Source organism: Cupressus sempervirens, chromosome 9 (assembly GCF_028749045.1).
Source record: "Cupressus sempervirens isolate cs-2001-9-10 chromosome 9, ASM2874904v1, whole genome shotgun sequence".
Classification (NCBI taxonomy): domain Eukaryota; kingdom Viridiplantae; phylum Streptophyta; class Pinopsida; order Cupressales; family Cupressaceae; genus Cupressus; species Cupressus sempervirens.
This window is the reverse complement of record NC_143126.1, coordinates 103,426,978-103,571,156: the sequence shown is the minus strand read 5'-3', so window position 1 is coordinate 103,571,156 and position 144,179 is coordinate 103,426,978.

The window sequence follows — 144,179 nt, the reverse complement described above, 5'->3', positions numbered from 1 at the left end:
CTCCCTTTAATTTGGAAATCTCCTTTTATGGCTGAACTTCACTTTTAATCTTGATCGTTGATTGAAATCGATCTCAATCGTTGATGAATTCAAGGAAAGTCTATTTAAAAGACCCTTATCTCTTTATTTTGAAAGGTTGAATGAGAATTTGCATCCAATTGTTGCTGGAATTCATACTCACATTTTCTCATATTCACATACGCAAATATCAAGTTTGACCAAAAGTTAACCAGATTTAAGCATGGTTGACTTGAGTTGACTAATTTTGAAAAGAATTTTTTAATTATTAAACGAAACTATTTAATTAAATGGAGTACTTACTTCTAATTAATTAAACAAAGTTATTTAATTAAATGAGAAGAAATTCCTAATTAATGAAATGAAGTTATTTAATTAAATAAGAAAAGTGTCTCTAATTAATTAAAGATTATTTAATTAAATAGAAAAAGTAATTATGAGAGAATATCTCATTTTCTTAAACTAAATATCTCAACAAAATCTCTGTTCAGTTGAAAAAGGGAAATTTCCAGTTCACTATTGATAAAAATTGAGTTAAATCAGTTAACTCCATTTTTTACTCAAATTGAATCTGTTAACTCTTTATTTTACTCAAATTAAATCTATTAACTCCGTTTAATTTGGAAATCTCCCTTTATGACTAAATTTCACCTTTAATACTGACCGTTGATTGAAATCGATGTTAATCGTTGATAAATTCCAGGAAAGTCTATTTAAGAGACCCTCATCTCTTCATTTTGAAAGGTTGAATGAGAATTTGCATCGAATTGTTGCTGGAACTCATACTCACATTTGCTCATATTCACATACACAAGGATCAAGTTTGACCAAAAATTGACCAGATTTAACCATGGTTGACTTGAGTTGACTAATTTTGAAAAGAATTTTGAAATAATTAGTCAAAATTATTTAATTAAATAGAGTACTTACTTCTACTTAATTAAACAAAGTTATTTAATTAAATGAGAAGCCATTCCTAATTAATTAAATAAAGTTATTTAATTAAATAAAAAAAGTGTCGCTAATTAATTTAAGATTATTTAATTGAATTGAAAAAGTAATTATCAAAGCATATCTCATTTTATTAAATTAAATATCTGAACAAAATCTCTCTTAACTTCAAAAAGCAAAATTTTCAGTTCACTATTGATAAAAAATGAGTTAAATCAGTTAACTCCTTTTTCTACTCAAATTGAATCAGTTAACTCTTTATTTTGCTCAAATTAAATCTTTTAACTCCTTTTAATTTGGAAATCTCCCTTTATGACTGAACTTCACTTTTAATCCTGACCATTGATTGAAATTGATCTCAACCGTTGATGAATTCCTTGAAAGTCTACTTAAGAGACCGTCATCTCTTCATTTTGAAAGGTTGAATAAGATTTTGCATGTAATTGTTGCTGGTATTCATACTCAGATTTTCTCATATTCACATACGCAAAGATCAAGTTTGACCAAAAGTTGACCAGATTTAACCACGGTTGACTTGAGTTGACTAGTTTCTTAAAGAAGTTTGAAATAATTAAATGAAATTGTTTAATTAAATGGAGTACTTACTTCTAATTAATTAAAAAAAGTTATTTAATTATATGAGAGGTCATTCCTAATTAATTAAATGAAGTTATTTAATTAAATAAGAAAAGTGTCTCTAATTAATTAAAGATTATTTAAATAAATAGAAAAAGTAATTATGAGAGCATATCTCATTTTATTAAAATAAATATTTCAACAAAATCTCTCTTCAGTTCATAAAGGGAAATTTCCAGTTCACTATTGATAAAAAATGAGTTAAATCAGTTAACTCTTTTTTTACTCAAATTGAATCAGTTAACTGCTTATTTTACTCAAATTAAATCTGTTAACTCCCTTTAATTTGAAAATCTCCCTTTATGACTGAACTTCACCTTTAATCTTGACCGTTGATTGAAATCGATCTCAACCGTTGATGAATTCCAAGAAAGTCTAATTAAGAGACCCTCATCTCTTCATTTTGAAAGGTTGAATGAAAATTTGCATCGAATTGTTGCTAAAATTCATACTCACATTTGCTAATATTCACATACGCAAAGATCAAGTTTCACCGAAAGTTGACCAGATTTAACCAAGTTTGACTTGAGTTGACTAGTTTCAAAAAAAAAATTGAAATAATTAAACGAAATTATTTAATTAAATGAGAAGCCATTCCTAATTAATTAAATGAAGTTATTTAATTAAATAAGAAAAGTGTATCTAATTAACTAAAGATTATTTAATTAAATAGAAAAAGTAATTATGAGAGCATATCTAATTTTATTAAATTAAATATCTCAACAAAATCTCTCTTCAGTTCAAACAGGGAAATTTTCAGTTCACTATTGATAAAAAATGAGTTAAATCAGTTAACTCCTTTTTCTACTCAAATTGAATCAGTTAACTCCTTATTTTACTCAAATTAAATATATTAACTCACTTTAATTTGAAAATCTCTCTTTATGACTGAACTTCACCTTTAATCCTCACCGTTGATTGAAATTGATCTCAACCGTTGTTGAATTCAAAGAAAGTCTATTTAAGAGACCCTCATCTCTTCATTTTGAAAGGTTGAATAAAGAATTTGTATCGAATTGTTGCTGGAATTCATACTCACATTTGCTCATATTCACATACGCAAAGATCAAGTTTGACCAAACGTTGACTAGATTTAACCACGGTTGACTTAGGTTAACTAGTTTCAAAAAGAATTTTGAAATAATGAAACAAAATTATTTAATTAAATGAAGTACTTACTTCTAATTAATTAAACAAATTTATTTAATTAAATGAGAAGCCATTCCTAATTAATTAAATGAAGTTATTTAATTAAATAAAAAACGTGTCTCTAATTAATTAAAGATTATTTAATTAAATAGAAAAACTAATGATGAGAGCATATCTCATTTTATTAAATTAAATATCTCAACAAAATCTCTCTTCAATTCAAAAAAGGTAATTTCCAATTCACTATTGATCAAAAATGAGTTAACTCCTTTTTCTACTCAAATTGAATCAGTTAACTCCTTATTTTACTCAAATTAAATCTTTTAACTCCCTTTAATTTGGAAATCTCCCTTTATGACTGAATTTCACCTTTAATTCAGACCGTTGATTGAAATCGATCTCAACTGTTAATGAATTCCAGGAAAGTCTATTTAAGAGACCCTCATCTCTTCATTTTGAAAGGTTGAATGAGAATTTGCATTGAATTGTTGCAGAAATTCATACTCACATTTGGTCATATTCACATACGCAAAGGTCAATTTTGACCAAAAGTTGACCAAATTTAACGATGGCTGACTTGAGTTGACTAGTTTCGAAAAGAATTTTGAAATAATTAAATGAAATTATTTAATTAAATGGAGTACTTACTTCTAATTAATTAAACAAATTTATTTAAATAAATCAGAATCCATTCCTAATTAATTAAATAACATTATTTAATTAAATAAGAAAAGTGTCTCTAATTAATTAAAGATTATTTATTTAAATAGAAAAATTAATTATGAGAGAATATCTCATTTTATTAAATTAAATATCTCAACAAAATCTCTCTTTATTTCAAAAAGGGAAATTTTCAGTTCACTATTGATAAAAAATGAGTTAAATGAGTTATCTCTTTTTTCTACTCAAATTGAATCATTTAACTCTTTATTTTACTCAAATTAAATCTGTTAAATCTTTAAAAATAAAAATAAAATAATTTAAAAAAAAAAACTTTGTTAAGGCAGGCAAGCTCCAAAAAGGTGAAATTTTGAAAAAAGGGGCTAATCTTTGGAAACCAATGGACAAATAAATAAAAATTATTATTAAATTATATTATATTAACCCCTCTTGGACATGAGTTAGAGTTATGCTCTCTTTAAAAGGGGTTTGGAGGCATTTTTGGGGTCATTCTACAACTTGATTCTTGCTAATTTTCTTGTTGTTCTTCAGAGGCTGCCAAACCTGTGGAGAAGGAGACCCAAGAATGGGAGTTTGCAGGTTTCCAGGAGGGCTAAGGATGGGAGTTTGAAGCGATTCCATGTGCATGCTCATACAGAGTTTGCCTTTGTGCTAAATAGTGCCGATTTGGGTATTTTCGAAGTTGTTTTTGGTTTGAGTTTGGGTTTTCAGTTGAGTGTTTCATATAAGTTTGGTTTGCTACTGTATTTCAAACTTTATGATGTTAAAATAGAGCTGAATATATGTATTGGGTCGTGATTAAACTTCTAAGATAGTTTATGAGTGTTTTTGTGGTGTTTCCGGGCATTTTTGTGTTAATTTCGGGAGCCCGATTGAGCATAGTTTTGCCCTACATTTGTGAGCTGTTGTGTAAAGGCTATACAAATCTGAAATGTCAATTTATAGGCTGTTATGTTGCTGAAATTTCTGTAAAAATGTCCATTCTCAGATTTATCAAAAAAATTGTGAAGTTGTGAAGTTTTTTGCACTAATTTGGACATACCCGATTTGGGTTTTATTGGGAAATTGGCAGATCTATGTAATATTGGTTGTTTGATTTTAAAGTTCTGATTTGAGGCTGGAAATATTATACAAAATTAGTAAAGGGACATTACAGTGGTATCAGAGCCGTGATCTTGCCAGCCTAAGGGTTTGTAGAAGTTCCATGTCAGTTTTAACAACTACCCAGATCTTGCATGTCAAGTTTTGATAACTACCCAGATCTTGCATGTCATATTTTATGATTGCATGCAACTAAGTGAAAGAGAAAAAAGATATTTGCAGCGAGAAAAGAATAAAGAAATTTTGATGAAACCCCCAGTTGAAAGCAAAAGTACAAAATCCAAGGAAGAAAAAAGTATGGCTGATCCAGATGAGATGGCAAAGAAATTCTTCCAAGACATCCAAAATACTCAGAAGCAAATAGTGGAGAAAAATGGAGCACATCAGAGGAGCCAAGAAATGGGAGATCCACACCATCTAAATTAACCAAATCTATTTTCTTGCCTGCAGATGAGCCACCAGTACCAAATCCAGCCATTAATCCAGTGGAAGAGGTTACAGGTAATTTGATTACATTAAGAGCTACTTACAATGGCTTAGATGATGACTTTCGTTGTTCAGTTCCTTTTAGAGAATATGTGGATATGATGAATGCTTTGATGCCCAAGAAAGAGAACAGGAGGGAGCTTGACACAAGTGGAAGAGAGCTCAAAAAATAAAATAAGCAAGTTTACAGCACCTACTTTTGATGGAACAAATAAAATTTCAGCTAGAGCATGGCTACAAAAATTACAAACTTTCTTTACACTTAACCCCATGAAAGAGAGTGATGCTATTCAATTTGCAAGTCTACACTTGGAAGATGCAGCCTATGATTGGTGGTATCATGTAATGACTACTCAAGGTCACGATCAGGTAACTACATTTGAAGATTTCAGTCAAAGGGTGATAGATAGATTTGACCTCAAGGATGATGAAGAGTACTTTAAAGAATTGTCAAAGTTGAAGCAAACCAAATTAGTTAATGAGTATATAGAAGAATTTCAAAAAGTGGCTGTTATGGTACCTAATATGAGTGAAAAGAGGATCGTTTATCTTTTTCTTGATGGTTTAGAAGATTTTGTTAAGGGTTTGGTTAAGGCTTTCTCACCCTCAACCTTACAGGAAGCTATCAAAAGAAGCTTGCAACTTGAAACTTGCGTGCCTATGAAATCAATCACTAATCAATCACTAATCAAAAACCCCCAAATCTTTGGCAACACAAGAGAAATTTTTAGAAAAAGACTTTTCCAACACTACCACCAAAAGATGTGACAAATGTGGCAAAAAAGAAGGTAGATGAAGAGACTAGGAGTGAATTACGAAGGAAAAAGCTTTTTTTTACTTGTAGAGAACCATGGGTTCCAGGACACAGATGTTTGGGGAAAGGTCAAGTGCACTATATTGAAGTTGCTTCAGAATCTAATTCAGATGAGCATGAGGAATTTCATGATACTAAGGAGGAGGTAGAAGAAGAGAAAGTAAAAGAAATCAGCAAGGATGGCACTTTAGCAGCATTATCAGGAGTCCCAAGATACCATCCCTTCCGAATTTGAGGGGTACTAGCAGGGCAAAGGTTGACTATTCTTCTTGATAGTGGGGCAACTCACAATTTTATTGATGAGGGATTTGTCATGAAAAGAGGGCTTAAAGCAGAAGATTTTGAGGGATTCAATGTTACTGTAGCTGATTGATTCACTATGCCTTGCACACGGGTGGTGAAACAACTCAAGATGACCTTAGGAGATTATGAGTTATCTGATGACTTCTATGTGGTTGGTATTGGGGAGACAGATCTTGTATTGGGTGTTCAATGGTTGCACTCTATCGGAGGCTATTACATGAACCATCAAACTATGGAGTTTAAATTTCATTCCAATGGGAAAGAAGTCATATTGAGAGGGTTATCTAATGGAGCACCTAAGGCGGTCTCTGCAAAGAGGATGGAGAGGACTTTTCGAAGAGGACAAGTAACATGGGCAGTAAGAGTCATAATCCAACCAACAAGCTCCCCAAAGAATCAAGGTAATTTCCATTTTGAAATTCAAAATATTCTTGATAAGCATAGTATAGTTTTCAATGATTTGCCTCCAGGATTACCACCAGATAGAGGTTTTGAGCATGTTATAGAGTTAGAACAGGGTGCCAAACCAGTTATAACAACCCCATACCGCCATCCAAGAGGTTATAAGGAAGAAATTGAAAAAACTATTAAAGAACTCCTGGACATGGGATTCATAAGGCCTAGGTCTAGTCCATTTGCATCATCTGTGGTACTTGTCAAGAAAAAGGATGGTACAATGAGAATGTGTATAGACTACAGGGCTCTAAACAAGAAGACCATAAAAAATAGGTATCCCATACCACGCATAGATGAACTCATTGATGAGTTACATGGTGCTGTATACTTCTCAAAAATTGACTTAAGATCAGGCTACCATCAAATCCGAATGAGGAGTGAAGATGTGGAAAAGACTGCTTTCAGATGTCACTATGGGCACTTTGAATTTCTTGTTATGCCATTTGGACTCACTAATGCATTTGCAACATTCCAATCTTGTATGAATAAGGTATTCAGTCAGCATCTTCAAAAATTTGTTCTGGTATTTTTTGATGATATCTTGATATAAAGTAAAACATGGGAAGAGCATCTAAAGCACACAGACACTATTTTGGAAATCTTGGAGCAGCAATCCTTCTATGCTAAGCTATCTAAATGTGAGTTTGGTTTGATAGAGATCCTATATTTGGGACATATTATAAGCTCTAAAGGAGTACAGGTTGATCAACAAAAAATCCAGGCAATTTTGGATTGGCCTCCACCCACTAATCTTACACAGTTGAGAGGTTTCTTCGGGTTGTGTAGCTACTATAGGAGATTTTCCAAAGGATTTTCTCAGCTTGCTTCCCCCTTGACTGATTTGACAAAGAAAGGAGCTTTTTTTTGGACAGAAGAGGCACAAAAAATGTTTGATAAGCTTAAGGAGGTAATAAGTTCATGCCCTGTGCTTGCAATTCCAGATTTCTCTTTACCTTTTGTTGTTGAATGTGATGCTTTGAGAGAAGGTATAGGGGATGTCCTAACTCAAAGGGGACATCCAATAGAATTTGAGAGTCAAAAATTAAATCAATCAGAGAAAGGGTACTCCATCTATGATAAGGAAATGTTGGCAATCATGCATGCACTTCATAAGTTTAGACAATATTTGGTATGTGGGAGATTCATTGTAAAGACAGACCATAATAGCCTTAGGTTCTTCTTGAACCAAAGGGATTTGAATGATCGTCAACAAAAATGGGTAAGCAAATTGCAAGCTTATGATTTTGATATTGAATACATGAAAGGAAAGAATAATGTGGTTGCTGATGCTCTCTCAAGAAAGCCCACTTTGTGTTCCTTATCATCTATCTCTGCTGATTGGAAAGTCTCCATAATTTTAGAGTATGAGAAAGATTCATTTGCCACCAAGATTTTGGATAAGTTAGTGGATGATAACAGGTACAAGGTTGTTGATGAATTGATTTATTACAAGAATAGGATCTTCTTAGTGCTAGGGTCAAAAACTAAGGAGAGGATATTGAGGGCTTTTCATGACACACCTTTGTCTGGTCACTAGGGATACTTCAAGACATACAGGAAAATTCGAGAGCAGTTTTCATGGAAGGGTATGAAGGAGGATGTCCTTAAACACATTAAGGAATGTATGGTATGCCAACAAAGCAAGAGTGAGCAAAATTTTCCTGCAGGGTTGTTGCAGCCACTTCCTATTTCCGAACAAAAATGGAAAAGTATTTCCATGGATTTCATCACTGGGTTGCCCAAGGTTCAAGGTAAGGATTGCATATATGTGGTGGTAGATAGACTAACTAAGTATGCACATTTCTTTCCTATCACATCTTATTTCAAGACATCACAAGTGGCCGAATTGTTTTTCAAAGAAATTTTTAGATTACATGGTTTGCCTAGAAACATTGTTAGTGACCGGGACAGTAGATTCCTCAGCTCTTTTTGGAAGGAGCTCTTTCATTTGGCAAGAACTAAACTCACTCCTAGTACTAGCTATCACCCTCAAACAGATGGACAAATAGAGATAGTTAATAAATGGATAGAAGGATATTTAAGGAACTATGTTTCAAATCAACAACATGCTTGGGTGAAATGGTTACACCTAGGGGAGTATTGTTACAATACATCTCATCACATGTCTATTGGTATGCCTCCTTTTCATGCTCTTTATGGTTATGATGCCCTTTTTTTTGTTGATCTAATACTTTTCGATAGCAAAGTACCCGCAACAAGTGATTTCATCAAGCAAAGCCAAGACATAATAAGGTCCCTCAAGGATAATCTACAACATGCACAAAACCAACAAAAGATATATGCTGACAGGAAAAGGATTGAAATATATTTTGAGGTGGGAGATTTGGTATTTGTTAGGTTGCAGCCATATAAGCAAAGCACCTTGAAGAGAAGTGGGGAAGAGAAACTCAAGCCAAGGTTCTATGGGCCTTATAAAATCATCAAGAAGGTAGGAGAGGTAGCTTATTAATTGGAGCTCCCACCAAACAGAAAAATACATAATATTTTTCATGTATCTTGCTTAAAGAAGGTTCTAGGCTAGCAAACCATAGTATCTACAGAATTACCACCTCTTGATGATGAAGGGAAATTAGTTTTGATACCAGAAGAGATTTTGGATACAAGAGAGAAAAGGTTGAGAAATAGGAGCATCATAGAGCATTTGGTCAAATGGAAAGGATTACCACTAGAGGATGCAAATTGGTAAGGAGCACATATTCTTGAGAATTCCAACCTTCATTGCTTGAGGACAAGCAATATTTGGGAGGGGAGGACTTGTCATGTCCCCTATTCAAATAATTTAAAAAAAAAAAACTTTGTTAAGGTAGGCAGGCTCCAAAAAGGTAAAATTTCAGAAAAAGGGGCTAATCTTTGGAAACCAATGGACTAATAAATAAAAATTATTATTAAATTATATTTTATTAACCCCTTTTGGACGTGAGTTAGGGTTATGCCCTCTTTAAAAGGGGTTTGGAGGCATTTTTGAGCTCATTCTACAACTTGATTCTTGCTAATTTTCTTATTGTTCTTCAGAGGCTGCCAAACCTGTGGAGAAGAAGACCCAAGAATGGGAGTTTGTAGGTTTTTAGAAGGGCTAAGGATGGGAGTTTGAATCCATTCCATGTGCATGCTCATACAGAGTTTGCCTTTGTGCTGAATAGTGCCGATTTGGGTATTTTCGGGGTTGTTTTTGGTTTGAGTTTGGGTTTTCAGTTGAGTGTTTCATATAAGTTTGGTTTGCTGCTGTATTTCAGACTTTATGATGTTAAAATAGAGCTGAATATATGTATTGAGTCGTGATTAAACTTCTGAGATAGTTTATGAGTGTTTTTGTAGTGTTTTCGGGCATTTTTGTGTTAATTTCGGGAGCCCGATTGAGCATAGTTTTGCCCTACATTTGTGAGCTGTTGTGTAAAGACTATACAAATCTAAAAATGTCATTTTGTAGGCTGTTATGTTGCTAAAATTTTTGTTAAAATGTCCATTCTCAGATTTATCAAAAAAATTGTGAAGTTGTGAAGTTTTTTGCACTAATTTGGACATACCCGATTTGGGTTTTATTGGGAAATTGGCAGATCTATGTAATATTGGTTGTTTGATTTTAAAGTTCTGATTTGAGGCTGGAAATATCATACAAAATCAGTAAAGGGACATTACAATTTTACTCAAATTAAATCTGTTAACTCCCTTTAATTTGGAAATCTCCCTTTATGACTGAACCTCACCTTTAATCTTGACCATTGATTGAAATCGATCTCAACCATTGATGAATTCTAGGAAAATCTATTTAAGAGACCCTCATCTCTTAATTTTGGAAGGTTGAATGAGAATTTGCATCGAATTGTTCCTGGAATTCATACTCACATTTGCTCATATTCACATACGCAAAGATCAAGTTTGACCAAAAGTTGACCAGATTTACCCACGGTTGACTTGAGTTGACTAGTTTCGAAAAGAATTTTGAAATAATTAAACGAAATTATTTAATTAAATGGAGTACTTACTTCTAATTAATTAAACAAAGTTATTTAATTAAATGAGAAGCCATTTCTAATTAATTAAATGAAGTTATTTAATTAAATAAGAAAAGTGTCTCTAATTAATTAAAGGTTATTTAATTAAATAGAAAAAGTAATTATGAGAGCATATCTCATTTTATTAAATTAAATATCTCAACAAAATCTCTCTTCAGTTCAAAAATGGAAATTTTCAGTTCACTATTGATAAAAAATGAGTTAAATAAGTTAACTCCTTTTTCTACTCAAATTGAATCAGTTAACTCCTTATTTTACTCAAATTAAATCTGTTAACTCCATTTAATTTGAAAATCTTCCTTTATGACTGAACCTCACTTTTAATCCTGACCGTTGATTGAAATCGATCTCAACCGTTGATGAATTCTAGAAAAGTCTATTTAAGAGGCCTTCATCTCTTAATTTTGAAAGGTTGAATGAGAATTTGCATTGAATTGTTCCTGAAATTCATACTCACATTTGCTCATATTCACATACGCAAAGATCAAGTTTGACCAAAAGTTGACTAGATTTAAGGACTGTGGACTTGAGTTGACTAGTTTAGAAAAGAATTTTGAAATAATTAAACGAAATTATTTAATTAAATGGAGTACTTACTTCTAATTAATTAAACAAAGTTATTTATTTAAATGAGAAGCCATTTCTAATTAATTAAATGAAGTTATTTAATTAAATAAGAAAAGTTTCTCTAATTAATTAAAGGTTATTTAATTAAATAGAAAAAGTAATTATGAGAGCATATCTCATTTTATTAAATTAAATATCTCAACAAAATCTCTCTTCAGTTCAAAAAGGGAAATTTTAAGTTCACTATTGATAAAAAATGAGTTAAATTAGTTAACTTCTTATTTTACTCAAATTAAATCTGTTAACTTGCTTTAATTTGAAAATCTCCCTTTATGACTGAACTTCACCTTTAATCCCGACCGTTGATTGAAATTGATCTCAACCATTGATGAATTCCAGGAAAGTCTATTTAAGAGACCCTCATCTCTTCATTTTGAAAGGTTGAATGAGAATTTGCATCGAATGGTTGCTAGAATTCATACTCACATTTGCTCATATTCACATACGCAAAGATCAAGTTTGACCAAAAGTTGACCAGATTTAACCACGGTTGACTTGAGTTGACTAATTTCGAAAAGAATTTTAAAATAATTTAAACGAAATTATTTAATTAAATAGAGTACTTACTTCTAATTAATTAAACAAAGTTATATAATTAAATGAGAAGCCATTCCTAATTAATTAAATGAAGTTAGTTAATTAAATAAGAAAAGTGTCTCTAATTAATTAAAGATTATTTAATTAAATAGAAAAAGAAATTATTAGAGCATATCTCATTTTATTAAATTAAATATCTCAACAAAATCTTTCTTCAGTTCAAAAAGGGAAATTTCTAGTTCACTATTGATAAAAAATGAGTTAACTCCTTTTTCTACTCAAATGCATCCTTTAGGTAGATCTCCTTTCACCAAAGTGTTATCCTTCTTAGTTCAGCTTGCCAGATGCATCACTCACCCAGATCCATCGACTTAGGTGATGTCTGATAGATCCTTATAGGATATAGCTTTCCTCATGTTTGATCTTGGTCTGTTAGTACCTCGTCCTACCCATCTCGTTGGCAAATGGTTCTCTTTTGAATTTTCACTTTCTTTTGATTTGGAATCTTCCATTTTGAGTTTTGAAGTATCTTTTCCGAGCAATCTTTTTGTTCCCTCCTCAAGGTAGCCACGATCTTTCATATCATGGTATGCTACGAATGGGGCACTCTGAGCGTACGGTTTTGATCAAGTCTTTCATTTGTTTCTTTTTTGCTTGTGAGTTATCTAGTGTCAGTTTCACATTGTTTCCTGTGGGCTTCATGTGTGATGCTGGGGCAATCCTTGTGTGTTTGTTTCGAGTTAGTCTGTCAGTCCTCTGGATGGTTGGTGACATGGCCTTGATGTTTTTGGTAACCTTGGCAATTAACCAATAGTCCTATAGCAAATCTAGTGCTCAACTACATGGCGGTACTTCTCTTTGAAGTATTCCCCCTGCTCAAAAAGTTTCAATGGAATCTCTTCATCTCCATTATCCCCCATCCATATCCAACATCTGTCTCTCCTACCCTAGCTTGTGTAATTGTATCTCTTAGAATCAATCATCACTCTTAACTTTAGAGATTCACAATCCTAGTCTTAGGGATCCACCAATCTAATCAATCCACTAAGCCTCATCTTTCGAGATCTACAATCCTAGTCCTAGGGATCTCCGAAACCCATCTTCCGCTAATGAAACTCTTTGAAATCCTGTTGCATCAGCTTTTTTATCCCCTCATCCATCTCCCCATCCTGGATTCCTTTTATAGCGCTCTACTCCTTCATCCTCTACAATCCTTGAGAACTTAAGCTTGCTTCCTCTTGTGCCTCTAATTCTCCCTTTATCATTCTCCCATAGTGAGAGTTTGAGCTAATTAAACCTCTTCTCTTAAGCCAATCTGAGTCTTCTTGCTCATCTCGAATTCTTGTACTTTTCAAGAAGTTGTCGAGCTTTGCTTTCTCTCCCCGCCACCTTCTTGAGGGGGCATCTTGGAGTCCATTCTCTCCTCTTCTGCTCTAGCCTTTGGCATCTTATTTTCTTATCTTTGATGCCATGCCACTTGGGGCATCACATCAAAGAGGGGCAAAATGTAGACACCTAAAAACCTTTAGAAAATAAAGTATTTTTATTTTTTGAAAAAATTCAAATAACATCATCATTTATTAATTAATTAATTATTTAATTAATTTATTTATTTTTATGCCATTAAGTCCCTTTATCTTAATTAAAAATATTTAATTAAGGAATCCCTCTCAAAAATGTTTAAATTTTATTTAAACATTATTTTCTTATTTATTAATTATTTAATTAATAAATTGACCAAAAAACCCAAAATAAATAAAAAATTTATTTTTTGCACAAAACTTGGCCAATTTCCTTAAGACCACTAACCTCTTCCAAAATCTTCTAATCCTTCTTTAATTTTGATTAAAGGCTAATCCCATCATTTCCTACCCCTAATCTCAACTCAAAATATTTAATTAAGATTAAATATTAATCCTCATGTTTATTAAAAAAGTTTTAATAAATATCTCCTCAACCCAAACTCTTGAAATAAATAAAACTTTATTTCTTTTCTAAAAATCTAATTTATCCTCATCTTAAGAAATTCTAGACTATTCTAGAAAGTCTTTATCCTCATCCAAAGTCTAGACTCTTCTAGAAGATGTCTTTAAACCTAATCCTAATCCCCTCCTAACCTTGTCACATTCCCTAAACATGGGTTAAAACTTACTAACCCAAGCCAAAGTTAACAAATATCTCCTCCTTCACCCACCCTCATTAAATGCCATCCACTTGCCTATCCCTAAGCTAATCCTAAACTATCCTAATCCATCCTCTAATCATTTGCACAATCCTAAGCAAGCTTAAAACCCTCCTAATCAAGCCCAAGTCGAAATTGCTCCCATCTCCCTCAAAATATCTCAATCATAAAATTTTTTGAAGCTCACTAGGCCATAAATGACTCTTCCAAGCTCTTTTATTGCTCTTACAAGCCATTATGAGGGTCTTTATGAAGATTTTATCCCATTGAGCCTCTTTTGTTGACTCATCCTTCCCCTTTCCTCCATCCTCTCACCCTATGACATGTGTCACTCCCTGATTGGCTATAAGGAAGCACAATCCATGTGCTCTCCTCTCATGCAATCTGAGCCCTCCATGAGCTTTTTTCCATCCTTGCATCTTAGCCCTCAATCCCTCAAGCCTCTTGCCTATAAATTAGATCATTCCCCTTTGCAAAACAACACAATCCATGAAGTAAAGTCATAATGTCATTTTAAGAAGCCATTTTACATCAAAACCATACACTCACACCCAAATTCCAACTCCATTTGAAGCCCTTTTTTAAGCATAAGCTTGAGCATACATCCTATCTATTTAGACAAAGCCACTCAACAAGAGAGCTTCTCATTGAGAGAGTCCATTAATGGCTCATATTCTCAATTGAGAGTTCATCTTAGTCTATCTTGAAGTTTATGAATTTTGTTTAGTTTGTAGAAGCTTTATTTAAATTTGGTTTTTATTAGCATACTAACATTGCTCATATGCATTTTGGCACGCCCGGTGGGACCCCGCATGGGTCATCTTCATTAGCTTTTTTAGTCAAGTTTTGTATGTCATTTGCTAAATTTGGCTAATTTTGTTTATTTTTGTGATTGGTAGGATTGTATAAATTGGTTTTGTAGGTCCACATGAGCATGAAAAAGACAAAGGAACTCATAATCTATCTCATAGTATTTGTAGATTTTTCAAGCTTATAGGTGGACAAAGCACTTGGAATTCTTCTTCCTCTTCTTGTCTATATTCTTCTTATTCCATCTACTTCTTCTTCTTCTTGTGGGAGATCTTGGCCATTTTTTTTGAAGGAAGCAAAATCATACACGCTTCTTTTTAATGCTTAAAATGAACCTCTAAATCATACTTAAATCCATTAAAAACTAAAAATTTGCAAAAAAAAAATCAATTCAATCATTTGCATCCTTGCAACATCAAGGTTTTAGATGCATTCATGCAAAGTTAGAAACATTTGATTTTTGAAAATTTAAAAAGAACTTCAAGTTTCCATTTCAAAAGGTTCAAAATCAACACTAAATGCACACTAAAATCTAAATCAAACTCAAAGCATCAATCAAGGATAAAATGAATCTCATTTGCAAATATTTTAAAGTTCTTTTAAAAATTTCATGAAAACTAAGAGTCCTAAATGGTTGCCAAAAAATTGTCCTAAAAGCTTTGTTATTTGTTCCAAACAAATGTCTTGTTGTAAAATTTTGAATGTTTCTTAGGTTTTTCATGCATCAAAACAATCAAGGAATATCATTTTTGGGCTTAAAATATGCAAACTAGAACACAAAATCTTGAATGAAAACCAAAGTCCAAAGAGTCATTTTCACTTTTGAGTCCAAAACAATCTTGAATGATCTAAGGTTAAAATAAAGCACTTCAAATTCTTAAAACAACACACAAAATCTCAATCTTGAATGCTCAAAAGAAAAAACTTGAATGTTTAATCACTTGTCTTTGAATGCATGTTGCTAAACACACTCTTGAATGCTATGGATTAAAATCAAATTTTTCTTGAATTCATGATTAAAACAACAAATCCAATCTTGAATGCCATAGATCAAATAATCATCTTTTGGGGCATAAAAAGAATCCACATTTTTCTAATCTTTTAAGTTATAAAAACAAATAAAAATGCTTTGAGTGAGTTTGTCGTTGGACTCACCCTCTTTAATCACCCATCAATTTAACCATTGGTTGCAATCTCAGCACCATCTATGGGGATGGATCCACCTAAGAGGGTGTTAAGTGCTCCACACAAATCAAACTCCACTCACTTGGGTTTTTAGTAGTTTTTCTAAGTTAGAAAACTCCTCGAATGCGCATTAGTCTCACTAACACTTCATTTGGGCATAAAAATTGAACAAATCTTGACATGGAGGGCCTCCGGGCACACGCTTGGAAATTGAGTTTCACACATCTTTGTTTTGGGCTTAAAACAAACTCACACTCAATCTTGAATGCCTAACAATCAATGAAAATTGCATGGTTTGAACAGATTTCAATGACGCTCGCATTTCTTATGTTGATGATCTCTTGACTTTCATTATGCTGACGATGCTGTCAAATTGGAATGAACATTATATGCCATAATCACAAGTGTCTTCAATCATAGCTTACAAAATCTAAATCATCAATTGGAATAAACGCGTGTCTTTTAAAGCCCAAGATCATGTATGTGGTCTTGTTTTACACTTTTTAGGAGGCCTGCTTGGGGATTTCATCACCCCTTGGGATGACCTCAACTCCAGCGTTCTGGTGGAGTATAAAAATTGGGAGGTGAATCCAAAGACACCTCTCTTGGAATCAAGATTTTGTCACTCAGGCTAAGCCTCAAGGAACTTTATACCCTTGAGAAGTGAAAGAGGAGAAGTGGGTTACCGCTCCTCTCGGCTGTGTGACATCTTTTTGGTTTCATCTACGGATTTGGGCCTCATGTACCTTGTGTATATCGAGGACTCCCTAGCTATAACAAATTTCATCCTTGTAGAAAGCTTCCTAGGATGTTGGTGTGTTTGACGTGCTTGCTCCAAAATTTTGTCTACTTGTTTTTTCATAACTTTTGAATGAATGTTTGCTAACTTTGGTCAAAATCCCAAAAAAGCAGAAATCTCCCAGCTCAAGGCATACTTAGCATAGTCACTGCCTCATCAGAAAATCATCCAAGCTCCCCCACTGCAACCGAATCTATCTAGTTCCTTGATTTAGAACAATCCCAAATCCAAAGTCTCTCCAAATCATCCCCCCAGCCAGCTAGCAACCCAATCCAAAATCACACCCAAGCCTTTAGAGAGTTGTCATTCTGCTAGAATTTTCTATCCAATCAATCTGACCAATCCACCAGCCTCACCAAGGTTATCCCTTTGACAGAGCTTTGTCTAGGGTAATTTAGCTTTGTCACTTGTTATCCCTCATCACCATGAGCTAAAGGTTGGGATCCACAAGTGGTCAATCTCGTGTCATGCCCATAGGATCATTAGTCTATCCTTAAGTTGACACAATCTCCACCACTCCAGCGCATAGGAAAGAAAAACTCTCACTTTTTGACAGCATGCCCTTGAAGTCTTCCATCCACAGGGAAAGCCAAAAATCTCCAGCCAATCCTCCTTAAGTCTGTCATACAACTTTGACTCTCCGTAGGAAATCCTTCATCACCCAATCCAAAATTTGCGCTTGATCCAAATCCAACCATGAGCTTCTGTGTTCATCCATATGCAAGACCCCATCCCCATCTGACTCATCATCAAAACATGAAATCCCAAACCTATCATGATGTGTTCGGTCGTATTGTCCTTGCTCCTACCACCTCCTATTCCAATAATAATGAAAATCTTGTTGACTATGACGGGTATATTGAAAGCCTTAGAAACATTCCCCCAAGCATCCCACAAAATCCATGCATTCTTCCAAACTATCTAGTCATGCCATCTGATATCCCAGCTTCTCCTCCATCACCCAATCAACCAAGCTTCCAATCTTCCACCCCCATCACACTAGCTATTCCTGTCAATCCACCTCCACCTCCGACACACGAGTCTCCAAGGAATCTCCTAGAGGAAATACAAGAAAAGTCACCTCCAGCAGTTGATAAGCCATGTCATCTAATCCAACCATGTGAAGTAGTCAGTAATGAAGCTTCCCCATCTATAATATCACCTCCATCTCCTATAGCTATCATCCCCATACCATCCATCAAATTGCTTAAAATCCTTCCACTTCCCGCAAGCATCAAAATCCTACCATCTGTCAAAACCCTCCAAATCCTATCCACATCACCTCCAAGCATTTCCCAAATCTCCCATAATGACCCTTATGCATCCATCTTCTACTCACCCATCTCCACTACTGAATCTCCCATCTATCCATCTGCTGCCTTTGAAGAGTCCATCCCTTCACCTTCTATTTCACCATCCACTCCAAACCAATCCTATCAAGATCCTACCCAAAAGCATGTTGACATCCGCCAAAGCATAAATGAAGATATCATCGTACCATGTCTTCCATCCATAGTGCAGTCACTATCCCCTCCATCTCCAAAACCTCAAGTCATACCTCCTCTATTGCAGGATATCTTTTCATCCCATTAGCTAAATCAAGATCCTATCCTACCATCTCCTCCGCTCCATGCTTCCATCTTACCACCTATCCAAGCTATTTCACCATCTATAATATACCCTCTTGGTTCACTTACATTCATCCATAGTGGCCTCTTCTCAGCAAAAGAATTAAGAATAGTATCTCCCTATTGTAGTACATCTAATAAAGCACTTCCACCATTTTCTACAAGCAAAAAGTATCCTCAGCTAGTTCAAATGCTCAATCAATGGCATTATCAAGGTCAAGGTTTAGGACCACAAGAGCAAGGAATCAGAAAGCCTATTATTACACAAAAAAATCTAAGATTTCATGGTCTCGGATATGTATCCAAAGGCTCACCATCTAAAGGTATTGCTACACCACACCCCCAAACTAAGCCTATCTCCAAACCCCCCATGCCAGCCTCCCATCACTCCTTCAAGAAATCTTATGTCATCCCCCCTCCACCATCTTTGCAACCCAAAACAACCTACCATATCCCCCCTTCATCCACTAAATCCATTTTGGGTCCCTATGTCCCAAAATCTACCATCCTCCATCCTCCTATCAGCCATCATAAAAATCCTATTCCATCCATTCCTACGCAAGATCAACAAAGGCACATATCAGGGCACATCATCCATCATCCCCCTACATGCTCTTCCATATCCTCTCCATCTCACAAAGCTTCTCCTAACCATCTTCCCAAAGCTTAACACAACAATGTGAATGCCAACTTCAAAATGCATAAAGCTAAAAATCCACATCCTAGGCAATCATATGTCTATTCTAAAAGACATACTCCAAAAAGGCAAAATCCAATCAAAGAATGCCAAACAATGCAAAAGTCTATGAAAAGAAAATCCAAAACCATGTGGATCCCAAAGAAAAAAGTTGAAACCCAATGCATAATGGCATCCACCATTGCTAATCCCCCATCCAGTGACTCATGTCCCCCATCTCCTAACTCCATCTTGGGTGCCTATATTCCCAAGCGTGCTTCCACAAATCTTTCATCAAGCCCACATCTACCATCTATCCCCCATATGCTCTTTTCACACCCGTCCCAACATGTGCCAATGTTGATCCTGCAAGCATCCCCATCTCATGCTCCTTTCCAACCTTTTCATCCCTCCATCTCCTACCATCAATCCCATCTAATTTGATATATTGCATAAATCACACATCCGGTGTACCAACAGCTAGCAACAAAATTTAACATTCCAACAGCCAGTGAAAAATCCTAAAAAAGCCAAAATAGCTGAAGAAAGCCAAAATCATTCCAACTAAGTCCAAAGTCAAAAAGTCAAAAAAAAATAATAAAGAAAAATAAAGCGTCCACTAGTGAAAACTTGGTAATTCAAGCACCTTGGACAAGTACCATGATGAAAACTTGGCAAACAAGCGTCATGCATAATCCAGCCATCCCCAACTTAGCCAATCATCCTCATGATTTTGGTCACATCTTGCCATCCAACTCCATCTTCCAATTTATCCACCTATCTTTCATCCTCTAGCTTTTATCTATCACTATCCACTTATCTTCTGCAACCTCACCCCATCATCCCAGCTATCATCCATCTCCCTAGCCCCTTCAGCTTTTTCCATCCTAGCTTCAATCCTATCACATCCATCATAAGACCTCCTTCTGCATGTTATCTTCTAATTGGAGACACTATATTCCTTGGAGATCTTGTCTTGTCCATCCTCCCTTATCATTGGTATCTAGCTCTAGGCTATCCTCATGCAAACCCAATGTCATCTCTTTATATCCATCATAATCCTAGCTATCTACCATCCTATCCAGCCATCTCATCCTGCTCCTCTAGCTATCCTTGGTCACAAAATCTCTCATCATCATTGGATGCATCCTTGCACATCCATATCTTACACTATCAATTCATCCTTAGCTTCTGCATCTTGCACCAACTTGAGCCATCCTGCTATCTTATCATCTGGAGCTCCTGTACAGCTTGTAAATAATCTTGTATCCAACGCTTGTATCATACCTTGTATCATAGTTTATATATCCAATCTTGTCCAAAAAAACTTGTACATTTGTACCATATCTTGGTTCATCAGCTTGTACATCCTCTTTAGCTTAGTATCATTATATCTATCCAGCGTTCATGTCAGTTTGTCCTTGATCAGCATCTTGCACCCATCGCACATCTTGGTTAGCTATTCCAATGCATCCTTTAGCTAGATCTCCTATCACCAAAGTGTTATCCTTCTTAGTTCAGCTTGCTAGACACATCACTCACCCAGATCCATTGGCCTAGGTGCTCTCCGATAGATCCTTGTAGGATATAGCTTTCCTCATGTCTGATCTTGGTCTGTTAGTACCTCATCCTACCCATCTCATTGGAAAACGGTTCTCTTTTGGATTTTCACTTTCTTTTGATTTGGAATCTTCCTTTTTGGATCTTGAAGTATCTTTTCCAAGCAATCTTTTTATTCCCTCCTCAAGGTTGCCAGGATCTTCCATATCATGGTATGCTACGAATGGGGAACTCTGCGCATACAATTTTGATCAAGTCTTTCGTTTGTTTCTTTTTTGCTTGTGGGTTACCCAGTGTCAGTTCCACACTATTTCATCTGAGTTTCATGTGTGATGTTGGACCAATCCTTGTGTGTTTGTTTCGAGTCATTCTGTCAGTCCTCTGGATGGTTGGTGACATGGCCTTGATGTTTTTGGTAACCTTGGCAATTAACCAATAGTCCTATAGCAAATCTAGTGCTCAACTACATGAAGGTACTTCTCTTTGAAGTATCCCCTTCCTCAAAAAGCTTCAATGGAATCTCTTCATCTCCATTATCCCCCATCCATATCCAACATCTGTCTCTCCTACCCCAGCTTGTGCAACCGTATCTCTCAGAATCAATCATCACTCTTAGCTTTAGAGATCCACAATCCTAGTCTTAGGGATCCACCAATCTAATCAATCCACTAAGCCTCATCTTTCGAGATCCACAATCCTAGTCCTAGAGATCTCCAAAACCCATCTTCCGCCAATCTTACTCTTTGAAATCCTATTGCATCAGCTTTTTAATCCCCTCATCCATCTCCCCATCCAAGATTCTTTTTATAGTGCTTCGCTCCTTCATCCTCTACAATCCCTGAGAACTTAAGCTTGCTTCCTCTTGTGCCTCTAATTCTCCCTTTATCATTCTCCTGTAGTGAGAGTTTGAGCTAACTAAACCTCTTCTCTTAAGCCAATCTGAGTCTTCTTTCTCATCTCGGATTCTTGTACTTTTCAAGAAGTTGTCAAACCTTGCTTTCTCTCCCTGCCACCTTCTTGAGGGGGCATCTTGCAGTCCATTCTCTCCTCTTCTGCTCTAGCCTTGGGCATCTTATTTTCTTATCTTTGATGCCATGCCACTTACGGAATCACATCAAAGAGGGGCAAAATGTATACACCTAAAAACCTTTAAAAAATAAAGTATTTTTATTTTTTGAAAAATTCCTGATGACATCATCATTTATTAATTAATTAATTATTTAATTAATTTATTTATTTTTATGCCATTAAATCCCTTTATCTTAATTAAAAATATTTAATTAAGGAATCTCTCCCAAAAATGTTTAAATCTTATTTAAACATTATTTCTTTAATTATTAATTATTTAATTAATAAATTCACCAAAAAAATCAAAATAAATAAAAAAATTATTTTTTGCCCAAAACTTGGCCAATTTTCTTAAGACCACTAACCTCTTCCAAAATCTTCTAATCCTTCTTTAATTTTGATTAAAGGCTAATCCCATCATTTCCTACCCCTAATCCCAACTCAAAATATTTAATTAAGATTAAATATTAATCCTCATATTTATTAAAAAAGTTTTAATAAATATCTCTTCAACCCAAACCCTTGAAATAAATAAAACTTTATTTTTTCCCTAAAAATCTAATTTATACTCATCCTAGGAAATTTTAGAATATTCTAGAAAGTCTTTATCCTTATCCAAAGTCTAGACTCTTCTAGAAGATGTCTTTAAAGCTAATCCTAATCCCCTCCTAACCTTGTCACCTTCCCTAAACATGGGTTAAAACTTACTAACCCAAGCCAAAGTTAACAAATATCTCCTCTTTCACCCACCCTCATTAAATGCAATCCACTTGCCTATCCCTAAGCTAATCCTAAACCATTGTCTAATTATTTGCACAATCCTAAGCAAGCTTAAAACCCTCCTAATCAAGCCCAAGTCGAAATTGCTCTCATCTCCCTCAAAATATCTCAACCATAAAACTTTATGAAGCCCACTAGGCCATAAATGACTCTTCCAAATTCTTTTATTGCTCTTACAAGCCATTATGAGGGTCTTTATGAAGATTTTATCCCATTGAGCCTCCTTTGTTGACTCATCCTTCTCCTTTCCTCCATCCTCTCACCTTCTGACATGTGTCACTCCCTGATTGGCTGTAAGGAAGCACAATCCATGTGCTCTCCTCTCATGCAATCTGAGCCCTCCATGAGCTTTTTCCCATCATTGCATCTTAGCCCTCAATCCCTCAAGCCTCTTGGCTATAAATTGGATCCTTCCCCTTTGCAAAACAACACAATCCATGAAGTAAAGTCATAATGCCATTTTAAGAAGCCATTTTACATCAAAACCATAAACTCACACCCAAATTCCAAGTCCATTTGAAGCCATTTTTTGAAGCGTAAGCTTGAGTATACATCCTATCTATTTAGACAAAGCCACTCAACAAGAGAGCTTCTCATTTAGAGAGTCCATTAATGGCTCATATTCTCAATTGAGAGTTCATCTTAGTCTATCTTGAAGTTTATGAACTTTTTTTAGTTTGTAGAAGCTTTATTTAAATTTAGTTTTTATTAGCATACTAACATTGCTCATATACAATGTTCACATACGCAAAGATTAAGTTTGACCAAAAGTTGACCAGATTTACCCACGGTTGACTTGAGTTGACTAGTTTCGAAAAGAATTTTGAAATAATTAAACGAAATTATTTAATTAAATGGAGTACTTACTTCTAATTAATTAAAAAAAATTATTTAATTAAATGAGAAGTCATTCCTAATTAATTAAATGAAGTTATTTAATTAAATAACAAAAGTGTCTCTAATTAATTAAAGATTATTTAATTAAATAGAAAAAGTAATTATGAGAGCATATCTCATTTTATTAAATTAAATATCTCAACAAAATCTCTCTTCAGTTCAAAAAGGGAAATTTTTAGTTCACTATTGATCAAAAATGAGTTAAATTAGTTAACTCCTTTTTCTACTCAAATTGAATCAGTAAACTCCTTATTTTACTCAAATTAAATCTGTTAACTCCCTTTAATTTGGAAATCTCCCTTTATGACTGAACTTCACCTTTAATCTTTACCGTTGATTGAAATCGATCTCAACCGTTGATAACTTCTAGGAAAGTATATTTAAGAGACCCTCATCTCTTTATTTTGAAAGGTTGAATGAGAATTTGCATCGAATTGTTGTTGGAATTCATACTCAAATTTGCTCATATTCACATACACAAAGATCAAGTTTGACCAAAAGTTGACCAGATTTAACCACGGTAGACTTGAGTTGACTAGTTTTGAAAAAAAATCTAAAATAATTAAATAAAATTATTTAATTAAATAGAGTACTTACTTCTAATTAATTAAACAAAGTTATTTAATTAAATGAGAAGCCATTCCTAATTAATTAAATAAAGTTATTTAATTAAATAAGAAAAGTATCTCTAATTAATTAAAGATTATTTATTTAAATAGAAAAAGTAATTATGAGAGCATATCTCATTTTATTAAATTAAATATCTCAACAAAATCTCTCTTCAGTTCAAAAAGGGAAATTTCCAATTCACTATTGATCAAAAATGAGTTAAATCAGTTAACTCTTTTTTCTACTCAAATTGAATCAGTTAACTCCTTATTTTACTCAAATTAAATCTGTTAACTCCATTTAATTTGAAAATCTTCCTTTATGACTGAACTTCATCTTTAATCCTGACCATTAATTGAAATTGATCTCAACCGTTGATGAATTCTAGGAAAGTCTATTTAAGAGACCTTCACCTCTTCATTTTGAAAGGTTGAATGAGAGTTTCTATGGAATTGGTGTAGGAATTCATACTCACATTTACTCATATTCACATACGCAAAGATCAAGTTTAACAAAAAGTTGAAAAGATTTAACCACGGTTGACTTGAGTTGACTAGTTTCGAAAAAATAATTGTAATAATTAAAAAAAAATATTTAATTAAATGGACTACTTACTTCTAATTAATTAAACAAAATTATTTAATTAAATGAGAAGCCATTCCTAATTAATTAAATGAAATTATTTAATTAAATAAGAAAAGTGTCTCTAATCAATCAAAAATTATTTAATTAAATAAAAAATGTAACTATGAGAGCATATCTCATTTTATTAAATTAAATATCTAAACAAAATCTCTCTTAAGTTCAAAAACTTGGAAATTTCTAGTTCACTATTGATCAAAAATGAGTTAAATCAGTTAACTCCTTTTTCTACTCCAATTTAATCAGTTAACTCCTTATTTTACTTAAATTAAATCTATTAACTCCCTTTAATTTGGAAATCTCCCTTTATGACTGAACTTCACCTTTAATCCTGACCGTTGATTGAAATCGATCAAAACGTTGATGAATTCTAGGAAAGTCTATTTAAGAGACCCTCATCTCTTCATTTTGAAAGGTTGAATGAGAATTTGCATTGAATTGTTGCTGGAATTCATACTCATATTTGCTCATATTCACATACGCAAAGATCAAGTTTGACGAAAAGTTGACCAGATTTAACCACGGTTGACTTGAGTTGACTAGTTTCGAAAAGAATTTTTAAGTAATTAAATAAAATTATTTAATTAAATGGAGTACTTACTTCTAATTAATTAATCAAAATTATTTAATTAAAGGAGAAGCCATTCCTAATTAATTAAATGAAGTTATTTAATTAAATAAGAAAAGTGTCTCTAATTAATTACAGATTATTTAATTAAATAGAAAAAATAATTATGAGAGCATATCTCATTTTATTAAATTACATATCTAAATAAAATCTCTCTTAAGTTAAAAAACCTAAAAATTTCTAGCTTACTATTGATAAAAAATGAGTTAAATTAGTTAACTCCTTTTTCTACTCAAATTGAATCAGTTAACTCCTTTTTCTACTCAAATTGAATCAGTTAACTCCTTATTTTACTCAAATTAAATCTATTAACTCCCTTTAATTTAGAAATCTCCCTTTATGACTGAACTTCACCTTTAATCCTGACCGTTGATTGAAATCGATCTCAACTGTTGATGAATTCCAAGAAACTCTATTTAAGAGACCCTCATCTCTTCATTTTGAAAGGTTGAATAAGAATTTGCACCGAATTGTTGCTGAAATTCATACTCACATTTGCTCATATTCACATATGCAAAGATCAAGTTTGACCAAAAGTTAACTAGATTTAACCACGGTTGACTAGTTTCGAAAAGAATTTTGAAATAATTAAACGAAATTATTTAATTAAATGGAGTACTTACTTCTAATTAATTAAAAAAAGTTATTTAATTAAATGAAAAGCCATTCCTAATTAATTAAATGAAGTTATTTAATTAAATAAGAAAATTGTCTCTAATTAATTAAAAATTATGTATTGAAATAGAAAAAGTAATTATGAGAGCATATCTCATTTTATTAAATTAAATATCTTAACAAAATCTCTCTTTAGTTCAAAAAGGGAAATTTCTAGTTCACTATTGATAAAAAATGAGTTAAATCAGTTAACTCTTTTTTCTACTCAAATTGAATCACTTAACTCCTTATTTTACTCAAATTGAATCTGTTAACTCCGTTCAATTTGGAAATCTCCCTTTATGACTGAACTTCACCTTTAATTCTGACCATTGATTGAAATCGATCTCAACTGTTGATGAATTCCAGAAAAGTCTATTTAAGAGACCCTCATATCTTCATTTTGAAAGGTTGAATGAGAATTTGCATCGAATTGTTGCTGAAATTCATACTCACATTTGCTCATATTCACATACGTAAAGATCAAGTTTGACCAAAAGTTGACCAGATTTAACCACCGTTGACTTGAGTTGACTAGTTTCGAAAAGAATTTTAAAATAATTAAACGAAATTATTTAATTAAATGGAGTACTTATTTCTAATTAATTAAACAAAGTTATTTAATATATATTTGTTTTTGGATTTGATTGTGTAGAGAGTTTTTACCATCTAATTAAATGAGAAGCCATTCCTAATTAATTAAATAAAGTTATTTAATTAACTAAGAAAATTGCCTCTAATTAATTAAATAGAAAAAGTAATTATGAGAGCATATCTCATTTTATTAAATTAAATATCTCAACAAAATCTCTCTTTAGTTCAAAAAGGGAAATTTCCAGTTCACTATTGATCAAAAATCATTTAAATCAGTTAACTTCTTTTCCTACTAAAATTGAATCAGTTAACTCTTTATTTTACTCAAATTAAATCTATTAACTCCATTTAATTTGAAAATCTCCCTTTATGACTGAACTTCACCTTTAATCCTGACCATTGATTGAAATCGATCTCAACCGTTGATGAATTCCAAGAAAGTCTATTTAAGAGACCCTCATCTCTTCATTTTGAAAGGTTGAATGAGAATTTGCATCGAATTGTTGCTAGAATTCATACTCACATTTGCTCATATTCACATATGCAAAGATCAAGTTTGACCAAAAGTTGACCAGATTTAACCATGGTTGACTTGAGTTGACTAGTTTTGAGAAGAATTTTGAAGTAATTAAACAAAATTATTTAATTAAATGGAGTACTTACTTCTAATTAATTAAACAAAGTTATTTAATTAAATGAGAAGTCATTCCTAATTAATTATATGAACTTTTGGTCAAACTTGATCTCTGCATATGTGAATATAAGAAAATGTGAGTATAAATTTTAGCAACAATTCGATGCAAATTCTCATTCAACCTTTCAAAATGAAGAGATGAGGGTCTGTTAAATAGACTTTTCTGAAATTCATCAACGGTTGAGATCGATTTTAATCAACGGTTAGGATTAAAGGTGAAGTTCAATCATAAATGAAGATTTCCAAATTAAAGGGAGTTAAGAGATTTAATTTGAGTAAAATGAGGAGTTAACTGATTCAATTTGAGTAGAAATAGGAGGTAACATATTTAACTCATTTTTGATCAATAGTGAACTGGAAATTTCCCTTTTTGAACTGAAGAGAGATTTTTTTGATGTAATGGTCCGCCAAGGGATCCAAAGAATTAACCTAGAATTTCACTAAGTTTGGTAATACATTTTTTTAAATTTTTTTTTAAATAACATGAAAGTAAATACCACATATAACTTGTACATAATAACAAAAGCAATAGCAATGTCCATCTAAAAGTAAACATAACATACATAACCGATTTCATTCTTTAAGAATCTCTTAACGTTGAGTTACATCTAAATTAACTAACATACATGAGCCTATCTAGTACAACATCCACATGAAATAATAATGATAAGTCCAATGTTCATACATTACATTTTCAAATGCTCAATCATCCACTGTACATGTCACAGGGTATGAAGGCTTAAAAGAATATACATATGTTAAATAAGGTACATCATCCTATTCTAATCCATGATACATCAAAGACAATCACATGATACACATGATACATCATCATAGAATACATATACATCCATCGTAAGATCAAACATAACTAACTAAGTGCATGGTTCCTCCCAACCGTTAATAGCATCATTAGACCATCGTGGGCCCTGGCCATCTCTCCGTGCATAACATCCAAAATTACCGAAGAGATCATCAGTATTAACATAGTAGGAATGTCACTCCTAACATATACAACATCATATGTAGAAAGTAATCTAACATGCAAATATAAGCATAAGATAACATCATCTAACATATGCTAACCATCAATGAAAGGATACATATCCACCATCACGAAGGACGCATCAGCCACGATGTCTCAATGAATCTCAAAATGATAAGAGTGAAAAATACACTACCACTCGACCACGTGGTACCTAAGTGGTCCAGTCCCACCATGCTAAGGAGATAATCTCAAGTCCCAAACAGGTTATCAAAATCACATAGCATAAATCCCTAAAATCTAAGAATCCTAAAAGTATACTAACTCAAAGGTTCCAATCATAAAACTGACATCTAATCCCAGAGGCACACAATGACATGTACGAACCTACTATGCAAGCGGGAAAGTGTCATCGCATTTATCACATACAAGTTACCTTGGCAGTTAGCTAAACTCCACGGGTCCATACTGATCTCATGCGGCCACTAGTATCCTCTCATACTGACAAGGCATACTATGGAATGCAAGGTCGCAACCATGCATTCTCACTACTCCCATCCTAGCCTATACAAGCACTCAAGGCATGGGCGAGAACAAAACACTTATCTTTTTAGGTTCATTCAGTTAGTATTAGGTGTGAATGTTATCACTTATTAATCCAACTTACAATGAGTTACCGTGGCAGGCTCTTAGGGCTCCGACCCCCATTGCAAGCCACTTCCCATCACTACATGCAGATATCCTACCCTAATGCTCATGGAATCATAAATCTCAAAATCACAAAAATAATTCATAATAAAATCATCAAATAAAAGCATCAAATCTCCATGAGCAAACATCCATAAAAAATCATGACCACAACAGCTCTCTATTGGCAATTTAAGCATCACTGATAATCAAAAGTATCCAATGGTTCTCAATTACCAACAATATATCTCAAACACACTGATTGAAGACTCCAAAAATGGTTGAGTCAAATATGTCACAACATGACATTATCGAGAATAAATCCACATTTCAGTCCCATCATGGCGACTAGAAAATAACCAAGGATAACTGATTGATGACCAAAAATAATGGTTAAGTCTCATAAATAAGAATCTCAACTATAACAATCAGTATTTACATCCAATACATAGAGAATTCCATCACATAACCATGGTTGGGATATAAGATCGAGATTAAAACATCATCATGGCATCACAGTCACATAACCTCCAAGCCTAGATCTAGTAGACATCCTATACTGGTCAACACTAGTCAACCCAAAACCCAAAACAATAGCATAAGGAATACACAATGTAAACACATGTTTTGGTTTTGCTAAGTTTTTGAATTTTAAAAGTCTCAGTTTACATTTTTCCAAATTATAACAAGTGGAGAAATTTCACGTTTTTTCTAACCCAAGTATTCGTTTGATAGATAAAAGTTTCTCCATCAGACTCAATTTTCTAATTGATTTATATGACATTGTTTGAAAATTGACATTCTCAATGAATCAAAAACTTCGATTATATATTCTAATAATTAATCTTTAAAAAAAAAAAAGTTTAATTAAATTAATTGTTAATATCTCTTCATAATTGACAAGCTTGTAAAAAAAGATATTTTATAAAACAAAATAAAATAATCAAACTGCAATTTGCAAATCGTAAATTGCAAAATTGCGTCACAACCTTGGAAGTCAATTCATATATATCTATATCATTGCATAGAGGAGGTACCGTGCAGGCCTGCTATCATAGAGCTTGCGGCAGCAGTGCCGCTGGCCTCTGCCACATATACGTAGTGGGGTGGAGGTACGAGCTCGGCCCTCCCCGTTCGCCTCAATTTGCATTAAATTTAAAAAAAAAAAAAAAAATTGCTCATGTGTTTTCCATTCGCGACTATGTGATTTGATTTTTAAATAAAGTTCAACATTTTTCAAAAAACATTTTTGATTAATGATATTCATTATTTTTAAAATTAAATATATACATTATATATACATATATATATATGCAATTATATATATAAATACGTATACATGATTATATGCTATGATGTTTTTTTAAAATTTTGCAAGTATATATATATATATATGTGTGTGTGTGTGTGTGTGTGTGTGTGTGTGTGTATGCAGATTAAAAAAATATAAACATGTATATACACGGTTTATTTAGAAATTCTAATTTTCAAAAATTTCTTATAAACTTTGATCTCAAATTTATCCAATAATTAATCTAATGGGTTTGGCTATGAATTAACCCTAGCCCCTTTTTTTTTTTTTTTTTAAATCCATGCATATAAAATTCTTAAATAAATTTAATTGCCCAAATTGAAAATGCATACAATAAAAATATGAAATTCTTCAGAAGACATATGGAAGACACGAAGAAGACAAGAATGCATGATGCAAAAATAGCATAAGAAAAATCACAAGAATCTACCCAGATTCTAGTGCTAATTCACTTTTTCTCAGAAAATCCACAGAGCAAGCTCCCTTCTTCAAAGTTCTTGAATCCTCCAATGCTTCAATTGCTCTCCACGCTCTCTCCCTAAGCTTCTATGAATGCATGAATATAAAGAGCTCTTAAGAAACCTTTGGAATGCTTATTGAAACCGTTGAAAGGTGTCACCAACTAAGCATGGGTCTTTTCCCACCTTTTTGGTGAGTCATAGAGTTGTAGACACCTTGTGCTTAATTGATGCACTAACCCCCGTGTTTTTGACACATGTTAATTCCCATGCAAGCTTATATCTCCAATAATTACTATTTAAATTTTATAATTTTCATTTTAATTTTTATAACTTTTATTATCATTATTTTATTTATTACTTTATTATTATTTGATAATTATTATTAATTTTAATTTCTAGTTTTCTTTTATTTAATTCCTTTCCTCAATAATTCACATTTAATTAATCACAATCAAAATATCAAAGATCATGATATTTTATTAATTTTTTCAAATAAATAATTTATTAATTAAATCTATTTATTAAGACTTAATTAATGGAAAATTCACCATAGACCTCCAAGATAAAATATGAAAACCCATCATAGAACAAATCATACAAAATCAATCTAAAGGTTTAAAAATCATGAATTATGTCATTCGACACATTCGGTAGGTATTCAACTCTGATAATTGTCCTAACTCACTAGGACAAATGGTCTTTTATTTTTTTAGGTTTGGGATTTGGACTTGAGAATTTATCTCCCTTCTCTTATCATTGAGATAGTATAATAGGGTACGCTCATCCTAGCAATTCAGGGAAGTCGATACCCAGTACCTGCAACTTGCAGAAAAAACCATGCATGTACATACAATATATAATGTTAAGCTAAACAGACAACGATAGGAAGTGGTGCATCGTGTAGATCCCGAATAAATAGGTGACTACGACTCCCTTCCTTAACCACATCAGAAACATCATACAATAAGAAAACACACACACTATACACATGCAAATATGGGGTAAGTAACCATAATAAAACATATGAGATAATAAACCATCTAACTAATCATCATTAATAACTGAAAACAATGTAATGATCATCATACATACATGAAATGTAAAGTCTAAATGATCTCATCATATATCAATTGAATCCCTATCATAATATCTGATAGTGTCAAAACAACACCACTAAACCATCAACATAAAACTAGTCCATCAAAGTCTGATAATAATAGCAACAATAAGTCTAGAAAATATGTGAATGAGGGTAGGCACTACAGTTGAGATATTTAATTTAATAAAATGAGATATGCTCTTATAATTACTTTTTCTATTTAATTAAATAATCTTTAATTAATTAGAGACACTTTTCTTATTTAACTAAATAACTTCTTTTAATTAATTAGAAATGGCTTCTCATTTAATTGAATAACTTTGTTTAATTAATTAGAAGTAAGTACTCCATTTAATTAAATAATTTTGATTAATTATTTCAAAAAAAAATTTGAAACTAGTCAACTCAAGTCAACCATGGTTAAATCTGGTCAACTTTTGGAAAAACTTGATCTTTCCGTATGTGAATATGAGCAAATGTGAGTATGAATTCCAGCAACAATTCGATGCAAATTCTCATTCAACCTTTCAAAATGAAGAGATGAGGGTCTCTTAAATAGACTTTTCTATAATTCATCAATGGTTGAGATCAATTTCAATCAACGGTTAGGATTAAAGGTGAAGTTTAGTCATAAAGGGAGATACTCAAATTAAATGGAGTTAACAGATTTAATTTGAGTAAAATAAGGAGTTAACTAATTCAATTTGAGTAGAAAAAGGAGTTAACTAATTTAAATCATTTTTGATCAATAATGAACTGAAAATTTCCCTTTTTGAACCGAAGTGAGATTTTGTTGAGATATTTAATTTAATAAAATGAGATATGCTGTCGTAAATACTTTTTTTATTTAATTAAATAATCTTTAATTAATTAGAGACACTTTTCTTATTTAATTAAATAACTTCATTTAATTAATTAGGAATGGCTTCTCAGTTAATTAACTAACTTTGTTTAATTAATTAGAAATAAGTACTGCATTTAATTAAATAATTTCATTTAATAATTTTAATTTTTTTTCAAAACTAGTCAACTCAAGTCAACCATGGTTAAATCTGGTCAACTTTTGGTCAAACTTGATCTTTGCGTATGTGAATATGAGCAAATGTGAGCATAAATTTTAGCAACAATTCGATGCAAATTATCATTCAACATTTCAAAATGAAGAGATGAGGGTCTCTTAAATAGACTTTCTTGAAATTCATCAACGGTTGAGATCGATTTCAATGAACGGTCAGGATTAAAGGTGAAGTTCTGTCATAAAGGGAGATTTCCAAATTAAAAGGAGTTAACAAATTTAATTTGAGTAAAATAAGGAGTTAACTGAGTCAATATGAGTAGGAAAAGGAATTAACTGATTTAACTCATTTTTTATCAATAGTGAACTAGAAATTTCCCTTTTTCAACTGAAGCGAGATTTTGTTGAGATATTTAATTTAATAAAATGAGATATGCTCTCATAATTACTTTTTCTATTTAATTAAGTAATCTTTAATTAATTAGAGACACTTTTCTTATTTAATTAAGTAACTTCATTTAATTAATTAGGAATCGCTTCTTATTTAATTAAATACCTTGGTTTAATTAATAAAAAGTAAGTACTCCATTTAATTAAATAATTTCTTTTAATTATTTCAAAATTATTTTCAAAACTAGTAAACTCAAGTCAACCATGGTTAAATATGGTCAACTTTTGGTCAACCTTGATCTTGGCATATGTGAATATGAGCAAATCTGAGTATGTATTTCAGCAACAATTCGATGCAAATTCTCATTCAACCTTTCAAAATGAAAAGATGAGGGTCTCTTAAATAGACTTTCCTGTAATTTAGGAACAGTTGAGATTGATTTCAATCAATGGTCAGGATTAAAGGTGAAGTTCAGTCATAAAGTGAGATTTCTAAATTAAAGGGAGTTAATAGATTTAATTTGAGAAAAATAAGGAGTTAACTGATTCAATTTGAGTAGAAAAAAGAGTTAACTGATTTAACTCATTTTTGATCAATAGTGAACTGGAAATTTCCTTTTTTGAACTGAAGAGAGATTTTGTTGAGATATTTAATTTAATAAAATGAGATATGCTCTCATAATTACTTTTTCTATTTAATTAAATAATCTATAATTAATTAGAGACACATTTTTTTATTTAATTAAATAACGTCATTTAATTAATTAGTAACGGCTTCTCATTTAATTAAATTTGTTTAAATAATTAGAAGTAAGTGCTCCATTTAATTAAATAATTTCTTTTAATTATTTCAAAAAAAAATTTGAAACTAGTCAACTCAAGTCAACCGTGGTTAAATCTGGTCAAATTTTGGTCAAACTTGATCTTTGCATATGTGAATATGAGCAAATGTGAGTATGAATTCCAGCAACAATTCGATGCAAATTCTCATTCAACCTTTTAAAATGAATAGATGAGGGTCTCTTAAATAGACTTTCTTGGAATTCATCAATGGTTGAGATCGATTTCAATCAGCGGTTAGGATTAAAGGTGAAGTTCAGTCATAAAGGGAGATTTCTAAATTAAAGGAAGTTAACAGATTTAATTAGAGTAAAATGAGGAGTTAACCTATTCAATTTGAGTAGAAAAAGGAGTTAACTGATTTAACTCATTTTTGATCAATTGTGAACTGGAAATTTCCCTTTTTGAACTGAACAGAGATTTTGTTAAATTATTTAATTTAATAAAATAAGATATGCTCTCATAATTACTTTTTCTATTTAATTAAATAATCTTTAATTAATTAGAGACCCTTTTGTTATTTAATTAAATAACTTCATTTAATTAATTAGTAATGGCTTCTCATTTAATTAAATAACTTTGTTTAATTAATTAGAAGTAAGTATTCCATTTAATTAAATAATTTCGTTTAATTATTTCAAAATTCTTTACCAAACTAGTCAACTCAAGTCAACTGTCGTTAAATCTAGTCAACTTTTGGTCAAACTTGATCTTTGCGTATGTGAATATGAGCAAATGTGAGTATGAATTCGAGCAACAATTCGATGCAAATTCTCATTCAGCCTTTCAAAATGAAGAGATGAGGGTCTCTTAAATAGACTTACCTGAAATTCATCAACGGTTGAGATCGATTTCAATCAACGATCAGGATTAAAGGTGGAGTTCAGTCATAAAAGGGAGGTTTCCAATTTAAAGGGAGTGAGCCGATTTAATTTGAGTAAAATAAGGAGTTAACTGATTCAATTTGAGTAGAAAAAGGAGTTAACTGATTTAACTCATTTTTTATCAATAGTGAACTTGAAATTTCCCTTTTTCAACTGAAGAGAGATTTTGTTGAGATATTTAATTTAATAAAATGAGATATGCTCTCATAATTACTTTTTCTATTTAATTCAATAATCTTTAATTAATTAGAGACACTTTTCTTATTTAATTAAATAGCTTCATTTAATTAATTAGGAATGGCTTCTCATTTAAATAAATAACTTTGTTTAATTAATTAGAAGTAAGTATTCCATTTAATTAAATAATTTAGTTTAATTATTTCAAAATTCTTTTCGAAACTAGTCAACTCAAGTCAACTGCTCTTAAATCTGGTCAGCTTTTGGTCAAACTTGATCTTTGCGTATGTGAATATGAGCAAATGTGAGTATGAATTCTAGCAACAATTAGATGCAAATTCTCATTGAACCTTTCAAAATGAAGAGATGAGGGTCTCTTAAATAGACTTTCCTGAAATTCATCAACAGTTGAGATCGATTTCAATCAATGGTCAGGATTAAAGATGAAGTTCAGTCATAAAGGGAGATTTCCAAATTAAAGGGAGTAAAAAGATTTAATTTGAGTAAAATAAAGAGTTAGCTAATTCAATTTGAGAAAAAAAAGGAGTTAACTGATTTAACTCATTTTTTATCAATAGTGAACTGAAAATTTCCCTTTTTGATCTGAAGAGAGATTTTGTTGAGATATTTAATTTAATAAAATGAGATATGCTCTCATAATTACTTTTTCTATTTAATTAAATAATCTTTAATTAATTAGAGACACTTTTCTTATTTAATTAAATAGCTTTATTTAATTAATTAGGAATGGCTTCTCATTTAAATAAATAACTTTGTTTAATTAATTAGAAGTATTCTATTCAATTAAATAATTTCATTTAATTATTTCAAATTTTTTTTTGAAACTAGTCAACTCAAGTCAACTGCTGTTAAATCTGGTCAACTTTTGGTCAAACTTGATCTTTGTGTATGTGAATATGAGCAAATGTGAGTATGAATTCTAGCAACAATTAGATGCAAATTCTCATTCAACCTTTCAAAATGAAGATATGAGGGTCTCTTTAATTGACTTTCTTGAAATTCATCAACAGTTGAGATCGATTCAATCAACGGTCAGGATTAAAGGTGAAGTTCAGTCATAAAGGGAGATTTCCAAATTAAAAGGAGTTAACAGATTTAATTTGAGTAAAATAAGGAGTTAACTGATTCAATTTGAGTAGAAAAAGGAGTTAACTGACTTAACTCATTTTTGATCAATAATGAACTGGAAATTTTCCTTTTTGAACTGAAGAGAGATTTTGTTGAGATATTTAATTTAATAAAATGAGATATGCTCTCATAATTACTTTTTCTATTTAATTAAATAATTTTTAATTAATTAGAGACACTCTTCTTATTTAATTAAATAACTTCATTTAATTAGCTAGGAATGACTTCTCATTTAATTAAATAACTTTGTTTAATTAATTAGAAGTAAGTACTCAATTTAATTAAATAATTTTGTATAATTATTTCAATTTTTTTTGAAATTAGTTAACTAAAGTCAACTGTGGTTAAATTTGCTCAATTTTTGGTCAAACTTGATCTTTGCATATGTGAATATGAGCAAATGTGAGTATGAATTCCAGCAAAAATTCGATGCAAATTCTCATTCAGCCTTTCAAAATGAAGAGATGAGGGTCTCTTAAATAGACTTTTCTGAAATTCATCAATGGTTGAGATCGATTTCAACCAACGGTTTGGATTAAAGTTAAAGTTCAATCATAAAGAGAGATTTCTAAATTAAAGGGAGTTAACAGATTTAATTTGAGTAAAACAAGGAGTTAACTGATTCAATTTGAGTAGAAAAAGGAGTTAACTGATTTAACTCATTTTTTATCAATAGTGAACTAGAAATTTCCCTTTTTGAACTAAAGAGAGATTTTTTTGAGATATTTAATTTAATAAAATGAGATATGCTCTCATAATTATTTTTTCTATTTAATTAAATAATCTTTAATTAATTAGAGACGCTTTTCTTATTTAATTAAATAGCTTCGTTTAATTAATTAGGAATGGCTTCTCATTTAAATAAATAACTTTGTTTAATTAATTAGAAGTAAGTATTTGATTTAATTAAATAATTTTGTTTAATTATTTCAAAATTCTTTTCGAAACTAGTCAACTCAAGTCAACTGTGGTTAAATTTGGTCAACTTTTGGTCAAACTTGATCTTTGCGTATGTGAATATGAGCAAATGTGAGTATGAATTCTAGCAACAATTCGATGCAAATTCTCATTCAACCTTTCAAAATGAAGAGATGAGGGTCTCTTAAATAGACTTTCCTTGAATTCATCAACAGTTGAGATCGATTTCAGTCAACGATAAGGATTAAAGGTGAAGTTCAGTCATAAAGGGAGATTTCTAAATTAAAGGGAGTTAACAGATTTAATTTGAGTAAAATAAAGATTTAACTTATTCAATTTGAGTAAAAAAAGGAGTTAACTAATTTAACTGATTTTTGATCAGTAGTGAACTGGAAATTTTCCTTTTTGAATTGAAGAGAGATTTTGTTGAGATATTTAATTTAATAAAATGAGATATGCTCTCATAATTACTTTTTCTATTTAATTAAATAATCTTTATTTAATTAGAGACACTTTTCTTATTTAATTAAATAACTTCATTTAATTAGTTAGGAATGGCTTCTCATTTAATTAAATAACTTTATTTAATTAATTAGAAGTAAGTACTCCATTTAATTAAATAATTTCAAAAAAAATTTCGAAACTAGTCAACTAAAGTCAATCGTGGTTAAATCTGGTTAACTTTTGGTCAAATTTGATCTTTGCGTATGTGAATATGAGAAAATGTGAGTATGAATTCGAGCAACAATTCGATGCAAATTCTCATTCAACCTTTCAAAATGAAGAGATGAGGGTCTCTTAAATAGACTTTTTTGGAATTCATCAATGGTTGAGATCGATTTCAATCAACGGTTAGGATTAAAGGTGATGTTCAGTCATAAAGGGAGATTTTCAAATTAAAGGGAGTTAACAGATTTAATTTGAGTAAAATAAGGAGTTAACTGATTCAATTTGAGTAGAAAAATGAGTTAACTGATTTATCTCATTTTTGATGAATAATGAACTGAAAATTTACCTTTTTGAACTGAAGAGAGATTTCGTTGAGATATTTAATTTAATAAAATGAGATATGCTCTCATAATTACTTTTTCTATTTAATTAAATAATCTATAATTAATTAGAGATACTTTTTTTATTTAATTAAATAACTTCATTTAATTAATTAGTAACGGCTTCTCATTTAATTAAATTTGTTTAATTAATTAGAAGTAAGTGCTCCATTTAATTAAATAATTTCGTTTAATTATTTCAAAATTCTTTTTGAAACTAGTCAACTCAAGTGAACCGTGGTTAAATCTGGTCAAATTTTGGTCAAACTTGATCTTTGCGTATGTGAATATGAGCAAATGTGAGTATGAATTTCAGCAACAATTTGATGCAAATTCTTATTCAACCTTTTAAAATGAACAGATGAGGGTCTCTTAAATAGACTTTCTTGGAATTCATCAACGGTTGAGATCGATTTCAATCAGCGGTCAAGATTAAAGGTAAAGTTCTGTCATGCCCAAACTATGAGGGCAAGAACACAACAATTTTATTTTTTTTGATTTAAAATTCAACATGCTCTAAGTTTGATATGATTGAGATAGAAGCTTTAGTACAGGTTCTTTACATTAAAATCCTAAGGTTTTAGACATGACGATGATAACATCATTAAAATTTTAAAACTTTCGTTATTAGATTAATCTCGATAAAATTATGATATTATATTAACTTATAATGATATGCAATAAAACTTACATAGATAACAATGTGCATGAATTCAGATATCAAATTACTTGCAATATCAAATGAATCAAACCTTCATTAAAACTTATTTAAATAGCTAGTTAATCGATAAATTTAAACTATTTAATGGTTAAAACAGTAAGAGTATATTTAAAATTAAAACTAACTAAATTAGTACTTATAAAATTAACCCATAACTAACTAACTAAAAATTATTAACGATCGACACAAGGAGTCCTTAATCAAAACATAGAATAACCTTAAAACTTTATTAAATTAACTAATTATACTTTAACAATTTAAAGTTTCATTGAAACTAACTATTAAAATAACAATATATAGAAAAGAAACTAGACTAAACTAATAAGTTAAAACAAAATTCAAATAACAAAAAAAAACAAAGGTAACTATACTAATTAAACAACCAACTAATAAATACTAAACTATATAAATTAATACTAATCATATTCTAAATTTCTAACTACATTTAAACTAAAATACAATTAAATCAAACACTACTAACTAAGCCTACCTACTTACTAACACCTAACCGCTAACCCTCTTGCCCTAAGATCTTACCTACACCCTAGCCCCTAACATCCACTTGGCTACAAGTCAAGTGGATCTGACCCCTCCCTACACCTATCCCTAGGCCCCACGCAACCCCAAACCTGCACATCAAGGAGAAGGTATGTAGGGGAGACAAAGTCTAAAGTTTAAAATAAGCATTAACTTTCAACAACAATACCATCCCAAAGCTAAGCCAACGTCCAAATTCAATGTCATGTCATGACATAGCTTTCTCCACCCCACTTGCCACGCAGCCCAAGGTAAGGAAAACGCAACCCAAGAGGTGGGCACGTGAACAGAGGTGAGCAAGGGAGTTTTAAGGAATGAAATTGACCACCTCAATCTCCTTTCTCACATAAATGCCATCTTCCCCAACTGGCCGCTAGGAATGGAGAAGAATGGGGATGGGACAAGGTGGCAGGATGACATCACCCTCCCATCCCATCCACTTTGACTTGGGACAGACACTAAAACCTTTTTAAAACAAGGCTAACTGATGTCCAAGACCAAGCAGGGCAATGAATACATAAAGTTTTATGGGTGAAAGGAAAGATATTATGATGTTAACCTTTTTTTTAAAATATACCTATTTATGTATTCGAAATTATGCACCCAAGAGATTAACATAATATTTATTTGTTTCTTATTTCATTTAGAAAGGAATCTAAGCAAGAATATGCTCTGTGGTCTTGGAAGGAAAGAAATTTCTCCTCATGTATTTTCCAGAGAGTTTTTACTCCTGGGAGTGCATTTTTTTTTTTTTGAAGAAAAATTTTAACAAGGCATGGCCATGACATTTTATGCATTTCATTTATGTTACTAAGGATTAGAATAAATCTATTATTAACATTCTTCCTTAATACAAGTATTCCAATACAAAGGAGTACATTAGGTATAGTCTCTCAATCTCTTATTTAAACATGTATGTTTTATATTGATTCTTCAAGGGCATGTTATGAGTTCTAAATTCTGATTATTATTCTTATTGTTTTCAAGAATGCAACCTCTTAGTCCAATTGATCATATTTGAAGAACTTAGGATGTGAATGATATTATACACATAATTTTTTTTAAAAAGGTGGTGGATTATTCTCATTCAAATTTGATTATAACCACCATGAAATTTATCAAGAAATGAAATATCTTTGATTTCGTAATATAGGGTTTGCTCTTGATTGATCTCATCATAATACTTATAAATCATAATTGAAACTCACTATATCAATTCAACTCTTCATTATCATAATTAAAACTTGAACATTCATAAATCAAGACATTATCTATGATTCTATTCTCCCATCTATATATATATGCAAATTTATTTATTCTATTTTGATGAGCACTCATACAACTAAACATTATGATCAAATATTATGAGAACCAAATACACTCAACCATTACTTTATTGGCTAACCTGATTCAAAGGCTCAACCGGGAAAGAATCAAGAAGAAAATCCGGCTTCGTTGCCATATACAATAAGGTTTAAAAAATACAATTTACAATAGGATCTCAATCCCAATTTTACATAACTTTATCAGATTTTCTTCATGATCATAATCAAGGAGTTTGTAATGTTTTCTGAATCTCATTTCAAGAACCATGGAGGAAACCAATATCTGATCGGGTGACAACAAAGCAGAACCAAAAGAACATCAAGCATGCATAATCATACATGGTTTACACAATAAGCTTCACAATGAATCAAGACTAGGGAAAGGTGGATTCTTCCAATAGGAGAAGTCAAGCACAACACCCATTCAGATGCCCAATCGGGGCTAATAACCAAGAACTTTCGTTCTCTCATTTAAACTTGCCATACTCATACCAGGTTTGTGCTGACGGGTAAGGGCCCATAACACCCTACCCTTTATCCCTCTTCTCATCCTGAGAAGAGACTCTACATAGGTTGGAGTCCAACTAAATAGACCTTTCCATAAATTGGTCACTTCTACCCTCTCCAAGGGTGAGTAATACCAAAACACCCATGTAAGAAAAAATTTAAAAAAATGCAAACATAAACAAGGAAGGAAAACAACCAAAAAGACATGGTTTTCAAATCTTCCCACAAACCCATAACCATACAATAGTGAAGCAACAACAAGATAACATGAACATGAAACCAAACATAAAATTTGAATAAGGGAGATGAGAATTTCCTACCTTCACAAAGAGGTAATGCCAATGAATCAATTTGAGTAGAGTATCCCTTTCCTTCTTCAAGCTTCAAGAAAATCTTCTCTAAAAGTAGAGATTGGGTAACAACCCACTAGTCCAAGGAAGGCCTCCAAATAAGCCTCCAACTCAACCACCCAAAAGGAGCAATGACTATTTTCACCCACTAGCCACCCTATAAACTCCTAACTCAACCTACACTATGGTTAAACCCCAAGTGGAGATGAGGTGAGGTAACTCAAGATACCCATGATCAATTTTCGCACAAAGGCAAAAAGCGACTTTTTGAGTGACCTCAAAAGTCAAAGCAAGGGGCTTAGGGGTTGGAAAAGACCCCTAACCCATACCCATACCCTATGGTTAGAAAAAAAACAAGTTTTAAAACCTTAAGAAGAGGTTTAGAGTCAAATAAAATCTAGGAATAAAATAGGTCCAACTTACTATTCTAACTTAAACCAACTTGGTCCAAAGGTTAAACAATTAACCCTAATAGCACATCGACGCACATAAAAATTTTACGAGTGTCAAGCGACACTAAAAAAACATAATTACGAACAATAACATCCATTGAACAAGGAAGCTGCATACATACTTCACATAATACAAAAATGTGAATTACGAACAACAAGGTTTTCAAATTTAGCACACGAAGATCAGTTATGTTGCTCTGTAGGGTTTCTTGGCTAAATATCTGCACACTCATTGCACACATCAGTAGTCCCATAAAATCATATGTACATAAATGTATACATATTCAAAAATTCACATAAATTAAAACATACATCAATAAGGGTTTCTTTATCCTACTTAATTCTTAACCATTTAAAATATCTTAAATCAAAGCCTCGATCCTACCTTTACTGATTTCATCAACATACATATACATGAAACATTATATGACAATCATCAAATATATCTGAAAATAACATCACACAACAAGAAATAATAAAATATGTTCTAAGCATCAGATAATGTCTCGACATCTCGAGTCGTGAATAACAAAATAAGGGTAATGTATCACTATGCTACGATGGCTCGGGGTGAGGCCTCACAAGTTCAGTCATAACGGGAGATTTCCAAATTAAAAGAAGTTAATAGATTTAATTTCAGTAAAATGAGGAGTTAACTGATTCAATTTGAGTAGAAAAAGGAGTTAACTGATTTAACTCATTTTTGATCAATAGTGAACTGAAAATTTCCCTTTTTGAATTGAACAGAGATTTTGTTGAGATATTTAATTTAATAAAATGAGATATGCTCTCATAATTACTTTTTCTATTTAATTAAATAATCTTTAATTAATTAGAGACCCTTTTCTTATTTAATTAAATAACTTCATTTAATTGATTAGTAATGGCTTATCATTTAATTAAATAACTTTGTTTAATTAATTAGAAGTAAATATTCCATTTAATTAAATAATTTCATTTAATTATTTCAAAAAAAATTTTGAAACTAGTCGACTCAAGTCAACCGTCATTAAATCTGGTCAACTTTTGGTCAAACTTGATCTTTGCGTATGTGAATATGAGAAAATGTGAGTATAAATTCGAGCAACAATTCGATGCAAATTCTCATTCAACCTTTCAAAATGAAGAGATGAGGGTCTCTTAAATAGACTTTCCTGAAATTCATCAACGGTTGAGATCGATTTCAATCAGCGATTAGGATTAAAGGTGAAGTTCAGTCATAAAGGGAGATTTCCAAATTAAAGTGAGTTAACAGATTTAATTTGAGTAAAATATGGAGTTAACTGATTCAATTTGTGTAGAAAAAGGAGTTAACTAATTTAACTCATTTTTTATCAATAGTGAACTTGAAATTTCCCTTTTTCAACTGAAGAGAGATTTTGTTGAGATATTTAATTTAATAAAATGAGATATGCTATCATAATTACTTTTTCTAATTAATTAAATAATCTTTAATTAATTAGAGACACTTTTCTTATTTAATTAAATAACTTCATTTAATTAATTAGGAATGGCTTCTCATTTAATTAAATAACTTTTTTTAATTAATTAGAAGTAAGTACTCCATTTAATTAAATAATTTCATTTAATTATTACAAAATTCTTTTCGAAACTAGTCAACTCAAGTCAACCGTGGTTTAATATGTTCAAATTTTGGTCAAACTTAATCATTGCATATGTGAATATGAGCAAATGTGAGTATGAATTCCAGCAACAATTCGATGCAAATTCTCATTCAACCTTTCAAAATGAAGAGACAAGGGTCTCTTAAATAGACTTTCCTGGAATTCATCAACGGTTGAGATCGATTTCAATCAATGGTCAGGGTTAAAGGTGAAGTTCAGTCATAAAGGGAGATTTCCAAATTAAAGGGAGTTAACAGATTTAATTTGAGCAAAATAAGGAGTTAACTGATTCAATTTGAGTAGAAAACTGAGTTAACTGATTTAGCTCATTTTTGATGAATAGTGAACTGGAAATTTCCCTTTTTGAACTAAAGAGAGATTTTCTTGAGCTATTTAATTTAATAAAATGAGATATGCTCTCATAATTACTTTTTCTATTTAATTAAATCATCTTTAATTAATTAGAGACACTTTTCTTATTTAATTAAATAACTTCATTTAATTAGGTAGGAATCGCTTCTCATTTAATTTAATAACTTTGTTTAATTAATTAGAAGTAAATACTCCACTTAATTAAATAATTTTGTTTAATTATTTCAAAATTCTTTTAGAAACTAGTCAACTCAAGTCAACCATGGTTAAATATGGGTCAACTTTTGGTCAAACTTGATCTTTGTGTATGTGAATATGAGCAAATGTGAGTATTAATTTCAGAAAAAATTCAATGCAAATTCTCATTCAACCTTTCAAAATGAAGAGATGAGGGTCTCTTAAATAGACTTTCCTTGAATTCATCAACGGTTGAGATCGATTTCAATCAACGGTCAGGATTAAAGGCGAAGTTCAGTCATAAAGGGAGATTTTTAAATTAAAGAGAGTTAATAGATTTAATTTGAGTAAAATAAGGAGTTAACTGATTCAATTTGAGTAGAAAAATGAGTTAACTGATTTAACTCATTTTTGATCAATAGTGAACTAGAAATTTCTCTTTTTGAACTAAAGAGAGATTTTTTTGAGATATTTAATTTAATAAAATGAGATATGCTCTCATAATTACTTTTTCTATTTAATTAAATAATCTTTAATTAATTAGAGACAATTTTCTTATTTAACTAAATAGCTTCATTTAATTAATTAGGAATGGCTTCTCATTTAATTAAATAACTTTGTTTAATTAATCAAAAATAAGTACTCCATTTAATTAAATAATTTCATTTAATTATTTCAAAATTCTTTTCAAAACTAGTCAACTCAAGTCAACCATGGTTAAATTTGGTCAACTTTTGTTCAAACTTGATCTTTGCATATATGAATATGAGCAAATGTGAGTATGAATTCCAGCAACAATTCGATGCAAATTCTCATTCAACCTATCAAAATGAAGAGATGAGGGTCTCTTAAATAGACTTTCCTGGAATTCATGAATGGTTGAGATCGATTTCAATCAACGGTCAGGATTAAAGGTGAAGTTTAAGTCTTAAAGGTAGATTTCCAAATTAAAGGGACTTAACAGAATTAATTTGAGTAAAATATGGAGTTAACTGATTCAATTTGAGTAGAAAAAAGAGTTAACTGATTTAACTCATTTTTGATCAATAGTGAACTGGAAATTTCTCTTTTTCAACTGAAGAGAGATTTTGTTGAGATATTTAATTTAATAAAATGAGATATGCTCTCATAATTACTTTTTCTATTTAATTAAATAATCTTTAATTAATTAGAGACAATTTTCTTATTTAATTAAATAACTTCATTTAATTAATTAGGAATGGCTTCTCATTTAATTAAATAACTTTGTTTAATTAATTTTAAGTAAGTACTCCATTTAATTAAATAATTTTGTTTAATTATTTCAAAATACTTTTCGAAACTAGTCAACTCAAGTCAACCGTGGTTAAATCTGGTCAACTTTTGTTCAAACTTAATCTTTGTGTATGTGAATATGCACAAATGTGAGCATGACTACCAACAACAATTTGATGCAAATTCTCATTCAACCTTTCAAAATGAAGAGATGAGGGTCTCTTAAATAGACTTTTTTGGAATTCATCAACGGTTGAGATCGATTTCAATCAACAGTCAGAATTAAATATGAAGTTCAGTCATAAAGGTAGATTTCCAAATTAAAAGGAGTTAACAAATTTAATTTCAGTAAAATAAGGAGTTAACTGATTCAATCTGAGTAGAAAAAGGAGTTAACTGATTCAACTCATTTTTTATAAATAGTGAACTAAAAATTTCCCATTTTGAACTAAAGAGAGATTTTTATTGAGATATTTAATTTAATAAAATAAGATATGCTCTCATAATTACTTTTTCTATTTAATTAAATAATTTTTAATTAATTAGAGACACTTTTCTTATTTAATTAAATAACTTCATTTAATTAATTATGAATGGATTTTCATTTAATTAAATAACTTTGTTTAATTAATTAGAAGTAAGTACTCCATTTAATTAATTAATTTTGTTTAATTATTTCAAAATTCTTTTCGAAAGTAGTCAACTCAAGTCAACCATGGTTATATCTAGTCAACTTTTGGCCAAACTTGATCTTTGCATATGTGAATATGAGCAAATGTGAGTATGAATTCTAGCAACAATTCGACGCAAATTCTCATTCAACCTTTCAAAATGAAGAGATGAGGGTCTCTTAAATAGACTTTCTTGGAATTCATCAATAGTTGAGATCGATTTCAATCAACGTTCAGGATTAAAGGTGAAGTTCAGTCATAAAGAGAGATTTCCAAATTAAAGGGAGTTAACAGATTTAATTTGAGTAAAATAAGGAGTTAACTGATTCAATTTGTGTAGAAAAAGGAGTTAACTGATTTTATTCATTTTTTATCAATAGTGAACTGGAAATTTCCCTTTTTGAAATGAAGAGAGATTTTGTTGAGATATTTAATTTAATAAAATGAGATATGCTCTCATAATTACTTTTTCTATTTAATTAAACAATCTTTAATTAATTAGAGACACTTTTCTTATTTAATTAAATAACTTCATTTAATTAATTAGGAATGGCTTCTCATTTAATTAAATAATTTTTTTTAATTAATTAGAAGTAAATATTCTATTTAATTAAATAATTTTGTTTAATTATTTCAAAATTCTTTTCGAAACTAGTCAACTCAAGTCAACTGTACTTAAATCTGGTGAACTTTTGGTCAAACTTGATCTTTGCGTATGTGAATATGAGCAAATGTGAGTATGAATTCCAGCAACAATTCGATGCAAATTCTCATTCAACCTTTCAAAATGAAGAGATGAGGGTCTCTTAAATAGACTTTCCTAGAATTCATCAACGGTTGAGATCGATTTCAATCAACGTTTAGGATTAAAGGTGAAGTTCAGTCATAAAGGAAGATTTCTAAATTGAAGGGAGTTAACAGATTTAATTTGAGTAAAATAAAGAGTTAACTAATTCAATTTGTGTAGAAAAAGGAGTTAATTGATTTAACTCATTTTTTATCAGTAAAGAACTAGAAATTTTCCTTTTTAAACTGAAGAGAGATTTTGTTGAGATATTTAATTTAATAAAATGAGATATCCTCTCATATTTACTTTTTCTATTTAATTAAATAATCTTTAATTAATTAGAGACAATTTTCTTATTTAATTAAATAACTTCATTTAACTAGTTAGGAATGGCTTCTCATTTAATTAAATAACTTTGTTTAGTTAATTAGAATTAAGTATTCCATTTAATTAAATAATTTCATTTAATTATTTCAAAATTCTTTTCAAAACTAGTCAACTCAAGTCAACCATGGTTAAATCTGGTCAACTTTTGGTCAAACTTGATCTTTGCGTATGTGAATATGAGCAAATGTGAGTATGAATTTCAGCAACAATTCGATGCAAATTCTCATTCAACCTTTCAAAATGAAGATATGAGGGTCTCTTAAATAGACTTTCCTAGAATTCATCAATGGTTGAGATCGATTTCAATCAACGGTCAGGATTAAAGGTGAAGTTCAGTCATCAAGGGAGATTTCCAAATTAAAGGGAGTTAACAGATTTAATTTGAGTAAAATAAAGAGTTAACAGATTCAATTTGAGTAGAAAAATGAGTTAACTGATTTAGATCATTTTTGATGAATAGTGAATTGGAAATTTCCCTTTTTGAACTGAAGAGAGATTTTGTTGAGATATTTAATTTAATAAAATGAGACATGGTTTTAAAATTACTCTTTCTATTTAATTAAATAATCTTTAATTAATTAGAGACACTTTTCTTATTGAATTAAATAACTTCATTTAATTAGTTAGGAATGGCTTCTCATTTAATTTAATAATTTTGTTTAATTAATTTGTAGTAAGTACTCCATTTAATTAAATAATTTCGTTTAATTATTTCAAAAATCTTTTCAAAAATAGTCAACTCAAGTCAACTATGATTAAATCTAGTCAACTTTTGGTCAAAGTAGGTCTATGGTGAATTTTAGTCAACTCAAGTGAACTTTGTTTAATTAAATAAATTCTCAAGTCCAAATCCCAAACCTAGAAATAAAACCATTTGTCCTAGTGAGTTAGGAGAAGTATCAAAGTTGAATACCCGCCAAATGTGTCGGATGACTCAAGAACTTTGAAGAAGGGAGGTTGCTCTACGGGTTTTATAAGGAAAAGCGAATTAGCATCAGAATCCGAGTAGATTCTTGTGATTTTTCTTATGCTATTTCCACATAACGCATTCCTGTCTTCTTCGCATCTTCCATATGTCTTCTAAGGAATTTCATATTTTTATTGTATGCATTTTCAATTTGGGCAATTAAATTTTTTTGAAAATTTTATATGCATAGATTTAAAAAAAAAAAAGAGAAAATGGGGCTAGGGTTAATTCATAGCCAAACCCATTAGATTAATTATTGGATAAATTTGAGATCAAAGTTTATAGGAAATTTCTAAAAATTAGAATTTCTAAAGAAACCGTGTATATGCATGTTTATATTTTTTAATCTGCACACACACACACACACACACACACACACACACACACACACACACACACACACACACACACACACACATATATATATGCAATTATATATATAAATATGTATACATGATTATATGTTGTGATTTTTTTTAATCCTGCAAGTATATATATATACACATATATATATATATACATATATATACATACATATGTATATATAATGTATATATTTAATTAAAAAAAAATGAATATCATTAATTGAAAACATTTTTTTGAAAAACGTTGAACTTTATTTAAAAATCAAATCACATACTCGCGAATGGAAAACGCATAAGCAATTTATTTATTTTTTAAGAAGAAATTTAATGCAAATTGAGGCAGGCGGGGAGGGCCGAGCCCGTACCCCCACCCCACTACGTATATGTGGCAGAGGCCGGCGGCACTGCTGCTGCAGGCTCTGCAAAAGCAGGCCTGCACGGTACCTCCTCTGTGCAGTGATATAGATATATATGAATTGACTTCCAAGGTTGTGACGCAATTTTGCAATTTTCGATTTGTGAATTGTGATTTGCGGTTTGATTATTATATTTTGTTTTTATAAAATGTTATTTTTTATATGTATAAATGCATATTTATGTATATATATATATATATATATACAAGTATATATTTATGTATATATATATATATTATTAAGTATAAATGATTATTATAAATTTCTCAATTAATGGATCACTCTTTTAATGATTAAAATATTGCTATTAAGCTTATCAATTATGAAGAGATATTAACAATTAATTTAATTAAACTTAGTTTTTTTTAAAGATTAATTATTAGAATATATAATCGAAGTTTTTGATTCATTGAGAATGTCAATTTTCAAACAATGTCATATAAATCAATTAGAAAATTGAGTCTGATGGAGAAACTTTAATCTATCAAACGAATACTTGGGTTAGAAAAAACATGAAATTTCTCCACTTGATATAATTTAGAAAAATGTAAAATGAGACTTTTAAAATTCAAAAACTTAGCAAAATCAAAACATGTGTTTACATTGTGTATTCATTATGCTATTGTTTTGGGTTTTGGGTTGACTAGTGTTGACCAGTATAGGACGTCTACCAGAGGCTTGGGGGTTATGTGACTGTGATGCCATGATGATGTTTTAATCTCGATCTTATATCCCAAACATGGGTATGTGATGGAATGCTTTGTGTATTGGATGTGAATACTGATTGTTATAGTTGAGATTCTTATTTATGAGACTTAACCATTATTTTTGGTCATCGATCAGTTATCCTTGGTTATTTTCTAGTCACCATGATGGGACTAAAATGTGGATTTATTCTCGATGATGTCATGTTGTGACATGTTTGACTCAACCATTTTTGGAGTCTTCGATCAATGTGTTTGAGATATATTGTTGGTAATTAAGAACCATTGGATACTTTTGATTATCAGTGATGCTTGAATTGCTAATAGAGAGCTGTTGTGGTCATGATTTTCTATGGATGTTTGCTCATGGAGATTTGATGCTTTTATGTGATGATTTTATTATGGATTATTTTTATGATTTTGAGATTTATGATTCCATGAGCATTAGGGTAGGATATCTGCATGTAGTGACGGGAAGTGGCTTGCAATGGGGGTCAGGGCCCTAAGAGGCTGCCAGGGTAACTCATTGTAAGTTGGATTAATAAGTGATAACATTCACACCTAATACTAACTGAATGAACCTAAAAAGATAAGTGTTTTGTTCTCGCCCATGCCTTGAGTGCTTGTATAGGCTAGGATGGGAGTAGCGAGAACACATGGTTGCGACCTTGCATTCCATACTATGCCTTGTCAATATGAGAGGATACTGGTGGCCCTATGAGCTCAGTATGGACCCGTGGATTAGATGTCAATTTTGTGATTGGAACCTTTGAGTTAGTATACTTTTAGGATTCCTAGATTTTAGGGATTTATGCTATGTGATTTTGATAACCTATTTGGGACTTGAGATTATCTCCTTAGCACGGTGGGAGTGGATCACTTAGGTACCATGCAGTTGGGTGGTAGTGTATTTTCCACTCTTATCATTTGAGATTCATTGAGACATTGTGGCTGATGCGTCCTTCATGATGGTGGATATGTATCTTTTCATTGATGATTAGCATATGTTAGATGATGTTTATCTTATGCTTATATTTGCATGTTAGATTACTTTCTACATATGATGTTGTATATGTTAGGAGTGAGATTCCTACTATGTTAATACCGATGATCTCTTCAGTGAATTGGGATGTTATGCACGGAAGGATGGCTAGGGCCCACGATGGTCTAATGATGCTATTAATGGTTGAGAGGAATCATGCACTTAGTTAGTTATGTTTGATCTTACAATGGATGTATATGTATTATATGATGATGTATCATGTGTATCATGTGATTGTCTTTGATGTATCATGGATTAGAATAAGATGATGTACCTTATTTCACATATGTATATTCTTTTAAGCCTTCATACCCTATGACATGTATAGTGGATGATTGAGCATTTGGAAATGTAATGTATGAACATTGGACTTATCATTATTATTTCATGTGGATGTTGTACTAGATGGACTCATGTATGTTAGTTAATTTAGATGTAACTCAATATTAAGGGATTCTTAAAGAATGAAATTGGTTATGTATGTTATGTTTACTTTTAGATGGACATTTCTATTGTTTCCATTATTATGCACAAGTTATATGTGGTATTTACTTTCATGTTTTTTTTTTTTTTTTAAAATTTGTTACCAGACTTAGTGAAATTATAGGTTAATTCTTTCGATCCCTTTGTGGGGTATTACATTTGGTATCAGAGCATGAATTTCTACATTGGGAGCTCTAGGTATTTTGGAACAACTAGAACTGTGAACTATTAAGTGTATCTCTTCAACTTGAAACTAAGATGGTGTCTGGGACTAGGTCTTCTATTAGAGGTCGTGGTAGAGGCCAAGGAAGAGGCCGTGGTTGTGGAAGAGCTGTCAGTGCCCATGAGTCTACCCATGAGGGATCAACTCGTGTAGAGAGCAGGAAAGAGCACTGTAATAGGCCACAGGAAGAGAGACGTAGAGAGGACCAAGCTGAGTCTGATGAGGTTAGTTTGAGATAGATGATGTAGACTATTCTAGAACGTTTACCTCCTGTTAAAGAATAGCCTAAAGTGCATCAGACAGAACAAGAGCATAGACCCAGATCTAGAAGCCCTCGGAAGGATTGTCAGAGGTCCATTGTGTCCACTTAGATGAAGGATCTTTCAAGATCCAAGGTCAAGCCTTTCAATGGGCAAGGTTCTAGTTATGTGGCAGAGCAGTGGCTGATTTCCCTCGACAGGATTTTTGCCATGTAGGATTTTGATAGCAATGTTAAGGTAAGATTTGCAATCACTAATTTAGAGAATTTTGGGGCCACTTGGTGGACGATTGAGGAGAAGAAGTTGGGAATTGATATGAACAGTGTCACGTGGGAACTATTCTTAGAGAGTTTTCATGAATGATTCCTACCAGAGGAATGGAAACTACAAAGGTTAGATGAGTTTCATAATCTCAAGCAGTACACTTTGTCAGTGACCGAGTATGAGCATAAGTTTTATGAGCTTATGCCTTTTTCAGGGTTCAGTGAAAATTCAGCTCAGTTGACACAACACTTTATTAGGGGTTTGAATAATCATATAATTGGGGGTGTCAAGGTATTTGAGCCAAAAACTCTCAAGGATGTGGTACATCGAGCAATCCTTGTTGAGAAAACTGTCAACCTTGGTCAAGGTGGTTTTGTAGGAGCACCAGCAGCATCAGGATCTAAAGGCAACTTCAATTCAGGTGGTAACAAGAAACCTTTCTTTTCTAAGGGGAAACAGTATCAGTAGCAGTCTCAGATGATGCAGTAGCAGAAGGGATCAAATTCTTAGGCTCAAGGTGGTGGCAAAGGTTCTAACTTTAAGAACAACCATAATGCTCAATGCAATAAACAGAATCAGTCCAATCAGCCAGCTCAGAGTAGCCAGACTTTTGTAAGCAGGAACAATCACTAGCAATCTAATGTACCACCTATGGGAAGAGGATCTGGTAGGAATACAAATTTTTTTTCATGTGGTTATATTGGACATTATGCAGCTCAGTGTCCATAGCAAGCACCTCAATTTTTAGGACCTAGGTCTACAGCTTCAGAACCCACAGTTGGTGATGCAGGGAGAGCTCATAGAGTTTTTGTAGCAGTTGATCAGCATCAGGAAGATCATCCAGGAACAGTGGTTGAGACCACAGGTGCTATTCGAGGTATATCTCTTTTAGTATTGTTTGATTCAGGAGCTACAGATTCATTTATTTCACCATCTATAGTTTCTAAGTGTAAGCTAGATGCGGTGAAGCAAGATCATGGTTGGCAAGTGGAACTAGCCTCAGGGATTAAGGCCTCCACAGATTATGTAGTTCATAAGTGTGGGCTTAGATTAGGGAGCTTTGATACGGTAGTGGATCTTCGAGTCATACCCCTTGGTTCCTATGATGTGGTTCTAGCCATGGACTGGCTTGGATCTCATAGAGCCAGTATAGATTGTAGGAAGAAGATTATTTTGTGCCAAGATGACCAAGGGAATGATGTGAAGATAGTTGAGATACCGAGGCCTATATCTCTGCGGATGATTTCTACTATGCAATTGAAGCAATGTTTTCGTAAGGGATGTCAGATATTTGCTATTATGGTAAATAATCTTGATGAGGAAGATCCTATGAGGAAGACTTTAGATCACCCGATTTTACAAGAGTACGTAGATGTCTTTCCAAGTGAGATTCCAGGCATGCCTCCAAAGAGGGACATTGATTTTAGCATTGATCTAATTCCTGGAATGAAGCCTATCTCTAAAGCTCCTTATCGTATGACTACTCAGGAATTGGGTGAGCTACGTCTTCAGCTAGAGGAACTTTTGGCCAAAGGGAGCATTTGACCTAGTGTATCACCATGGGGAGCTCCAGTGCTCTTTGTGAAGAAGAAAGAAGGTTCTTTGTGCCTTTGTATTGACTGCAAACAGTTGAACAAGGTGACTATTAAGAACAGGTATCCTTTGCCTAGGATTGATGACTTATTTGATCAGATCAAGGGAGCTACAGTATTCTCCAAGATTGACCTTAAGTCAAGATACCACCAGCTTCGTATTAAGGAAGTAAACATTCACAAAATTGCTTTTCAAACTTGCTATGGGCATTATGAGTTCATAGTGGTACCTTTTGGATTGACTAACGCTCCATCAGTGTTCATGAGTTTGATGAATGATGTTTTTCGATCATATCTTGACAAGTTTTTTCTCGTGTTTCTTGATGACATATTGATATTTTTTAAGACTCAAAGGGAGCATGAGGAACACCTATAGTTGGTATTGCAGTGTTTGAGAGGCAATCAGCTTTATGCCAATGCCGCTAAGTGTGAATTCTTCAAATCGGAGATTCAGTATTTACGGCATGTTATCTCAGGTGATGGTATTTCAGTGGATCCTGCAAAGATTCAGGCGATAATAGATTGGCCTACCCCGACTAATGTCTCAGAGATTCGTAGTTTCATGGTTTTAGCTAGTTATTATCGCAGATTTTTCCAAAACTTCTCTAAGATAGCACATCCTATCACTTCTCTTCAGAGGAAAGGTAAGAAGTTTGTGTGGACAAAGAAATGTGAGGAAGCATTTTAGAGGCTCAAGGAGCTTTTGAATAGTGCACCAATTTTAGCTATACCTGAACCAAAAGATGATTTCATGGTGTGTACAGATGCTTCTCTTGAAGGAATTGGAGCAGTGTTGATGCAGAATGGACGGGTGATTGCGGATGAATCATGCAAACTCAAGGATCATGAGTTAAATTACCCTACACATGATCTTGAGTTAGCAGTAGTAGTTCATGCTTTGACAAGGTGGAGACATTTCTTGTTGGGGCACAGATTTGAGCTACATAGTGATCATCGTAGTCTTTAGTACAATTTTACTCAGCCTAATTTGAATGCTTGCCAGAGACGATGGATGGAATTTTTATGCGAGTATGATTTTGAGGTTAAGTACATTCAGGGTAAGGAGAATGTGGTGGCAGATGCTTTGAGTTGTAGGAGACATGTGGTAACATCGATGACTCTTAGTGTGGATTTGAGGAGTCAAATTCTTCAGGCACTTCCTACAGATTCTTGGTATCAAGAAGTGTGCAGAGAGATAGACTCAGGGAGACCCTTGGAAGGTAAGTTTACAGGTTACGTTTGAGAATTAGATGGTCTTTTAAGACATTTGGGGAGGATTTATGTGCCATTACTGGATGAGCTTTGCACCTTGATTCTGGCAGAAGCCCATCGTACACCTTACTCATCACATCTAGGTGTCAAGAAGATGCATGCTGATTTGAGACGTTTGTTCTTTTGGTCTGGGATGAAGTGAGATATTGTTGATTTTGTGGCTAGGTGTCTTGAGTGTCAGAGTGTCAAGGCAGAACACCAGCACTCGACAGGACTATTGCAGCCTAATCTCATTCCTTTTTGGAAATGGGATATCATCTCCATGGATTTTATAGTAGGATTACCTATGATAGTTCGACGTCATGATGCTATCATGGTTACTATTGATCGGTTGACTAAGGTGGCACATTTTTCATCGATCAGGTCTCCCTACACAGTAGCTTTTGTAGCTAATGTCTTCATGCGTGACATTGTGAGATTACATGGTATTCCTAGAAAGATCATTTCTGACAGGGATCCTGTATTCACATCTACATTTTGGACATCACTGTAGCATGAGCTTGGAGCGCAGTTAAACTTTAGTTTGGCATATCATCCAAAGACTGATGGTCAGATAGAGAGGGTGAATCAAGTTTTGGAGGATATGTTACAGATGTATGTGATGGATAGGCAGACACATTGGGAGGACTATCTCTACCTAGTGGAGTTTTCTTACAACAATGGGTATCATAGTTCTATTGGCATGGCACCTTTTTAGGCATTATATCGACATCCTTGTCATACATCATTGAGTTGGGACAGCCTCGAGGATCGCATTCTATTGGGACCTGAGATGCTTCGCGATATGGAGCAACAAGTAGTGTGTATGCATGAGCATTTGACTACGGCACAGGATAGGCAGAAGAAGTATGCCGATGCTCATAGGATTGATAAGTAGTTTGTTGTGGGTGATAAGGTTTTCTTGAGAGTGTGACCGCAAAAGAGTCCGATCTAGTATAGAAAGGGTTATAAGCTAGCACTTCGCTTTGTGGAACCATTCGAGATTTTGGAGAGGATTGGCTCGGTTGCTTACCACCTTGCTCTACGACCCAGCCTAGCTCGCATTCATGATGTTTTCCATGTTTCAATGCTTAGGCAGTATATTCTTGATATTGTACTTGTTCTTGATTGGAATGTGTTGCAGGTAGAGGACGGGCAGCTAGCTTTGGAGCCGGTTCGTATTCTGGAGCAGCGGGGGTTGACCCTCAGGGGTTGAACCATCGAGCAGGTAAGGGTCCAATGGGACCCTACTGATGATTCTTCAGCTACTTGGGAGAATGCAGCTAGATTGAGGGAGTTGTATCCCTATTTGTTTGTAGGCTTCTAGGAGTAAGCCTAATTGAAGGGTGTAGTGCCTACCCCTAGTTCACATTTTGCTAACATTGTTGGTTAGCAACATTCTTTTGAGATTATCAAATATTGTGGTATGGATTCAGTTTATTATGTGATGAGATCACTTAGACTTTATATTTCATGTATGCATGATGATTATTACATTGCTTTCAGTTATTAATGATGATTAGTTAGATGGTTTATTATCATATGTGTTTTATTATGGATACTTACCCCATACTTGCATGTGTATGGTGTGCTTGTTTGCTTTTGTATGGTGTGTCTGATGTGGTTAAGGAAGGGAGTCGTAGTTACCTGCTAGTCAGGATCTACACGATGCACCACTTCCTGCCATTGCCTGTTTAATTTAGTATATATTGTGCTTGTACATGCATAGTTTTTATGCAGGTTGCAGGTACCGGGTATCGACTTCCCTGAATTGTCAGGATGAGCGTACCCTATCACATCATCTCAATGATAAGAGAGGGGAGATAAATTCTCAAGTCCAAATCCCTACCCTTTAAGCCATTTCTTCTAATTGGAAAATTAGGACAAGTATCTGAGTTGAGTACCCTCTGAATATGTCAGATGACATAATTCATGATATTAACCCTTGGTTTGATTTTGTATGTATTTTGGCTATGATGGGTTTTCATATTTTTACCTTATAAGTCTTTGATTTATTTTCTATTGATTAAGCCTAATTAAAAGATTTAATTAATGGTTTAATTTAATGAAAAATTAATATGATATTTTAATATTTATTTTATTTAATTAATTGAGAAATTAATTAAATTTGAAAATAAAAGTTTAAAGTTTAAAAGTTGAAATCTGACAATATTTATTTTAATAATAATATATTTGGAATTCATTTTTAAATAAATGACTAAATAATAATATTATTAAAGCTAATAAATATTTTAGCAATTAAGTTTTGGAAATGAAATTTAAAAGTGGAAAATATATTTTTAATTAATAAAGGATTCTAAATCTCATGTGATTAAAAAATATATATATTAAGATTGAAAAGTGGAATTATTAAAGTTAGTGCATGAGATTTAATAAGTAAATAAATTAAATTGGGAAGAGTAAATTAAATATTATATTAATTAATGTGCATTATTTTTATGTTTGCTCACATAGGAGTTGGAAAATTCTCGGAAGTTGTCATATAGACAACACAGAAGTTTGCACTCTAAGAATGCACAAGTTGTCTACACTTAGGAGTAAGCATTTTATTTGAGCACATGGTGTCTACAACCTTAAGCCTCATCTAGAAGGTTGGAGAAGACCCATGCTTGGTTGTCATGCTTATCTTCTAGTTGTTTCTAGAGACACTCTAGATGCATCTTAGAGGCCTTTAAATAGAGGCTCTCCTAATGTGTTTGGACAAGCTGAAGTAGAAGCTGAATGGAAGCTACAAGCTACAAGTTAAAATGGAAGCTTCAAAGCTTACATGCATTGGAGAAGATTCATATGCTCGTATATTTTCTATTTGCTTCTATGCTCCTTCTAGCATTTTTAGTCACTTGGAGATTCTTGGTTGGCTTGGATCTTGGAAGGATTGCGAATGATGGAGAAGGAAAGGATTTTCTATGGACTTCTAAGGCATGGCAAAATTAGCATCAGTGTCCAGGTGCACTCGTGATATTCACATATTCTCTTTGCACTATTTCTTTTCCTGTCTTTATCATGTCTATGTGTCTGAATACTCTTGTGATTGAATCTATAATTGAAATTGGAATCTAGATATGTATTTATTTGTTTGAGAAGAAAACATTAGAAAACCCTAGATCCAATTAAGGAAGAAATTAGATCTAACTCGGATTTGGGTTCAAATTGTATTGGAATCGAAGATTTGATTAGACAAGGGTTTGTATGAAAGAAATTCTAAGTTAAAATTTATGATCAAACCTATTAGACAAATTAATTGGTAAATCTGAGAAACGATTAATATGATTAATTTAGAGACTATTTTTTTTTTAAAAAAAAAGGGTAATTCTCAATTTAAAAGTTAGAAGGCCTTTATATTTGAAACTAGTATATGATCTCATTTTATATATATATATATATATATATATATATATATATATATATATATATATATATATATATATATATATATATATATATATATATATATATATATATGCATATATACATATATACATATATACATATATATATGTATATGTATATATGCATATATATATGTATATGTATATATGCATATATATGCATATATACATGCATATATATGCATATATATGCATGTATATATGCATATATATGCATATATACATATACATATATATATGCATATATACATATACATATATATATGTATATATGTATATATGCATATATGTATATATGTATATATATACATATATATGTATATATGTATACATATATATATGTATATATGTAAAAATATATATATGTATATATGTATACATATATATATGTATATATGTATATATATATGTATATATGTATATATATATGTATATATATATATGTATATATATATATATTTTTTTTTTAAAAAAAAGGGTAATTCTCAATTTAAAAGTTAGAAGGCCTTTATATTTGAAACTAGTATATGATCTCATTTTATATATATATATATATATATATATATATGTATGTATATATATATATGTATATATATGTATATGTATATGTGTATATATATGTATATATATATATATGTATATATATATGTATATATATATACATATATATATATACATATATATATGTATATATATATGTATACATATATCTATACATATACATATATATATATATATATATCCATATATACATATACATATACATATATTATTTAAACATTGATCGGTAATAGTCACGATTAAAACGTGATGGAGAGAAAACCTTTATCAATACTGAATCGCATATGTGGGAGAAATGTTTTATAAAAATGTTGTAATAATAAACGTTCGCATATGTATTATGAGGGGCGGGTTACACCCCCCTGTGCGTACCGTAGTACACATACGGGTCGCGGGGTACCTACGCACTCAGTGTACCTACGACAGAGCATTCAAGGCTTAAGTCGTAGGGTACCTGCATAAGCAGAGTACCCACAATGGGATGTCGTTAAGGCACACTCGCGACAGCGATGTCCATGCATTAATTAATATAATGTCGTAGTAATATATCAAACTAAATTCATAAATCACTCTCTTTATTATTAAGCACGTACTTGTGTGATTTAAATTTTATAATTCGATGGTATGTATATATATGCGTATGTGTGTGTGTGTGTGTGTGTGTGTGTGTGTGTGTGTGTGTTTGTATTTATATATAGGCATCAGATACATTAAAGATGTTATGTATTAATAATTTTAGTTAGTATATATATATATATATATATATAAATTGATTTTGACATATGCTAAGTATAAATGTTAGATGTTGAGAATTGTTAATATGAAATATTGATAATTTGTCAGTTATCGCTAGTTGAAGGAAACATTGAATTTTTTTAAATTATTAATTTGAATATGGTTGAATTTAATATTAATTTTATTTAATGTATATTAAATATATTATTTAATATATATTAAATAATTACGAGATGGTAATTTATGTTATGTTGATAATAGCTATTTAATGATGATTATTAAGAGACTTTAAATGATAATGGATCTAATTGAAAAAGGTAATAGACATTGTTATAACATTTAATAATCTTGCTATGATTGGAATTGTTATGGATATACCTTAATGGTGTTAAGACTTAGTTAGATATTAACCAATGAAGTTTATGCAAGGTTTCTCTAGACCGATTAATTATAGTTATTATTTATTAATGTTTGTTGGGTCCAACAAATTATTAATACATAGTAGTATAATGGTCTTAATAATTATCGATAATACGGATTAATTAAGGGAATATTAGTATTCATTGAAAGAATGACGAATGTGGTCATTATAGATTTATTAATAAGATTCTCAATATAGCTTGTTATTAAATATTAACAAGTTATTATTATTGAACTATTAATATGATTATTTGTGTATTGAATTATAGTTGACTTTTGACTTACAAAATTATAGTTAGTTATTAGTCAACTTATATTAATTGGAATGTTGCCATGGATATGTAATTATTAATTAAATTAATTAGAGTTAATTAGATTTAATTAATAATTAAGTTATAGAGATTTAATTGATATAATTCTTTTAATGAGATTGTAGAAATATTGATATCAAAATTGATAAGTTTTATGACATGAATTATGACCTTAGAGACTATATGGTTGTCAACAATGATAACGATTAAATTAAAAGACTCAAACTTTAGTAACACTTAATTAAGTTTCTAATTGAAGACTATTAGAATGTTAATAGGTCATGGATGGTGTACCTATGTTAATTGATTGATCAAGTTGATCATTTTAATAAAGTTATAATTCTCCTGTTAGAAGAATGATAATTGGTTCTTTTATAAAAGAATAATGATCCTTTGATAATGTTGAAATGTAGAAATAACATTAAGGAAGAGTTAATCAATTAGAATATGGATCATGGTTAAAATAGAGAACAATTTAATTAAGGTCAGTGATGATCAGTTTAGTGAATATTTATCCTTAAGTTATTCTTAGAATGTAACTCTCAATAATGGAAGGATAATGCTATCGGGGAACAATTGGGTTGACTTGTATGTCAAATGATGATAACTTTATACACTTGAAGTATACTTGAAAATGGAAACTGGAAACCCCTACACTTGATTCAACTATGTAATATAGCAAAACCAAAATATGTGTTTGCATCGTGTATTCTATATGCTTCTTGTTTTGAGTTTTTGGGTTGACTAGTGTTGACTAGTCCTAGGTTGTTACCAGAGGCTCAGGGGTTATGAGATGTGATGACATGTTGATTTTATTTGGTCTCAATCTTTATAAGCCCAACCATGGTAATGTGATCATATGCTCTATGAAATGTTTGTATTTGTTCATCAATCTGCATGTGTGAAGCTGAGATGTATGTGTATGAGATACTTGAGCTAACCATTTTTGAGTCATCGATCAGTTATCCTTGGATTACTTTCTAGTCACCATGATGGGACTGAAATGTAGATTTATTCTTGATGATGTCATGTTGTGACATGTTTTGACTCAACCATTTTGGAGTCTTCGATCAGTATAATTTTGAGATATTCTTGGTTTCTTATTGAGAACCAATAGATATGATGATTATTTTGAGATATATTTTGGTTATTGAGAACCAATTGATACTTATGATTATCAGTGATGCCTTCAGTTGCCAATAGAGAACTATTGTGGTCATGCTTCTCTATGGATTCTTTTCCAGATGCTCATGGAGATTTTGATGATTCTTATCTCAGAGATTTGATGATTCTTATCTTGGAGATTTGATGATTCTTATTATGGATATTTGATGCTTTTATCATGAATATTTGATGATTCATTTTATGGATTATCTTTTGGATTTTCTTTGCAGTCACTTGTACAGGACTGTGGTGATTTTATGATTCCATGAGCATTAGGGTAGGTAATCTACTTGTAGTGTCGAGAAGTGGCTTGCAATGGGGGCCGGGGCCCTAAGTGGTTGCCAGGGTAACTCATTGTAAGTTTGGTTAATAAGTGATAACATTTACACACTAAATGGGGATTAAATGAACCTAAAAAGATAATTGTTTTGATGTTCTCGCCCATGCCTTGAGCGCTTGTACAGGCTAGGATGGGAGTAGTGAGAACACATGGTTGCGACTATGCATTCCGTAGTATGCCTCGTCAGTATGAGAGGACACTAGTGGCCGCATGAGATTTGTATGGACCCGTGGAGTTTAGCTAACTGCTAGGGTAACTTATACGAGATAAATGCGATGACACTTTCCTGCTTGTAGAGTAGGTTTTCTACATGTCATTGTGTGCCTCTGGGAAGTAGATGTTGATTTTGTGTGACGGAACCTTTGAGTTAGTATACTTTTAGGATTTCTGATCTTATAGAGATTTATGCTTTGTGATTTGGATATCCTATTTGGGACTTGATATTATCTCCTCAGCACGGTGGGAGTGGACCACTTAGGTTCCACGCAGTCAGGTGGTAGTGTATTTTCTGCTCTTATCATTTGAGATCCATTGAGACACCGTGACTAGAGTATTCTTGGTTGGTATTTATCTTCATTATGTTTCTGGATCATTATGATAGATGATATACCTTATGATGGATGTATTTATTGGTATGTTTCTTATATTGATGGTTTGCATATGTTAGATGATGGTATCCTATGCTTTACTTTGCATGTTAGTAGGATGTTTTAGGAGTGACATTCCTACTATGTTTATAGCCGATGATCTCTTTGATGCTTTGGAATGTTATGCACGGAGGGATGGCTAGGATCCATGATGGTCTAATGATGCTATTTACGATTGGGAGGAACTATGCACTTAGTTAGTTATGTTTGTGATATATGGTTATCTTTTATGATGGATATTTGTATCTTTATGATGATGATGTATCATGTATGGTTTATGGTTTCATTATGTTATTACATCATGGATTAATATTGGATGATGATGTACTTTATTTACATGGATGTTTATTCTTTTAAGCTTTTCATACCTTGTAACATGTACAGTGGATGACTGAGCTAAACTAAAATGTAATGTTACTACTGCTTCCGTAAGTGTTGTGTATGGTTTTACTTTCATGTTTAACAAAAAAAAATTGTTTAGTAAACTTAGTGAAATTATTTGGATCCCTTGGCTGGGCATTACAAAGGAGGGGTGGATGTAGTGCCTACCCTCGTTCACATCTTTTTTAGACTTATTGTTGCTATTATTATCAGACTTTGATGGACTAGTTTTATGTTGATGGTTTAGTGGTGTTTTTTTGACACTATCAGATATTATGATAGGGATTCAGTTGATATATGATGAGATCATTTAGACTTTACATTTCATGTATGTATGATGATCATTACATTGTTTTCAGTTATTAGTGATGATTAGTTAGATGGTTTATTATCTCATGTGTTTTATTATGGTTACTTATCCCATACTTGCATGTGTATGGTGTGCGTGTTTTCTTATTGTATGGCATTTCTGATGTGGTTAAGGAAGGGAGTCGTAGTCACCTACTTAGTCAAGATCTACACGATGCATCACTTCCTGCCATTGTCTGTTTAGCTTAGCATTATATATATTGTATGTACATGCATGACTTTTTTGCAGTTGTAGGTACTGGGTATCGACTTCCCTGAATTGCTAGGATGAGCGTACCCTATTATACTATCTCAATGATAAGAGAAGGGAGATAAATTTTCAAGTCCAAATCTCAAACCTAAAAAAAAAACCATTTGTCCTGGTGAGTTAGGACAAGTATCAGAGTTGAATACCCGCCGAATGTGTCCGATGACATATTTCATGATTTTTAACCCTTTAGATTGATTTTGTATGATTTGTTCTATGATGGGTTTTCATATTTTATCTTGAAGGTCTATGGTGAATTTTCCATTATTTAAGTCTTAATAAATAGATTTAATTAATAAATTATTTATTTTAAAAAATTAATAAAATATCATGATATTTGATATTTTGATTGTGATTAATTAAATGTGAATTATTGAGAAAAGTAAAAGAAAATTAGAAATTAAAATAAATAATAATTATAAAATAATAATAAAGTAATAAATAAAATAATAATAATAAAAGTTATAAAAATTAAAATAAAAATTATAAAATTTAAATAGAAATTATTAGAGTTATAAGCTTGCATGGGAATTAACATGTGTCAACAACACGGGGGTTAGTGCACCAATTAAGCACAAGGTGTCTACAACTCTATGACTCACCAAAAAGGTGGGAAAAGACCCATGCTTAGTTGGTGACACCTTTCAGTGGTTTCAAGAAGCATTCCAAAGGTTTTTTGAGAGCTCTTTATATTCAGGCATTCGTAGAAGCTTAGAGAGAGCATGGAGAGCAATTGAAGCATTGGAGGACTCAAGAACTTTGAAGAAGGGAGCTTGCTCTGCGAGTTTTCTGAGGAAAAACGAATTAGCATCAGAATCCGGGTAGATTCTTGTGATTTTTCTTATGCTATTTTCGCATCATGCATTCCTGTCTTCTTCGTGTCTTCCATATGTCTTCTGAGGAATTTCATATTTTTATTGTATGCATTTTCAATTTGGGCAATTAAATTTATTTGAGAATTTTATATGCATGGATTTTAAAAAAAAAGAGAGAAAACGGGGCTAGGGTTAATTCATAGCCAAACCTATTAGATTAATTATTGGATAAATTTGAGATCAAAGTTTATAGAATTTTTTTGAAAATTAGAATTTCTAAATAAACCGTGTATATATATGTTTATATTTTTTAATCTGCACACACACACACACACACACACACACACACACACACACACACACACACATATATATATATATGCAATTATATATATAAATATGTATACATGATTATATGCTGTGATGTTTTTTTTAATTCTGCAAGTGTGTGTGTGTGTATACACACACACACACACACACACACACACACATATATATACATACATATGTATATATAATGTATATATTTAATTTTTAAAAAAATGAATATCATTAATCGAAAACATTTTTTGAAAAATGTTGAACTTTATTTAAAAATTGAATCGTATACTCGCGAATGGAAAATGCATAAGCGATTTTATTTTTTTTATAAAAAGAAATTTAATGCAAATTGAGGCCGGTGGGGAGGGCCGAGCCCGTACCCCCACCCCACTACATATATGTGGCAGAGGCTGACATCACTGCTATAGTAGGCTCTGCGATAGTAGGCCCGCATGGTACCTCCTCTGTGCAGTGATATAGGTATATATGAATTGAATTCCAAGGTTGTGACGCAATTTTGTGATTTGCGATTTACAATTTGCAAATTGCGGTTTGATTATTATATTTTGTTTTTATAAAATGTTATTTTTTATATGTATAGATGTATATTTATGTATATATATATATATATATATATATATATATATATATATATATATATATATATATATATATACAAGTATATATGTATATATATATTATTAAGTATAAATGATTATTATAAAGTTCTCAATTAATGGATCACTCTTTTAATGATTAAAATATTGCTATTAAGCTTGTCAATTATGAAGAGATATTAACAATTAATTTAATTAAACTTAGTTTTTTTTTAAAATTAATTATTAGAATATATAATTGAAGTTTTTGATTCATTGAGAATGTCAATTTTCAAACAATGTCATATAAATCAATTAGAAAATTGAGTCTGATGGAGAAACTTTTATATATAAAATGAATACTTGGGTTAGGACAAACATGAAATTTCTCCGCTTGATATAATTTGGAAAAACGTAAACTAAGACTTTTAAAATTCAAAAACTTAGCAAAACCAAAACATGTGTTTACGTTGTGTATTCTTTATGCTATTGTTTTGAGTTTTGGGTTGACTAGTGTTGACCAGTATAGGACGTCTACCAGAGGCTTGGGGGTTATGTGACTGTGATGCCATGATGATGTTTTAATCTCGATCTTATATCCCAACCATGGGTATGTGATGGAATGCTTTGTGTATTGCATGTGAATACTGATTGTTATAGTTGAGATTCTTATTTATGAGACTTAACCATTATTTTTTGTCATCGATCAGTTATCCTTGGTTATTTTCTAGTTGCCATGATGGGACTGAAACGTGAATTTATTCTTGATGATGTCATGTTGTGACATGTTTGACTCAACCATTTTTGGAGTTTTTGATCAGTGTGTTTGAGATATATTGTTGGTAATTAAGAACCATTGGATACTTTTGATTATTAGTGATGCTTCAGTTGCCAATAGAGAGCTGTTGTGGTCATGATTTTCTATGGATGTTTGCTCATGGAGATTTGATGCTTTTATTTGATGATTTTATTATGAATTATTTTTGTGATTTTGAGATTTATGATTCCATGAGCATTAGGGTAGGATATCTACATGTAGTTATGGTAAGTGGCTTGCAATGGGGTCCGGGGCCCTAAGAGGCTGCCAGGGTAACTCATTGTAAGTTGGATTAATAAGTGATAACATTCACACCTAATACTAATTGAATGAACCTAAAAAGATAAGTGTTTTGTTCTCGCCCATGCCTTGAGTGCTTGTATAGGCTAGGATGGGAGTAGTGAGAACGCATGGTTGCGACCTTGCATTCCATAGTATACCTTGTCATTATGAGAGGATACTAGTGGCCGCATGAGATCAGTATGGACCCGTGGAGTTTAGCTAACTGCCAAGGTAACTTGTACATGATAAATGCGATGACACTTTCCTGCTTGCATAGTAGGTTCCTACATGTCATTGTGTGCCTCTGGGATTAGATGTCAATTTTGTGATTGGAACCTTTGACTTAGTATACTTTTAGGATTCTTGGATTTTAGGGATTTATGCTACTTAAAATTTTTGTCAAACTTGATCTTTGCGTATGTGAATATGAGCAAATGTGAGTATGAATTCCAACAACAATTCGATGCAAAATCTCATTTAACCTTTCAAAATGAAGATATGAGGGTCTCTTAAATAGACTTTTCTGAAATTCATCAACGGTTGAGATCGATTTCAATCAAAGGTGAGGATTAAAGGTGAAGTTCAGTCATAAAGGCAAATTTTCAAATTAATGGGACTTAACAAATTTAATTTGAGTATAATAAGGAGTTAACTGATTCAATTTGAGTAGAAAAAGGAGTTGACTGATTTAACTCATTTTTAATCACTGGAAATTTTCCTTTTTGAACTGAAGAGAGATTTTATTGAAATATTTAATTTAATAAAATGAGATATGCTCTCATAATTACTTTTTCTATTTAATTAAATAATCTTTAATTAATTAAAGACACTTTTTTTATTTAATTAAATAACTTCATTTAATTAATAAGGAATGGCTTCTCATTTAATTAAAAAAATTTGTTTAAATAATTAGAAGTAAGTACTCCATTTAAGTAAATAGTTTTGTTTAATTGTTTCAAAATTCTTTTCGAAACTAGTCAACTCAAGTCAATCGTAGTTAAATCTGATCAACTTTTGGTCAAACTTGATCTTTGCGTATGTGAATATGAGCAAATGTGAGTATGAATTCCAGCAACAATTCGATATAAATTCTCATTCAACCTTTCAAAATGAAGAGATGAGGGTCTCTTAAATAGACTTTCCTGGAATTCATCAAGGGTTGAGATCAATTGCAATCAACGGTCAAGATTAAAGGTGAAGTTCAGTCATAAAGGGAGATTTTCAAATTAAAGGGAGTTAACAGATTTAATTTGAGTAAAATAAGGAGTTAACTGATTCAATTTGAAAAGAAAAAGGAGTTAACTGATTTAACTCATTTTTTATCAATAGCGAATTGAAAATTTCCCTTTTTGAACTGAAGAGAGAGTTTGTTGAGATATTTAATTTAATAAAATGAGTTATGCTCTCATAATTACTTTTTCTATTTAATTAAATAATTTTCAATTAATTAGAGACACTTTTTTTATTTAATTGAATAACTTCATTTAATTAATTAGGAATTGCTTCTCATTTAATTAAATAACTTTGTTTAATTAATTACAAGTACTCCATTTAATTAAATAATTTTGTTTAATTATTTCAAAATTGTTTTCGAAACTAGTCAACTCAAGTCAACCGTGGTTAAATCTAGTCAACTTTTGGTCAAACTTGATCTTTGCGTATGTGAATATGAGCAAATGTGAGTATGAATTCCAACAACAATTTGATGCAAATTCTCATTCAACCTTTCAAAATGAAGAGATGAGGGTCTCTTAAATAAACTTTCTTAGAATTTATCAACGGTTGAGATTGATTTCAATCAACGGTCAGGATTAAAGGTGAAGTTCAGTCATAAAGGGAGATTTCCAAATTAAAAAGAGTTAACAGATTTAATTTGAGTAAAATAAGTAGTTAACTAATTCAATTTGAGTAGAAAAAAGAGTTAACTCATTTAACTCATTTTTTTATCAATAGTGAATGGCAAATTTCTCTTTTTGAATGAAAGAGAGATTTTGTTGAGATATTTAATTTAATTAAATGAGATATGCTCTTACAATTACTTTTTCTATTTAATTAAATAATCTTCAATTAATTAGAGACACTTTTCTTATTTAATTAAATAACTTCATTTAATTAATTAGGAATGGATTCTCATTTAATTAAATAACCTTGTTTAATTAATTAGAAGTAGGTACTCCATTTAATTAAATAATTTTGCTTAATTATTTCAATGTTTTTTTTGAAACTAGTCAACTCAAGTCAACTGTGGTTAAATTTGGACAACTTTTGGTCAAACTTGATATTTGTATATTTGAATATGAGCAAATGTGAGTATGAATTCTACCAATAATTCGATGCAAATTCTCATTCAACCTTTCCAAATGAAGAGATGAGGGTCTCTTAAATAGACTTTCATGGAATTCATCAACGGTTGAGATCGATTTCAATCAACGGTCAAGATTAAAGGTGAAGTTCGGTGATAAAGTGAGATTTTCAAATTGAAGAGAGTTAACAGATTTAATTTGAGTAAAATAAGGAGTTAACTGATTCAATTTTAGTAGAAAAGGGAGTTAACTGATTTAACTCATTTTTGAACAATAGTGAACTGAAAATTTTCCTTTTTGAACTGAAGGGAGATTTTGTTGTGATATTTAATTTAATAAAATGAGATATGCTCTCATAATTACTTTATTTATTTAATTAAATAATCTTTAATTAATTAGAGACACTTTTCTTATTTAATTAAATAACTTCATTTGATTAATTAGGAATGGCTTCTCATTTAATTAAATAACTTTGTTTAATTAATTACAAGTAAGTATTCCATTTAATTAAATAATTTCGTTGAATTATTTCAAAATTCTTTTCAAAACTAGTCTACTCAAGTCAACTGTGGTTAAATTCGGCCAACTTTTGGTCAAACTTGATATTTGCATATTTGAATATGAGCAAATGTGAGTATGAATTCCACCAACAATTCGATGCAAATTCTCATTCAACCTTTCAAAATGAAGAGATGACGGTTTCTTAAATAGACTTTCTAAGAATTCATCAACGGTTGAGATCGATTTCAATCAACGTTCAGGATTAAAGGTAAAATTCAGTCATAAAGGGAGATTTCCAAACAAAAGGGAGTTAACAGATTTAATTTGAGTAAAATAAGGAGTTAACTGATTCAATTTTAGTAGAAAAAGGAGTTAACTGATTTAACTCATTTTTGATTAATAGTGAACTGGTAATTTGCCTTTATGAACTAAAGAGAGATTTTGTTGAGATATTTAATTTAATAAAATGAGATATGCTCTCATAATTACTTTTTCTATTTAATTAAATAATCTTTAATTAATTAGAGACACTTTTCCTATTTAATTAAATAACTTCATTTAATTAATTAGGAATGGCTTCTCGTTTAATTAGATAACTTTGTTTAATTAATTAGAAGTAAGTACTCCATTTAATTAAATAATTTCGTTTAATTATTTCAAATTTTTTTTTGAAACTAGTCAACTCAAGTCAATTGTGGTTAAATCTAGTCAACTTTTGGTCAAACTTGATCTTTGCGTATGTGAATATGAGGAAATGTGAGTATGAATTTCAGCAACAATTCGATGCAAATTCTCATTGAACTTTTCAAAATGAAGACATGAGGGTCTCTTAAATAGACTTTCCTAAAATTCCTCAACTGTTGAGATCGATTCCAATCAACGGTCACGATTAAAGGTGAAGTTCAGTCATAAAGGGAGATTTTCAAATTAAAAGGAGTTAACAGATTTAATTTGAGTAAAATAAGGAGTTAACTGATTCAATTTTAGTAGAAAAAGGAGTTAACTGATTTAACTCGTTTTTGATGAATAGTGAACTGGAAATTTCCCTTTTCGAACTGAAGAGAGATTCTATTGAGATATTTAATTTAATAAAATGAGATATGCTCTCACAATTACTTTTCCCATTTAATTAAATAATCTCTAATTAATTAGAGACACTTTTCTTATTTAATTAAATAACTTCATTTAAATAACTCATGTCAACCGTGGTTTAATCTGGTCAACTTTTGGTCAAACTTGATCTTTTCGTATGTGAATATGAGCAAATGTGAGTATGAATTCCAGCAATAATTCGATGCAAATTCTCATTCAACCTTTCAAAATGAAGAAATGAGGGTCTCTTAAATAGACTTTTCTGAAATTCATCAACGGTTGAGATCGATTTCAATCAACGGTCAGGATTAAAACTGAAGTTCAGTCATAAAGGGAGATTTCCAAATTAAACAAAGTTAACAGATTTAATTTGAGTAAAATATGGAGTTAACTGATTCAATTTGAGTAGAAAAAGGAGTCAACTGAGTTTACTCATTTTTTATCAATAATGAACTGGAAATTTCCCTTTTTGAACTGAAGAGAGGTTTTGTTGAGATATTTAATTTAATAAAATGAGATATTCTCTCACAATTACTTTTTCTATTTAATTAAATAATCTTTAATTAATTAGAGACACTTTTCTTGTTTAATTAAATAACTTCATTTAATTAATTAGGAATGGCTTCTCATTTAATTAAATAACTTTGTTTAATTAATTATAAGTACTCCATTTAATTAAATAATTTCGTTTAATTATTTCAAAATTCTTTACGAAACTAGTCAACTCAAGTCAACCGTGGTTAAATCTAGTCAACTTTTGGTCAAACTTGATCTTTGCGTATGTCAATATGAGCAAATGTGAGTATGAATTCGAACAAAAATTTGATGCAAATTCTCATTCAACCTTTCAAAATGAAGAGATGAGGGTCTCTTAAATAGACTTTCCTAGAATTTATCAACAGTTGAGATCGATTTCAATCAACGATCAAGATTAAAGGTGAAGTTCAGTCATAAAAGGAGATTTCCAAATTAAAAAGAGTTAACAGATTTAATTTGAGTAAAATAAGTAGTTAACTAATTCAATTTGAGTAGAAAAAAGAGTTAACTCATGTAACTCATTTTTTATCAATAGTGAACTGAAAATTTCTCTTTTTGAATGAAAGAGAGATTTTGTTGAGATATTTAATTTAATAAAATGATATATGCTCTTACAATTACTTTTTCTATTTAATTAAATAATCTTTAATTAATTAGAGACACTTTTCTTATTTAATTAAATAACTTCATTTAATTAATTAGGAATGGCTTCTCATTTAATTAAATAACCTTGTTTAATTAATTAGAAGTAGGTACTCCATTTAATTAAATAATTTTGCTTAATTATATCAATGTTTTTTATTAAACTAGTCAACTCAAGTCAACCGTGATTAAATTTGGTCAACTTTTGGTCAAACTCGATATTTGCATATTTGAATATGAGCAAATGTGAGTATGAATTCCACCAACAATTCGATACAAATTCTCATTCAACCTTTCAAAATGAAGAGATGAGGGTCTCTTAAATAGACTTTCATGGAATACATCAACGGTTGAGATCGATTTCAATCAACGGTCAGGATTAAAGGTGAAGTTCGGTGATAAAGGGAGATTTCCAAATTAAAGAGAGTTAACAGATTTAATTTGAGTAAAATAAGGAGTTAACTTATTCAATTTGAGTAAAAAAGGGAGTTAACTGATTTTACTTATTTTTGAACAATAGTGAATTGAAAATTTCCCTTTTTGAACTGGAGAGAGATTTTGTTGTGATATTTAATTTAATAAAATGAGATATGCTCTCATAATTACTTTTTTTATTTAATTAAATTATCTTTAATTAATTAGAGACACTTTTCTTATTTAATTAAATAACTTCATTTGATTAATTAGGAATGGCTTCTCATTTAATTAAATAACTTTGTTTAATTAATTACAAGTAAGTACTCCATTTAATTAAATAATTTCGCTTAATTATTTCAAAATTCTTTTCAAAACTAGTCAACTCAAGTCAACCGTGGTTAAATCTGGTCAATTTTTGGTCAAACTTGATCTTTGCGTCTGTGAGTATGAGCAAATGTTAGTATGAATTCCAGCAACAATTCGATCCAAATTCTCATTCAACCTTTCGAAATGAAGAGATGAGGGTCTCTTAAATAGACTTTCTTGGAATTCATCAATGGTTGAGATCGATTTCAATCAACGGTCAGGATTAAAGGTGAAGTTCAGTCATAAAAGGAGATTTCCAAATTAAAGTGAGTTAAAAGATTTAATTTGAGTAAAATAAGGAGTTAACTGATTCAATTTGAGTAGGAATAGGAGTTAACTGATTTAACTCATTTTTTATCAATAGTGAACTGGAAATTTCTCCTTTTGAACTGAAGAGAGATTTTGTTGAGATATTTAACTTAATAAAATGAGATATGCTTTCATAATTTGTTTTTTAATTTAATTAAATAATCTTTAATTAATTAGAGACACTTTTCTTATCTAATTAACTAAACTTGATTTAATTAATTAGGAATGGCTTCTCATTTAATTAAATAACTTTGTTTAATTAGTTACAAATAAGTACTCAATTTAATTAAATAATTTTGTTTAATTATTTCAAAATTTTTTTCGAAACTAGTCAACTGAAGTCAACCGTAGTTAAATATGGTCAACTTTTGGTCAAATTTTATCTTTGTGTATGTGAATATGAGAAAATGTGAGTATGAACTCCAACAACAATTTGATGCAAATTCTCATTCAACCTTTCAAAATGAAGAGATGAGGGTCTCTTAAATAGACATTTTTGGAATTCATCAACTGTTGAGATCGATTTCAATCAACGGTCAGGATTAAAGGTGAAGTTCAGTCATAAAAGGAGATTTTCAAATTAAAGGGACTTAACAAATTTAATTTGAGTAAAATAAGGAGTTAACTGATTCAATTTTAGTAGAAAAATTAGTCAACTGATTTAACTCATTTTTTAACAATAGTGAACTGAAAATTTCCCTTTTTTAACTGAAGAAAGATTTTGTTGAGATATTTAATTTAATAAAATGAGATATGCTCTCAAAATTACTTTTTCTATTTAATTAAATAATCTTTAATTAATTGGAAACACTTTTCTTGTTTAATTAAATAACTTCATTTGATTAATTAGGAATGGCTTCTCATTTAATTAAATAACCTTGTTTAATTAATTAAAAGTAAGTACTCCATTTAATTAAATAATTTCGTTTAATTATTTCAAAATTATTTTTGAAACTAGTCAACTCAAGTCAACCATGGTTAAATTTTGTCAACTTTAAGTCAAGCTTTATATTTGTGTATGTGAATATGAGCAAACGTGAGTATGAATTCCAGCAACAATTCGACGCAAATTCTAATTCAACCTTTCAAAATGCAGAAATGAGGGTCTCTTAAATAGACTTCTCTAAAATTCATCAACGATTGAGATTGATTTCAATCAACGGTCAAGATTAAACGAGAAGTTCAATCATAAAGGGAGATTTTCAAATTAAAAAGAGTTAACAAATTTAATTTGAGTAAAATAAAGAGTTAACTGATTCAATTTGAGTAGAAAAAGGAGTCAACTAATTTAATTCATTTTTTATCAATAGTGAATTAAAATTTTCCCTTTTTGAACTGAAGAGAGATTTTGTTGAGATATTTAATTTAATAAAATGAGATATGCTCTCATAATTACTTTTTCTATTTAATTAAATAACTTCATTTAATTAATTAGGAATGGCTTCTCATTTAATTAAACAACTTTGTTTAATTAATTAGAAGCAAGTACTCCATTTAATTAAATAATTTAATTTAATTATTTCAAATTTTTTTTTGAAACTAGTCAACTCAAGTCAATTGTGGTTAAATCTAGTCAACTTTTGGTCAAACTTGATCTTTGCGTATGTGAATATGAGGAAATGTGAGTATGAATTTTAGCAACAATTCGATGCAAATTCTCATTGAACTTTTCAAAATGAAGACATGAGGGTCTCTTAAATAGACTTTCGTAGAATTCCTCAACTGTTGAGATCGATTCCAATCAACGGTCACGATTAAAGGTGAAGTTCAGTCATAAAGGGAGATTTTCAAATTAAAAGGAGTTAACAGATTTAATTTGAGTAAAATAAGGAGTTAACTGATTCAATTTTAGTAGAAAAAGGAGTTAACTGATTTAACTCGTTTTTGATGAATAGTGAACTGGAAATTTCCCTTTTCGAACTGAAGAGAGATTCTATTCAGATATTTAATTTAATAAAATGAGATATGCTCTCACAATTACTTTTCCCATTTAATTAAATAATCTCTAATTAATTAGAGACACTTTTCTTATTTAATTAAATAACTTCATTTAATTAATTAGCAATGGCTTCTCATTTAATTAAATAACTTGGTTTAATTAATTAGAAGTAAGTACTCCATTTAATTAAATAATTTTATTTAATTATTTCAATTTTTTTTTGAAACTAGTCAACTCAAGTAAACCGTGGTTAAATTTGGTCAACTTTTGGTCAAACTTGATCCTTGCGTATGTTAATATGAGCAAATGTGAGTATGAATTCCAGCAACAATTTGATGCAAATTCTCATTTAACCTTTCGAAATGAAGAGATGAGTGTCTCTTAAATAGACTTTCCTTGAATTCCTCAACAGTTGAGATTAATTTCAATCAACGGTCAGGATTAAAGGTGAAGTTCAGTCATAAAGGGAGATTTTGAAATTAAAGGGAGTTAACAGATTTAATTTGAGTAATATAAGGAGTTAACTGATTCAATTTCAGTAGAAAAAGGAGTTAACTGATTTAACTCATTTTTTATCAATAGTGAACTGAAAATTTTCCTTTTTGAACTGAAGAGAGATTCTGTTGAGATATTTAATTTAATAAAATGAGATATGCTCTCATAATTAATTTTTCCATTTAACTAAATAATCTTTAATTAATTAGAGACACTTTTCTTATTTAATTAAATAACATCATTTCATTAATCAGGAATGGCTTCTCATTTAATTAAATAACTTTGTTTAATTAATTAGAAGTAAGTACTTCATTTAATTAAATAATTTTGTTTAATTATTTAAAAAAAAAAATCGAAACTATTCAACTCAAGTCAACCGTGGTTAAATCTGGTCAACTTTTGGTCACACTTGATCTTTGTGTATGTGAATATGAGCAAATGTGAGTATGAATTCCAACAACAATTCAATGCACATTCTCATTCAACCTTTCAAAATGAAGAGATGAGGGTCTCTTAAATAGACTTTCCTGGAATTCATCAACGGTTGAAATCGATTTCAATCAACAGTCAGGATTAAAGGTGAAGTTCAGTCATAAAGAGAGATTTCCAAATTAAAGGGAGTTAATAGATTTAATTTGAGTAAAATAAGGAGTTAATTGATTCAATTTGAGTAGAGAAAAGAGTTAACTGATTTAACTCATTTTTTATCAATAGTGAACTGGAAATTTCCCTTTTTGAACTGAAGAGAGGTTTTGTTAAGATATTTAATTTAATAAAATGAGATATGCTCTCATAGTTATTTTTTCTATTTAATTAAATAAACTTTAATTAATTAGAGAGACCCTTCTTATTTAATTAAATAACTTCATTTAATTAATTAGGAATGGCTTCTCATTTAATTAAATAACATTGATTAATTAAATAGAAGTAAGTAATCCATTTAATTAAATAATTTCATTTAATTATTTTTAAATTCATTTTGAAACTAGTCAACTCAAGTCAACCGTGGTTAAATCTGACCAACTTTTGGTCAAACTTGATCTTTGCATATGTGAATATGAGCAAATGTGAGTATGAATTCCAGCAACAATTCGGTGCAAATTCTCATTCAACCTTTCAAAATGAAGAGATGAGGGTCTCTTAAATAGACTTTCTTGGAATTCATCAACGGTTGAGATCGATTTCAATCAACGGTCAAGATTAAAGGTGAAGTTCAGTCATAATGGGAGATTTCCAAATCAAAGGGTGTTAACAGATTTAATTTGAGTAAAATAAGGAGTTAACTGATTCAATTAGAGCAGAAAGAGGAGTTAACTGATTTAACTCATTTTTTATCAATAGTGAACTGGAAATTTCTCTTTTTGAACTAAAGAGAGATTTTGTTGAGATATTTAATTTAATAAAATGAGATATGCTCTCATAATTATATTTTCTATTTAATTAAATAATCTTTAATTAATTAGAGACACTTTTCTTATTTAATTAAATAACTTCATTTAATTAATTAGGAATGGCTTCTCATTTAATTAATTAACTTTGTTTAGTTAATTAGAAGTAAGTACTCCATTTAATTAAATAATTTTATTTAATTATTTCAAAATTTTTTTTGAAACTAGTCAACTCAAGTCAACCATGATTAAGTCTGGTCAACTTTTAGTCAAACTTGATCTTTGCGTATGTGAGTATGAGCAAATGTGAGTATGAATTCTAGCAACAATTCGATGCAAATTCTCATTCAACCTTTCAAAATGAAGAGATGAGGGTCTCTTAAATAGACTTTCTTGAAATTCATCGATGGTTGAGATCGATTTCAATCAATGGTCGAGATTAAAGGTGAAGCCGAATCATAAAGGAAGATTTTCAAATTAAATGGAGTTAAAAGATTTGATTTGAGTAAAATAAGGAGTTAACTAATTCAATTTGAGTAGAAAAAGGAGTTAACTGATTTAACTCATTTTTGATCAATAGTGAACTTGAAATTTCTCTTTTTGGACTAAAGAGAGATTTTGTTGAGATATTTAATTTAATAAAATGAGATATGCTCTCATAATTACTTTTCACATTTAATTAAATAATCTCTAATTAATTAGAGACACTTTTCTTATTTAATTAAATAACTTCATTTAATTAATTAGGAATGGATTCTCATTTAATTAAATAACTTTGTTTAATTAATTAGAAGTAAGTACTCCATTTAATTAAATAATTTTGTTTAATTATTTCAAAATTCTTTTCGAAACTAGTCAACTCAAGTCAACCATGATTAAATCTGGTCAACTTTTGGTCAAACTTGATCTTTGCAAATGTGAATATGAGTAGCTCTGAGTATGAATTCCAGCAACAATTTGATGCAAATTCTTATTCAACCTTTCAAAATGAATAGATGAGGGTCTCTTAAATAGACTTTCTCGGAATTCATCAACGGTTGAGATCGATTTCAATTAACGGTGAGGATTAAAGGTTAAGTTCATTCATAAAGGGAGATTTCCAAATTAAAGGTAGTTAACAGATTTAATTTGAGTAAAATAAGAAGTTAACTGATTCAATTTGTGTAGAAAAAAGAGTTAACTCATTTAACTCATTTTTATCAATAGTGAACTGGAAATTTCCCTTTTTGAACTGAAGAGAGATTTTGTTGAGATATTTAATTTAATAAAATGAGATATGCTCTCATAATTACTTTTTCTATTTAATTAAATAATCTTTAATTAATTAGAGACACTTTTCTTATTTAATTAAATAACTTCATTTAATTAATTAGGAATGGCTTCTCATTTAATTAAATAACTTTTTTTAATTAATTAGAAGTAAGTACTCCATTTAATTAAATAATTTCGTTAATTTTTTCAAAATTCTTTTCGAATCTAGTCAACTCAAGTCAATCGTGGTTAAATTTGGTCAACTTTTGGTCAAACTTGATCTTTGTGTATGTGAATATGAGTAAATATGAGTATGAATTCCAGCAACAATTCGATGCAAATTCTCATTCAACCTTTCAAAATGAAGAGATTAGTGTCTCTTAAATAGACTTTCTTAGAAATCATCAATGGTTGAGATCGATTTCAATCAACGGTCAGGATTAAAGGTGAAGTTCAGTCATAAAGAGAGATTTTCAAATTAAACGGAGTTGATAGATTTAATTTGAGTAAAATAAGGAGTTAACTGATTAAATTTGAGTACAAAAAGGAGTTAACTGATTTAACTCATTTTTTATGAATAATGAACTGAAAATTTTTCTTTTTGAACTGAAGAGAGATTTTTTTGAGATATTTAATTTAATTAAATGAGATATGCTCTCATAATAACTTTTTCAATTTAATTAAATAATCTTTAATTAATTAGAGACGCTTTTCTTATTTAATTAAATAAATTCATTTAATTATTTAGGAATGGCTTCTCATTTAATTAAAAAACTTTGTTTAATTAATTAGAAGCAAGTACTACATTTAATTAAATAATTTTGTTTAATTATTTCAAAATTCTTTTCGAAACTAGTCAACTCAAGTCAACCGTGGTTAAATCTGGTCAACTTTTGGTCAAACTTGATCTTTGCGTATGTGAATATGAGAAAAAGTGAGTATGAATTGCAGCAACAATTCGATGCAAATTCTCATTCAACCTTTCAAAATGAAGAGATGAGGGTATCTTAAATGGACTTTTTTGAAATTTATCAACGGTTGAGATCAATTTTAATCAACAGTTAGTATTAAAGGTGAAGTTCAGTCATAAGGGGATATTTCCAAATTAAAGGGAGTTAACAGATTTAATTTGAGTAAAATAAGGAGTTAACTGATTCAATTTGAGTAGAAAAAGGAGTTAACTAATTTAACTCATTTTTTATCAATAGTAAACTGAAAATTTCCCTCTTTGAACTAAAGAAAGATTTTGTTGAGATATTTAATTTAATAAAATGAGATATGCTCTCATTATTACTTTTTCTATTTAATTAAATAATCTTTAATTATCTAGAGACATTTTTCTTATTTAATTAAATAACTTAATTTAATTAATTAGGAGTGGCTTCTCATTTAATTAAATAACTTTGTTGAATTAGTTAGAAGTAGGTAATCCATTTAATTAAATAATTATTTTTAATTATTTCAAAATTTTTTTCGAAACTAGTCAACTCAAGTCAACCGTGGTTAAATATGGTCAACTTTTGGTCAAACTTGATCTTTGCATATGTGAATATGAGTAGATGTGAGTGTGAATTCCAGCAACAATTTGATGCAAATTCTTATTCAACCTTTCAAACTGAAGAGATGAGGGTCTCTTAAATAGACTTTCTCGTAATTCATCAATGGTTGAGATCGATTTCAATTAACGGTGAAGATTAAAGGTAAAGTTCATTCATAAAGGGAGATTTCCAAATTAAAGGGAGTTAACAGATTTAATTTGAGTAAAATAAGGATTTAACTGATTCAATTTGTGTAGAAAAAAGAGTTAACTCATTTAACTCATTTTTTATCAATAGTAACCTGGAAATTTCCCTTTTTGAACTGAAGAGAGATTTTGTTGATATATTTAATTTAATAAAATGAGATATGCTCTCATAATTACTTTTTCTATTTAATTAAATAATCTTTAATTAATTAGAGACACTTTTCTTATTTAATTAAATAACTTCATTTAATTAATTAGGAATGGCTTCTCATTTAATTAAATAACTTTGTTTAATTAATTAGAAGTAAGTAGTCCATTTAATTAAATAATTTCATTTAATTATTTCAAAAAATTTTTCGAAACTAGTCAACTCAAGTCAACCATAATTAAATTTGATCAACTTTTGGCCAAACTTGATTTTTGCGTATGTGAATGTGAGCAAATGTGAGTATGAATTCTAGCGATAATTTAATACAAATTCTAATTCAACCTTTTAAAATGAAGAGTTGAGGGTCTCTTAAATAGACTTTCCTGGAATTCATCAACGTTTGAGATCAATTTCAATCAACGGTCAGGATTAAAGGTGAAGTTCAGTCATAACGAAAGATTTCCAAATTAAAGGGAGTTAACAAATTTAATTTGAGTAAAATAAAGAGTTAGCTGATTCAATTTGAGTAGAAAAAGGGGTTAACTGATTCAACTCATTTTTTATCAATAGTGAACTAAAAATTTCCCTATTTGAACTGAAGAGGGATTTTGTTGAGATATTTAATTTAATAAAATGAGATATTCTCTCATAATTACTTTTTCTATTTAATTAAATAATCTTTATTTAATTAGAGACAATTTTCTTATTTAATTAAATAACTTCATTTAATTAATTAGGAATGACTTCTCATTTAATTAAATAACTTTGTTTAATTAATTAGAAAAAATTACTTCATTTAATTAAATAATTTTGATTAATTATTTCAAACTTCTTTTCGAAGCTAGTCAACTCAAGTCAACCATGGTTAAATTTAGTCAACTTTTGGTCAAACTTGATCTTTGCGTATGTGAATATGAGCAAATGTGAGTATGAAATTTAACAACAATTTGATGCAAATTCTCCTTCAACCTTTCAAAATGAGGAGATGAGGGTCTCTTAAATAGAGTTTCCTAGAATTCATCAACGGTTGAGATCGGTTTCAATCAATGGTTAGGATTAAAGGTGAAGTCCAGTCATAAAGGGAGATTTCCAAATTAAAGGGAGTTAACAGATTTAATTTGAGTAAAATAAGGAGTTAACTGATTCGATTTGCGTAGAAAAAGGAGTTAACTCATTTAACTCAGTTTTGATCAATAGTGAACTGAAAATTTCCCTTTTTGAACTAAAGAGAGATTTTGTTGAGATTTTTAATTTAATAAAATGAGATATGCTCTCATAATTAGTTTTTCTATTTAATTAAATAATCTTTAGTTAATTAGAGGGACTTTTCTTATTTAATTAAATAACTTCATTTAATTAATTAGGAATGGCTTCTCATTTAATTAAATAACTTTGTTTAATTAATTAGAAGTAAGTAGTCCATTTAATTAAATAATTTTGTTTAATTATTTTACAATTCTTTTCGAAACTAGTCAACTCAAGTCAACCGTGGTTAAATCTGGTCAACTTTTGGTCAAACTTGATCTTTGTGTATTTGAATATGAGCAAATGTGAGTATGAATTCCAGCAACACTTCGATGCAAATTCTCATTCAACCTTTCAAAATGAAGAGATGAGGGTCTCTTAAATAGACTTTCTTGGAATTCATGAACGGTTGAGATCGATTTCAATCAACGGTCAGGATTAAAGGTGAAGTTTAGTCATAAAGGGAGATTTCCAATTTAAAGGGAGTTAACAGATTTAATTTGAGTAAAATAAGGAGTTAACTGATTCAATTTGAGTAGAAAAAAGAGTTAACTCATTTAACTCATTTTTGATCAATAGTGAACTGGAAATTTCCCTTTTTGAACTGAAGAGAGATTTTGTTGAGATATTTAATTTAATAAAATGAGATATGCTCTCATAATTGATTTTTCTATTGAATTAAATAATCTTTAATTAATTAGATACACTTTTCTCATTTAATTAAATAACGTCATTTAATTAATTAGGAATGGCTTCTCATTTAATTAAAAAAATTTGTTTAATTAATTAGAAGTAAGTACTCCATTTAATTAAATAATTTTGTTTAATTATTTCAAAAAAATTTTTGAAACTAGTAAACTCAAGTCAACCATGGTTAAATCTGGTCAACTTTTGGTCAAACTTGATCTTTGCGTATGTGAATATGAGCAAATGTGAGTATGAATTCCAGCAACAATTTGGTGCAAATTCTCATTCAATCTGTTAAAATGAAGAGATGAGGGTCTCTTAAATAGACTTTCCTGAAATTCATCAACGGTTGACATCAATTTCAATCAACGGTCAGGATTAAAGGTGAAGTTCAATCATAAAGGGAGATTTCCAAATTAAAGGGAGTTAACAGATTTAATTTGAGTAAAATAAGGAGTTAACTAATTCAATTTGAGTAGAAAAAGGAGTTAATTGATTTAACTCTTTTTTTTATTATTATCGGTAAATGGCCAAAGCCTTGATCTATATTATAAAATAAAGGCATTACACCAGTATATCTCCGTTCAAATGGGCACTGGTAGGAAAGAACAGAGAAGAAAACCTCCAGTCTTGCCCGGGACAATTTGTCCTATATTATTACAACTTTAAAGGGGCATACCCCAATGAGATAGATTACCTACTATTACATTTATACCTGGGTTATATCCTTGGTAATTTACACTTTACAGAATTCCTTTTTCTCTTTCCAATGATGCTAGGATGGAGAATCATAAAAGGTTTACAATCTCCCATATTTCTTGCCTGCATTCAACTATCAAAAATACTGTACACTTCAAGCTAAGGTTAGTAACATATAAGAAGAGGGCTAAACACCTAGCAACCAAATTAGCTAAATAAAAAGTATAAAACACAAGCTAACTAATAAGGAAACTCAAGAAAAAAAGGAGCTAGAAGTGCAGCGCTCTATACTATTAGTTAGGTATTATCTTAGCAACATACAAAATGACCATAATGTTGTAATCTAAAAATAAAATAATTCCATTTATATAATAGGATATCCTCCTTATGGTTAAGCAACGTGAAGAGGAGGAAAGGAGGCTAGAGTCGAGATTCTACTTTTCAAACATAACTTATCCCATAATTGCAAATCATAATTCAATCAGAATAGAGACAAAGAACCTCTTTGATGATATCATCCAGAAGTAACTAATGGAATCAGTATTCATAAAGATGGAGAAACGGGATTATCAGATGAAACAACCATGCTAAATCCATCCGCTTTTATTTTATTAGTCTTAATTATGGTAAAGGTGTCTTGTTCCAATTAAACCTGGATTACATAGATTACCAATCATAGAAATTTCACCCAATTTGCTTAGCTTTAGAAATTTACTAAAATTGGGAGTTGTTGGGTATCCATGAAAGCAACATAATTATCAATTACCTGTGCTAAGACATTTCTAGCTTGAACCACCGCCAGATTAATTATATCCTTTTTGTAGTTTCCGCATGCTAACACTTTATCTATATCAGTTACTTGTGAATTTTAAAAAGTCTGAGAATTTCATATGCTTAATTCTAATCTTAGAGATCTCTCATATACATGTGCTATAAAAGTAATAGCAAAATGAACCAGAGTAAATTGGGCTTAGAGCGACCACACATGTAAACTTTAAACACAAGCCTTCTCTGAAGAAAGGAGTAGAATTTTAGTCAACTCAGATGAGAGTATAGAAAATAGCAGAGTACGAAATACACAATCCTTAGTACTAATAACCTTTATATATATTTCATTGTATGTTGTCACTTCTGTTTATAGCAGATTGTTGATCATCACTTACATACCAACATATATACTATTACCATGTTGATTTACAGACTATATACTAAAGGCTACTTCCGAAGGACAAGCATCTAGGCTAAATTATGCGTAGTATCAAAATCGCTACCAAAATTAACATTAAGGATTTCTAAAATATACTAATTAACCAGAAGCTAGCACCTATCTAACCTGACCCCTTCCTTCCTTCCAAAACACCATAATCACATCCGCCATGTCATTTGGATGCTCAACTTGGAAATTTGGAGGAAATATGTAATCATGTTTCATCTTGCTTGATTTCTCTGAATTTGGAGTGATGAATTCCAGATCATTCAGATTTTCAAAAGACACCCCCAACTTGATATAAGCGTTGAAACAGTGAAGGTAGCTGAGGAGCCAGTCTTTATTTTCCTCTATGATGACCCCTCGCCAACATAGAAGAAAATGCAGGCTTGCCTACATTTTCGGCCATTCTTTATAGAAGGCGAGGTTTTCTCGGATAAACAGGGACTGGCGACAAGGAGCTGTGATAAGGTCTGGCTGCCCTATAGGAAGACTCATGTATCTTTCGGGGAGGGGCATCCCAAACTTGTCATCTATGTTGAATACTGCTTTTTCTAGACCCTTTCTCCATGATGGGACAAACAGATTATGACAGAGACTGACTATGTCGTTCGCCTCTATTTTAGCTCTTACCAAACATCCAATGAAGGACTCGATAATGTCACCATTGGTCCTCTAGGTATATTGATAATCAAACACTCCCTCTCGCAAATATAAAAGCGTGTCATGTCATCCACCAAATTTAAGAGATGGTTCCACCTTTCTGGTTTTACTAACCCACAAAAGGCCATAGTTTGATTCTTAGAGGCATGAAATAGGTGAATGTTGGATTCCATGATTACACCGGGAAATTGGGGATGGAAAAAACTGGCAAAATTACCTATAAATAATCGAAGGGAAACTTCTAGATGAGATCATAAGCTATACACTCACTTAAGCCTTTTAATGAAAAAGTCGAAGCTTACCTATGCAACATACTTGACACAGAATCTTCGCTTAAGGGGAGATCATAATACAAGATTGTGATTTTCCAGCATGCTACGGCTTACACAACAATGATGACAAGGGTACCTATATCATTCAGACTATACTTCATATACTCGTGATACCAAGATAGGTTACCTAAGATATTAAAATTAGTAAAGCGGAGATGACAGAAAAGGTTCTTTAGTGCGGTCACTAAAGAAGGGGACAACTAAGAACTATTGATTGGCATACATTACCTATGGAGACTTAAAATATACCCTTCTATTAAGACAACTATTAGTTCTCATTTGAGTATTCCTTATTGATGATCAGGGAATTGACTCCATCTGCTCCTAAATTAGCTAGCTGATCTGCCAAATGATTGCCTTCCCTATAAATGTGACAAATCCTATATTCTTCCAACTTATCCAATACAAGGAGAATATCTTCTAGATGTGAGTTTAGGATCCAATTAGGGGTTGATCTTTTCCTAATAGCATTTAAGATAATTTGAGAGTCACCTTCAATGATAACTGTGGGTAAATTGAGCTTAAGGCATAACTGAATCCCTTAGTGAAGAGCCTCCAATTCTACTATATTATTTGAGGTGGGTTGGATAGGCATAGCTTTTTTGGATATCCAAGTTCCTGCCTCATTGTTAATGATGCATCCAATCCCAGCTATACTCGGGTTACCACGCGCAGCTCCATCGAAATTCAGCTTAACCCATCCACTCGATGGAGGCTCCCATTTGTAGATTTTCCTAGCCTCTAAACTTTTCTTAATGTAGGTAAAGGGGGGGGGGGGGGGGGTTAATCAATTTTGACCATCACTTCTTCATGAGGCCGCCCCAATCTGAAAAGGAACCTTCCTCTAGACTTGAATTACTTAAGTGTGAGTTGACCAATTCTACTATACTAGCTTCAATTTTGACAATAAGTTCTGTCGGATTGAGTTCCAAGTTTTGGAAAATATGTCGATTCCTCTCCTTCCAGATTTACCAAATAATGATGGAAGGGGAAATGTTCCAAAGTTTACTATAGACTCCCTTGACCATATTCATGGGCCAGCCAAAAAGCAAGTCAGCCAAGGAATTCGGAAGAGGTGTAGACCAGCCTAGCATCCACCTAATCCATTCCCAACAACTTTGAGAGAAGGAACATTTAAACAAAAGATGGTCAACATTTTCAGCATTACATTGGCAAAGGGTACACCTGAAGGGACCCTGAAATCCAAGCATGTATAGTCTATCCATAGTTAGGATCCTCTTTTGGATAGCTAGCCAAAGAAAAAATCCGACTTTAGGTAGACAAGAGGGATCCCAACATAGTTGTGATGGGATGTCCACAAACTCTGGTTGTTTCGCTATGACAATAGCCCTATAACCATTACTGACAGAGTATTGTCCATCATTGTCAGTAGCCCAAATTAAGGTATCCTCTCTGTTTTTTAGTTTGATATTTCTACCTTCCAATAGCTTATCAAAGCTTTCAGAAATATCATCTTCAAAACCTAACCCTTTGATCGATTTCCAAGACCATTTTGGTGAACCTTCTGATTCTACCAAAATTTTGTAATCTTTAACTCTATTTCCCCAGAGAGTTTTTAATTTATTCTGGAGGGTCAAGTCATTGAGTTGGATAGCAAGAGGTGGTTTACCATCCCAGGAGTCCTCCTAGAATAGGGCTTCATCACCCAAACCTACATCCCATGTTAGAAATTTATGAACTAGACTACGACATCTTAACATAAAGTTCTAGCATTTTGACCCTTTGGAAGGAGAGACAATTCTAAAAATTGAAAGTGGATCCTCTGGGATGAGATATTTATTGTAGAGTATCTTAGCCCATTTTCGATTATATTCTTTGTAGAGACACCAAATAAGTTTTGCACCCAAAGCTTCATTTTTCCATTGAAGGTTTTTGACCCCTAGACCCCCAAGTTCTTTGGGTTTACAAATATGCTCCCACTTGATGAGAGCCCACTTATTGTCTCCATCCCTATCATTCCAAAGAAATTTCCTCATCTTGGACTCAAATTTCTTAAGATTTTTCTTAGAAAGAGGGAGACAAGAAAGCGGGTAAGTAGGAATGGCTAACAATACTGCCCTAATCTTGGTGCATTTGCCTACCTTATTTATCCATTTATCTTTCCATGAATCTAGCTTGGAATCTAGTTTTACTAAGGTATCATCCCACACTTTACTCAATTTAGCACCTTTCTCTAAAGCAATACCAAGATATTTGCAAGGGAAGGTTCCTTTCTTATAACCCATGATCTGGCAAATTTGCTCCTCTACTTCTTTCTTTGTGTTTATAAAGAAAATTTCAGATTTGTGATAATTGACTTTCTGACTTGAGGCTTCCATATACAGGTTAATAATGCTTTTGAGTGATCGAGCTTCAATAGTCGTACTTTTCCTAGGTAATATAGTATCATCAGCAAACTGTTAATGGGTTATATTAGATAAATTTTTGGAGACTATGATACCTGAGATCTGCTGACTGTTATATGCATCCTTAACAGCTCTTCCAAAGGCTTTCGCCATAATAATAAATAGTGAAGGGGATAGGGGGTCCCCTTGTCTAATTCCTCTAGATATGTCAAAAAAACCTTCTGGTGTTCCATTAATGAGAACTGAAATTTTAGGAGTAGAAATAAATTTAAAAATTAGGTTAATCCACTGATGTGAGAACCGAAATGCCTCTAATGTTTTACATAAGAACCTCCAATCCACCATATCATATGCTTTCTAGATATCTAGTTTCATAAGCATACAGGCTTCTTTGTTTATTCGTGTAGAGTGAATCGTTTCTTGAATGATGATGATGCCATCTAGAATGGATCTACCCGGCATAAAACTAGTTTGTTCCTCCGAGATAATCTTAGGTAGGATCTTTTTGAGTCTTTTTGCTATAATCTTGGAAAAGATTTTATAGACAGTATTGCATAAAGCTATTGGTCTATAATCTCCTGGGTAATCCGGATTAGACTTCTTAGGAATCAATGCAATGAAGGAGTAGTTAATTTCAGCCAGGAGAGAGCCTCCATTTCTAGAAGCTTTGATAGCTTTGCAAAGGTCAACACCTATGATATCCCAACATTTTTGGAAAAAGAACGCCTGGAATCCATTAGGACTCGGAGATTTATCCAGATTCATGTTGAAAACCACATTCTTGACTTCTTCTAAGGTGATAGGTTTTTTCAGATCAATGTTATCCTGCTGATCAACAACTTTAGGAATGACTTTCAGAAGGCTAGTTTGCGCTCTATAGTTTGAGCCATTCTGGTTATTAAGTAAGTTTTTGAAGTGATTAACTAAGATGTCCGCAATTTCTCCTGGCTTTTCAGTTGAAATTCCTTCCTTATTTTTGACACTCGTGATTTTGTTCTTTCCTTTGTTGTAAATGGTTGAGTTATGAAAGAATTTAGTATTGCGGTCACCTTCTGCCAGCCATCTTTCTTTCGATTTTTATCTCCAAAATATCTCTTCTTTGGTTAGAATATTTTCTTGTTTGGCTAACAATTCTTTTTCCAGGAGATAACTCTTATTATCCATACCTTTTCTAATCACTTCCGAGTTAAGTTCTTTAAGTTGGTTTTCTATATCCAATTTTACTTTGAAAATGTTGTTAAATTGTTCTTTATTCCATCTTAGGATATGTTCCTTAAGCATTTTTAATTTGTTAATGAAGATGAACATTTTAGACCCTGTGAAGCTCTCTTGATCCCACCAAGATTTTATGTTATTGAGAAAATTAGGATCTAGGAACCACATCTTCTCACATTTGAATGGGTTTCTGACCGATTTAAGGAGCTCTATGAATTCAAATTTAACCAAAAAATGATCTGATCCTGCAGTAGGTAGAATAGTAGAATGAAAATTAAGGTTCTAGGAATCAAGATCCCCTTTAAGCAAAAATCTATCGAGTTTCTCTGCTATGTAAGCAAAGTCTTTTCTTCTATTGTTCCATGTATATATGCCATTATTGGTAGGAGTGTCAAATAGATTATGATCGATACACCATTCTTTAAATGTTTCATTTAATTAATTAATTTTGTTTAATTATATCAAAATTCTTTTCGAAACTAGTCAACTCAAGTCAACCGTGGTTAAATCTGGTCAACTTTTGCTCAAACTTGATCTTTGTGTATTTGAATATGAGCAAATGTGAGTATGAATACTAGCAACAATTGGATGCAAATTCTCATTCAACCTTTCAAAATGAAGAGATGAGGGTCTCTTAAATAGACTTTCCTGGAATTCATCAACAGTTGAGATCGATTTCAATCAACGGTCAGAATTAAACGTGAAGTTCAGTCATAAAGAGAGATTTCCAAATTAAAGGGAGTTAATAGATTTAATTTGAGTAAAATGAGGACTTAACTGATTCAATTTGAGTAGAAAAAAGAGTTAACTCATTTAACTCATTTTTTATTAATAGTAAACTGGAAATTTACATTTTTGAATTGAAGAGAGATTTTGTTGAGATATTTAATTTAATAAAATGAGATATGCTCTCATAATTACTTTTTCTATTTAATTAAATAATCTTTAATTAATTAGAGGCACTTTTCTTATATAATTAAATAATTTAATTTAAATAATTAGGAATGGCTTCTCATTTAATTAAATAACTTTGTTTAATTAATTAGAAGTAAGTACTCCATTTAATTAAATAGTTTCGTTTAATTATTTCAAAATTCTTTTCAAAACTAGTAAACTCAAGTCAACCGTGGTTAAATCTGATCAATTTTTGGTCAAACTTGATCTTTGCGTATGTGAATATGAGCAAATGTGAGTATGAATTCCAGCCACAATTCAGTGCAAATTCTCATTCAACCTTTCAAAATGAAGAGGTGAGGGTCTCTTAAATAGACTTTCCTGGAATTCATCAAAAGTTGAGATCGATTTCTATCAACGGTCAGGATTAAAGGTGAAGTTCAGTCATAAAGGGAGATTTCCAAATTAAAGAGAGTTAAAAGATTTAATTTGAGTAAAATAAGGAGTTAACTTATTCAATTTGAGTAGAAAAAGGAGTTAACTGATTTCACTCTTTTTTGATCAATAGTGAACTGGAAATTTCCCTATTCAAACTGAAGAGAGATTTTGTTGAGATATTTAATTTAATAAAATGAGATATGCTCTCATAATTACTTTTTCTATTTAATTAAATAATCTTTAATTAATTAGAGACACTTTTCTTATTTAATTAAATAACTTCATTTAATTAGTTAGGACTTGCTTCTCAATTAATTAAATAACTTTGTATAATTAATTAGAATTAAGTACTACATTTAATTAAATAATTTTGTTTAATTATTTCAAACTTCTTTTCGAAACTAGTGAACTCAACTCAATCGTGGTTAAATTTGGTCAAGTTTTGGTCAAACTTGATCTTTGCGTATGTGAATATGAGAAAATGTGAGTATGAATTCCAACAACAATTCGATACAAATTCTCATTCAACCTATCAAAATGAAGAGATGAGGGTCTCTTAAATAGACTTTCTTGGAATTCATCAACGGTTGAGATCGATTTCAATCAACGGTCAGGATTAAAGGTAAAGTTCAGTAATAAAGGGAGATTTCCAAATTAAACGGAGTTAACAGATTTAATTTGAGTAAAATAAGGAGTTAACTGATTCAATTTGAGTAGAAAAAGGAGTTAACTGATTTAACACATTTTTGATCAATAGTTAACTGAAAATTTTCCTTTTTGAACTGAAGAGAGATTTATTTGAGATATTTAATTTAATAAAATGAGATATGCTCTCATAATTACTTTTTCTATTTAGTTAAATAATATTTAATTAATTAGAGACACTTTTCTTATTTAATTAAATAACTTCATTTAATTAATTAGGAATGGCTTCTCATTTAATTAAATAACTTTGTTGAATTAATCAGAAGTAAGTACTCCATTTAATTAAATAATTTCGTTTAATTATTTCAAAATTCTTTTCGAAACTAATCAACTCAAGTCAACCGTGGTTAAATCTGGTCAACTTTTGATCAAACTTGATCTTTGCATATGTGAATATGAGCAAATGTGAGTATGAATTCTAGCAACAATTCGATGCAAATTCTCATTCAAACTTTCAAAATGAAGAGATGAGGGTCTCTTAAATAGACTTTCCTGAAATTCATCAACGGTTGAGATCAATTTCAATCAACGGTCAGGATTAAAGGTGAAGTTCAGTCATAAAGGGAGATTTCTAAATTAAAGGCAGTTAACAGATTTAATTTGAGTAAAATAAGGAGTTAACTCTTTGAATTTGAGTAGAAAAAAGAGTTAACTCATTTAACTCATTTTTTGTCAATAGTGAACTGGAAATATCCCTTTTTTAACTGAAGAGAGATTTTGTTGAGATATTTAATTTAATAAAATGAGTTATGCTCTCATAATTACTTTTTCTATTTAATTAAATAATCTTTAATTAATTAGGAATGGCTTCTCATTTAATTAAATAACTTTGTTTAATTAATTAAAAGTAAGTACTCCATTTAATTAAATAATTTTTTTAAATAATTTCTAAATTCTATTTGAAACTAGTCAACTCAAATCAACCCTTGTTAAATTTGGTCAACTTTTTGTCAAACTTGATCTCTGCGTATGTGAATATGAGCAAATGTGAGCATGAATTTCAACAACAATTTGATACAAATTCTCATTGAACCTTTCAAAATGAAGAGATGAGGGTCTCTTAAATAGACTTTCCTGGGATTCACGATCGGTTGAGATCGATTTCAATCAACGGTCAGGATTAAAGGTGAAGTTCGGTCATAAAGGGAGATTTCCAAATTAAAGGAAGTTAACAGATTTAATTTGAGTAAAATAAGGAGTTAACTGATTCAATTTGAGTAGAAAAAGGAGTTAACTGATTTAGCTATTTTTTTTATCAATAGTGAACTTGAAATTTCCCTTTTTGAACTAAAGAGAGATTTTGTTGAGATATTTAATTTAATAAAATGAGATATGCTCTCATAATTACTTTTTCCATTTAATTAAATAATCATTAATTAAATAGAGACACTTTTCCTATTTAATTAAATAACTTCATTTAATTAATTAGGAATGACTTCTCATTTAATTAAATAACTTTGTTTAATTAATTAGAAGTAAGTACTCCATTTAATTAAATAATTTCGTTTAATTACTTCAAAATTCTTTTCGAAACTAGTCAACTCAAGTCAACCATAGTTAAATCTGGTCAACTTTTGGTCAAACTTGATCTCTGCATATGTGAATATGAGCAAATGTGAGTATGAATTCCAATAATAATTTGATACAAATTCTCATTGAACCTTTGAAAATGAAGAGATGAGGGTCTCTTAAATAGACTTTCTTGGAATTCATGAACGGTTGAGATCGATTTCAATCAATGGTCAAGATTAAAGGTGAAGTTTAGTCATAAAGGAAGATTTTCAAATTAAAGGGAGTTAACAGATTTAATTTGGGTATAATAAAGAATTAACTTATTCAATTTGAGTAGAAAAAGGAGTTAACTGATTTAACTTATTTTTGATCAATAGTGAACTGAAAATTTACCTTTTTGAACTGAAGAGAGATTTTGTTGAGATATTTAATTTAATAAAATGAGATATGCTCTCATAATTACTTTTTCTATTTAATTAAATAATCTTTAATTAATTAGAGACACTTTATTAATTTAATTAAATAACTTCATTTCATTAATTAGGAATGGCTTCTCATTTAATTAAATAAATTTGTTTAATTAGTTAGAAGTAAGTACTCCATTTAATTAAATAATTTTGTTTGATTATTCTAAAATTCTTTTCGAAACTAGTCAACTCAAGTCAACCGTGGTTAAACCTAGTCAACTTTTGGTCAAACTTGATCTTTGCGTATGTGAATATGAGAAAATGTGAGTATGAATTCCAGGACCAATTCGATGCAAATTCTCACTCAACCTTTCAAAATGAAGAGATGAGGGTCTCTTAAATAGACTTTCTTGGAATTCATGAATGGTTGAGATCGATTTCAATCAACGGTCAGGATTAAAGGTGAAGTTCAGTCATAAAGGGAGATTTCCAAATTAAAGAGAGTTACCAAATTTAATTTGAGTAAAATAAACAGTTAACTGATTCAATTTGAGTAGAAAAAGGAGTTAACTGATTTAACACATTTTTGATCAATTGTGAACTAAAAATTTTCCTTTCTGAACTTAAGAGAGATTTTGTTGAGATATTTAATTTAATAAAATGAGATATGCTCTAATAATTACTTTTTCTATTGAATTAAATAATATTTAATTAATTAGAGACACTTTTCTTATTTAATTAAATAACTTCATTTAATTAATTAGGAATGGCTTCTCATTTAATTAAATAACTTTGTTGAATTAATCAGAAGTAAGTACTCCATTTAATTAAATAATTTTGTTTAATTATTTCAAAATTCTTTTCGAAACTAGTCAACTTAAGTCAACCATGGTTAAATCTGGTCAACTTTTGGTCAAACTTGATCTTTGCGTATGTGAATATGAGCAAATGTGAGTATGAATACCAGCAACAATTTCATGCAAATTCTCATTCAACCTTTCAAAATGAAGAGATGAGGGTCTCTTAAATAGACTTTCCTGGAATTCATCAACGGTTGAGATCGATTTCAAACAACGGTTAGGATTAAAGGTGAAGTTCAGTCATAAAGGGAGATTTCCAAATTAAAGGTAGTTAACAGATTTAATTTGAGTAAAATGAGGAGTTAACTGATTAAATTTGAGTAGAAAAAGGAGTTAAATGATTTAACTCATTTTTTATCAATATTAAACTAGAAATTTCCCTTTTTGAACTGAAGAGAGATTTTGTTGAGATATTTAATTTAATAAAATGAGATATGCTCTAATAATTACTTTTTCTATTTAATTAAATAATCTTTAATTAACTAGAGACACTTTTCTTATTTAATTAAATAACTTCATTTAATTAATTAGGAATGGCTTCTCAATTAATTAAATAACTTTTTTTAAGTAATTAGAAGAAAGTACTCCATTTAATTAAATAATTTCGTTTAATTGTTTGAAATTTTTTTTCGAAACTAGTCAACTCAAATCAACCGTGGTTAAATCTGGTCAACTTTTTGTCAAACTTGATCTTTGCGTATGTCAATATGAGCAAATGTGAGTATGAATTCCAGCAACAATTCGATGCAAATTCTCATTCAACCTTTCAAAATGAAGAGATGAGGGTCTCTTAAATAGACTTTCCTAGAATTCATCGACGGTTGAGATCGATTTCAATCAACGGTCAAGATTAAAGGTGAAGTTCAGTCATAAAGGGAAATTTTCAAATTAAAGGGAGTTAATAGATTTAATTTGAGTAAAATAAGAAGTTAACTAAGTCAATTTGAGTAGAAAAAGGAGTTAACTGATTTAACTCATTTTTAATCAATAGTGAACTGAAAATTTCACTTTTTGAACTGAAGAGAGATTTTGTTGAGATATTTAATTTAATAAATTGAGATATGCTCTCAGAATTAGTTTTTCTATTTAATTAAATAATCTTTAATTAGTTAGAGACACTTTTCTTATTTAATTAAATAATGTCATTTAATTAATTAGGAATGGGTTCTCATTTAATTAAATAACTTTGTTTAATTAGTTAGAAGTAAGTACTCCAGTTAATTAAATAATTCTGTTTAATTATTTCAAAATTCTTTTCGAAACTAGTCAACTCAAGTCAACTGTGGTTAAATCTAGTCAACTTTTGGTCAAACTTGATCTTTGCATATGTGAATATGGGCAAATGTGAGTATGAATTCCAGCAACAATTCGATGCAAATTATCATTCAACTTTTTAAAATAAAGAGATGAGGGTTTCTTAAATAGACTTTCTTGAAACTCATCAACGATTGAGATCGATTTCAATCAATGGTCAGGATTAAAGGTGAAGTTCAGTCATAAAAAGAGATTTTCAAATTAAAGGGAGTTAACAGAATTAATTTGACTAAAATAAGGAGTTAACTGATTCAATTTGAGTTGAAAAAGGAGTTAACTGATTTAACTCATTTTTTATCAATAGTGAACTAGAAATTTCCCTTTTTGAACTGAAGAGAGATTTTGTTGAGATATATAATTTAATAAAATGAGATATGCTCTCATAATTACTTTTTCTATTTAATTAAATAATCTTTAACTAATTAGAGACACTTTTTTTATTTAATTAAACAAGTTCATTTAATTAATTAGGAATGGTTTTTCATTTAATTAAATAACTTTGTTTAATTAATTAGAAGTAAGTATTCCATTTAATTAAATAATTATGTTTAATTATTTCAAAAAAAAATTTGAAACTAGTCAACTCAAGTCAACCGTGGTTAAATGAAGAGATGAGCATATCTTAAATAGACTTTCTTGGAATTCATCAACGATTGAGATCGATTTCAATCAACGGTCAGGATTAAAGGTGTAGTTCTGTCATAAAGGGAGATTTCCAAATTAAATGGAGTTAACAGATTTAATTTGAGTAAAATAAGGAGTTAACTAAGTCAATTTGAGTAAAAAAAGGAGTTAACGGATTTAACTCATTTTTTTATCAATACTGAACTTAAAATTTCCCTTTTTGAACTGAAGAGAGATTTTGTTGAGATATTTAATTTGATAAAATGAGATATGCTCTCATAATTACTTTCTCTATTTAATTAAATAATCTTTAATTAATTAGAGACACTTTTCTTATTTAATTAAATAACTTCGTTTAATTAATTAGGAATGGCATCTCATTTAATGAAATAACTTTGTTTAATTATTTAGAAGTAAGTAATCCATTTAATTAAATAATTTTAAATATTTTTTTGAAACTAGTCAACTCAAGTCAATCGTGGTTAAATCTGGTTAACTTTTGGTCAAACTTGATCTTTGCGTATGTGAATATAAGCAAATCTGAGTATGAATTCCAGCAAAAATTCGATGCAAATTCTCATTCTACCTTTCAAAATCAAGAGAAGAGGGTCTCTTAAATAGACTTTCTTGGAATTCATCAACGGTTCAGATCGATTTCAATCAACAGTCAGATTAAAGGTGAAGTTCAGTCATAAAGGGAGATTTCCAAACTAAAGGGAGTTAACATATTTAATTTGAGTAAAATAAGGAGTTAACTAAGTCAATTTGAGTAGAAAAAGGAGTTAACTGATTTAACTCATTATTTATCAATAGTGAACTGAAAATTTCTCTTTTTCAACTGAAGAGAGATTTTGTTGAGATAATTTATTTAATAAAATGAGATATGCTCTCAGAATTACTTTTTCTATTTAATTAAATAATCTTTAATTAATTAGAGACACTTTTCTTATTCAATTAAATAACTTCATTTAATTAATTAGGAATGGCTTCTCATTTAATTAAATAAGTTTGTTTAATTAGTTAGATGTAAGTACTCCATTTAATTAAATAATTTTTTAATTATTTCAAAATATTTTTCAAAACTAGTCAACCGTGGTTAAATCTAGTCAACTTTTGGTCAAACTTGATCTTTGCATATGTGAATATGGGCAAATGTGAGTATGAATTCTAGCAACAATTCGATGCAAATTCTAATTCAACATTTCAAAATGAAGAGATGAGGGTCTCTTAAATAGACTTTTCTTTAATTCATCAATGGTTAAGATCGATTTCAATCAAACGTCAGGATTAAAGGTGAAGTTCAGTCATAAAAGGAGATTTCCAAATTAAAGGAAGTTAACAGATTTAATTTGAGTAAAATAAGGAGTTGACTAATTCAATTTGAGTAGAAAAAGGAGTTAACTGATTTAACTCATTTTTGATCAAAAGTGAACTAAAAATTTTCCTTTTTGAACTGAAGAGAGATTTTTTTGAGATATTTAATTTAATAAAATGAGATATGCTCTCATAAATACTTTTTCTATTTAATTAAATAATCTTTAATTAATTAGAGACACTTTTTTTATTTAATTAAATAACTTTATTTAATTCATTTGGAATGGCTTCTCATTTAAGTAAATAACTTTGTTTAATTAGTTAGAAGTAAGTACTCCATTTAATTAAATAATTTTGTTTAATTATTTTAAAATATTTTTTGAAACTAGTCAACTCAAGTCAACTGTGCTTAAATCTGGTCAACTTTTGGTGAAACTTTATCTTTGCGTATGTGAATATGAGCAAATGTGAGTATGAATTCCAGCAACAATTTGATGCAAATTCTCATTCAACCTTTCAAAATTAAGAGATGAGGGTCTCTTAAATAGACTTTCCTAGAATTCATTAATGTTTGAGATCGATTTCAATTAACTGTCAGGATTAAAGGTGAAGTTCAGTCATAAAGAGAGATTTCCAAATTAAAGGGAGTTAACAGATTTAGTTTGAGTAAAATAAGGAGTTAACAGATTCAATTTGAGTAGAAAAAAGAGTTAACTGATTTAACTCATTTTTGATCAATAGTGAACTAGAAATTTCCCTTTTTGAACTGAAGAGAGATTTTGTTGAGATATTTAATTCAATAAAATGAGATATGCTCTCATAATTACTTTTTCTATTTAATTAAATAATCTTTAATTAATTAGTGACACTTTTCTTATTTAATTAAATAACTTCATTTCATTAATTAGGAATGACTTATCATTTAATTAAATAACTTTATTTAATTAATTAAAAGTAAGTACTCCATTTAATTAAATAATTTTGTTTAATTATTTCAAAATTTTTCTCGAAACTAGTCAACTCAACTCAACCATGGTTAAATCTGGTCAACATTTGGTTAAACTTGATCTTTGAGTATGTGAATGTGAGCAAATGTGAGTATGAATTCCAGCAACAATTCGATGCAAATTCTCAATCAACTTTTCAAAATGAAGATATGAGGGTCTCTTAAATAGACTTTCCTAAAATTCATCAACGGTTGTGATCGATTTTAATCAACGGCCAAGATTAAAGGTGAGGTTCAATCATAAAGAGAGATTTTCAAATTAAAGGGAGTTAACAGATTTAATTAGAGTAAAATAAGGAGATAACTGATTTAATTTGAGTAGAAAAAAGAGTTAACTTATTTAACACATTTTTGATCAATAGTGAATTGCAAATTTCTCTTTTTCAACTAAAGAGAGATTTTGTTGAGGTATTTAATTTAATAAAATGAGATATGCTCTCATAATTACTTTTTCTATTTAATTAAATAATCTTTAATTAATTAGAGACACTTTTCTTATTTAATTAAATAACTTCATTTAATTAATTAGGAATGGCTTCTCATTTAATTAAATAATTTTGTTTAATTAATTAGAAGTAAGTACTCTATTTAATTAAATAATTTCGTTTAATTATTTCAAAATTGTTTTCGAAACTAGCCAACTCAAGTCAACCGTGGTTAAATTTGGTCAACTTTTGGTGAAACTTGATCCTTGCGTATATGAATATGAGAAAATGTGAGTATGAATTCCTTCAACAATTCGATGCATATTCTCATTCAACCTTTCAAAATGAAAAGATGAGGGTCTCTTAAATAGACTTGCCTAGAATTCATCAACGGTTGATATCGATTTCAATCAATGGTCAGGATTAAAGGTGAAGTTCATTCATAAAGGGAGATTTCCAAATTAAAGGGAGTTAACATATTTAATTTGAGTAAAATAAGGAGTTAACTGATTCAAATTGAGTAGAAAAAGTAGTTAACTTATTTAACTCGTTTTTGACCAATCATGAACTGAAAATTACCATTTTTGAACTGAAGAGAGATTTTGTTGAGATATTTAATTTAATAAAATGAGATATGCTCTCATAATTACTTTTTCTATTTAATTAAATAATCTTCAATTAATTAGAGACACTTATCTTATTTAGTTAATTAGGAATGGCTTCTCATTTAATTAAATAACTTTGTTTAATTAGTTAGAATTAAGTACTCTGTTTAATTAAATAATTTTGTTTAATTATTTCAAATTTTTTTTGAAACTAGTCAACTCAAGTCAACCGTGGTTAAATTTGGTCAACTTTTGGTCAAACTTTATCTTTGCGTATGTGAATATGAGAAAATGTGAGTATGAATTCCAACAATAACTCAATGCAAATTCTCATTCAACCTTTCAAAATGAAGAGATGAGGGTCTCTTAAATAAACTTTCTTGGAATTCATCAACTGTTGATATCGATTTCAATTAACGGTCAAGATTAAAGGTGAAGTTTAGTCATAAAGGGAGATTTCTAAACTAAAGGGATTTAACAGATTTAATTTGAGTAAAATAAGGAGTTAACTGATTCGATTTGAGTAGAAAAAGGAGTCAATTGATTTAACTCATTTTTTATCAATAGTGAACTGAAAATTTTCCTTTTTGAACTGGAGAGAGATTTTTTTGAGATATTTAATTTAATAAAATGAGATATGCTCTCATAATTAATTTTTCTATTTAATTAAATAATCTTTAATTAATTAGAGACACTTTTCTTATTTAATTAAATAACTTCATTTAATTAATTAGGAATGGCTTCTCATTCAATTAAATAACTTTGTTTAATTAATTAGAAGTAAGTACTCCATTTAATTAAATAATTTTGTTTAATTATTTCAAAATTCTTTTCGAAACTAGTCAACTCATGTCAACCGTGGTTAAATCTGGTCAACTTTTTGTCAAACTTGATCTTTGCGTATGTGAATATGAGCAAATGTGAGTATGAATTCCAACAACAATTCGATGCAAATTCTAATTCAATCTTTCAAAATGAAGAGATGAGGGTCTCTTAAATAGACTTTCCTAGAATTCATCAACGATTGAGATCATGTAATGCCCCGCCAAGGGATCCAAAGAATTAACGTAGAATTTGACTAAGTTTGGTAACATTTTTTTTTTAAAACATGAAAGTAAACACCACATATAACTTGTACATAATAACGGAAGCAATAGCAATGTCCATCTAAAAGTAAACATAACATACATAACCAATTTCATTCTTTAAGAATCGCTTAACGTTGAGTTACATCTAAACTAACTAATATACATGAATCCATCTAGTACAATATCCACATGAATAATAATGATAAGTCCAATGTTCATACATTACATTTTCAAATGTTCAATCATCCACTGTACATGTCACAGGGTATGAAGGCTTAAAAGAATATGCATATAGAAAATAAAGTACATCATCCTATTCCAATCCATGATACATCAAAGTAGAGATAATCACATGATACATCATCATAGACGACATATACATCTATCAATAAGATAAAAAAAAATAAACTAAGTGCACGGTTCCTCCCAACCGTTAATAACATCAATAGACCATCGTGGATCCTAGCCATCCCTCTGTGCGTAACATTCCAAAGCACCGAAGAGATCATCGGTATAAACATAGTAGGAATGTCACTCCTAAAACATCCTACTAACATACAAAGTAACACATAGGATACCATCATCTAACATATGCAAATCATCAATTTAAGAAACATACCAATAAATACATCCATCATAAGGTATATCATCTATCATAATGCTGCAAGAGCGTAATGAAGATAAATATCAACCAAGAATGCTCCAGCCAGGGTGTCTCTGACGAATCTCAAATGATAAGAGTGGAAAAACACTACCACCTAACCGCATGAAACCTAAGTGGTCCACTCCCACTGTGCTGAGGAGATAATCTCAAGTCCCAAATAGGCTATCCATAACACATAGCACAAATCTCTATAGTACAGGAATCTTAAAAGTATACTAACTCAAAATTTTATATCACACACAAAATCGACATCTAATTCCTAGAGGCACACAATGAAATGTAGGAAACCTACTATGCAAGCGGGAAAGTGTCATCGTAATTATCACGTACAAGTTACCCTGGCAGTTAGCTAAACTCCATGGGTCCATACCGATCTCATGTGGCCACTAGTATCCTCTCATATTGATGAGGCATACTACGAAATGCAAGGTCGCAACCATGCATTCTCACTACTCCCGTCCTAGCCTGTACAAGCACTCAAGGCATGGGTGAGAACCAAAACAATTATCTTTTTAGGTTCATTTAATCCTCATTTAGTGTGTAAATGTTATCACTTATTAACCAAACTTACAATGAGTTATCCTGGTAGCCACTTAGGGCCCCGGCCTCCATTGCAAGCCACTTCCCGAAACTACAAGTAGATTACCTACCCTAAGCTCATGGAATCATAAATTCACCATAGTCTTGTACAAGCAACTATAAAGAAAATTCAAAAGATAATTCATAAAAAGAATCATCAAATATCCACAATAAAAGCATCAAATATCCATAATAAGAATCATCAAATCTCTAAGATAAGAATCATCAAATCTCCATGAGCATCTGAAAAACATCCATAGAAAATCATGACCACAATAATTCTCTATTGGCAACTAAAGGCATCACTAATAATCATAAGTATCCATTGGTTCTCAACAAGCAACCAAGAATATCTCAAAATCATACTGATTGAAGACTCCAAAATGGTTGAGTCAAACATGTCACAACATGACATCATCAAGAAATAAATCAATATTTCAGTCCCATCATGATGACTAGAAAGTAAACCAAGGATAACTGATCGATGACTCAAAAATGATTAGCTCAAGTGTCTCATACACATACATTTTAGCTTAACACATGAAGATTGAGGAACAAATACAAACAGCAAAAACAAACATTTCATAGAGCACAGGATCACATAACCATGGTTGGGCTTATAAAGATCGAGACCAAATAAGATCAACATGCCAACACATCTCATAACCCCCGAGCCTCTGGTCACAACCTAGGAGTGGTCAACACTAGTTAACCCAAAACCCAAAACAAGAAGCATATAAAATACACGATGTAGACACATGTTTTGGTTTTGCTATCTTACATAGTTGAATCAAGTTTAGAGGTTTTCAGTTTTCTGTTTGCAAGTATACTTTCAAGTGTCTTAAGTTTCATCATTTGACCTACAAGTCAACCCAATTGTTCCCCGATAGCATTATCCTTCTATTATTTAACATAATATTCTAAGAATAGCTTAAGGGTAGATATTAAACCATTTAACACTTAGTAAAATCATTCACTCAATGTTACAAATTGAATGACTCTTTTTAATGTTACTTCAACTTTTAACATAAATCAAGGATCATTAATCATCTAAATTATAAGAGAGCCAATTACTAATCTTCGAATAAGAAGATTATAACTTTATTAAAATGAGCAATTTAATCCACCAATTAACTTAAGTACACAATTCCATGACCTAATATTTAATTATATGTTACTAAGTCTTCACCATTAGAATATCTAAAATCATAATTCAAGTCATAAGACTTATCAACTTCAATATAGATACTCTACAATCTCGTTAAAAGAATTATATTAAATAAATCTCTATTACATGACTTAATTATTAATTAAATCTAATTAACTCTCATTAATTTATTTAGTTAATAATTGCATAACCATAGCAACGTTCCAATTAATATCAGTTGAATAATAACTAACAATAGTTCAAAGTTGACTATGATCCAATTCCCTTAATACTCATCTTAATAGTTCAATAATGACTTGTTATTGTCTAATAAAAAGTTACATTTGGAAATCTATAATGATCACATTCGTCATTCTTATATGAATACTGATGTTTTCTTAATTAATTTGTATTATCAATAATCATTTAGATCATTATACTATTATTTATTAATAATTTTCTAGACCCAACAAACATTAAATAATAAACTCATCCAAAGCTATTATCACTCAATCTATAGAAACTTCCATAACTATTTTTTGATGTATTCCAACCGATATAAAGTTAACTATCTCTCAATCTCATTACCTAATACCTATTTTACCCTTACGCCATATATCTCCCGAGATTTTGTCTAAACCAATTATTGATCTATAACTTATTGCTATACTTTAATTATTAACTATTCTCAACTTGAATTTAACTAAATTAATTAATAGTTATACTAACTATACTTATCGTTCATGAATAATTGCTAACCTTAACAATTATTAATAAATAATAAACCCATTAATAATTTCATTATTATAATGATCAATATTTAAATCAGATTCATCGCTCATTCAATCATTCAATGAATATCAAGTAAATGTTAATATCTCTAAGAAGAATTGTTCTTTTAAAAATCATATATAATTTTCTCAACTAAATATCTCTTATGTTAGTTGATAAATAGATTAATTATATTTCTTCTACTATTAACTAATCTTAATTAAATTAGATTAGTATATAATATTCTACTAAGGGAAGATTGCAATAATATCTTTAATTCATTCCATGATTTGATATATTATTTCTGTGAAGTTTAAGCATAAAGAACTCTTGGTTATGGGAAATGGAGAAATATATGTCCTTGAATAAAATAGTCCCAGTAGGACAGTCATATCTCCCTAATGAACCATTGGATCGGGCTAAAATTAAAATATGTTAGAGAGGGCTAAGTTGCGTCAATTCTGACCGGAGCGATCGAATAGATTCGATCACAATAAAAATGTCATGCCAAAAATTTTGAGCAAAAACACACCATTTTTTTAAAAAAAAAATTAAGCTAATTAATCCACTATGTGTAATACATGCTACCTTGAAAGTTATGAAGGTTTGACCAAGCGTTAGAGTGAGAAGTGGTTATTTTTTTTTAGTAAGATGCAAAGTTGACTTTCCGACCATACTGTATGGGTTTGGGACACTCAAATCATGGTGTTATACAAACACAAAGTTTAGGTTGACTAAACCCTAATTGTTGACTAAGTCAACCTTAATTTGAACCTTCCATAAATCATGTTATTTTAGTTCATAAAGTTTCATTTGTTCTATTAGGTTATCAAGTTATTTCATATTCATTTGTGTGTTGGTTCAATCTCTCAGGTGGAACAGTCTCATCATTTCAGAAAAAATCATCTAATTACCTTAATACTTTGTGTCCATTATTTAAATGAACTTTTAAACTAGTTAAATTCATTAATTAATTTTTATTAAATCATTTACAATATTCATTCCATCTTCAAACATAATCCAATTTACCAACTCAAGATGTCTAGTCAATTTCATCTTACCACCCCTTTTAAACATTACATGCACATTAACATGTCCTGATGACACCTTAAAATCAAAATATTAATAACAATAAAATCATATCTAATTAATTATTTAATAAAACAATATAAAGCTTATGTTCATTCATTATTTAAATCTAAATATACACATATTCATACATCAAGGGACATGGGTTACCTCTCGTTACTATCACGGTTAAAATTTCAATACTAATTCTATAGACTAATGTTCATAATACATTTTACCAAGCTTTTTAATATTTTCAATCATAAAAATGAAAATCAAATTTCAAATGCCTATTGAATTTAAAACCGAATCCTAACATATAACTTCTAATCGTAAAATAATTACTAACACTTATATTTAAATATGAAACTTATAGAGCATAACTTATAATCAAACACTCACTTTATATATCTAATAGTAATAAATCCACCTTTTTTTGAAAGAATATCTTACATGTTAATTAATTCCTACTCTAACTTTATTACTCACCTATTTAAACACTTAACATCTAGCTTATTCTAACACTAAACTTTAACAACTCACTTCCACCTATTAACTAAAAAATAATTATAATCCAATACTAATACTAACATTAAAACTTAAAAACATATCCTAACCCTTAACTAACCTTTACCAACACCTCACAACCACTAACTTTTAACTAATATTAAACAATTCCTAACTTGACTTACTATTCTAACCCCCTACCTCCTAACTAACCCCACCAACCTTCTAACACTTTAACATTTAACCTAACCCCAAGGACATGGGTGCTTCCCAATTCCTCCACACTCTTCCCAAGGCTAAAATGCAGCAACATGATATCCCAAGATTTTTGAGCACCCAAGTTAAGTGGAGGTAAAAAGAGTTTCAAAAAAGTGCTTTTCATTGCTCTTAAATACATGCTAGAGTTCAATGATTCCCATTTTCTTATAGCTTGGCCTACTTGTCATGTCAAGTCTGACATAGGGCCATGTGAGAAGTACTTTTTCTGACCTTGGAGGCTTTGTCAACTCCTAGCATAGGAGGGAAGAGAATTAGGAGTTAAGATTTAAAGTTTTCTAGGTGTGGGTAAAGGTAAGAGTCATAGGATAATCTAGATATTTTTTCTTTTATTGCATTTTTTTTTTAATATTGATTAAATTTAAATAAAGGTTTTACAAAAGGGATTTTATTGAGAATATTCTCTGTTATAGGGGAATTAAAAGTCTCTTCATGTAAAAGGCAGAGAGCAATTTTGCACTAAACATAAATTTTCTCAAGTATATATTTTTTTTAAGTGTTTGATTTTTTTTTTAAAAAATTCAACTCATTTAATTAATCAAGGGGGATATATATATTCTTTAAATGGGTTTTATAACTTAGAGCTCAATAAATTTTTAACACAAAATTGCAAGATTTATTTTATCTCCAATAAAGCATGAAATTGAATCAAAATATCAACCATATCCTTTTAAAAAAAAATGAAATTGAACTCAAGATTGCATAAAATTGAATGTTACCATTTTATCTAATTTTCCATCCTATTTTCTGATATGCATCCATCTAATTAAAATTTACAAATTTATCACAAGACAAAAAAATTTACTCAATCACCAATTTTATTAGCAAACCTGATTCAAGGGCTCAACCGGAAAAGAATCAGGAAGAAAACCCGGCTTCGATGCCAATCCACCAAGGTTTGAAATACCAAAATTTACATAGGATATCAATCCCAAATTTTAACAATATAATTGAATTCTCTTCATGACCCTCATCAAGGGATTTATAACATTTCTGCAACACATCTCTAGAACTATGGATGGAACAGAATTCTGATCAGGTGATAACAAGCATAACCAAGAGACAATCAAACATGCGTATTCATACATGGTTTTCACTATAAGGTTCACAATGAATCAACACTAGGGAAAGGTGGATTCTTACAACCATGAGAAGTCAAGCACAACACCAAACAAATGCCCAATCGGGGCTATATACCAAGAACTTCCGTTGTTCCATTTCAACATACCAGAATCATACAAGGTTTGTGCTGACAAGTAGGGGCCCATAACACCCTACCCTTTCTCCCTCTTCTCATCCTGAGAAGAGACTCTACACTGGATGGAGTCTGACTAAACAGGCCTTTCCCAAAATTGGTCACTTCTGCCCTCTCCAAGGGTGAGTAATACCAAAACACCCATGCAAAAAAAATCTCAAAATTGCAACATAAACATGAAAGGAAATCAACCAAAAATAACATGGTTTCCAAAGCTTCCCAACATACCCACAAACATACAAACATTGAAACAACAGCAAGGTAGAATAAGCATGAAACAAGAATGAAATTTGAACAAGGGAGATGAGAATTCCAACCTTCACAAAGAGGTAATGGAAATGAACAAGTTTGAGTAGAGTTTCCACTTCCTTCCTTCAACCTTCAAAAGCTTATCTCTAAATGTAGAGATTGGGTAACAACCCAAAACTACTCTAAAAAGGGCCTCTAAATAATATCCAAACTCAACCACCAAAAAGGGCAATAACTTCCCCCACTCACCTAAAAATCTAGAAGTTTCTAACTCAACCAATCCTAAGGTTAACCACTAAGTGGAGATGAGGTGAGGTAACTCAAGATAACCATAGTCAATTTTCGTACAAAGGCAAAAAGGGACTTTTTGAGTGACCTCAAAAGTCAATAAAAGGGGCTTAGGGGTTGGAAAAGACCCCTAACCCATACCCATACCCTTTGGGTATAATAATATCAAGTTTTAAGCCTTAGGAAAGAGGTTTAGAACCAAATAAAAATTTAGGAATAAAATAGGTCCATCTAACTACTCTAACTTGCAGATAAAACACTAATCTAGATTAAGGGATGACTAACCTCGATTAAGAACCTAATAGAAAACTGACACTAACTAAACCAACTTGGTCCAAAGGTTAAACAATTAACCTTAAACAGCCACTGAAGCACATAACCATTTTACGAGTGTCAAGCGACACTGAAAGAACATAATTACGAACATTAACATTCACTGAACCAAGAAGATACATACATACATCTCACAATACAAATACATGAATTACGAACAACAAGGTTTCCAAAATTAGCACATCGAGATTATTTCATTTCCTCCGTAGGGTTTTCTCGATTAAATATCTGCACACTGATTGCACACATCAATAGTCTCGTAAAATCAAATGTACATAAATGTATAAGTATTCGAAATTTACATAAATTAAAACATACATCAATAAATGTTTCTTAATCCTACATAATTCTTAACCATTTAAAATATCTTAAATTAAAGTCTCAATCCCACATTTACTGATTTCATCAACATAAATATACATGAAACATTAAATGAAAATCCTCAAATATATCTGAAAGTAACATCACACAACATAAAATAATAAAGTATGTTCTAAGCATCAGATAATGTCTCGACATCTCGAGTCATGAATAATAAAATAATAGTAATCTATCACTATGCTACGATGGGTCGGGACGAGGCCTCACATAAAATAACTTTATTCATTAATTCAAATTTAAAATTTTAGTATAATCATCGTTAGGCATGCATATACCTAAACAACATAACATCACCAATAAGGCATATTGTACCATATGAATTGCATATAACTTAATCATTGTGTTACAAAATTAACATCCTCATTATCAGGTGAAAACACTTCATACCATCATTAGTAAAAATTAATATTTTAAATAGTCGACATGACGTAGTAGTTCTTGAATCACTAAGTGTCTAAAACGTGAATGAATAAACTAATCTTAGTTTCTTTTAAGACATTCTCAACATAAAACATTAATTCATTTCTGATACAATCTCCTATAACAATTTTAACATAGGATTCATATTTGATAAGTACATATGAGGAGGGTCCTTACAAAAAAGTTATGAATGACTGAGTTCGGGTCTATCTAAGGGGCAGTGACAGGACAATTTCTGATGAATTAAGAATTTCCTATTAAAATAATTGTTCTCTAAATTTAACTATAAAAGGGTTTGTTCATATGCATCTAAAAATATAATTGATAGAAAGATTACATCTAATCATTCCAATTCTCACTATAAAATTTCTATTTTAATTCCAAATCTTGTCTTTCTAATTTAATATAAATTCGAATGCAAACTCAATTCATATCTAATTATTTCTCCTTAATTGGATCTAAGGTTTTTCTATTTTATTCTTCTCAACCAAATAAAATATCTAGATTCCAATTCATATCATAGATTCAATCATAGAGAAGATTCAAACACATATAACAAACACGATGAAGATAGGAATGCATGATGTGGAAATAGCATAAGTAAAATCACAAGAATCTACCCGGGTTCTGATGCTAATTCACTCTTCCTCAGAAAACTCGCAGAGCAAGCTCCCTTTTTTAGAGTTCTTGAGTCCTCCTCCCATGCTCCAATAGCTCTCCACGCTATCTCTAAGCTTCTATGAATGCCTAAATATAAAGAGCTCTCAAGAAACCTTTGGAATGCTTCTTGAAACAGCTGGAAGGTGTCACCAACTAAGCATGGATCTTTTCCAACCTTTTTGATGAGTCATAGAGTTGTAGACACCTTGTGCTTAATTGAAGCACTAACCCCCGTGTTGTTGACACATGTTACTTCCCATGCAAGCTTATAACTCCAATTTACTTTACTCTTTCCAATTTAATTAATTTATTTATTAAGTCTCATGCACTAACTTTAATATCTCCACTTTTCAATCTTAATATATTTATATTTTAATCACACGAGATTTAGAATCTTTTAATAATTTAAATATATTTTCCACTTTTAAATTTTATTTTCCAAAACTTAATTGCTAAAATATTTATTAGCTTTAATAATATTATTATTTAGTCATTTATTTAAAAATGAGCTCCAAATATATTATTATTAAAATAAATATTGTCACATTCCAAATTTAAACCTTTAACTTTTATTTTCAAATTTAATTATTTTATTCAATTAATTTCTCAATTAATTAAATAAAATAAATATTAAAATATCATATTAATTTTTCATTTAATTAAACCATTAATTAAATCTTTTAATTAGGCTTAATTAATAGAAAATACTCCAAAGACTCACAAAGGTAAAAATACGAAAAACTCATCATAGCCAAAATACATACATATCAAACCAAGGGGTTTATATCACGAATTACATCATCTGACGCATTCGGAGGGTACTCAACTCAGATACTTGCCCTAATTTTCTAATTAGAATAAATGGCTTAAAGGGTTGGGATTTCGACTTGAGAATTTATCTCTCTTCTCTTATCATTGAGATAATGTGATAGGGTACGCTCATCCTAGCAATTCAGGGAAGTTGATACCCAATACCTACAACTTGCTTAAAAACCACGCATGTACAAGCACAATATATACTAAACTAAACAGGAAATGGCAGGAAGTGGTGCATTGTGTAGATCTCGACTAAGCAGGTGACTACGACTCCTTTCCTTAACCACATCAGACACGCCATACAAAAGCAAACACACACACCATACACATGCAAGTATGGGGCAAGTATCTATAAAAAAACACATATGATAATAAAACATCTTACTAATCATCATTAATAACTGCAAATACTGAAAATAATCATCATGTATACATGAAATGCAAAATCTAAGTAATCTCATTACATAATAAACTGAATCCATAGCACAATAACTGATAATCTCAAAAGAATGCTACTGACCAACAACATAAAACTAGCTCTAAAAGAGTTCAGCAATGATAACAAAATGTGAACTAGGGGTAGGCACTATAGATTGACTTCAATCAACGGTCAGGATTAAAGGTGAAGTTCAGTCATAAAGGGAGATTTCCAAATTAAAGGGAGTTAACAGATTTAATTTGAGTAAAATAAGGAGTTAATGGATTCAATTTTAGTAGAAAAAAGAGTTAACTAATTTAACTCATTCTTTATCAATAGGGAACTGGAAATTTCCCTTTTTGAACTGAAGAGAGATTTTGTTGAGATATTTCATTTAATAAAATGAGATATGCTCTCATAATTACTTTTTCTATTTAATTAAATAATCTTTAATTAATTAGAGACACTTTTCTTATTTAATTAAATAACTTCATTTAATTAATTAGGAATGGCTTCTCATTTAATTAAATAACTTTGTTTAATTAATTAGAAGTAAGTACTCCATTTAATTAAATAATTTTGTTTAATTATTTCAAAATTCTTTTCAAAACTAGTCAACTCAAGTCAACTGTGGTTAAATCTGGTCAACTTTTGGTCAAACTTGATCTTTGCGTATGTGAATATGAAAAAATGTGAGTATGAATTCCAGCAACATTTCGATGCAAATTCTCATTCAACCTTTCAAAATGAAGAGATGGGGGTCTCTTAAATAGACTTTCCTGAAATTCATCAATGGTTGAGATCGATTTCAATCAACGGTCAAGATTAAAGGTGAAGTTTAGTCATAAAGGAAGATTTCTAAATTAAAGGGAGTTAACAGATTTAATTTGAGTAAAATAAGGAGTTAACTTATTCAATTTGAGTAGAAAAAGGAGTTAACTAATTTAAGTCATTTTTTATCAATAGTGAACTGGAAATTTTCCTTTTTGAACTGAAGAGAGATTTTGTTGAGATATTTAATTTAATAAAATTAGATATACTCTCATAATTACTTTTTCTATTTAATTAAATAATCTTTAATTAATTAGAGACACTTTTCTTATTTAATTAAATAACTTTATTTAATTAATTAGGAATGGCTTCTCATTTAATTAAATAATTTTGTTTAATTAATTAGAAGTAAGTACTCTATTTAATTAAATAATTTCGTTTTATTATTTCAAAATTATTTTCGAAACTAGTCAACTCAAGTCAACTGTGGTTAAATCAGGTCAACTTTTGGTCAAACTTGATCTTTGCGTATGTGAATATGAGCAAATGTGAGTATGAATTCCAGCAACAATTTGATGCAAATTCTCATTCAACCTTTCAAAATGAAGAGATGAGGGTCTCTTAAATAGACTTTCCTGGAATTCATCAATGGTTGAGATCGATTTCAATCAACGGTTAGGATTAAAAGTAAAGTTCAGTCATAACGGAAGATTTACAAATTAAAGTGAGTTAACAGATTTAATTTGAGTAAATTAAGGAGTTAACTGATTCAATTTGAGTAGAAAAAGGAGTTAACTAACTTAACTCATTTTTTATCAATATTGAACTGGAAATTTCCCTTTTTGAACTGAAGAGAGATTTTGTTGAAATATTTAATTTAATAAAATGAGATATGCTCTCATAATTATTTTTTCTATTTAATTAAATAATTTTTAAATAATTAGAGACACTTTTCTTATTTAATTAAATAACTTCATTTAATTAATCAGGAATGGCTTCTCATTTAATTAAATAACTTTGTTTAATTAATTAGAAGTAAGTACTCCATTTAATTAAATAATTTCGTTTAACTATTTTGAAATTCTTTTCGAAACTAGTCAACTCAAGTCAACCATGCTTAAATCTAGTCTACTTTTGGTCAAACTTGATCTTTGTGTATGTGAATATGAGAAAATGTGAGTATGAATTCTAGCAACAATTTGATGTGTGTCATGCCCAAAATCACCAACAAGTTATGTTTTAAAATTTAGAGGTGATAATAGGATTAAATGTGATAAACAAGTATTCAAGTAAATTCACTTAACTTCCTCACACACATGTATAATTCGAAAATTTAAACACAACTCAAAAGAAAATTTCTTTAACATAATTATCATTTGAACATATAAGGAACTTGAAAATTTACTCAATTAAACCATCATCAAATCATCTTATTCTTGATGTGCATCCATCTAATTTGAAATTACGATTAAATCACAAGATAAACAATTTTACTCAAACACCAATTTTATTGGCAAAACTGAATCAGGAAGAAAACCCAGCTTCGTTGCCAATCCAACAAAGTTTGAAATACCAATTTACATAGGATATCAATCCCAAATTTCAACATTATAATTGAATTGTCTTCATGACCCTCATCAATGAATTTATAACGTTTCTGCAACACATCTCTAGAACCATGGAGGAAACAAATATCTGATTGGGTGACAACCAAGCATAACCAAGAGACAATCAAACAAGCATAATCATAGATGGTTTACAAAATAGGATTCACAATGAATCAAAACTAGGGAAAGGTGGATTCTTCCAACCAGAAGAAGTCAAGCAAAACACCAAACATATGCCCAATCGGGGCTATATACCAAGAACTTCCGTTGTTCCATTTCAACATACCATTTTCATACAAGGTTTGTGCTGACAGGTCCGGGCCCATAACACCCTACCCTTTCTCCCTCTTCTCATCCTGAGAAGAGACTCTACACTGGTTGGAGTCTGACTAAATAGACCTTTCCCAAAATTGGTCACTTCTGCCCTCTCCAAGGGTGAGTAATACCAAAACACCGATGCAAGAAAAATCTCAAAATTGCAAACATAAACATGAAAGGAAATCATCCAAAAAATAACATGGTTTTCAAAGCTTCCCAACATACCCACAAAATACAAACATTGAAACAACAACAAAGTAGCACAAGCATGAAACAAGAATGAAATCTAAACAAGGGATATGAGAATTCCTACCTGCACAAAGAGGTAATGGAAAATGAACAAGTTTGAGTAAAGCTTTTCCCTTCTTTGCTTCAATCTTCCAAGACTCCTCTCTAAATGTAGAGATTGGGTAACAACCTAGACTACTCCAAGAAGGGCCTCTAAATAAGCCTCAAACTCACCCACCAAAAGGAGCAATAACTTCTCTCACTCACCTACAAATCTAGAAGCTCTTAATTCAACCCACACTATGGTTAACCACTAAGTGGACTTGAGGTGATGCAACTCATGGTAGCCATAATCAATTTTCGCACAAAGGCAAAAAGAGACTTTTTGAGTGATCTCAAAAGTCAATAAAATGGGCTTAGGGGTTGGAAAAGACCCCCAACCCAAACCCATACCCCTTGGGTATAAATATTCCATGTTTTAAAACTTTAGGAATAGGTTGAGAGCCACACAAAAGCTAAGGACTAATTAGGACCAACTAACAACTCTAAAATGCAAGTTAAGCACTAATCTGGATTAAGGGTGTCTAAACTCGATTAAGAACCAAATTAGCAAAAGACACCAACCTAATTTGACTTAGGTCCAAAGGTTACATAGCGAACCCTAATAGCACACTGAGAAGCATGAACAAATTCACGAGTGTCAAGTGACACTATAAGAACACAATTACAAACATTAACATGTACTGATCATAGAAAGATACATACATACATCTCACAATAAATTTAATTAAGAACAACAAGGTTTCCAAAATGAGCACATAGGGATCAGTTATGTTCCTCCGTCGGTTATCTCGGCTAAAATATATGCACACTCATTGCACACATTAGTAGTCCCGTAAAATCACATGTACATATGTATATACGAATCAAAAATTCACATAAATTGAAACATACATTAATCAGGGTTTCTTTCATCCTACTTATATCCTTAATCATAAAGATTCCAAACTCAATGTGTTAATCCTACATTTTACTTAATTCATCAACATACATATACATAAAACCTTAAATGACGAATATCAAATATCTAAAAGTAACATCACACAACATGAGATAATAAAATATGTTCAAGCAACAGATAATGTCTTGACATCTTGAGTCATGAGTATCTAAATAATAGTAATGTATCACTATGCTACGATGGATCAGAGAGAACTCAGAACATAATGCTTCAATTACTTAACTATTATTTAATTCATTTCTACTCACATTTAATCATCAGAAATTACATCATTAATATGACATATAACTTATTCATTAATTCAGATTAAATACGAGAATAATCATTGTTAGGCATGCATATACCTTAACATCATAACATCACCAATAGTGAATATTGAACTATCTAAATGCATAGAATCCTAATCATTGAGGTAACAAAATCAATAACATCATTATTAAGTGAAACACCATGCATTATTGTTAGTGAAATTTAATGTTTCAAATAGTCGAGACAACATAGTAATTCTCTAATTGTTAAGTATTAAAGCATGGATGTATCTGTCGATCTCAATTTTTATTAGGACATCTAAAATCTACAACATTTCTCTAAATCTATTCAAATCTCCTACAACAAATTTGACAGAGAAACTCATATTTAATAAATACGTGTGAGGAGGGACCTCACAATGCAAATTCTCATTCAACCTTTCAAAATGAAGAGATGAGGGTCTCTTAAATAGACTTTCCTAGAATTCATCAACAGTTGAGATCAATTTTAATCAAAGGTCAGCATTAAAGGTGAAGTTCAGTCATAAAGGGAGATTTTAAAATTTAAGGGAGTTAACAGATTTAATTTGAGTAAAATAAAGGAGTTAACAGATTCAATTTGAGTAGAAAAAGGAGTTAACTGATTTAACTCATTTTGATCAATAGTGAACTGAAGATTTCCCTTTTTGAACAGAAGAGAGATTTTGTTGAGATATTTAATTTAATAAAATGAGATATGCTCTCATAATTACTTTTTATATTTAATTAAATAATCTTTAATTAATTAGAGACAATTTTCTTATTTAATTAAATAACTTCATTTAATTAATTAGGAATGGCTTCTCATTTAATTAAATAACTTTGCTTAATTAATTAGAAGTAAGTACTTCATTTAATTAAATAATTTCATTTAATTATTTCAAAATTCTTTTTGAAACTAGTCAACTCAAGTCAACCGTGCTTAAATCTGGTCAACTTTAGGTCAAACTTGATCTTTGCGTATGTGAATATGAGCAAATGTGAGTATAAATTCTAGCAACAACTCGATGCAAATTCTTAATCAACCTTTCAAAATGAAGAGATGAGGGTCTCTTAAATAGACTTTCCTGGAATTCATCAACGGTTGAGATCGATTTCAATCAACGGTCAGGATTAAAGGTGAAGTTCAGTCATAAAGGGAGATTTCTAAATTAAAGGGACTTAACAGATTTAATTTGAGTAAAATAAAGAGTTAACTAATTCAATTTGAGTAGAAAAAGGAGTCAATTGATTTAACTCATTTTTGATGAATAGTGAAATGGAAATTTCCCTTTTTGAACTGAAGAGAAATTTTGTTGAGATATTTAATTTAATAAAATGGGATATGCTCTCATAATTACTTTTTCTATTTAGTTAAATAATCTTTAATTAATTAGGAATGGCTTCTCATTTAATTAAATAACTTTGTTTAATTAATTAGAAGTAAGTACTCCATTTAATTAAATAATTTTGTTTAATTATTTCAAAATTCTTTTCAAAACTAGTCAACTCAAGTCAACCGTGGTTCAATTTGGTCAACTTTTGGTCAAACTTGATCTTTGCGTATGTGAATATGAGCAAATGTGAGTATGAATTCCACCAACAACTCGATGCAAATTCTCATTCAACCTTTCAAAATGAAGAGATGAGGGTCTCTTAAATAGACTTTCTTAGAATTCATCAATGGTTGAGATCGATTTCAATCAACGGTCAGGATTAAAGGTGAAGTTCAGTCATAAAGGGAGATTTCCAAATTAAAGGGAGTTAACAGATTTAATTTGAGTAAAATAAATAGTTAACTGATTCAATTTGAGTAGAAAAAAGAGTTAACTGAATCAATAGTGAATTGGAAATTTCACTTTTTGATCTTAAGAGAGATTTTGTCGAGATATTTAATTTAATAAAATGAGATATGCTCTCATAATTAACTTTTCTATTTAATTAAATAATCTTTAATTAATTAGAGACACTTTTCTTATTTAATTAGGAATGGCTTCTCATTTAATTAAATAACTTTGTTTACTTAATTAGAAGTAAGTACACCATTTAATTATAATATTTCGTTTAATTATTTCAAAATTCTTTTTGAAACTAGTCAACTCAAGTCAACCATGGTTAAATTTGGTCAACTTTTGGTCAAACTTAAATTTTGCGTATGTGAATATGAGCAAATGTGAGTATTAATTCCAGCAACAATTCAATGCAAATTCTCATTCAACCTTTCAAAATGAAGAGATGAGGGTCTCTTAAATAGACTTTCCTGGAATTCATCAACGGTTGAGATCGATTTCAATCAACGGTTAGGATTAAACGTGAAGTTCAGTCATAAATAGAGATTTCCAAATTAAAGGGAGTTAACAAATTTAATTTGAGTAAAATAACGAGTTAACTGATTCAATTTGAGTAGAAAAAGGAGTTAACTGATTTAACTCGTTTTTAATCAATAGTGAACTAAAAATTTCCCTTTTTGAACTAAAGAGAGATTTTGTTGAGATATTTAATGTAATAAAATGAGATATGCTCTCATAATTACTTTTTCTATTTAATTAAATAATCTTTAATTAATTAGAGACACTTTTCTTATTTAATTAAATAACTTCATTTAATTAATTAGGAATGGTTTCTCATTTAATTAAATAACTTTGTTTAATTAATTAGAAGTAAGTACTCTATTTAATTAAATAATTTCGTTTAATTATTTGAAATTTTTTTTTGAAACTAGTCAACTTAAGTCGACCGTGGTTAAATCTGGTCAACTTTTGACCAAACTTGATCTTTGCATATGTGAATATGAGCAAATGTGAGTATGAATTCTAGCAACAATTCGATGCAAATTCTCATTCAACCTTTCAAAATGAAGAGATGAGGGTCTCTACAATAGACTTTCCTGGAATTCATGAACGGTTGAGATCGATTTCAATCAGCGGTCGGGATTAAAGGTGAAGTTCAATCATAAAGGGAGATTTTCATTTTAAAGGGAGTTAATAGATTTAATTTGAGTAAAATAAGGAGTTAACTAATACAACTTGAGTAGAAAAAGGAGTTAACTTATTTAACTCATTTTTGATCAATAGTGAACTGAAATATCATTTTTTGAACAGAAGAGAGATTTTGTTGAGATATTTAATTTAATAAAATGAGATATGCTCTCATAATTGCTTTTTCTATTTAATTAAATAATCTTTAATTAATTAGAGACACTTTTCTTATTTAATTAAATAACTTCATTTAATTAATTAGGAATGGCTTCTCATTTAATTAAATAATTTTGATTAATTAATTCGAAGTTAGTACTCCATTTAATTAAATAATTTCGTTTAATTATTTTAAAATTCTTTTCAAAATTAGTCAACTCAAGTCAACCGTGTTTAAATCAGGTCAACTTTTGGTGAAACTTGTTATTTGCGGATGTGAATATGAGAAAATGTGAGTATGAATTCCAGCAACAATTCGGTGGAAATTCTCATTCAACCTTTCAAAATGAAGAGATATGGGTCTCTTAAATAGACTTTCCTAGAATTCATCAACGATTGAAATCAATTTCAATTAGCGGTCAGGATTAAAGGTGAAGCTCAATAGTGAATTTGAAATTTCCCTTTTCAAATTGAAGAGAGATTTTGTTAGGATATTTAATTTAATAAAATGAGATATGCTCTCATAATTATTTTTTCTATTTAATTAAATAATTTTTAATTAATTATAGACACTTTTCTTATTTAATTAAATAACTTGATTTAATTAATTAGGAATGGCTTCTCATTTAATTAAATAACTTTGTTTAATTAATTAGAAGTAAGTACTCCATTTAATTAAATAATTTCGTTTAATTATTTCAAAATTCTTTTCGAAACTAGTCAATTCAAGTCAACTGTGGTTAAATCTAGTCAACTTTTGGTCAAACTTGATCTTTGCGTATGTGAATATGAGCAAATGTGAGTATAAATTCTAGCAACAATTCGATGCAAATTCTCATTCAACCTTTCAAAATGAAGTGATGAGGGTCTCCTAAATAGACTTTCCTTGAATTTATCAATTGTTGAGGTCGATTTCAATCAACGGTCAGGATTAAAGGTGAAGTTTAGTCATAAAGGGAGATTTTTAAATTAGAAGGAGTTAACGGATTTAATTTGAGTAAAATAACGAGTTAACTGATTCAATTTGAGTAGAAAAAAGAGTTAACTGATTTAACTCGTTTTTGATCAATAGTGAACTGAAAATTTCTTTTTTTGAACTGAAGAAAGATTTTGTTGAGATATTTAATTTACTAAAATGAGATATGCTTTCATAATTACTTTTTCTATTTAATTAAATAATCTTTAATTAATTAGAGAGACTTTTCTTATTTAATTAAATAACTTCATTTAATTAATTAGGAATGGCTTCTCATTTAATTAAATAAGTTTGTTTAATTATTTCAAAATTCTTTTTGAAACTAGTCTAATCAAGTCAACCGTGTTTAAATCTGGTCAACTTTTAGTCAAACTTGATCTTTGCGTATGTGAATATGAGCAAATGTGAGTATGAATTCCAACAACAATACGGTGAAAATTCTCATTCAACCTTTCAAAATGAAGAGATGAGGGTCTCTTAAATAAACTTTCCTGGAATTCATCAATGGTTGAGATCGATTTCAATCAACAGTCAAGATTTATAGGTGAATTACAGTAATAAAGGAAGATTTCCAAATTAAAGGGAGTTAACAAATTTAATTTCAGGAAAATAAAGAGTTAACTTATTCAATTTTGAGTAGAAAAAAAAGTTAACTGATTTAACTCATTTTGTATCAATAGTGAACTGAAAATTTCCTTTTTTGAGCTGAAGAGAGATTTTGTTGACATATTTAATTTAATAAAATGAGATATGCTCTTATAATTACTTTTTATATTTAATTAAATAATCTTTAATTTATTATAGACACTTTTCCTATTTAATTAAATAACTTCATTTAATTAATTAGGAATGGCTTCTCATTTAATTAAATGAGTTTGTTTAATTAATTAGAAGTACTCCATTTAATTAAATAATTTCGTTTAATTATTTCAAAATTCTTTTCGAAACTATTCAGCTCAAGTCAATCGTGGTTAAATCTAGTCAACTTTTGGTCAAACTTGATGTTTGAGTATATGAATATGAGCAAATGTGAGTATAAATTTCAGCAACAATTCGATGTAAATTGTCATTAAACCTTTCAAAATGAAGAGATGAGGGTCTTTTAAATAGACTTTCCTTGAATTCATCAACGGTTGAGATCGATTTCAATCAACGGTCAGGATTAAAGGTGAAGTTCAGTCATAAAGGGAGATTTCCAAATTAAAGGGAGTTAACAGATTTAATTTCAGGAAAATAAGGAGTTAACTGATTCAATTTGAGTAGAAAAAGGAGTTAACTGATTTAACTCATTTTTTATCAATAGTGATTTGGAAATTTCCCTTTTTGAACTGAAGAGAGATTTTGTTGAGATATTTAATTTAATAAAATGAGATATGCTCTTATAATTACTTTTTCTATTTAATTAAATAATATTTAATTAATTAGAGACAATTTTCTTATTTAAATAAATAACTTCATTTAATTAATTAGGAATGGCTTCTCATTTAATTAAATAACATTGTTTAATTAATTAGAAGTAAGTACTCTATTTAATTAAATAATTTTATTTAATTATTTCAAAATTCTTTTCGAAACTAGTCAACTCAGGTCAACCGTGGTTAAATCTGGTTAACTTTTGATCAAATTTGATCTTTGCGTATGTGAATATGAGAAAATGTGAGTATGAATTGCAACAACAATTCGATGCAAATTCTCATTCAACCTTTCAAAATGAAGAGATGAGGGTCTCTTAAATAGACTTTCTTGAAATTCATCAACGGTTGAGATCAACTTCAATCAACGGTCAGGATTAAAGGTGAAGTTCAGTCATAAAGGGAGATTTCCAAATTAAAAGGAGTTAACAGATTTAATTTTAATAAAATAAGCAGTTAACTGATTCAATTTGAGTAGTAAATGGAGTTTACTCATTTAACTCATTTTTGCTCAATAGTGAACTGGAAATTTTCCTTTTTGAACTGAAGAGAGATTTTGTTGAGATATTTAATTTACTAAAATGAGATATGCTCTGATAATTACTTTTTCTATTTAATTAAATAATCTTTAATTAATTAGAGACACTTTTCTTATTTAAATAAATAACTTCATTTAATTAAATAGGAATGGCTTCTCATTTAATTAAATGACTTTTTTTAATTAATTAAAAGTAAGTACTCCATTTAGTTAAATAATTTTGTTTAATTATTTAAAAATTCTTTTCAAAACTAGTCAACTCAAGTCAACCATGGTTAAATCTGGTCAACTTTTTGTCAAACTTGATCTTTGTGTATGTCAATATGAGAAAATGTGAGTATGAATTCCAGCAACAATTCGATACAAATTCTCATTGAACCTTTCAAAATGAAGAGATGAGGGTCTCTTAAATAGACTTTCCTTGAATTCATCAACGGTTGAGATCGATTTCAATCAACAGTCAGGATTAAAAGTGAAGTTCAATCATAAAGGGAGATTTCCAAATTAGAGGGAGTTTAACAGATTTAATTTGAGTAAAATAAGGAGTTAACTGATTCAATTTAAGTAGAAAATGGAGTTAACTGATTTATCTCATTTTTTATCAATAGTGAACTGAAAATTTTCCTTTTTGAACTGAAGAGAGATTTTTTTGAGTTATTCAATTTAATAAAATGAGATATGCTCTCATAATTACTTTTTCTATTTAATTGGATAATCTTTAATTAATTAGAGACACTTTTCTTATTTAATTAAATAACTTCATTTAATTAATTAGGAGTGGCTTCTCATTTAATTAAATAACTTTGTTTAATTAATTAGAAGTAAGTACTCCATTTAATTAAAAAATGTTGTTTAATTATTTCAAAGTTTTTTTTGAAACTAGTCAATTCAAGTCAACCGTGGTTAAATCGGGTCAGCTTTTGGTGAAACTTGATCTTTTCATATATGAATATGAGCAAATGTGACTATGAATTTCAGCAAAAATTTGATGCAAATTCTCATTCAACTTTTCAAATGAAGAGATGAGGATCTCTGAAATAGACTTTCCTGGAATTCATCAACGGTTGAGATCGATTTCAATCAACGGTCAGGATTAAAGGTGAAGTTCAGTCATAAAGGGATATTTCCAAATTAAAGGGAGTTAACGAATTTAATTTTAGTAAAATAAGAAGTTAACTGATTCAATTTGAGTAGAAAAAGGAATTAACTTATTTATCTCATTTTTGATCAATAGTGAACTGGAAATTTCCCTTTTTGAACTGCAGAGACATTTTGTTGAGATATTTAATTTAATAAAATGAGATATGCTCTCATAATTACTTTTTCTATTTAATTAAATAATCTTTAATTACTTAGAGACACTTTTCTTATTTAATTAAATAACTTCAGTTAATTAATTAGGAATGGCTTCTCATTTAATTAAATAACTTTGTTTCATTAATTAGAAGTAAGTACTCCATTTAACTAAATAATTTTGTTTATTTATTTCTAAATTATTTTTAAAACTAGTCAACTCAAGTCAATCGTGGTTAAATCTGGTCAAATTTTGGTCAAACTTGATCTTTGCATATGTGAATATGAGCGAATATGACTATGAATTCTAGCAACAATTCGATGCAAATTCTCATTCAACCTTTCAAAATGAAGAGATGAGGGTCTCTTAAATAGGCTTTCCTAGAATTCATCAATGGTTGAGATCGATTTCAATCAACGGTCAGCATTAAAGGTGAAGTTCAGTCATAAATGGAGATTTCCAAATTAAAGAGAGTTAACAGATTTAATTTGAGTAAAATAATGAGTTAACTTATTCAATTTGAGTAGAAAAATGAGTTAACTCATTTAACTCATTTTTTATCAATAGTGAACTAAAAATTTCTTCAGAACTCTTGAATCCTCCAATGCTGCAATTTCACTCCAAACGCTATATCTAAGCTTCTAAGAATGCCTGAATATAAAGGAGCTCTCAAGAAACTTCTATAATGCTTCTTGAAACAACTGGAAGGTGTCACCAACTAAGCATGGGTCTTTTCCAACCTTTTTGATAAGTCATAGAGTTGTAGACACATTGTGCTTAATTGATGCACTAACCCCCGTGTTGTCGACACATGTTAATTCCCATGCAAGCTTATAACTCCAACTTACCTTTTAAATAATTTCTATTTAAATTTTATAACTTTCATTTTAATTTTTATAACTTTTATTATTATTATTTTATTTATTACTTTATTATTATTTTATAATTATTTTTAATTTTAATTTCTAGTTTTCTTTTATTTAATTCCTTTCCTCAATAATTGACATTTAATTAATTACAATCAAAATATCAAAGATCGTGATATTTTATTAATTTTCTCAAATAAATAATTTATTAATTAAATCTATTTATTAAGACTTAATTAATGAAAAATTCACCATAGACCTCCAAGATGAAATATGAAAACCCATCATAGAACAAATCATACAAAATCAATATAAAGGGTTAAAAATCATGAAATATGTCATCTGACACATTCGGTGGGTATTCAACTTTGATACTTGTCCTAACTCACTAAGACAAATGGTTTTTAGGTTTGGGATTTGGACTTGAGAATTTATCTCTCTTCTCTTATCATTGAGATAGTATAATAGGGTACGCTCATCCTGGCATTTCAGGGAAGTCGATACCTGGTACCTGCAACCTGCAAAAAAACCATGCATGTACCTATAATATATAATGCTAAGGTAAACAGACAATGGCAGGAAGTGGTGCATCATGTAGATCCCGACTAAGTAGGTGACTACGACTCCCTTCCTTAACCACATCAGAAACACCATACAATAAGAAAACACGCACACCATACACATGCAAGTATGGGGTAAGTAACCATAATAAAAAACATGAGATAATAAACCATCTAACTAATCATCATTAATAACTGAAAAAAAAGTAATGATCATCATACATACATGAAATGTAAATTCTAAATGATCTCATCATATATCAACTGAATCCATATCATAATATCTGATAGTGTCAAAACAACACCACTAAACAATCAACATAAAACTAGTCTACATAGTTTGATAATAATAGCAACAATAAGTCTAGAAAAGATGTGAACGAGGGTAGGCACTACATCCACCCCCCCTTGAATTAGGCTTACTCCTGAAAGCCTACAAGCAAATAGGGATATAACTCCCTCAATCTAGCTGCATCCTTCCAAGTAGCTGAAGAATCATCAGTAGGGTTACATTGGACCCTTACCTGCTGGATGGTTTGACCCCTGAGGGTCAACTTTCATTGCTCCACAATACGAATTGGCTCCAAAGCTAGCTGCCCATCCTCTACCTACAATGCATTCCAATCAATAACATGCACAATATCAGGAATATACTAACTAAGCACTGAAACATGGAAAACATAATGAATGTGAGCTAGGCTAGGCGGTAGAGCAAGATGGTAAGCAACCGAACCAATCCTCTCCAAAATCTTGAATGGTCCCACAAAATGAGGTGCTAGCTTAGAACCCTTTCCATATCGGATCGGACTCTTTCACGGTTGCACTCTCAAGAAAACCTTATCACCCATAGCAAACTACTTATCTATCCTATGAGCATCGGCATACTTCTTCTGCCTATCCTGTGCCGTAGTCAAATGCTCATTGATACGCACTACCTGTTGCTCCATATCATGAAGCATCTCAAGACCCAAAAGAATGTGATCCTCGAGGTTGTCCCAACTCAATGGTGTATAACAAGGACGTCCATATAATGCCTGAAAAGGTGCCATGCCAATAGAACTATGATACCTATTGTTGTAAGAAAACTCCACTAGGTAGAGATAGTCCTCCCAATGTGTCTACCTATCCATCACATACATCTGTAACATATCCTCCAAAACCTGGTTCACCCTCTTTGTCTGACCATTAGTCTCTAGATGATATGTCGAACTGAATTTTAGCTATGCTCCAAGCTCATGCTGTAACGATGTCCAAAATGCAGATGTGAATATAGGATCCCTGTCAGAAATGATCTTTCTAGGAATACCATGTAATCTCACAATGTCACGCATGAAGACATTCACTACAAAAGCTGCTGGTGCTCCTATAAAACCACCTTGACCAAGGTTGACACTTTTCTCAACAAGGATTTCTCGATGTACCGCATCCTTGAGAGTTTTTGGATCAAATACCTTGACACTCCGAATTATACGGTTACTCAAACCCCTAATAAAGTGTTGTGTCAACTGAGCTGAATTTTCACTGAATCCTAAAAAAGGCATAAGCTCATAGAACTTACACTCATACTCAGTTACTGACAAAGTGTACTGCTTGAGATTATGAAACTCATCTACCCTTTGTAGTTTCCATTCCTCTGGTAGGAATCGTTCATGAAAACTCTCTAAGAATAGTTCTCACCTGACACTGCTCATATCGATTGCTAGCTTCTTCTCCTCAATCATCGACCAAGTGGCCCCAAAATTCTCTAAACTAGTGATCGCAAATCTTGCCTTAACATTGCTGTCAAAATCCTGCATGGCAAAAATCCTGTCGAGGGAAATCAGCCACTGCTCGGCCACATAACTAGAACCTTGCCCATTGAAAGGGTTGACCTTGGATCTTGAAAGATCCTTCATCTGAGTAGACACAATGGACCTCTGACGATCCTTCCGAGGACTTCTCGATCTGGGTCTATGCTCTTGTTCTGTTTGATGCACTTTAGCCTTTTCCTGAACAGGAGGTAAACATTCTAGAATAGTCTGCATCATCTATCTCAGACTAACCTCATCAGACTTAGCTTGGTCCTCTCTACGGCTCTCTTCCTGCTGCCTACTAGAGTGCTCTTCCCTGCTCTCTACACGAGTTGATCCCTCATGGGTAGACTCATGGGCACTGACAGCTCTTCCACGACCACGACCTCTTCCTCGGCCTCTACCACGGCCTCTAACTGAAGACCTGATCCCAGACACCATCCTAGTTTCAAGTTGAAGATACACACTTTATAGTTCAAAGTTCTAGTTGTTCCAAAATACTCAGATCTCCCAATGTAGAAACTCGAGCTCTGATACCAAATGTAATGCCTCGCCAAGGGATCCAAAGAATTAACCTAGAGTTTCACTAAGTTTGGTAACATTTTTTTTTTTTTAAACATGAAAGTAAATACCATACATAACTTATTCACAATAACGGAAGCAATAGCAATGTCCATCTGAAAGTAAACATAACATACATAACAGATTACATTCTTTAAAGATCCCTTAACGTTGAATTACATACAAGAATTCATCTAGTACAACATCCACATGGTATAATAATGATAAGTCCAATGTTTAAACATTACATTTCCAAATGCTCAATCATCCTATGTACATGTCACAGGGTATGACAAGCTCAAAGAATATACATAAGTAGAATAAGGTACATCATCCTATTCCAATCCATGATACATAAAAGTAGAGATAATCACATGATACATCATCATAGAAGACATATACACCCATCATAAAGATCAAACAAAATAAACTAAGTGCATGGTTCCTCCCAACTGTTAATAGCATCATTAGACCATCGTGGGCCATAGCCATCCCTCCATGGGTAACATCCCAAATCACCGAAGAGATCATCGATATTAACATATTAGGAATGTCACTCCTAACATATACAACATCATATGTAGAAGGTAATCTAACATGCAAATATAAGCATAAGATAACATCATCTAACATATGCTAATCATCAATGAAAGGATACATATCCACCATCACGAAGGATGCGTCAGCCACAATGTCTCAATGAATCTCAAAATGATAAGAGTGGAGAATACACTACCACCCGACTATGTGGTACCTAAGTGGTCCACTCCCACCGTGCTAAGGAGATAATCTCAAGTCCCAAACAAGTTGTCAAAATCTCATAGCATAAATCTCTATAGTCCAAGAATCCTAAAAGTATACTAACTCAAAGGTTCCAATCAAAAACTGACATCTAATCCCAGAGGCACACAATGACATGTAGGAACCTACTATGCAAGCGAGAAAGTGTCATTGCATTTATCATGTACAAGTTACCTTGGCAGTTAGCTAAACTCCATGGGTCTATACTGATCTCATGCGGCCACTAGTATCTCTCATATTGGCAAGGCATACTATGGAATGCAAGGTCGCAACCATGTGTCTCACTACTCCCATCCTAGCCTGTACAAGTTCTCAAGGCATGGGCGAGAAAAACACTTATCTTCTTAGGTTCATTCGGTTAGTATTAGGTGTGAATGTTATCACTTATTAATCCAACTTACAATGAGTTACCCTGGCGGCCTCTTAGGGCCCCGGCCCCCATTGCAAGCCACTTCCCGACACTACATGTAGATATCCTACCCTAATGCTCATGGACTCATAAATCTCAAATTTACAAAAGATAATCCATAATAAAATCATCAAATCTCCATGAGCAAACATCCATAGAAAATCATGAACACAACAGCTCTCTATTGACAACTGAAGTATCACTGATAATCAAATGTATCCAATGGTTCTCAATAACCAAAATATATCTCAATCATACTGATCAAAGATTTCAAAAATGGTTGAGTCAAACTTGTCACAACATGACATCATCAAGAATAAATCCGCATCTCTGTCCCATCATGGTGACTAGAAAATAATCAAGGATAACTGATCGATGACCAAAAATAATGGTTAAGTCAAGTGTCTCATAAATAAGAACCTCAACTATAACAATTAGTATTACAACCAATACATAGAGCATTCCATCACATAACCGTGGTTGGGTTTATAAAGATCAAGATTAAAACATCATGATGACATCACAATCACATAACTCTCAAGCCTTTGGTAGACGTCCTATAACTGGTCAACACTAGTCAACCCAAAACTCAAAACAATAGCATAAAGAATACACAATGTAAACACATGTTTTGGTTTTGCTAAGTTTTCAATTTCAAATGCAAAAGTCTCGGTTAATGTTTCCCAAACTCTATCAAGTGGAGAAATTTCATGTTTTACCTAACTCATGTATTTGTTTGATAGATAAAAAGTTTCTCCATTAGACTCAATTTTCTAATTGATCTAATAATATTTAATTTATATAAACTTTGTTTGAAGATTGACATTTCCTATGAACAAAACTTTGATTATTTACTCTAATAATTAATCTTAATTAAAACTAAGTTTAATTAAATAAATTATTAATATCTCTTCATAATTAACAAGCTTAATAGCAATATTTTAAGTCAATAAAAAGAAAGACCCCTTAATTGAGAATTTTATAATAATCATTTATAATTAATTATATATACATATATACTTATATACATACATACATATATATATATATATATATATATATATATATATATATATATATATATATATTTATATATATACATATATATAGATATATTTAATAGCATTTAATAATTAATAACATTTCAACATTTAAAACAAAATCGAAACCCAAATCGCATATGAAATAACATTGTGGATTAAACCTTATATAATTTGAAATCCACATATGACTCAACACAATTTAAAATTGCGCGGTTATTTAATGTACCGCACTGCAAGTACACTGCGGATCGCAGGTACACTAAGGTCGCAGGTACCCTGCGATCTCGCAGGCCTGCGGTGGGTGGTGTATATGATTCCTGCCCAACATTTACATATATATCATTTTAAAACATTTTCAATGTAATGTGTTCTTTTTATAACATTTTTCAAAACGAAATTGAAATCACAAATACATTTTAATGAGTATTACTGCGATAACTCGCTTGGCTTTCCAATTAATTATATATATATGTATATATATATAGATATGCATATGTATGTATATATACATATATCTGTCTATATATATGTGTATATATATACACATATATATATACATATATATGTATATATACATACATATGCATATATATATATATATATACATATATATATACATATATATGTATATATACATACATACATATATATATATATATACACACACACACAAATATACGCAAGGTTTTATACAGTATAAATTTATATATGAAAATACAGATCTTAACTATATATATATTTTCACAAAGAATATATATATTTATAAGTTTCTTACGATTATTTACTCTCTAAATTTTCTCTATAATTTTTTTTTTCAATGAATTTGGCTACAATTCAACCCTAGCCCCGTATTTTTTTTCCAGATCTATGCATGTAATATTATCAAATAAATTGACTACCCAATAGAGAATGCATACAATAACAATAGGAAATTACTCAGAAGACATATAGAAGACACGAAGATGATAGGAAAATGGAAGATGCAGAAATAGCATAAATAAAATCACAAGAATCTACCCGAATTCTGATGCTAATTCACTCTTCCTTAGAAATCCCGCAGAGCAAGCTCCCTTCTTCAGAACTCTCGAATCCTCCAATGCTCCAATTATACTCCAAATGCTATATCTAATCTTCTAGGAATGCCTGAATATAAAGAGCTCTCAGGAAACCTCTAGAATGCTTCTTGAAATAGCTCGAAGGTGTCACCATCTAAGCATGGGTCTTTTCCAATCTTTTTGATGAGTCATAGAGTTGTAGACACCTTGTGCTTAATTGATGCACTAACCCCCGTGTTGTTGACACATGTTAATTCTCATGCAAGCTTATAACTCCAATTTAATTTTTAAATAATTTCTATTTAAATTTTATAACTTTTATTTTAATTTTTATAATTATTATTATTAATATTTTATTTATTACTTTATTATTATTTTATAATTATTATTAATTTTAATTTTTAGTTTTCTTTTATTTAATTCCTTTCCTCAATAATTCACATTTAATTAATTACAGTCAAAATATCAAAGATCATGATATTTTATTGATTTTCTCAAATAAATAATTTATTAATTAAATCTATTTATTAAGACTTAATTAATGAAAAATTCGCCATAGACCTCCAAGATAAAATATGAAAACCCATCATAGAACAAATCATACAAAATCAATCTAAAGGGTTAAAAATCATGAAATATGTCATCCGACACATTTGGTGGGTATTCAACTCTGATACTTGTCCTAACTAACTAGGACAAATGGTTTTTAGGTTTTGGATTTGGACTTGAGAATTTATCTCCCTTCTCTTATCATTGAAATAGTATAATACGGTATGCTCATCCTGGCAATTCAGGGAAGTCGATACCCGGTACCTGCAACCTGCAGAAAAACCATGCATGTACCTACAATATATAATGTTAAGCTAAACAAACAATGGCAGGAAGTGGTGCATCATGTAGATCCCGACTAAGCAGGTGACTACGACTCCCTTCCTTAACCACATCAAAAATGCCATACAATAAGAAAACACGCACACCATACACATGCAAGTATGGGGTAAGTAACCATAATAAAACACATGAGATAATAAACCATCTAACTAATCATCATTAATCACTGAAAAAAATGTAATGATCATCATACATACATGAAATGTAAAGTCTAAATGATCTCATCATATATCAACTGAATCCATATCATAATATCTGATAGTGTCAAAACAACACCACTAAACCATCAACATAAAACTAGTCTACATAGTCTGATAATAATAGCAACAATAAGTCTAGAAAAGATGTGAACGAGGGTAGGCACTACAAGTGAACTGGAAATTTTCCTTTTTGAACTGAAGAGAGATTTTGTTGAGATATTTAATTTAATAAACTGAGATATGCTCTCATAATTACTTTTTCTATTTAATTAAATAATCTTTAATTAATTAGAGACGCTTGTCTTATTTAATTAAATAACTTTATTTAATTAATTAGGAATGGCTTCTCATTTAATTAAATAACTTTTTTTAATTAATTAGAAGTAAGTACTCCATTTAATTAAATAATTTTGTTTAATTATTTCAAAATTCTTTTCGAAACTAGTCAACACAAGTCAACCGTGGTTAAATCTGGTCAACTTTTGGTCAAACTTGATCTTTGCGTATGTGAATATGAGAAAATGTGAGTATGAATTCCAACAACAATTCGATGCAAATTCTCATTCAACTTTTAAAAATGAAGAGACGAGGGTCTCTTAAATAGACTTTCCTAGAATTCATCAACGGTTGAGATCGATTTTAATCAACGGTCAGGATTAAAGGTGAAGTTCAGTCATAAACGAAGATTTCCAAATTAAAGGGAGTTAAAAGATTTAATTTGATTAAAATAAGGAGTTAACCAATAAAATTTGAGTAGAGAAAGGTGTTAACTGATTTAACTCATTTTTGATCAATAGTGAACTGGAAATTTCTCTTTTTGAATTGAAGAGAGATTTTGTTGAGATATTTAATTTAATAAAATAAGATATGCTCTCATAATTACTTTGTCTATTTAACTAAATAATCTTTAATTAATTAGAGACACTTTTCTTATTTAAATAAATAACTTCATTTAATTAATTAGGAATGACTTCTCATTTAATTAAATGACTTTGTTTAATTAATTAAAAGTAAGTACTCCATTTCATTAAATAATTTCGTTTAATTATTTCAACATTCTTTTCGAAACTAGTCAACTCAAAGGGAGTTAATAGATTTAATTTGAGTAAAATAAGGAGTTAACTGATTCAATTTGAGTAGAAAAAGGAGATAACTGATTTAACTCATTTTTCATCAATAGTGAACTGGAAATTTCCCTTTTTGAATTGAAGAGAGATTTTTTTGAGATATTTAATTTAATAAAATGAGACATGCTCTCATAATTACTTTTTCTATTTAATTAAATAATCTTTAATTAATTAGAGACACTTTTCTTATTTAAATAAATAACTTCATTTAATTAATTAGGAATGGCTTCTCATTTAATTAAATAAATTTGTTTAATTAATTAAAAGTAAGTACTCTATTTAATTAAATAATTTCGTTTAGTTATTTCAAAATTCTTTTCGAAACTAGTTAACTCAAGTCAACTGCGGTGAAATCTAGTCAACTTTTGGTCAAACTTGATCTTTGCATATGTGAATATGAGCAAATGTCAGTATAAATTCTAGCAACAATTCGATGCAAATTCTCATTCAACCTTTCAAAATGAAGAGATGAGGGTCTCTTAAATAGACTTTCCTTGATTTTATCAATGGTTGAGATCAATTTCAATCAACGGTCAGGATTAAAGCTGAAGTTCAGTCATAAAAGGAGATTTCCAAATTAAACGAACTTAATAGATTTAATTTGAGTAAAATAAGGAGTTAACTGATTCAATTTGAGTAGAAAAAGGAGTTAACTGATTTAACTCATTTTTGATCAATAGCGAACTAGATATTTCCCTTTTTGAACTAAAGAGAGATTTTTTGAGATATTTAATTTACTAAAATGAGATATGCTCTCATAATTGTTTTTTTTATTTAATTAAATAATCTTTAATTAATTAGAGACACTTTTCTTATTTAATTAAATAACTTTAATTAATTAATTATGAATGACTTCTCATTTAACTAAATAACTTTGTTTAATTAATTAGAAGTAAGTACTCCATTTAATTAAAAAAATTCGTTTAACTATTTCAAAATTCTTTTCGAAACTAGTCAACTCATGTCAACCGTGGTTAATTCTGGTCAACTTTTGGTCAAACTTGATCTTTGCGTATGTGAATATGAGCAAATGTGAGTATGAATTCTAGCAATAATTCGATGCAAATTCTCATTCAACCTTTCAAAATGAAGAGATGAGGGACTGTTAAATAGACTTTCTTGGAATTCATCAACGGTTGAGATCGATTTCAATCGACGGTCAGGATTAAAGGTGAAGTCTTGTCATAAAGGGAGATTTCCAAATTAAATGGAGTTAACAGATTTAATTTGAGTAAAATAAGGAGTTAACTACTTCAAAATGAGTAGAAAAAAGAGTTAACTCATTTACCACATTTTTTTATCAATAGTGAATAGGAAATTTTCCTTTTTGAATTGAAGAGAGATTTTGTTGAGATATTTAATTTAATAAAATGAGATATGCTCTCATAATTACTTTTTCTATTTAATTAAATAATCTTTAATTAATTAGAGACACTTTTCCTATTTTACTAAATAACTTCATTTAATTAATTAGGAATGGCTTCTGATTTAATTAAATAACTTTGTTTAATTAATTATAAGTAAGTACTCCATTTAATTATATAATTTCGTTTAATTATTTCAAAATTCTATTTGAAACTAGTCAACTCATGTCAGCCGTGGTTAAATCTGGTCAACTTTTGGTCAAACTTGATCTTTGCGTGTGTGAATATGAGCAAATTTGAGTATGATTTTGAGCAACAATTCGAAGCAAATTCTCATTCAACCTTTCAAACTGAAGAGATGAGGGTCTCTTAAATAGACTTTCCTGGAATTCATCAACGGTTGAGATCGATTTCAATCGACGGTCAGGATTAAAGGTGAAGTTTAGTAATTAAGAGAGATTGTCAAATTAAATTGAGTTAACAGATTTAATTTGAGTAAAATAAGGAGTTAACTGATTCAATTTGAGTAGAAAAAGGAGTTAACTGATTTAACTCATTTTTTATCAATAGTGAACTGGAAATTTCCCTTTTTGAATCGAAGAGAGATATTGTTGAGAAATTTAATTTAATAAAATGAGATATGCTCTCATAATTACTTTTTCTATTTATTTAAATAATCTTTAATTAATTAGAGGCACTTTTCTTACTTAATTAAATAACTTCATTTAATTAATTAGGAATGGCTTCTAATTTAATTAAATAACTTTGTTTAATTAATTTGAAGTAAGTACTCTATTTAATTAAATAATTTCGTTTAATTATTTCAAAATTCTTTTCGAAACTAGTCAACTCAAGTCAACCATGGTTAAATCTGGTCAACTTTTGGTCAAACTTGATCTTTGCGTCTGTGAATATGAGGAAACGTGAGTATGAATTCTAGCAACAATTCGATTCAAATTCTCATTCAACCTTTGAAAATGAAGAGATGAGGGTCTCTTAAATAGACTTTCCTAGAATTCTTCAACGGTTGAGATCGATTTCAATCAACGGTCAGGATTAAAGGTGCAGTTCAGTCATAAAGGGAGATTTCTAAATTAAAGGGATTTAACAGATTTAATGTAAGTAAAATAAGGAGTTAACTGATTCAATTTGAGTAGAAAAAGGAGATAACTAATTTAACTCATTTTTTATCAATAGTGAACTAGAAATTTCCCTTTTTGAACTGAAGAGAGATTTTGTTGAGATATTTAATTTAATAAAATGAGATATGCTCTCATAATTACTTTTTCTATTTAATTAAATAAGCTTTAATTAATTAGAGACACTTTTCTTATTTAATTAAATAACTTCATTTAATTAATTAGGAATGGCTTCTCATTTAATTAAATAGCTTTGTTTAATTAATTAGAAGTAAGTACTCCATTTAAATAAATAATTTCATTTAATTATTTCAAAATTCTTTTCGAAACTAGTCAACTCAAGTCAACCGTGGCTAAATCTGGTCAAGTTTTGGTCAAACCTGATCTTTGCGTGTGTGAATATGAGCAAATGTGAGTATGAAATTCAGCAACAATTCGATGCAAATTCTCATTGAAGCTTTCAAAATGAAGAGATGAGGATCTCTTAAATAGACTTTCCTGGAATTCATCAACGGTTGAGATCGATTTCAATCAACAGTCAAGATTAAAGGTGAAGTTCAGTCATAAAGGGAAATTTCCAAATTAAAGGGAGTTAACAGATTTAATTTGAGTAAAATAAGGAGTTAACTGATTCAATTTGAGTAGAAAAAGGAGTTAACTAATTTAACTCATTTTTGATCAATAGTGAACTTTAAATTTCCCTTTTTGAACTGAAGAGAGATTTTGTTGAGACATTTAATTTAATAAAATGAGATATGCTCTCATAATTACTTTTTTTATTTAATTAAATAATCATTAATTAATTAGAGACACTTTTTTTATTTAATTAAATAACTTCATTTAATTAATTAGGAATGAATTCTCATTTAATTAAATAACTTTGTTTAATTAATTAGAAGTAAGTACTCCATTTAAGTAAATAATTTCGTTTAATTATTTCAAAATTCTTTTCGAAACTAGTCAACTCAAGTCAACCGTGGTTAAATCTAGTCAACTTTTGGCCAAACTTGATCTTTGCATATGTGAATATGAGCAAATGTGAGTATGAATTCTAGCAACAATTCGATGCAAATTCTCATTCAACCTTTCAAAATGAAGAGATGAGAGTCTCTTAAATAGACTTTCCTAGAATTCATCAACGGTTGAGATCGATTTCAATCAACAGTCAAGATTAAAGGTGACGTTCAGTCATAAAGGGAGATTTTCAAATTAAAGGGAGTTAAAAGATTTAATTTGAGTAAAATAAGGGGTTAACTGATTCAATTTGAGTAGAAAAAAGAGTTAACTGATTTAACTCATTTTCGATCAATAGTGAACTAGAAATTTCCCTTTTTGAACTGAAGAGAGATTTTGTTGAGATATTTAATTTAATAAAATGAGATATGCTCTCATAATTACTTTTTATATTTAATTAAATAATCTTTAATGAATTAGAGACACTTTTCTTATTTAATTAAATAACTTCATTTAATTAATTAGGAATCGCTTTTCATTTAATTAAATAACTTTGTTTAATTATTAGAAGTAAGTACTCCATTCAATTAAATAATTTCATTGAATTATTTTAAAATTCTTTTTGAAACTAGTCAACTCAAGTCAACCATGGTTAAATCTGGTCAACTTTTGGTCAACATTGATCTTTGCATATGTGAATATGAGAAAATGTGAGCATGAATTCCAACAACAATTCGATGCAAATTCTCATTCAACCTTTCATAGTGAAGAGATGAGGGTCTCTTAAATAGACTTTCCTGGAATTCATCAATGGTTGAAATTGATTTCAATCAACACTCAGGATTAAAGGTGAAGTTTAGTCATAAAGGGAGATTTCCAAATTAAAAGGAGTTAACTGATTTAATTTGAGTAAAATAAGGAGTTAAATGATTCAATTTGAGTAGAAAAAGGAGTTAACTGAATTAACTCATTTTTGATCAATAGTGAACTGAAAATTTCCCTTTTTGAATTGAAGAGAGATTTTGTTGAGATATTTAATTTGATAAAATAAGCTATGCTCTCATAATTACTTTTTCTATTTAATTAAATAATCTTTAATTAATTAGAGACACATTTCTTATTTAATTAAATAACTTCATTTAATTAATTAGGAATGGCTTCTCATTTAATTAAATAACTTTGTTTAATTAATTAAAAGTAAGTACTCTATTTAATTAAATAATTTCATTTAATTATTTCAAAATTCTTTTCGAAACTAGTCAACTCAAGTCAATTGTGGTTAAATCTGGTCAACTTCTGCTCAAACTTGATCTTTGCGTATGTGAATATGAGCAAATGTGAGTATGAATTCCAGCAACAATTCGATGCAAATTCTCATTTAACCTTTCAAAATGAAGAGATGAGGGTCTCTTAAATAGACTTTCCTGGAATTCATCAACGGTTGAGATCAATTTCAATCAACGGTCAGGATTAAAGGTGAAGTTCAGTCATAAAGGGAGATTTCCAAATTAAAGAGAGTTAACAGATTTAATTTGAGTAAAATAAGGAGTTAACTGATTCAATTTGAGTAGAAAAAAGGAGTCAACTGATTTAACTCATTTTGTATCAATAGTGAACTAGAAGTTTCCCTTTTTGAACTGAAGAGAGATTTTGTTGAGATATTTAATTTAATAAAATGAGATATGCTCTCATAATTAGTTTTTCTATTTAATTAAATAATCTTTAATTAATTAGAGACACTTTTCTTATTTAATTATGTCATGCCCTAAATTTACGCTAAATATACATTAAGCACAATTTTTTTTTAAAAAAAAAATTTATTATTATTATTATTGTTCTTAATTAATTAATTTCATAAGCCTGAATAACCTCCACAAGACATATGTGTGTTACAACTATATCATCACTGAGTTGGACATCCCTCTGACATCTACTGACCCAGGGTTTGGAAAGAGAATGCTCATACCTTCTACTTCAATCTATACTCCACATTTCAATGTCATCTTTACTAATTTGTCATATGAGTTAACATTTCTTCAATGCATGTAACCCTCGATTAGCCATCCATTAGAACTATCATCAACTTTGATGCCAACTATGCTACTCTAGGCAATCGATTCAAATAACAATATATACATAATTAACACTTTTCTAGAGTATTTAAAATGTTCCCAAAATCAATGGGTGTATATTTTTATTTTTTCATATCCCAACTTACATCTTTCATTGGCATAGTTATTAAGATTGAATTATCTATTTATTATTCATATTATATCTCTAATGCAAGCGACATCACATTTTAATATTAGGGTCAATACCTACTACAATTGAAATTGTAGTGAAAAGAATGATCAATTCATTTATATAAACATATATCATAAAAGAATGATTTTAAAAGATAATCTATCCTTACTAATACTAAGGTAACAAAATGAATGCATATGAACATATTAACTATCCATCTATCTAAAATACCCTATTAGTCATAGTCCATTAACTTGACCCCACTCACATTTCTTTTAAGAAGATGAAATACTTTTTCTCTAGCAAAGTTCCAAATCACCCTAGTACCCACGTGCTACTACCCCATAATCTTCTTCACTTACCCAAAGACCAGGTGAATTCCTTGGATTTCTCTCCATGGTGGACTCACTTACCAAAGTTTTGGCCAAGACAAGCATAGGCGCCTTTTCCATGAGTCAAATCCTATTAATTTTGAGCTAGAAGATATGCATTTCGAATTCCCATGTTAAATAGATTTGCTACTTGGTCCCATATTGTTGGTAGCATGGAGTTTATCCCTGTCTTAATTAGGTGGGTGAAGAAAGACATATAAAATGCCATAACTTCTTCCAAGGAAAATCAAGGCGACAAGGATGAAATCGAAGCCATTCCCTCTTGTCAGAATTATGTCATAAACTTGCACGGTATTCTAATATAATATTTGAAGGCATAAAGCACCTAGGGAATAGGTGGATGAAATAAGTCTTGGTCATGTCAGAGAAATTAAATACCTTGGTCTCCATAGCATATTAAATTGTTTTCTCATTCACCAACCCATGCTAGCCTAGGGTAGATAATATAGTAGGTTGTTTGTCACGCTATGTCTTGTTTAAAATATTACTTGGTGCTAGTTTAGGTTTGTTTAATATGATCATTGTATATATATATTTTTAAAAGTTTCTTTTGATTTGATAGGGTGTTGACTCAAGTTATGTGTCTCATATGGGGTCCCTTCTAATGCAATTAATATGATGGTTAGTTTATTATGCTAAAATATGCTTTATAGGTTATAGGGTCCTACGAGTCTAAGGAATACTCTTGAATATTTTAATGTCTGTATTAAGAGAAGAGATTTATTTTACTTTCTCATAAATTTTCCAGAGGATAAAATGTGCACCTACAACAAGCTTATGTCTTAAGTTTTGTATATTTTATATCATCACTTGATTTTCTTCTTTTGTAATCTAGGATATTCAAGGTAAGTTATTGCAAGGATAATTAGGAGATAATTATAAACTAAGTATAGTTTTAAAATTGTGATTCATTTAGCATTCAAAACATTAACTTAATCCAATAACTCAACATTTCATGACAAGACTTTATATGAAGTTTTCTGGATTATCCCTATCTATGAATTATGAAATTTAGAAACCATTTTCTCAACGTTATCTTCTTATGCAGATCTAGATTTGAATGTACATTCACAATTGGTAAACAATGGAACTAAAATGATAATAGCAATCCACTAGGATAATCCTTCCTATGAATATTATCTCTTCTATGATATCAAATTTCTTTTGCATTCCACTCAAGAGCATCAAGTAATTTGGATCTCTGATTGGTGTTACCATCCAATAAAACAACAATATTATTACAATGAATTATCTTCAGTGATACCCTCATGATACACAAAGCAACAAGGACCATGGGTGCTTTCCACCCAACCATAGGCCTCAAAGAGACCACCCCCGCGCTAGGGGAACAAGGCTCAAACAAAATCCACATACACACTTGTAAGAAACATATACACCACATAACAAAACTGCAACAAATCTCATCCCAAGGATATTTCACAAAGGCTCACCATTGAAACCTTGAACATAGGGTGAAGGTTGAAACACAAGGAGGTTTACCATTTCATATCATATTTTCCATAAAACTCATGCCCTTTCGGGGCTAAATGAACAAAATACAAGCCCCTTTCGGGGCTTCATAATATCATGCCCTTTTGGGGCTTCATAAACATCTTCCACCACACACACTACCAACACAACATTACTTATTCTAACAATTTCCATGTAAAATATTCAAAATACTATAAAACTAAACTTTACTTATCAACATAACATGGTCAATTTAATATTCTGAATAACTTCATGTTCTACGACAAGATGCTGAATCCATAACTATTGAATCCCTAGGTATGTGGGTTAGGACTCAATGCATAGCAAAATTTATCTTTTAACTCTAATTTCCACTTCAATGTTACCTTCTTATATTACAAGCATTTCTACCATTCAATTTCTATTAAAGCAATGTCAATAGCTTATTACATGAAATAGAATCACTAAATGCATCAATTAGGTCATAATATGTAGAGGTAATTGCGGATCATCAAAATGCAGATATTAAAATGACATAACCGTACAATCTTAAAAGTGTATCAAACGAATTGGGTGAGGCCTCACATCCTGAAACACGAGTACAAACCTATCCAAATAAGATCAAAACACACCATTCATCAAACTCATGAAAACTGATGGAGCATTAGTCAATCCAAAAGGTACCATTGTGAACTCATAATGCCCGTAGCAAGTTTGAAAAGCAATCTTGTGAATATCTGCTTCCTTAATGCGAAGCTGGTGGTATCCTGACTTAAGATCAATCTTGGAGAATATTGTATCTCCCTTGATCTGATCAAATAAGTCATCAATCCTAGGTAAAGGATACATGTTCTTAATAATCACCTTATTCAACTGTCTATAGTCAATACAAAGGTGCAAAGAACCATCTTTCTTCTTCACAAAGAGCACTGGAGCTCCCCATGGTGATACACTAGGTCGAATGCTCCCTTTGGCTAGAAGTTCCTCTAGCTGAAGACGTAGCTCACCCAATTCCTGAGTAGTCATGCGATAAGGAGCTTTAGAGATAGGCTCTGCTCTAAGAACTAGATCAATACTAAAATCAATGTCCCTCTTCAGAGGCATGCCTGGAATCTCACTTGGAAAAACATCTGTGTACTCGTACAAAATTGGGTGATCTAAAGTCTCCCTCATGGAATCTTCATCATCAAGATCATTTACCATAACAACAAATATCTGACATCCCTTATGGAAACTTCGCTTCAATTGCATAGCAGAAATCATCTGCAGAGATATAGGCCTCGGTATCCCAACTATCTGCACATCATTCCCTTGGTCATCTTGGCACATAATAATCTTCTTATTGTAATCTATACTGGCTCTATGAGATCCAAGCTAGTCCATGCCTAGAACCACATCATAGGAACCAATGGGTATGACTCGAAGATCCACTGCCATATTGAAGGTTCCTAAACTAAGCCCACACTTATGAACTACAGAATATGTGGAAACCTTAATGCCTGAGGCTAGTTCTACTTGCCAACCATGATCTTGCTTCATCACATCCAACTTACACTTAGAAACTATAGATGGTGAAATGAATGAATCTGTAGCTCCTGAACCAAACAATACTGAAAGAGATATACCTCTAATAGCACCTATGGTCTCAACCATTGTTCCTTGATGATCTGCCTGACGCTGATCAACTGCTGTAAAAACTCTATGAGCTCTACCTACATCACCCACTGTAGGCTCTGAAACTGAAGGTCTAGGTCCTGAAAACTAAGGTGCTCGTTGTGGACACTGAGCTGCATAATGTCCAATCTGACCACATGAAAAGCATTTTGTATTTCTGCCAGAACCTCTTCCCATAGGTGGTACATTAGATTGCTGGTGACTGTTCCTTCTAACAAAAGATTGGCTACTCTGAGTTGGCTGATTGGTCTGATTCTATTTATTGTGTTGAGCATTGTGGTTGTTCTTGGTGTTAGAACCTTTGCCACCACCTTGAGCTTGAGAATTTGAGCCCTTCTATTGCTATGTCTGTTGAGACTGTTGCTGATACTGTTTCCCCTTAGAGAAAGAAAACTTCTTGTTACCACTTGAATTGTATTTTCTTTTAGATCCTTATGCTATTGGCACTCCTACAAAACCACCTTGACCAAGGTTGACACTTTTCTCAACAAGGATAGCTCGATGCATTGCATCCTTGAGGGTTTTTGGCTCAAATACCTTAACTCCCCCAATAATACCATTATTCAAACCCCTAATAAAATGTTGTGTCAACTAAGTTAAATTTTCACTGAACCCTGAAAAAGACATGAGCTCATAAAACTTACGCTCACACTCAGTCACTGACAAAGTGTACTGTCTGAGATTATGAAATTCATCAGCCCTTTGTTGTTTCCATTCCTCTGGTAGGAATTGTTAATGGAAACTCTCTAGGAATAACTCCCATGTAACACTACTCATATCGATACCCAAATTCTTCTCCTCAATCGTCCACCAAGTGGCCCCAAAACTCTCTAAATTAGTGATCACAAACCTTGCCTTAACATTGTTGTCGAACTCCTGCGTGGAAAATACCCTGTTCAAAGAAATAAGCCACTGCTCGGCCACATAACTAGAAACTTTCCCATTGAAAAGCTTAACCTTGGATCTTGAAAGATCCTTCATCTGAGTGGACACAATGGACCTCTGACGTTCCTTCCAAGGACTTCTAGATCTGGGTCTATGCTCTTGTTCTGTCTGATGCACTTTGGGCAATTTTTGAATAGGAGGTAGACATTCTAGAATAGTCTACATGATCTACCTCAAACTGACCTCTTCAGACTGAGCTTGGTCCTCTCTACGGCTCTCTTCCTGCTGCCTACTAGAGTGCTCTTCCCTGCTCTCTACATGAGCTGATCCCTCATGGGCAGACTCATGGACACTGATAGTTCTGCCATGACCACGGCCTCTACCATGGCCTCTAACAGAAGATCTAGTCCCAGATACCATCCTACAATAGTACAAGGTACTAAGTTTAGTTCTATGTCTAGGTTTAAGGAAAATTTTCAGTTTTGAATCTAAGTGTTGAAGTATGAAAAATACTCAAGTAATAGTTTGAGTCCTGTTTCAATTCACCTAGATCAAGTTTGGAAAGTTATACTTAATAGTGCAAAGTTCTAGTTCAGTTCTATGTCTAGGTTTAAGGAAAATTTTCAGTTTTGAAACTAAGTGTTGAAGTATTAAAAATACTCAAGTAACAGTTTGAGTCCTGTTTCAATTCACCTAGATCAAGTTTGGAAAGTTATACTTAATAGTGAAAAGTTCTAGTTGTTCCAAAATACCCAGAGCTCCCAATGTAGAAACTCGGGCTCTGATACCAAATGTAATGCTTGACCAAGGGATCCAAAGAATTAACCTAGAATTTCACTAAGTTTTAGAAACATTTTTTTTTTTTCATGAAAGTAAACATCACATATAACTTATGGATAATAATGGAAGCAATAGCATTGTCCATCTGAAAGTAAACATAACATAAATAATAGATTACATTCTTTAAGATCCCTTAACGTTGAATTACATACATGAATCCATCTAGTACAACATCCTCATGAAATAATAATGATAAGTCCAATGTTTACACATTACATTTCAAACACTCATTCATCCACTCTACATGTCACTGAGTATAATAAGCTCAAAAATATACATACATAGAATAAGGTACATCATCCTATTCTAATCCATGATACATCAGAGTAGAGATAATCACATGATACAACATCATACAGAACATATACATCCATCATAAAGATCAAACATAATAAACTAAGTGCACAGTTCCTCCCAACCGTCAATAGCATCATTAGACCATTGTGGATCCTAGCCATCCCTCCATGCGTAACATTCCAAATCACGGAAGAGATCATCGTGATTACATAGTAGGAATATCACTCCTAATAAATACAACATCATATGTAGAAGTAATCTAGCATGCAAATAAAAGCATAAGATAACATCATCTAACATATGCCAATCATCAATGAGAAAGGATACATATCCATCATCATGAAGGATGCATCAGCCACGATGTCTCAATGAATCTCAAAATGATAAGAGTGGAAAATACACTACCACCCAACCATGTGGTACCTAAGTGGTCCACTCCCACCGTGCTAAGGAGATAATCTCAAGTCCCAAATAGGCTATCAAAATCACATAACACATATCTCTATAAGTCCAGGAATCCTAAAAGTATACTAACTCAAAGGTTCCAAACACAAAATCCGACATCTAATCTCCAAAGGTACACAATGACATGTAGGAACCTACTATGCAAGCGGGAAAGTGTCATCACAATTATCACGTACAAGTTACCTTGGAAGTTAGCTAAACTCCATGGGTCCATACTGATTTCATGCGACCACTAGTATCCTCTCATACTAATGAGGCATACTACGAAATGCAAGGTCGCAACCATGCGTCTCACTACTCCCATCCTAGCCTGTACAAGCACTCAAGGCATGAGCGAGAACAAAACACTTATCTGTTTAGGTTCATTCAGTTAGTATTAGGTGTGAATGTTATCACTTATTAATCCAACTTACAATGAGTTACCCTGGTAGCCTCTTAGCGCCCTGGCCCCCATTGCAAGCCACTTCCCGTCACTACATGCAGATATCCTACCCTAATGCTCATGGAATCATAAATCACAAAATCACAAAAGATAATCCATAACAAAATCATCAAATATGCATAAAAGCATCAAATCTCCATGAGCTAATATCCATAGAAAATCATGAACACAACAGCTCTCTATTGGCAACTGAAGTATCACTGATAATCGAATATCCAATGGTTCTCAATAACCAAGACATATATATATCTCAATCAAATTGATCAAAGACTCCAAAAATGGTTGAGTCAAACATGTCACATCATGACATCATCAAAATAAGTCCACATTACAGTCTCATCATGGCGACTAGAAAAATAACCAAGGATAACTGATCGATGCCCAAAAATAATGGTTAAGTCAAGTGTCTCATACATATGAATCTCAACTATAACAATCAGTAATCACAACCAATACATAGAGCATTCCATCACATAACCATGGTTGGGTTTATAAAGATCGAGATTAAAACATCATCATGTGACCACAATCACATAACCCCCAAGCCTATGGTAGGCGTCCTATACTGGTCAACACTAGTCAACCCAAAACCCAAAATAATAGCATAAAGAATACACGATGTAAACACATGTTTTGGTTTTACAACTTGAATTTAAATGTGGAGATCTTAGTTTAAGTTTCCAAGTCTGAAGAATGAATGGAGAACACATATATTATTTTTGGATAAATAAAATTTTTCCTTATTAGAACTAAAAAAATCCATTTTCCAATTAATAACATTTGTTTAATACATCCCCCACTCAACTATCAATTCCTTATTTAATAATTTAAAACATTTAAATTATTAAATAGTTGAAAATTATTAAAGAGTCACCTTATGAAAATAAACCATTAATATAAGTCATTGATCAAATAATAAATTAAATTTATAAATCACATATTTACATATTGCATATATATAAATATATATATATAAATATACATATATATATATATAACTATATATATATATATAACTATATATATATATATATATATATATATATATATATATATACATACATACATATGTAAATTAAACATCAATTAAAACCCCCCCAACTCTTGTTGTAGTATGCAGTACCCGCAGTCGCAGGCACTACGCCGACAGTAGGTACATAGTACCCCTGTTGCCGCAGACCTGTGACGACAGTCCTTTGCCTTCCGCTGGTGCAGGGTATGAAATGTGCCCACGGCATATAATATATAAACTTTGTTCCATGTGATATAAATCGCGATGCGAATTAATAAATTTTCCACTGCGATTTAATCAATTGCTCAATTTGATGCATTATATATAAATATACATAGGTATATATATATATATATATATATATATATATATATATATATATATATATATATATATATATATATATATATATATATATATATCTGTGTGTGTGTATGTATGTATGTATGTATGTATGTATGTATGTATATATATTCAAATTTTATAATAGATCCATAATAAATGTATACATATGCATATATATAAATATATATTTATATATATGTATATGTATGCATATCTGAATATATAACCATGTATGTTTTTCACAAAGATTATATCTACAATTAAAAATAAGATATTTGCATTATAGAATGCATATAAAGTTCTCCAATTACATTAATCTACCCACATTGAGAATGCATATAAATATGAAACTTCTCAGAAGACATATGGAAGACACGAAGAAGACAGAGAATGCATGATGCGAAAATAGCATAAGTAAAATCACAAGAATCTACTCGAATTTTGATGCTAAATTGCTCTTCCTCAGAAAATCCACAAAGCAAGCTCCTCCCTTCTTCAGAATGCTTGAGTCCTCCAATGCTCCAATTGCTCTCCAAATGCTATGTCTAAGCTTCTATGAATGCCTGAATATAAAGAGCTTTCAAGAAACATCTAGAATGCTTCTAAAAACAGCTGGAAGGTGCCACCAACTAAGCATGGGTCTTTTCCAACCTTCAAGATGAGCCTTAGGGTTGTAGACACCATGTGCTTAATTGATGCTTAATTGTGCTTAATTTATTAAGACTTAATTAATACAAAATTCACTATAGAACTCCAAGATAAAATATGAAAACCCATCATAGAGAATATTAGTCAAAATCATTCTAAAGGGTTAAAAATCATGAATCATGTCATCCGACACATTTGGTGGGTAAAATATCCAGATACTTGTCCTACCTCACTAGGACAATTGGTTTAAAGGTTTG